At 36.1% G+C, this 144,179-nt stretch overlaps 2 protein-coding genes across 4 annotated transcripts in view; one reads left to right on the forward strand and one right to left on the reverse strand.

The window, feature by feature from the left end:
• Positions 1-28,655: 28,655 nt before the first annotated feature.
• LOC128998451 (coronin-2B-like) lies at positions 28,656-84,022 on the reverse strand. 3 transcript variants are annotated; one of them, XM_054424581.1, is made up of 13 exons: positions 83,771-84,022; positions 71,392-71,455; positions 69,118-69,315; positions 66,140-66,406; positions 64,985-65,149; positions 60,037-60,258; positions 53,791-53,877; positions 50,366-50,488; positions 49,640-49,757; positions 44,775-44,911; positions 40,745-40,840; positions 36,881-36,964; positions 28,656-31,085 (listed from the first exon to the last, which is right to left on the reverse strand). In XM_054424581.1, exons 2-13 carry the CDS (start codon positions 71,404-71,406, stop codon positions 30,951-30,953), a joined length of 1,647 nt encoding a protein of 548 aa, XP_054280556.1. In that variant the 5' UTR covers positions 71,407-71,455; positions 83,771-84,022; the 3' UTR covers positions 28,656-30,950. The 3 variants fall into 3 exon arrangements, with proteins under 3 accessions (XP_054280556.1, XP_054280555.1, XP_054280557.1); XM_054424580.1 differs by lacking the exon at positions 71,392-71,455; XM_054424582.1 differs by lacking the exons at positions 40,745-40,840; positions 71,392-71,455.
• A 56,092-nt stretch (positions 84,023-140,114) lies between these two features.
• LOC128997736 (putative lysozyme-like protein) overlaps positions 140,115-144,179 on the forward strand; it is a 4,200-nt gene continuing 135 nt past the window's right edge. Inside the window, exons 1-2 of the mRNA XM_054423385.1 lie at positions 140,115-140,191; positions 143,839-144,179. The exon at positions 143,839-144,179 is cut by the window's right edge and continues 135 nt beyond it. Of these exons, the coding sequence (XP_054279360.1) occupies positions 140,147-140,191; positions 143,839-144,179 (386 nt within the window). The 5' untranslated portion in view covers positions 140,115-140,146. The remainder of the gene's footprint in view (positions 140,192-143,838) is intronic.

The raw sequence follows: 144,179 nt of genomic DNA on the forward strand, positions 1-144,179 counted from the left end.
TTAGTTTTAGTTAAATGGGCGCTGTGGCTGAGGGGGCGCCACGCAGCGGCTATTTGTATTAACATAGTATTGAAATATGTGAATGCAACTATTACTGCTGGGGGGGAGGGGGCGCCACGTCCTTGTTTGCTCCGGGCGCCGCCAACCCTAGGGACGGCCCTGATTTGAGATGAGCCCAGCAAGGAAAAGAAAGAGGGATGCAGGTAGAGTTAATACTTTTCCTACAGTTGAAATATTTTGATAATTCATTTTTTAAATGATTGCACCTCATTGGATTGCAAGATTGACAAATGGTGGGTAAAATAAACCTCGTCAAACCAGGGACGTATTTAACTATCTGCCGCCTAGGCAGCGAAGTTAGTCGCCCAATCCCCCATCCTCATCAGCGCGCTGGTGCTCACTAACCACACTAAGGTTACCCCAAAAGATGCCAAGTGTTAGATGAAAAGCGTTATATCTATTACAGATCCTACTTTTAAGAATAACATACAATTTTGCATGAGTTAACAGTTAAGTTAGTAGTTAGTTCACACTTTTCTCCTTGACTTAAACCTAGAAAATGAATCAATAACTGATCAAGTTAAATCCAGGGAGTTCATGCAGTTCTCCTTCAATATTCAAGACTGCTAGTTAACAAAGTCCTTCTTCAGAAGATCGACTTCTTAAACAATATGTTGCCCTTTCAATGCATGAAAACAATGTTTCTGGTGAGTAGTTTGATATGTCTGCCATTGCAAATATACTAATTGCTACATCTAAATAGCATAATAAAGTTTGCATCATCAGCATTAAGTACTAACTGATTTTCTGTTCCTAAAATATTTTTTGAAATTGAAGGCATTCCTTGGACATAACACAGAAATAATAAAGACCCCAAATGGAGCTTTAAGGAACTCCATGTTTAATTTAATAGTTAAAGTTTCTGACCCATACCTGGTTAGTGTATTTTGGTTTTTTGACATTATTTATACATATTGTATTCTTTCTTAAAGATATGGCCTAAACCAATTTAAAGAAGTGTATGTTCTGGAATCATTTTATACTTAGTCATTGTATTTTACATCAAATTTTTGCAGTTCTCAAAATTAATTGCTCAACGTTTATTTTTTTAATTTATATTAAAACATCTATTTATTTTATGAAATACAGCAGACATATGCAAGTGCTGCCTGTGCGTCTGCTGGGTTGCTGTTTAAATAATTATTAGTAACCAAATCATATGGAATCATTACCTTTATAAAACAGATTAATAAATATAAAGGGTAGACTGTTGCATTAACATTATTAATTTAGGGGAAGTAACTCATTGTTGTTATTTTGTATAAATAGTAAATATGTAATTAGTTAATGTACTCGCTTAGCAATTGCGTGAGGGCCGGGACTGTGAATAAAACTAGAGTTACTGAATGAATTTACAATTTATTTAAAAGAGGAAAGATAAACTCAACCAAACAAAATACAATGATAATATACAAGTTGAATACAGTTAAACAAGGGGAAATGAACCAGCACAGTGAATAGTCAAATTGAAATTAATAAGGTAAATTAAACTTTATCCTAATAAATAAATTGGTAATTGGAGTTTAAATAAATTAAAAATGTAAAACAAAAATAATAAAATATGAATTATCGTTCAAATTCAAGAAAGTGAATTGAATAGAATTTAATCAAAGTTTGAAAATCTAACTTCTAAAGCCTTAAATTGTTTATCCCTGAGTAAGCGAGCAGGACTTACATTTTTAGTTTAAATAATTATAAAATTGACATACTTTATGGGTTGATGCACTGGACACTTCACAAAACAATTTTTAATCTGCCTTTAAAGGCAACAGGCCATGGTTAAAATATCACTTCACCTCGCGAATCACTCGCGACCGAAAACTTCGACTCTCGAACGCGGTGACCGGACCGAAGACTTCCTGGATACTCCCCTCTCTGGGTTTTTGGTGGAATAGACGTCCCCCTGTCCGCATATAGAGACAGCCAATCAGAGGGTGTGATCGTTGGTTAATCTTCTCTGATTGGTTAAGACAGTCCACGTGGACTTGATGTGCAGATGTCAAAAAGTTCACAGCTTGCAGATTGTCTTCTGTCTCTCTCCACGATTGATGCATCGGCAGCTGAACGTTACACCACCGTGGGACAGGAAATGTATAGACGGACGGGAAGTCATGGATAGGATTACTGAGATCCGTGGAAGTATATGAAGTAGTTACAAAACATATGAATTCATTAAAATTAGAATAAGTGAACTAGAATTGAATTAATACAGTTTTGAACAGGTGGGGACTGGACCTATACCTAAGGATTTATGCTGGCTCAGGATGGAGGGGACAAGGGTCGGGTTAAGCGCGCCGGTAATCAGCTTTGATGATAACGTCGGCCTCATCTATACCAAGCCTGAAGAGAAATTGTTTGATTCTTAGTTTGAAAACATTAATTGAGGGTGATTCAAAAAGATTATCATTGGTAAAATGTTTACAGATATTTCGATAGAGTATATTAGAAATATAGCAAGAGTTTGTTTTAGAGAAAGTATAGTTTATCTGAAGTGACGAAATACCTACTCAAGAGGAGTAACGGGTACTGTGGGAGTGAGTTATTCCTTGAAATATATTAGTGTGATTTTTAAAGATGTTTATTAATAGCTCTTAATGAATAATTGTCGAAGCTCAACCCTTGCTTTGCTGGATACGTTCCACGCACAGGCAGTTAGTCTATGTCAACGGGCAAATGCAAGGTTAACATGCCAACCTCTTAAAAAAAATCGGTTGTGTTGCTAGCCTAGTGGTTAGCGTCTCGGGCTTCGGTGCGAGAGGGACGGGTTCAATCCCCGGCATATCCACAAAACTTTAATGTGTTTGGACCACTTTCCCTTAAAAGTGTTTGACTTCTTTACAAAAATGCCACTGGCGTAGATACGAGAAAAAAAAATAATACCACGACGCAGCAAACCTGCAGACTAAGCAAATTTCCATCTACCTGGCTGGAATTCCACTAAATTATTCCCTTTAAATTGTCAGATTTAATATGCTATTTAAATATCATTATTTTTAATGAGTACAAGTTTGCTGCTACAGGGAAGAAAATTCGCAAAAAATAACAAGTTATGTAAGTTTTCTGCAAACTGTCGGTGTACACGAATATTACTCTTGTTCAATATTATGATATTTTTTAATGAATGGTTTTCAAAACTGCTAATCAATATACTTGTTATTTTATTTATGGTTATGGCTATTTTTTCCGTTAATACCATAATAATTAATTGTAGTTTCCTTGAAAAAGGTTAAGAGGAACTGTTCAAGTAGGCGACCCGATCGATATGCTGTAAGGTACCACAAGTGTTGGTAACACTATTTACTTCCACCATGGGTAACACTATTTACGCGAGTTGCGTACACTACTTTACCTACAACAATGTTTTAATATCCTAGAGTAACTTCTAAGAGAGGTTATGTTTTTGTTTATAACCTATCATATCCACTGACAGTGATGCAACGCAACGAATCACCATATTAAACTAATTGCATTGCGCAATGCGCACCAATCAACCAACGTTATTAAATTGGCATGAACAGCTGATTAGTTGAAGTTTTTTCCTCTAGTTTGCCTAGCAGGCTTCGATTTAACAGACCAGGCAGCCTCGATGTTCACTGAGTTGTGGTTGCTTCCAATTAATCCTGCAATTAAGATTATTTGTTATAGTTTAAAATTTGTTATTGAACATTAATGTACACAATCAATGATTCACGTTGATATTGTTTTAGTTTTTGTCAATGTACCTTATTATGTGTTAAAGATAGGACGATATATTGGTTCAAGGGGTTCTTTAGGATTGCAGAGATAGGTGATCTTTTTGCCAGGGGCCCATTTGGCATACCTAACTACCCAAAAGAGGGGAGGAGGGTCACTGATTAAGAAACCCAAGAATGGACAGCATAAATGTGATTCTGATTGTGTTTGTGTTTCTTTGTTCTTTTAAATTGCTTTTCATATTTTCTTCAAATAATTGTTTATTTCCTTGTAAATATGACCATTTTCAGATTTCAGGGCTTCTTGTAGGTCGTTTCTATACTTTCTACTATATATTGATAATTATCTTCCCATAAAACTGCAGAAGACTGTTCAACATCTTAACATACCGTCTTGTAATGATTTACGGTACAGGTGTAGATGTTTGAAAAAGAATTGTAAGAATAATTTAATTAATTCAACCATGAACTTTACCCCATATTGACAAGATGAGGTCAAAATTACACCATTCCTTTTAAAATTGGTGGAAACCTTTATTAACTGGTAGTGGTGATATTATTTAATTTCAAATAACCACCAAATAGCTTGACAAGGAAGTGGATTATTGGTCAAGTGGTGGCACCAGACATTTTTACACAAGTCCTACTGAGAGGAGAAAATAAATGTACTATATGGTATCTTTTATGCCACATACATTATCAATGTAATAAAAACTAAATGAGAAATTGCGAGGCCCGTTCTATGATATATAGAGAGGCTCAGACAACTTTGTTCTATAAGAACAAAAATCTGGAACACATGATTGGGATGTCATCTACTTCAGTGTGGTGTTAAAGTCAATGGTACAACTTTTAAGTTGGGTAAGATTTTGTCATGTAACTGTAAATACTTACTTACTTACTGGAGTGGCCATTATGGTACCTTAAGAGGTACTTGGCCTCGCCCACGCATTGCCTCCAGGCACGGTCACCTTTAACTACAGGCCGCGGCCTGGTAGAATTGGCAACGTCGCAAGTAGGGTTGTGTTGTGACAGACGTCCCATAAGATAACATGGGAGACAGGTGATATCAGCTCATCAAGTCACACTTTATTGACTTAAATTTATGAACATAAATTTATTAAAATATTGAAAATAAAACATACAGAATTGAAAACTGAAACAATATGAATTTAAAATTTATATATGTACCTACATTTTAAGCGGAGTCAATATTGTCATAGTCCATAGTCCAGTAACCAAAGCTTTCATAAATACACAAATACCATTAGCTGCTTCCAAACAAAACAGCTGATACAACCTGACTTTTGACGTTGCTACTTCGAAGGCCGTGGCCTAGAGTTAAAGGCGGCCGTGCTCTAGGTGTCTCTTTATTGAGTTTCATTTTCACTTCTTCCCAATCCCCTGATATCTTTTTGAACTTGATCCCTCCATCTTAGCTTGACCGTCATAGTAGTCTTCTGTCTTCAGGGTTTCTATCAAATATGTTCCTTTACTGCAGAATTTTGCTCTCTTCTTAAAGTAGTTATACAAAAACCATCTCAACCGTCTACTTTTGACTTCCGCTACGATGTCTGGGACTATGTAGCGCTCCCCAATCTCGGTGTTGTGTCTTCTCCTCCATACTCCATCCTCGAGCATCGGGACAAATATATTTCTAAGGACATTGTTTTAAAATGTTATTATTTTCTGTTCTGTCTCTTTGCTCATTATCCTGCATTACCCACGTTTCTGATCCATATAGTAAAACCGGTCTTATTATTGTTTTTTAAATACGTAATTTGGTGTTTTTTTGTATTTTTTGATATTTTTTGTCCCATGACGCTAGCACGAGCCTGGGATTGTTTTTCACATTACTTCAGGTTAGACCTAGGGGGTGCGGCACTATCACTTAGATAAAATCCATTGGTGACTTGGCGGTGATCGAACCCAGGACCTCGGGACTGAAGTCCCGCTCTCTAATTTGTTACATGCATAAAGGGCTATGTAAGCTGAATTTAACCTGCTTATCATCATAAGTACGTACATAGTGTAAATACTATGCACCTAAAGCATATTAGATTATTAGAATGTAGCCTACTCTTCTTCATTATAACTATTTTTTATGAAGAAGTTAACCATGGTAAAAACAAATAAAGGCATTTAATTTCATCTCGGTTCATCAGAGATGAAGAACACAAAATTTACCACAAGAGAATTGAACAATATACATCATTGTGACCTTTTCCAGTGAAGTTTAGACATATCACTCTAAGAAAATAATATCAACCCTAATGATAAAATATGATCATAGTGCTTGGCTGCTTCATGCGTTGACCTTTTCTTTTCTGGACAAGGATTCATTCACTATATTCATTCATATGCATTTCTGAAATTCTGTATACATAACGCCAGATCATATTTGCATGTGCATATTTAATCAAAGCCATGAAGTCAGTTTGGGTTTGATGAGCCCCTGACGCTAGGGCTACACTCAACTTACCCGCCTTACCTCGAAAAAATAATTGTTCGTTCGATGTTCACTATCACTATCATTAGTATCATTTCATTTTGGTTTGGATTTAAAAATTTAGCAAGTGGTGAGTATTCATTGGTTTCGTTATTATTAATATTATTGTTCAGTGTTTACAGAGAATGTTAGTATCAATTTTAACTCATCATTGATGGTAAGTTTTATTATGTCATTATAAATATTCTCAATAATTTGCTATTTGCTTATTGGAAAGACTTGTTGTTCAACCTAGTCAACCTAAAAAGGATAGGCCTAGGGTAGGGGTATCAGACCTATCTTATTTGATTCGTTATCGTTTGCCCTACTAGGCCTAAATACTGAGTAACTTATGAGACCTTAATCTTTTTAGAAAATGTTCGAATCTTGAGCTTATTTTCATAAAGAGTAAATCACTGTGATCTGCTTGATTGTGTTTGGTTAAGTTTGTTGGCCTAGGCTTAAACTTAATGTTTAAATTTAAAAAAAATTATAAAAACTAGGCTTAAGTATAAACTGACCCAATCACTTAGGTTAGGTGATGTAACTTATAGCCTAGGCGTAGACGTAAATTTGTCCATCCTTTTTCATAAGTTTATAAAAAGGTCAGGGTAGGCCTACAGTTTCATAACTGGGCTATGCTAATATCGATTGAAACTATCGAATTGAAAATATTGTAACTTATAATAATCAATATTTTTAAATATATCTACTATAAAATTAAACTAGGCCTATCATAACCCAACCTAACCAACCAAACTTGCTGATGGTGAAAAAATCGCATGAAAGCTTATTAATCGAATCAATAGTTTTAGGCCTAATCGATACTAGCATAGCCCAGTTAAGAAACTGTAACCAAAGGGCAAATTTTATCAGATTTATTTTGTTTCTCGTTGTCATTTAAACTAAATAGACAAAATCTTTATTGAAATATTCCTAGAGAACATTCATGCATCAGGTACATAAAATGTACAGTATGTACGTAAACTATTACAGTAATTTGCAATTACAATTAGATTTTTTTTTTCTTTTTTTCTTCTTTTTTCATGGTAGCTTATTGTTTAAGAATTCATCCTCAGAGTAGAACGGCCGGTTCATAAGCCATGTTGTCAGGTGCTTCTTGAGCAGATTGGGTTGTTCTCTCTTGAGGTGCTCTGGTAGGTTGTTAAAGTACAGAACACCTTTGTAGGATGGTTTCTTCTCGTACAGACTCAGATGGTGTTGTGGGAGGGAAAAATTGGCGGCATGTCGTGTGTTGTGCTGGTGTATGTCTCTGTGTCTTGGCTGGGCTGTTTGAGTGGTGTGGATAATGACTTCTCTTATGTAGAGTGAAATTGATGTGAGAATTTTATGGTTCTTGAAGGCTTCTCGGCAACTGTCTCTGTAGTTCAGGTCGGCAAGGCATCTAATTGCTCTTTTTTGCTTTAGGAGTACTCTTTCCAGGTTGCCTTTTGATGTTCCACCCCAAGTCGCAATGCCATATCTGAGGTGGGACTCGAATAGAGCAAAATATGCAACTTTGGCTACTTCTGGGCTGCAAGCTTGCTTGATCCTACGTATAACGTAGAGACTTGAACTTAGCTTTTTGCAGAGCTGGTCTATGTGGGGTTTCCATGATAGCTTGGAGTCAATTATGATGCCTAGGTATTTTGTGGTATCTTGTGTTTGTAGTCCCGGTATTGTAATGTCTGTGTTGTTGCGTTTGGTGGTGAAAGTCATTTGAACGGTTTTGCTTTCGTTTAGAACTAGGTCGTTGGAGGTACAGTATTGCTTTGTTCTCTGGAGTTGTGTGTTGGTTTTCTCTTCCAGATTTTCCATTGTTTTGTCCGCAAATCTGAGAACCGTGTCATCTGCGTACATGGTGGTGTCTCCATCTTCCCCAATCCAACTAGGTAGGTCATTCGTGAGAAGGAGGAAAAGGACTGGGCCAAGTACTGATCCTTGGGGTACTCCTCTTTGCACGTCTACAGCTTTGGATTGGGCCTTATACTTTGTGTTGTTCTTTATGTAGGCTATTTCCACAAGCTGTTTCCGGTTACTAATGTAGCTTTTAAACCATTCTGCTGCTCTTCCTCTCACACCTAGTGTTTCCAGCTTGAGTAGAAGAAGTTCGTGGTTTAGGCAGTCGAAAGCTTTACTAAAATCTAGGAAGAGGCTTGTTGAAGTGCTGCCTTCTTCTAGTTGGTCTAGTATTTGCTCCGTCAGTTGTATTAAGGCTGTGGCTGTCGATCTGCCTTTGATAAATCCATGCTGTTGACTATTGAGAAGGTTGTGTTCTTGAAGATGGTGTAGGAGTTGGGCTAGTACTATCTTTTACTAACTAATCTTAGTTTGGGCTAAACTAATCTTAACTTAAACTAAACAATTTTATCCTGACCTTTAACAAAAAAATTAGGCCTAATGCTTACATTGAATAAGTTAAATGACAGTATTTAAAATGTTTTAAACTTCCTAATCGATGAGTTAGGATTGGCCTAGGCTACTTAGCCTACATTGAATGTAATAAGTTTAATTTATATAAACAGTAAGTTTACAAATTGTAACTTATCTGATAATTTATAGTTGGTTCTCTGCGGAACTGTGCCATTTTCCATGTTTAGGAATTTTCGACTAACTTATTTAATATAGCCTGTTTTTTTTTCGTTCTCAAATGTGCTGGTCTGTATCCATAGAATTTTAAAATGCTGCCAACGTATTTTGTAGCATTTTGTTGTTTTTTTGTACACAACTTTTCATTTAAAGAACTAGAATCATGAAAAAAAATAGTAAATAGGCTATGTAGTTTTATTAGTTCTTTTTATGGCAATTGGAAAATTTTTATGGTAGGTACAAAATTGTCGAACAAATTTTTTTTTTATGGCAGTGTCAAAGTAAACCCCCCCCCCTTCCGGATCCGGCTAGTCCGGCGGTTGTAGCCCTGTCCGGGGCTACTTTGTACCGGTGATTTAAAATGCTTAAATAATTTTTTACCTATGCAATTGGGGGCTTCTTTGACCTACCATTCAAAAGCTGGGGCTTCTAGATGATTCTTTTCAGACAATGCTGGATGTTTTATTTTTTGAACTGTCAATGTAACAGGTAATTTTGTGGACAACCTTTTTTGGATTTGGGAACTTTACAAGGGTAGAAAAATTCATAACTCTGTGAAAATAAGAAATATTTCTTGAATACATATGGAATGTACTCACAAAAAGTAGGAGAATTGAGAACATTTGTTAAAAAAATTATTTCAGTACCTGGTATTTTTTGTCATGTTCGTGAAATGATGTTCAAGAAGCAAGGGTCGCAACTCCCTTTCAGACGTCTGGCCTGCTGTAGCTGAGTCGTCTACTGCAACTGCTGAATGTTTAGGCCTAGGCCTTGAAACTTGTATTAAAATACAACATGGCCTCTTCTGTCTAATGAAGGTTCATTTAAAAGGGTGATGATGTCTTTAAATGGGTTGACATCTTCGTCTACATAATCTGGCCACTTAAAAACTTTATCTGACTCCACTAATTTTCACACGAACCTAACTTCACAAGTTTTCTTGCTGTAATCAACATATATTATTTGGCCAACAAAGTGCAGCTGACGGACCTTTCTGGCATATTTACACCCACCCAAGCTCCAGGTTTTATCTCTGATGGTTCTTCCGTGTCATCGTCATTATCGTTCAGTATGTCTTCCACTCCAAAAATGTCATCTCCGCTTTCGTCTGAAACAAAGCTTTCATTATCAGACTCACTTCCTGGTTTGACCTTAATTTTTTTGCACGTCCCGGTACCTTTTCCTTCCTTCTTGCTTTCTGTAAATTCTTTCAGTTTTCTTCATTTTTTCCCCCTTGGAACAGTTGTTTTGCTTTTGATTTGCTCATAGTTTCTTTACAAGTTGATTTCAAGTCCTCTAATATTACACTTTTTCCTGCTTGGGTGTTTAACTTTGACTTTCTTAGTTTTGTGTTGTAATTCTTTTTAAAAATCTTTCATTATTCCTGACATGTTGGGAAAAACTGCACGTGCTCTCTCATTTTGGAGTCTCTTCAGAACATCCTGATCATTAAACAGCCTGATACCAAAGCTGCTTCAAAGCTCTTGCTGGCTATTGCTTAACCAAACTAACTAGGGCTATTGTCCTTGGTGATAACCTTACAAGGAGTCTATTCATTAGAATCGGAAACTGATCTTTTGGAAGGGTAGGAAAGCTATGTGTGATTACTCAGCACAAATTCTTCAATCTTCTCCGTCGACTAGAAGTTTCCTTAAAAGATGCCTTCTGTAGTGGCGTTTCATTGTCTCTATTACGGACCGGTCCATCGGTTGCAATAAACTTGTAACATTTGGCGGTAAAAAGATTGTTTTGAACCGGCTATTCTCTCATTCCATCAAGTCCTCAGTAGGATGTATTGGATCATTGTCTACGATCAAAAGCACCTTACTGTGCTCTTTTTCCAGATATATTTGATTTTTTTTTCCTCAGGCATGAAAATTTTGAACAATGATGCTATCATCCCAGACTAAGGTTGGATTTTGTAATGAACGGGAAGTTTTGTTACATTTTCTAAAGCTCTGAGATTTGCCAATTAGAAGAAGGGGAATTCGGAAGTTTTCCCATAGGGTTTTCTATAGACTGGGACGGTGGCGACGTCCTGTAATCCAGCTACTAGGAGGTCACGAATTGTGGATGTTTATAGGCATGCACTGTGGATACGATACTCCCTGGTGTAGATTAATGTCCGCACTAGTGAGTACTACGACTATCCGCAGTAGATCCTGATAATTAGTCCAATTTGTTAATACCAAGGAAAAAATGTGGTTCGGATTCCACTATAAACTGTAGGTCCCTTAGTTGCCATTAGCTGTATGGGCTATTAATTAACAGCTGTGTCTAAGGAATATGTCGGCCTTAGTCACTAACAAGACTACAAGATCGTGCCACTCATCCTACACTCATCTCCATTCATATTTGGATTAAAATACCTACTTTGTATGGTCGCCATTTCATTGAAAAGTATAAAAGTATTAAAGTTAGCACAGTTAAGGACCGTAACACGGTAAAGTAGGCTACAATGGACCGATTTGTTAGTTTATGTTGTCTACAGACTAAACTTATTATCGTCTAATTAAATCACTAGGTAAGACTCTAAAAAATAATATTTAAAAATGCCCGTATTTTTTAAATTGTAAATTTTGAAATTTTCTTGTTTGTTTAACATACTATTCAAAAGCTAAAAAACAATATGGGTGTAACATTAATAAACAACCCGATTAGGCCTACCTAACCTTCACTTTACCTTCAAACCTAACTTCAAAACACCTAATGAAGCCAAGAAACTGCATAAACCCTGACCTGCCTTCCCCACATTCCTAAATAAGATAATTGTTTGAACCAAAGTCTCACTTCCAGTTGTGCGATGTGCTCTGCTCCTTAAGAAAGTAGCTTACAGTTGGATTATTTTTAGCTAGAAGCGATTAAGGTGTGGTGGAATATCTTTGAAGATGAACCCATTTGGCTGTAGTGCGATTATGTGTTCATATGTGTCAAATTTTGAGGTTAAATCAAAACAAACAATAGACAATAGACAATAGACAATTTTCTTTATTTGTGATTTTTTTAAGAAATACAATGGCGTCAGAAAGATTCAGAATGTTTAACATTTAGATTGTTTTAACAGTTTACATTTTCTTTTGTGTTGAAAGTTCATAATTGGTCAAAAAATTCCTTAAGGGAGTACACCGGTCGGTCCACAAGCCAGTCCCAGAGTTGCTGTTTGAATTGGTTTCCTGTTGCGTTCTTGAGGTTGTTTGGAAGAGAGTTGATGATTTTTCGGCCAATATAAGAGGGTTTTCTGCTGTATTGTGTTGTGTGGTGGATCGGAAGGTTGTAGTCGGCTGCTTTTCTGGTGTGGTAGGAGTGAAAATTCTCATTTCTGGGAAGGTTAAGTTTTTTTGTGTACAGGACAACTCCATGGATGTAGAGTGCTGTTAGGAGCTTAAGGGATTTAAATGCTTCCCTGCAGCTGTCTAAGCGCTCAAGGCCGGAGAGTGCCCTGACAACTTTTTTCTGGAGTACCAACACTTTGTTGAGGTTTGCTTCTGATGTTCCTCCCCAAGATATTAAGCAATACCTTATATGCGATTCTATTACAGCATAGTATGCTGTCTTAGCTGTTTCCAGACCTCCTATCCATTTTATCCTCTTTATTACATGGACACCAGATGCAAGTTTTTCTGGACAGCGCCTAAAATTTGGGCAGTTTTTTAGGCAAGCTTTGGCTGGCTGCTTCTGTTGAAAATTGAGAAAATTTTGTGATAAAAATTGGACAGTTTTTTAGGCAAGCTTTGGCTGGTTGCTTCTGTTGAAAATTGAATATATTGTGTGATAAAAAAATGGGGCAGTTTTTTAGGCAAGCTTTGGCTGGTTGCTTCTGTTGAAGATTAAAAATATTGTGGAAACAGTTTTTTAGGCAAGCTTTGGCTGTTTGCTTCTGTTGAAAATTGAAAATATTGTGTAGTAAAAATTGGACAGTTTTTTAGGCAAGCTTTGGCTGGTTGCTTCTGTCAGTAGATGGTGGTCTGATTGATAGAAATACTGTTTTTTATTAAAGCTTTGGCAGGCTGCTTAGGTCAGTAGATGGTGGTCATTTTCATATAAAATAAAAAAGGTCAAATTTTGAGTATAAATGTGTTTGATTTATGGGTAATCAACTCCTTGTCAGCCAGATAGAAACAATACAGTGTTATTTGTACTGCAGTCAGCTGAAAGGTGTTGTCGTAGCGTATGCACTGCTGACACGGTGTCTGGGTCAGCTGCCTTGTCACATATGGTGTAACACCTGTGGTGAGGTTGTCTTGATGGTGTTGGATAACAGTGACGTGTTTAGTCACTCATGTGTTGGCATTATTTGTGACGTCACAGTCAACTGTTTGTTTTCTTAGTATTTTGACAAAACTGACATAAGAGTTTATAAACAAAACTGGCATGTTGTCAATTGGGTATAATTGTGTTTTATTACTTACAAAAGAACGCCCATTTAAGATAAAAAATGAATTAATTTAGTATATTTCATTGTCTAATTTATTAGAAAACATTCAGTATTTAGGATACTGCATTTATAAACCAAACAAGAATCTTGCTTCCTTTTCCTATCGTATAATTTATAACGTTATCCTGTTTGTACGTGGTAAACTTATCTGATTGCATTAATGAATTATCAGAAATAAAATTAGCGGTTAGTTATAATTTAAATGGGTCAACAGTTAGTCATAAAGGGTTATTTTGTCATCTTAAGAGTATTTCTTGAAACCCAAAAGGCGGATCTATATTTATTTGTCAAGCGATTTCAAAACGAAACGTAAATCAATCATCATGAAGGCCCCCTTCACACTGGGCCACCATGGTGGTGACACCGGTGGTGACACCGGTGGCGACACCATGGTGGCTACGTTACATTAGCATTGATTTAAATGGGACATCTTCACACTGAGCTTTGGTGGTGCGTCTGGCCGCGCGACCAGAAGTGCGGTGGCTCGGGGTTGCGATTTTCAAAGACACCAGTCTGGTGGCGCCACCACGTCGCACCATGGTTTCTTATTGGACTGATCACATTGGAGCGACTGGCAGCGCCACCAGTCACTACCAGCGGGCATTACTCAGTATACTAGTTTACTAATCATTTGAAGTTGTTAAGGTAATAAATATGGGGAAACGATTTTAATGATATAACAAAATGTATACTGCACTCTATTTCATTATCATCTTTTCGTCATTGCAATGTATACATTGAGTCAAGGTATTACGGCGTTACATATTAATAAATAAATGGTATATCAACTATGTTTTTATTTAATTTTCCACAACGTTAGTAGCAGTTTCTCTACTGGAGATATGCTGCCCCACAGTCTCGTAGATTGTCCTGATATTTTATCTTTCAGATGTCCCAGAAGCTCATCAAAACTTAAAACACTCATTCTTGAGTAAGTGTGAAACGTGTCAGGGTTATTTTTAAGGTCTTGGTAGTGAATGAAAAAAGTCAAAATGGTACTTATATCTCATAAAAACGGATGAACCAAAAAACCACGTTTTTTTTCTTATGTTTTCACACTTTAAAAAAAAATATATATACGCTAAGCACCTGCCTCTTCGACGTTCAACTGTGAGCTTTGTGGCTGCAGCTGCACTGGTGGCTGAGCTGGTGGTCCATGCGCATTTTGACCGGCCACCAGTGTCACCACCGGTGTCGCCACCATGGTGGCCCAGTGTGAATAGGCCCTAATGCACATCCCATCAGTTATTTTATGTGTATCCCAGTCACACCAACCACATTATTCTATTAATATAAATGATCAACATTTATTTTGCAAGAAGATTCAATATTTCAAAGCAACCATCACTTATAATTTGAAGACAATAATTAAATAATAAATTACACATTAGTTATTTGAAATTAGGAATTAACGCTCTATTTCACAATGAGTATTCTCTAAATGGCCAATACTTTTACAAGAGGCTACAGTAAGTTTAAAGTATATTTAACTATTGTCAATTCCAAGAACAAATGCCAAAATTGCCAGTTTGTTTTGATTTAACCTCAAAATTTGACACGTATGAACATATGATTGCACTACAGCCAAAAAGGTTCATCTTCAAAGATATTCCACCACAACATAACCGCTTCTAGCTAAAAAAATCCAACTGTGGTTCCGTATATTTCCATAATAGCTCAAAAGTAAGTCACTGGTACCTTGAGGGTGTCTACCAACCGGGAATTGTACTTATTTTTGTGCTGGCCATGAAATGTACGGGATTGGTCCTTAAATATGAGACTATGTCCCTAAAAGAATTAGGAAGTTTGCACGGTCAATATAGGTAGGCTACAGTAGTAAAAACTAAAGGAGAACAAACTATATAGCAAATCACTTTGTCAGTGGATCATTCGACTATGTTTTATTTGAGTAAACACTTTTAAACATCTGGACCATATAGATGGATCCCCCCCCCCCTAAGGGGGGACATTTTACTCCCATATCTAAGGTCAATGAGTCATGGCCAGACCAATGTTATCAAGACAGAAGGTATACATCAAATATATGGACCATTCTGAAATTAAATGGGATTTCCGCCCAAGATCTACTAAATACATACCCTTTGTAGAGGTCAAGAATTAATTTAATATAATATACTGCATTATATATATTAATTATTACATTATAACATTTTTATGTACTTTGGTATAATCCGAAAGCCACTTATTTTAGAGGGATTTTTTTCCAGAGACAAAAAAAAATACATAATTGGAAAGAACATACATTTATTGACTTGCTGTCAAAATTTGAAATGATTATGATTGTCAAAGTTTTTTTTGTAAGCCTTTGAGTTCTGCCTCCTAGAAGGCAGCGATGTCAGCAAGGATTGAGTTGAATGCGTCGCGGCCCCTAGCAGCCACATGTATAGGCCTATATGGTTCATGGAGGTTATATCCAACCCCATGGACAACTTTTGCTTTAAAATTAAGCTAATTAGATATTTTTGTAAAAGTTGTTAAGATGGTGTTAAGTCTAGGTATACCTTTTATTAATGATATTTAGAATTTGTTATACTACTACAGTAAAAAAGATCCCAGAATGAATTTCTGTAGACATTTAGCGCGATCGCCAGAGGGAAATTCACCTTGCAGTAGTTAGTACGAATCCTGGGGAGGGCATATGGTAGTGGGGGTATAGCTGATAAGCCGTAATGCAGCATTGGTAAGCGCTTTTTGTGTACGTGCAAGTCAACTTTGTCGGTTACTGTCGGTCGTGTACCACAAACTGAGTGGCACAAACTTGGTAGATTGTCGTAGAGATAACACCATGTTTCGTCACCAGTCACAATTTAATATTAAAAATTTGGACTTGCATTGGCCATATTAATGAGTTCACCAGCCATTAACGTTCGGGTTTCTTTGGGCTAAAGAGACAGCCCATTTTTCTTCATCACCTCTTCTCCATAAGCTTAAATTAACAACTTACGAGTCTCACTAGGTGGTCTTTTAGGTAAAATACAGGACTTAATGTTCACTTAATGTTCGACAATGTAGACTTGCAGGCACAGTACATGAAAAGCGCTTACCAATGCTGCACTATGGCTCGTCAGCTTTACCTCCACTACTTATATGCCATCCCAAGGAGTCGTTCTAACTACTGCAAGGTGAATTTCCCGCTAGCGATCGCGCTAAATGTCTACAGAAATTCATTCCGGAAACCTTTTGACTGTTATGTATAATTAAAAGACTTTATTCATAAATCACTTGTCAGTGTTGTAAAAAACATGGGTAGGGACTTTCCATGGAAGTTACATTTTGAGTACTTCATAGATTTTATCTCAAAATAATAAGGTTTTCATAGTTTTTTAATAATAAGGTGGCAAAAAATTCCACTTAGATTCAGAATGACCCGTTTATAGCATAGAAGGTAGCTCTGCTGCAATCATATTTTGAGCCATTGTTTATTACCCTACATTGGTAACTAAATGGTTAGCTACCACAGATAGACAGCAATTATATTATTGATACATTCTAGGTGCATTTTTTTTTTGTATATCTATCTTCAGTACAATTTTACAATTGTATTAATGCTAGTGTTTTATTTTCAGAGTTTACCGTTTAGAGGTTCTTGAAGTCTTGACAACTGTAAAGAAGGCTTGACAAGTTGAAGGCAAGTGTACCTAGCCAAAAATATTGAAAAATTTATTCAACATACGGATCTTGCTAAATTTAAGTATGTTTTTGGTGTTTGTTTGTGTTTTTTTCCTATTGAACTCAACAACGAAAAGCCACATTCAAACGGAAGATGGCCAAGGACACATAATTCTTCATTTAGAAGAAATCATTCCTACCGATGCTCCAAGTGAACCTGAGACGGATGGATCAGACCTGGATATGTCTAACATGACTCGCTTTGAACTTGAACACCCAATAGAATTTTTGGATTTCATCCTAAATTTGACAAAAGTCGATCACAAAACTTCTCATCATGGGTCTTCAAAAACCGAACATGCTGCCAAGGGAAATCGAACAAACTCTTTTGAAACAGGCCTAGCAATAAGAGAAGAAGAACAACCAGAAAGCTCTTGCAAGACAAATCCTTATGGTAGCGTTTGCACATATCTGTTGCTATTTGCTGGCTCATATTACTTTCAAACGATGTCTCAATCATTTAGTGAAATGTCTTACTTTAGTGAATAGTTTTCACCAACCCATCCAATGTAGTTACAGTGTTTAGTCCCCTGTCCAATGTACATATACAGGCTCCCGTGTGCTCCTTGATGAGGCAGGTGTGTGAGTAGTCTTAATCTCTTTGTTTGACCTTGGAGAAATACAATTTCGATGGTGGCACCCTTGAAAATGGTGCGTTTGAACGCTGTGGGTAAAAAACAAAAATGACCGCCATGGAATTTAACTTTGTGATTTTAAAATGACTGCCATTTTGATAAATACTATTAATAATAAAAGTTACAAAACTTTCTTATTTATCATCCGATTTTCGCAAATAAAGTGACATTTGATTTGTAATTAAAAGGACTTTAAATACTGTGCTGCAAAATTTTGTTTTAATAGCTGTTTTTCATGGAATTTGACTTTAAACATTTAAAATGGTGGCCATTTTTGTTTTTTACCCACAGCGTTCAAACGCGCCATTTTCAAAGAGTGCCACCATCAAAATTGTATTCTCAAAGGTCAAACGAAGAGATTAAGACTAGATTACTCCCACACCTGCCTCATTAAGGAGCCCACAGGAGCCTGTATATGTACATTCGACAGGGGACTAGTTGTTTAATTTTACAAATCTATATTTTTACATGAATAATTTCATAGGGCCATTTTCTTTTTTATTGTTCTTACAAGTAAACATTTCTTCAACATTTTTTTATCTGTCAGTGGGTTTTTAGCAAGTTGTTGTTATTCTTGATTAAAAACTGACAATGTTTAGTAGATGTATCTGTTTTACGGAACCCCACCTTATCAAGTGCCTTTTATTTTTCCATTTAGTTTGTTAAGTATTTTCTTAAGTAATTTATGATAAAAAGTCATGTTTTTCGTTTAGAAGTTTTAGTTTGTTTTGAATACGCTAGATCAATAAAAAGTGCTAATTTATCTATTCTTTTAAAATCTTGTGTTCTAATAATTATTTGAACCCTAAAACAGTTTAGTAGATGTATCTGTTTTACGGAACCCCATCTTATCAAGTGCCTTTTCTTTTTACATTTAGTTTGTTAAGTATTTTCTTAAGTAATTTATGATAAAAGTCATGTTTAAAAAGTGCTATTTTATCTAGTCTTTTAAAACCTTGTTTTCTAATAATTATTTGAACCCTAAAACATCTGGAGGTGCCAGATGCTGTTAGGGTAGTAATAGATGTGTAGCTAATTGTAATTTTTACATACCGGTTGAAATAAAAAAATAAAAAAAAATAAAATTGTTTTATTTCCATGTTTTCCTTTGTTACTGCTTATTCAAGAAAACTCGAGTATGATAACTTAAGTTTTATTAAAAATTGCATTCATTAAAGGCAGAAGATTATTGTACTTATAAGATGCTAGGCCATACTCAAGACTTGTATGGATTTTCATTCAATAATTAGAATTCAAGGTATATTCAAGGATATTCAAGGATATTATTTTAAGAGTAAAGTTGTTTAGTAACTTTTTGCAAGGAGTTCAAATTGTTGCCCTTAAACCTATTTTTAACCAAACCATGAGAAGTGCAGACCCTTTTTTATGTGAAGTTTCTTTTCTATTTATGCTAACCCAACATGTTCTGCGCCTTAAAAAAAGAAAGCTTGAGTTTCCCGATCAGAAAAGTTGTTATTGTAACTAGAAAAATTTGAATGAGACAGGTTGAAAGAGTGGTTGACAAATAATTGTATTGATAAAGTTTTCTTAAAGAATGAAGGATACATAACAAAAACAATTAAATTAATAATAACCTTTACGAAAAAATTGATATCACATTTTATGTCCCTGCAAATAACTCAGGAGAAAATTGTTTATGAGTCATTCAATGTATTTAAAAAATATTACTCTTTTCATTGTAGTGAACAGTAAACATTTTCAAAAATATTGTATATTGTAAACAAGATCTATCTTGGCAAGGTTAAGATTTAAACTGTGTTGAAAGAAATACAATTTCTTTAATAAAATTTAAAAATAATTTACAACGTTAAATGTTTACAAAGTTTGATTACAGTGAGGCAGTACATTTATCATGTTTAATTTTTTTTTTTCTTTTTGCCGAATTCCAGGAAACTTTTTTCTGTTGTCTCGTTGATATGTCTGTGGTTATTTTCTTTGTAAATTTTGTCCCTTGTAGTTGTTTCAGATATTAAAAAGAACCTCAGCTGGTTACAGCATACAGGCAAAACTTACTGAATAATCCATGACAGTACTAACTAAAGAAACGGATATGTAATATGACAATTCCAAGATGTGTAAGACTTTTTCACACAATGAGTCTAGACAATCCAACATTTACTATAGTTATTTTTATACTATAATATTTTAGTATGCCACTTTTATATATTACATTATATGTCTATAATTTCGAACCCACACAGTTTATGACAAACTTAAATGTATATTTAATTCTATTGGCAAATAGTATAAAAATGACAATGTAGGCCTAGTCATAAAATGTGGTTTGAGTAGGACATTCTAATAATTGTAACTAATCTCAACTAAATAGCACAACTTTTAATTATTTATTTACAGGCGGGAAGGCACGCCTGAATATTTCCAGACCTTTTTATAAGAAGTAGAGTACTGTGCTGTATAAATATTGTAGGAAAGGGACTTGGCCCTGAATTCACGGTTCCATGGGTACCCTTGCTTATACTATAGAATAGAAAGAACATAATCCCTTAGTAGATTTCTCATATGGAACAGCTGAAGCCAATTTTATTGTTAGTTCTGTACAGTGCACTGAAGGGGTCATGTTTTGTTTAGAATTTTTACAGTATCTTGCTATTTCAGTCCTATAAACCCCGTTTAACCAAATAATACAATCTGGATCTAATCATTAGTGATAACTGGTCCCCTAGCTATATAACAACACAGTAAAGCACAAATTAAGAAACTAACCCTAATATAATAGGGACAAAATTTTGTCGACACTAGCGCCCAGTGTCACCAATGTACATGAACTAGACATGAAAAAAGAGCTTCAAAATTTACAATGGGATGAGAAGTCTACTTGTGGTAGGTTAGTCCACAGATAATACATACTCCCTTAGTAGATTTCTGATCTCATCCTTATGGAACAGCTGAAGCCAATTTTAGTTCTGTCTGGTGCACTGTAGAGGTCGTGTTTTGTTTCTTTCAGTCATTTAAAACCCCGTTTAACTAAATAAAACACAATCTAATCATAAACAATATAACTCATCCTCTAGTTATACAAGCAAACAGTAAAGCACAAATCACAAAAGTAATTCTAAAATAATAGAAACAAAATGTCGTGGACACTAGCTAACAGTGTCACCTGACATGAACTAGATACGAAAAACAAGCTTCAAAATTTGGGAAGTCCACTTGTTTTGGTTAGTCATTACACTTACTTACGACCAGGTTGAGCATGAGCACTAATTTCAAAATTCCTTTCCCAGCTAAAATGAACCAGGTGATAACAGTAAGAGGAAAAGGTGATGGTTTCCAGTATAAATATGCTCGCTTCCTAGAAAATACAATCTTTAATCTTGTTAAAATCTCTAGTTTAATGGACGAAAATAAATCTTAAATCTTGGGAGGACCTACATAGGCTACCAAATTTCTTAAAAATTTTACCACATGTGTTAATTCCTGGCAATGAAAAAGCAGACAAAGTACAAAAATAGCCAAGACAGCAGCTTACGTTAACTATTTAGACAAGACATAGACACATGCCTTCTTTACACCCACGACACCCATATCAGATTTAAAGTTTGATATAAAACTCATCTTACAAAATACAAGCATAGATAAAATACTACTCAGTCTATGATACAAGCATCAGAGGATTCGATAACAGTATTAAAGGACAATATGTGGTACAACTATACAACCGAAAGTACCGAAAACCTCGTGGTTTTTGTTAATAGGTATCGAGGTAAGTTTTTTGGCATGGGCAATGGCAATATATATTTTCCAAATAATAAAGAAGAGAGAAATCTCCATCAAATGATCTAAGGCCCCGTCCTAGCTGGATGGCAAGAGCGACGCGACCGACAAGAGCGACAATACAAACCTAAGGTAAGTAATGGAAGTGTCCTAGCTGATCAGCAAGAGCGGCATCAGTCACACTACAGGCGCTTCAAGATACAAACATGTTTGTATTTGGTAGCACTAAACCGGAGATGCGACAAAGCGGCATCTACCACAGCTGCCTCAGTCCACAATGCGTTGCCTTGTTGCAGTTGTCGCGCCACTCAGTGTGGACACACATTTTGTCGCTGACTGCAGCGACCATTGGTCGTGTTGCTCTTCCCGTCCAGCTAGGACGGGACGCCTTAGACAGCGCGAAACGCTAGAGCACACCATTGCAGAATGTCCAGCCTGCAATTAGATGATACAATGCTTTTACACAAATTAAAGATAATTTCAGAAATCACCACGAAACCCACATAATGTGGCTACATGGTAGTTTAATCAAGCCAGCTTTTCACAAGCGAAAAAGAGAGAAAGAAAGAATAGGCACTGAAATTTATCAATGCCAATGTCATAAAAATAAATAATAAAACTATAATCTTGGCTATAATAATCTTGACTACTGTATAAACTATAATGGCTGTACCAACAACAGTACTTGTTGCTTGACATAACAAAGGTTGTACTTGATGTCAGTAACAATACTGTTTTTCAAAACAACTGAAGTCAATACAAAAGAACTATTACATTAACAATGATTGACTTATATTTACAGAAGACATTTTTTTGGAGTTCAGTCAAAAAGCTTTATAACTAGTTTTATTTACATTTCCTGGCAGTTTGTTGTATTTCTGAGGAGCAATAAAAGAAAAGCCTTTTTTCGTGTTCTAACTGGACACGAGGCAAGTGCAGCAGGCCATCTTGTCTAGTACTCCTCTCTCTAACATATCTCCTAGTTTTCAGCTTATCTTTCAGATAAGTGGGTCTGCTAGTGTTGGTGACCCTGTGAATAATAGCCACAGTCTCTAACAAACATTCTGTCTGCACAGGCAACATGCCACTTTGCTTTCTGGAGGAAGATATGTGGTCAAATTTTCCCAAATCGTACACAAATCTTAAATCATTGTTTTGCAAATGATTGATCAAATAGTATGTTCAATTGACAGGCTGAAACCAAAGGCAGGCAAAGCATAATTAATGACAGGCAGTCATATTATGTTGTTACCAAAGACTTCACTATTTGTAGTTTTACATCTTCTCTCAGTATTTTCTAAATCTATTGCACACCCTGAGCAAAGTCATGACCTTTTGAACCATTAATTTAACTTGTTTTCAACATTTTAACTCTACGTCAATTGTAAAACCAAGAACCATAAGAGGTGGTCTGGGAGCTCTGTATTAGCGCTAGTCCACGACTAAAACCGGATATTTCCGATATTTTAACCTGCCGCCTCGAAAACGGGTTTGTGAGCTCGGGATCAGTTAGGCGCGCGCCTAACTTGTGCAGGGATAATCTCGCGCCTAAATATTGTTGGTTTGGGAGTCAAGTAGACTTAGGCACCAGCCTAAGAGATAGATGGGTTTGGGAGACCAATTTCAGGACTAAGAGATGTATTTTCATCATAAAAATTAGTGAGTTTAGTCCCCAACTTTATTCCTGCCAGGGGACAGGTCTAAGACGACATCATGCCGGTATTACCTTATGTTCTGCAGTGGCCGTTGCCAACGTCAAAACCTGAATTCCCCGCAATTCCCTGTCCATCTAGCCGCGCTGCAACTTAGTCGCGACTATACTTGATGTACGACCATTTCAACTTAGGCCCGAGTTCCCAAGCCTGGTTATTGGTCCGGTGACTTAAGTTAGGCACGTCTAACACTAGGCGCGTACTAGCTGGGCTCGAGCTCCCAAACCGCCTCTGATTGTCTCAGTAGACTTCAACATCATGTTCTCCAGAATTACGTTGAGATCGTGTTTGTGACTTAAAGAATGCATGCTGCGAGAATTTGTGAAATGTAATAAGGAGCACTTCTCAATATTCAAAGTCAGCCAAGACCCCACTAGAAAAAAACAGGCCATGCTGCAGCACGGGCAGCACAACACTATGTCACAGTGGTGGATAGTTATACTAAACTCTTACCATTAAAATCTTACAAACAACCAGCTTGTTTATTAACCAAAAACATATGGGATTGGCATAGGCAATGATTTTATCAATTAAATATATCCACTAGTGTGACGTCATGGATCCTGCAGCATGGCCTGTTTTTCTAGTGGGGCCTTGAGCCAGTCCATGGTTCTTAGACCACTGAGAAATTTTCATCAAATCATGGTTTATCAACTGTTGTGCTTGCAAACTATCTGTGGGCTTGAAAGAAAAGAGAAGTTGCAAATCATCTGCATACGAAAACAGTGAGCAGTGAGATAATTCTTCATCCATGTTAGCAGTGTAAATATAAACAAAAGAGGTCCCAGTACACTTCCTTGAGGTACTCCACAGTTCTTTGGGAGAGGGTTCGAAGGGACACCATCCACCTTAGTTATCTGAGTCCTATTTACAAGGTAAGATTGAAACCAACATTGAGCTACTTCACCAAACCTATAAAATTTTAACTTGGCCATCAGCAACTCAAAGTCGACCAAATCAAATGCCTGGGAAAAGTCCAAAGCCACTAAAGCACTATCAAGCCTTTCATCCTTTGCTCTGTAAAGCTGGTCCATTATACAGGGTGTTTTTAAAAGAATGCCGTGATTTCAAACGGCCATTGCTCAGGGACTATTCAAGATAATTAAACGATTTAAACGTCAAATTGAAGGGAAAAGAATAAAGTTTTTTTCTCATTCTTTCATACAGTTCGGAATGATTTAATAACATTCAGATTTCATCAATCTTAATGAGCGTAAAACTGGCAAAGTCTGTACGCTTTGGGTGATCGGCATGTTTATCTGATGTCTTAACTGAATTTTCTTCGATACAAAGACTATCTTTTATAGATAACAACATAAAGTGACCAATTTAGGTTTTTTAAACTGAAGACTTCGTCGGGCAATCGATTGTTCGGGCTTATGATGCAGAAATGTCGGATTTCTTCGACTATGTCATCGTTCGTTTTTAGCCGGCCGGGTGAATGTCTTTTCAAAACACTTCGGTGCCACAAAACTCATTAAACCAGCTTCAAGTTTCTTTATCATCAAGTATATTTAAATTTATTTAATTTTGCAATGGATATAACCTATGCGAACTACAGATTACAATCTGTGCCTTCTGTTGCGCCGTAAACGTCGTACTGGCGACTGGCGTCAGGCATATGAGTCACAATAGCGGCCTATCACGCCGAAACTGTTTTACGCAGACCAAGGTCAAAGTTACCTCCCTTGCTGCACGGGAAACAAAACTTAATTATTTTAGCTTCAATTTGACGTATAAAAGGTGTAGTTACCTTGAATAGTATCCAAGCAATTGCCATTTAAAATCCCGGCATTCTTTTAAAAACACCCTGTATTTAACAAAGCTGAAGTGGTGCTAAAACCTCGCCTAGAACCGGATTTGTTTTCAGGTAAAACATGATCTGTAAAAAGCTCATTTTGGCTCACCACTACTTTCCTAAGTAGTTTGGATACAGCCGGAAGAACAGATATTGGTCTGAAATGAGACATAAATATTGGGGTTGCTTTATTTTTGGCAGAGGAAATACCAATGTATTTTTCTAACTCTTTGGAAAGCACCCAGTCACAATTGACAAGTTGACTAGCTTAGTAACCCCCAAACAATAAGGAATCACTGCCTTTAACATTTGAATTGAATGGAAATTCCATCAGTTCCATATGCACTTGTTTTGATATAATTCTTAGATTTCTTTATGTTGTTATCTTTTGCAGGTTTAAAAATAAATTCTGTATAAACTTTGTCACAAATGTTTTGTCTATAATCAATTTTACTTTGAGAAGCCTTGTTTCTAGAGCCCATGCTGACAAAAAATTATTTAAATCATCAGGCAAAAATGAGCAAATTAATTTTTTGATTACCTTTCACTATCCCTCTAATTTGCAAGACCTTCAAAACAAATTTTGAATCCTTAAAAATGTATATTCTCTTTGAAATAAAATCGCTTAGCTTTCCTTATTGCCCCATTTAACAAGTTGCAAAATTTAACTTACATCAAATGGTCGTGTGTGCTCTTTGATTGCAGAAATCTAGATTTAAATTTACGCTTTAACTTTGTCAGGTTTTTAATTTCATCATTTCTCCAGGGGGCCTTGCCCTTTTTCACTCTTTTCGTGAAAAGTGGGGCGCATGAGTCATATATTTCTGCAATCTTAGATGATAATGCCTCTGCGTCAACATCATTCAGCATACTCATACTATTCCAATCAACACTAGCAACCAGCTGACCAACTATCAGTAACCCTTGTTGATTCCTTAATAGCTTGAACAAGACTCATTTCATCAAGCATCTTGTTTATGAACCTTGTGTCACCTTCATGAGTGTCAAAAAGATTTACATTCAAATCTCCAAGCAAGACGACCTCATCGAACTCCATTTTTTTATTGATAAATAAGGCTTGGAACAACGGTCTTAAAAATGCAATATTCAACAATAACTAAATTATTGCTAATAATTAACTAATAACTAACTAATAAACTAACTAATAAATAACTAATAATTGTTGCAATATGCAACATTTGGTGGCTTGTAAACAATACAAACATTAAATAAAATGCTCACTAAGCGAACCGTATCACACATGTATTCCAAACTGATGTCAAAATTTTTCCAAACCAATTTGTTTGAAAGTGAGCCCATTCTTAACGTAAAGTGAAATTCCACCCCACTGGATGGTAGACCATTTGTAAAATCATTTCTATCTTTTCGCCATAGAGAATAACCATTGATATTACAACAGTCGTCGGCCAACATTGGGTTCAACCATGTTTCCGTTACACCTAAATAAAACATCAAAGTCTTCAATTACAGATTTCAATTCTTCAAAACCTAAAGACCTAATAAACCTAAAGAGTGTATGTTGGTGGTAGAAGGTGGTAATACTGAACTTATTAAATACTTAACTTAGTTAAGATAATGTTATGTTTACTTAGTTGTTGGTTAGGTAATGTGTTTTTTTACCTATGTTATATTGCATTTTTTTACCTTACGTTATTGACACTTACCGGTCAAATGTGCCAATATTAGTGATTTATAACGCTTTTCACAATTGTCAAACGCGTTTTTGGGGTGAAAAAGGTGTTTGCCAAAAAAGTGCCAGAGGGAAAAAGTGTTTGAAATGGCCTAAATTATAAGAAAAACACATTAAAAGTTAAAAAAAGTTTTTCAAGGGCAAAAAGTCGTTGATTTCTAGCGCTTTTCTTGATTTTCATACACGATTTTCAGGGAAAAATAGGCGTTTCCCCAAAAGTACTAGAGGAAAAAAGTGCTTAAAATAGCATAATTTTGGTAGAAAAGGTAAAATAAATTCTATATAACATAGTTTAAGTTCAGTATTACTGGAGTTCTTCTTACTTTGGGCCGGTTCAGTACAATGCACTTCCTTGCACACTAAAAGAACTGTTTTTTACAACTATCTTAAGACGCGTCTACAAAATTTGTAATTTAATCTTATTTTGTAAGTCCAGACTTGAGTCAATTTGTAAAACAGTTTTTTTTTGTTAAGTTACCAAAATTTGCTCCTGAATACTCATGACCTTAGGCCTAGTTATTTGATTCATTCGCCTCTACCAAAAATAAAAAATAAAAATACCTCCGCCGCAGCAAACCTGCAGACTAAGTGAATTTCCATTAACCTGGCTGGATTTCTACAAAAATATTTCCTTAAATAACATTAATTTTAATGAGTACCTAGGTTTGATGCCACGCTACAGGGAAGGTATTGAGGTGTGTTTTTTTATTTAAATGTTTATAGCCCAGTATGAAATAAACAAAATTGCCAAATTTGATTAAAATATACCCACAAACAAGCTAACTACAACAGTTAATTTATTCTACCTAAGAATTTTAAAGTTTAAGTTTTTTAATTATCGTAACCGTTAGGCCTACAACAACACTAAAGCAATACGTTTGAATGTACGCATACGATACCACTCTCCTATTATACAACAACAGTGCAGAGCATCTGAACATAGATTCTCTCACCACATGGATGCAAAAAACTGTTGCAAACAAAATGATTTGGCCCTCAACCATACAAAAACTGTTCGCATCAATTTCAGCTGTAAAACAGAGCAAATAGCTGACCTAACAGATGTGAAAACTGTACAGAATTTCAAATTATTAGGAATTACACTAGATGCTGGCCTTACCTGGAACAATAACATCGATGATCTTTGTAAGAAACTCAGCACTGGTGTATACGTAGTGATAAGAATTAGATGAATTGGTGATTTATTATCTATAACAGAATATTGAAGCTGCAGAAAAAAGCCATACGTATACTCGCCAAACTCCAACCCTCAGGCAGCTGCAGGGAAGCTTTCAGATCGCTTGGTATTCTGACTGTTGTAAATCTCTACACCAAAGCATGTAATCGGTGAGTGAGTCTTATCTGCCAAAAAGTACAAATATGACTTCATTCTGCCAGTACATCATACCACCCAGTACGCCAGAAAACCATCCTACAGTGGCCGCAAAGTCTACAATAGCCTACCACCATCACTGAAGGGAAAACCGCTGGAAACACAGCTTCACAAGTGGCTGATAGAAAGACCTGCTTACTCCTTGAATCCGATCTACATCAATAACTTGCACTGAATTTCACAGCATATTGTTTAACACTTAAATTAAAATAACAATTTTTGATAGTCTTCGCTTAAACACTGTTTCTTGCAATTTCACAGTCCATCCAGGTACTAAGCCATAAAAATCCATGTACTAGTTTTAAATTATATTATTGTATGACACCATTGCAGTTTCTTGAGGAAACTACAAATAAAGAATATTTTGATTTATTTTATTTATGCAATTGTTGTGCAAACTACTATTAAGACTGATATTAAAATATAAAACTTTTTAAAGAAAGGTTCAATTAAATAGAAGTTTAGTCAAATATGTCACAATTGATTTCGATAAGTTTTTTCTTCTCTTTGCGTTCTCATCAGTCGTTTAAGAGGAGTATGTAAAACAAATAAATAGCCAGAGAGTAGAGCAAAAGCTTTGCTCGCTTCACTCAAAAATAATATAGTCAACAAAACTGTAGGTTTAACAAACATATTGTTTGTTTATACTTTAATAAATATAGATTTGTGTGAACTATTTCGGAAAGAAAACTCAAATTTGAACTCACAGAAACATTTATTGAAACGTACAAAAACCAAAGTTATAAAGTGAGAATTAAAAGGTGCGGAAAGCTTACAAATTAGCATTTGGTGTTCTATCACTGAGGGTAAATCAGTCAAGATGGAATAATACTTAACATTAATGGTAAATGGCAGTAGATGTAACTAGTACTGCAGGTCATATAACACATCTACATTTATTTGTTCGATAGTCCTTTTAACTTAGTTTTTGATTGTCAGAAACAAACTCCAGTATCAAAGTAAAACTAAGGAATTTTGAAACCGTTTACACAATTTGACGTTAACAATAACGTGTTAACGTGTTAAATTAGTAATCTAAATTAATTGACCATGTTAACATAAAATTGGATGCTAATTTGTTCTTATTTTTCATCCAGACACACGAGTTAAAAATTAATTATGTTTTGTGTACTTTGACAAATTTTTCGGTTGGGAAAACCTCAAATACTTACAAACTATTAAAATTTAGAGCCTGCAGTACAGTTGAAGAGTTTACAACGCAAACAATTAAAATATCGAGAACAGAAAATACACCTAAACAATTACTAAACAGGTAACTTATCAATGACAGTAATTTTAACAGATAGCAAGTAACTTAAAACACCTACCTAACTGAAGGTAATAAGAATGTTTCATGGAAAGTATTATGTAAGAAGTGCTTTTGTTACAATTGCTCCGTTACAAATTTGTGCAGATATTATGTGACTTGTTAGAAAACCCTAAACTATAATGAAAATATTGTCAATACCAATTCCATACTTCAATCCAACAATTTATTATCATTCACTTTGTATTATAGGCTATCAGAATGTATTCCCTGACATGAATCTCGCAAGGTTTGATTAAAACTCTTAAAACTTCTGCATGCTAAAAATACAATGTCCAATCACTTAAAAACATCAAATTACATACCAATTACTTTAAAACCTGTAGTAAAACTAGATCGTTGTATCTTCTATCTTATCAACATTAAAACACACACTTTAAGGTCTGCATATTCAAAATATTGGACTCCATATTCCTACATTAAGCTAAAAATCATAAGTTGTACCTTTACTAAAAGAACTTAAAATACTATCAGTTCTGAGGATGTAAATCCCCGCATACTGTTTAACAGTTAAAATACACCAAATAACAAATAAACTATCTAACTCCCTTTAAAAATAACTTAAAGCTTTTTTTATGAAAATAGAGATACGTCGATGTAGTTCATTTGTTCACAGCTATACTACTCGATAATTCTAAACACAAAACAAGAATAACAAATTGTAACTCAAATTACTTAAGACTTGTGGTACTAATTACTTCTTTAGTACAAACACAAATAAATACAGGCATTATCACTAATACAGACACTTTAAAATAAATGCCAACAAGGAATGCACAAATTAACAAAGGTTGAGTAACCTAAATAATAGGTTGAATGTAAATTAAACTAACACGAATGTTCTCTTGGCTATAAAGTGAAAAGCAGTTTATATTCCTAAACATTGAAAGCAATTTGCTTTGTTGAAAGAACTTGGCTTTAATAAAGCAGCATTGTAAAGCATTGTGATTAAGGGAACAAGTTGAGGAAATTTAGCTTACTTGCTTGGACTAAATGAATATTTTCTATTAAAGTCTCATTAATTCCATTTTAGAATAAAATTGAAAATAATTTCACAAACAAATTTGAAAAATCATTAATTTTGAGTGTAAATACAGTAGGTAAAATGACTGTTCCACAAAACTTTAGAGATTAATGAGGATAAAAAAAAAATTAAAATATTAATTCAAAATTTTGGGACAGCTAGGTAGAACTGATCAAAATTAAGCTTTATGCAATTGAAATTTAAGTCAAAATAATTGTTGGTGATATTCGGGAGGATTTAATTTTTTATTGAAATAAAAATTGACTTCAAAGATGATAGAAGATACTGGTTTATTATATGCAAGCAACCAAAAGTGGAAACCTTTAATTTTTAAAGGTGTTTAAATTAAATACGCATAAGAAGATGTGTTAGTTGCATGTTTTTGAACTAAAATATTTTCATGCAATCCAAAAAAAATCACAATTTCGTTAAACATGACACTAAGGTCCACAATCATGTTTTGTAGGAAATACTCGTTAAATATTTGATCTAATTTAGAACTATTAAGTAATTTTCAAGAGTTCCCTCGCCCTTCCCGAGCACAATGAGACACGTTACGCTTAGAAACAATCTGAAAGCAAAAATCTTAAAGCAATCACATTATAAAGTGCTTTTCACTATCTTGTATGTCTCGAGAAGCTTATTTGTGCTTGCGATGGTGATGCTGCAATTTGGCCACTGCTTGCTCCAAATCCTTGATTTGACGATCTCGAGAAGCGAGCTGCTTTCTCAGGAACCTCAACTCTTCCCTCTGCCGCAAGTAGGCTCGTTGTAACTGCAACATGGACAAAACAATGAAGTCAACCTCTAAAACTTGTTGTTCCAGATAAAAAAAAAAATGAATAAAACGAAACTTCCTCGTCAGTAAAATGACGCTGCTACGGTTTGACGAGACCAGCTTGTCACAAGGCAAAATGGTAGGTGGTGGTATCTGACAACGAAGCAAATACCTAACTATTTTGAACTTTTTCATTCCCTATTGTAGTGAGTGCAACTGAGTATTGTTTTGTCTAAAAACATATTTTCAAACGTGATAACTATGAAAGGTTGATGATACTATAGAAGGTTATGGATCCTTTAAGTTTAGGTGATACAGTATTTAAAGTTATATTTTGGTGATGAAATTATGACTTTTGACTAGCACCAACACTTGCTAAACACCAAAGAGCAAAAAAAAAATGGATAGTTTGGTGCAATTTGGAAAAAAATAGCACAGCAGGATTTAGCAGTAAAAAAATTGCCTTGAAGGGTTGATCTGACTCCAGTCTTTACACCCAAGAAAAAATTTGGGCCCCTAAATGCCTATACACTTCTTCCACGTTCTATACATCGAATTATGATGTCTACAGCAACTATCATAACAAATTAAGGGTTTATTTAGAGTTTAGGGAACCTTACCATGTAATTCTCTGGGATAACCTATCTGTATAATATAAGTATATTATAAACAATAATTAGTGCGTTCTGGGAACACTGACTGGTGCACAGAATGCGTCGTTCTGGGAGACCGGCGAGTTAACCTAGCAGACAGATATTTCCTCATTTTCGGACCGGTGCAAGATTTATGCTCCGGAAAAATTGTACGGTGCATAATACACCGGCCTCTGATTGGTCAGTTTCTTGTACAATAGTATGCAGCTACAACATTGTTGGTCCATCAAAATAATGTTCATCAGTTTGATAGGTTATATTACGTAATAAGTGAATAATTTTCAAATAATTTATACTGTGAGGGTAAGTTTGTTTGATTTAAATATTAAAAAGTATATAGTAGGTGGGTGTGTAAATTATAATCCCGATGTGTACCGTAAACCAGTGACTAATTGTTCTGGGATACCAAGACTTTTGCCCCAGGGCGGTACCGTAATGGTGCACCGGTACATGTTCCCAGAACACACCCAATGATACAGGGGATTTAACTAATGCATAGTAATAATGTTAATATGAACAAGACAATGTTGTCAGCTGACAAAAGATGTTGGTTGTTGACTTAACACATAACAGTTCATGGTATAACAAAATTTGTCAACGGAAAAGATCATTCAGATCGAAATAAGAATAACTTGGTTATCAGAAAAAAATTAACGGTTAACAACTAAAACATTTTCTAGTAAGAAAAAGATAGAAAACATATTCTGTGGTTGTTTGTAAACATCTGGTACTCATCTGAAATATTTAGGACTTTTTCAAGAGACTAACAACCTTCACATTCTCCAATTCGGTGTCTGTCTGGTAAACAAAATTTTGAAATATTCAGGTACAAGGTATTTGTATATTAGACAAGACTAATTATACCTACTATTCTATCATTTTCTGCAATCTACGTACCCCTGGCCATATATACGACTACTTTGGTGGTATCAGGACTTAAAACTTACTTTAGGATTTACTTCAGCTTTTTTTTCAACTGCGCTTGCTACAGCTAAGGGAGTTGTGCTCTGCAATAGGGAATAAAGACAATGCAAATTCATATTTCTAACAATGATTTCAAAACCACGTATAACATGTCAAATCCCATGGAGTTTATGGACAATGTTATCATTTTTCAATTAGATTTACCTCTGTCACAGGAAAGTAAAGCATAGTGAAAATTTACATGTACAAAAAAAAAAAATTGGTCAGTTGACAAAAGATTCTGTTTTGTGGACTTTGCACATCACAGTTCATGGTAAAATTAAATGAATCATTCAGATCAACATAAGAATAACTCAATTATCATTATCAGACAATAATTACTTTTGGTAAAAAATTCAAACATTTTCAATAAGTAAAAAAAAATAAATAAACATTTTAAAATTCTGTGGGTGTCTGTGGACATGGTGCTCAACTGAAATATTCAGCTCTTTTTCAAGAGATCAGTGTGTCTTATTAGCATAATATGGAATTAATTAAGTACAAGGTATTTGTTTGTGATTGACAATCTCTGGTAAAATAATATTGGACAAGACCAGTGAATATCCCTACTAAACTCTCATTTTCTGTACAGTACAACCCTGCTAGTCCGACCTCCACTAGTCCAACTCATTGCTTAATCCGACCTTGCTATCGCCTATTGGTGACCATGTTATCGCGGTAGTATTGTGACTATTTGCCTTCGTCCTGTGGAGCAGATGACCAATGTCTTCGTAGTGGAAACATAATCATTTTTTGAGATCACTGAAACATTTATTGTCTTCCTCCACGATCGTGGTAAAATATTCATTGTCTCTTACTATCATGGGAACATTATCATCGTCTTTTGTGATTGTGAAGGAATACAGGGTGCACCAAAATAACCTACCTAAATAACCTAAAATAATGACGGTTTTTAATACTGAATAACTCAAGAACAAAATACAATTTTATGTATTAAATAATGTTATATTGTTCACACTACTATGCCATTTTAATTTATGAAAAATTATATCACTTAGGTGATGACCATCTCCTAAATGTAGGCTTCCCATATTTTTTGCATATTTGCAGTCACCTTCGCCTGAGAAATAGTAGCAATCTCTTCCCGGATACACTGCTTGAGTTCAGGGATGGAGGTTTCAAAACAAACGCTTTGCTTTTTAAATATCCCCACAGCCAACAGTCACACAAAATTAAGTCTGCGGTTCGAGCTGACCACAGCACATCACCAAACCAAGAGATTACTTTACCGGGAAAGAGTTCACACAAAACTGTCATTGAATAATTGGCTGTGTGACATGTTGCGCCGTCCTGTTGAAACCATGTGTTGGTCATGTCTATCCCTCTTAACATTCACAGTTGTGGAACCAAAAACCCCATCAGCGTTTCCACATAATGTTCCAGGTTTACAGTAACGGTGTAAACCGTGTCCTGTGTAAAATCCTGGTCATACTACCCGTTGTATGAACATCATCACCGTCTTTAGTGATCGTGGCACAATATTAAACACCTTCCGAACTCGCGTGGACATCATCATCATCTCCAACAATCACGGAAACTTTATCATTTTTAGGATTCTATTGAATTGTGGTAAACACCTGAATATATCCTGCCGTGAAGGAACATTATTGACGTCTCCCGCGATCATTACAGTTTTCAAATATCATATCTCCCACGATCATTACAGTTTTTCGAACATTTCCTGCGATCACAGAAATATCATCATCGTCTCTCAGGACCATGTCAAAATACAGTAGAACCCCTCATATCCGGCCACCACGGGACCAAGCCCTTGGCCGGATAACGATTTGGCCGGATAAACCAACCTACTATGAAAATGACAATTCATACCTATCATATATAGGTAATCAATATATGCAATCAAAAGTATCATTTAATTCTGTTCTGGGATCATTTTTAGAAAAATAAACATGTTTGTAAAAAGAAAAAAATATTTGTAGGTTAAAGTCATTAAGTAATGAATGTACAAATATTATGATTTCAGGTAACAAAACCTATTAAATGGAGGTAAAAATGACAATAAATTGTACTTGAAGATCATTAGGACTTAAATGGTACTTGCATTTCTACTCAACATTCTTATCCATTTTGTGAAATACAAAAATTAATGTACTGTACTGTACTAACCCCACTTTGGAAATAATCAACCATCAGAGGTTAGGCCTATTAGCTCAACTGATAGTGGCTCAACTGATAGTGACTCAGCAAATAAATGTATATACAAACAGATAAGTAAAGAGAACAATTTATTTTATGACTTGAGCAGTCACAAAGACTTGCATCTAAACGTCTGTAACCTGTGAGAAAAACATTTTGATATTGGCTTCCTGGAAGGGGCCGGATAAACAGAGGACCGGTAAAACCAAGGCCGGATATGAGGGGTTCTACTGTATTGAATGTCTCCCATGGTCATGGAGGCATTATCATGGTCTTCGTAATCGCAAGCAATCAATAAACGTCAGTTAAGCAATTAATTTTACAAACTTAATCTTAATATGCTCCTCAGATAATTCAACCTTTTAATTGTTTCGACCATGGTCCCGGTCCCGTAGGTGACGGATTAGCGGGGTTGTAATGTAATAAAAAAGTATATGTATGTATCCCTGGCCATATGTACTACTTTGGTGGTATTCAGGACTCAAAACTTACTTTAGGATTTACTTCAGATTTTTTTCCAACTGTGCTTGCTACAGCTAAGGGACTTGTGCTCTGCAATAGGGAATAAAGACATGGCAAATTCATGTTTTGATTTCAGAACTATTTAGTATATGTCAAATCCTAGGGATTATGGATTATGTCAACATTTATATATGAAACAGATGAATACTAATGAAGATGCAGGGGCTCGTGAATACACCAGAGTCCAGCTAATCCATTGGTTTATTTTATACATGATTTGCCTCCAGGATTGATTATCCGACATTAAATGAGGTTACTAACCTGTCGTCAATCAATCCTATATTTGTCGTAGATGACTTTAATTTCGGAGTTAAAACCCCAATTTCAAATCTTTCTCTTCAGTCCTCAATTGTCAAACATATCTTACTGCACCGGCCGTTGTCAATAACACATCACACATAAGCACTTACGGAAACATTTAGATTCATAATTATATACAAGCGGTCAAGGACAAAACCAGACCATTTATAGATTTAAAATGAGGTAAGTAACCTTATTTTATGTACTAATTGGGATCGGATCCTGTTCAGATTACCTACGTGTTTCTAGATTAGCAATAATTTGCATCAAGAAATGTGTCTAATGTGACTGCTATTGGTCAAATAATGGGGAGCTGGTCTAATAGAATTAGTAAAATTAGCAAAACAATGGAATTAGCATGGTTCAGATTTGCAAGACTCTGGTGTAAATGAAATGAAATAAAAAAATTGTTTATTTAGTCAGGAAAAGCCTCATTGCCCTTTCTTACACTTAACCTGACTAACAAAAAAGGAATAAAATTACAAATAAAAACTTAATCTAATCTGGTTTATGTGTATGTATACAGGGTTGGGTAACCTATTTTAGTGGTGATTTCAAGTAAAAAAATTTAAAGGATAGGTTTTAAAATAAAATTCAAAATAAAAACATCGACTAAGGTTGTTTTTTCCCTGAATGCTAAAACCTTGATATTATCGGTACATGGATGGTGAACATTGATGCTCATCTCTACCCTGAACATAAATCTCGAAGGTTTTCACTCCCTGTATTCTATGTCTCTCGTTACTAATACGCTAAAAACAGATGATTACTTTGAAATCCATATACAGTGGAACCTTGATAACAAGACCCTCGATAACAAGTCACCCTTGATAACCAGTGTCATTTTCAAACCCCCTTGAATTTATTTACCCTTTAATTACATGTTATTGCAAACCTCGATAAAAAGTCAACCTTGATAACAAGTCTTATTTGATATTCCCCATGAGAGTCTTGTTATCAAGGTTCTACTGTACTGCTGCTTATATCTGATAAAAAAAAAATGTTCTACTTATCAAAACAGTATGGAGCCCGTATTTTGTAAAAATAAATAATAAAGAATTATAACAAAATGTATGATTCATTGGTCCAAAAAATTCTCTAAACCCTTATTCATTTCAAGCTTTGAAGAGTCCCTATATGTAATGATGAAATATGCTTTTCAAATGCATGACTTACCGCATACTCAGTCTTCGGAATGTCTTCGTAGTCGCTTTGTTCGATAATCTTTAAGTTCATGAAGTCTTCGTTCATGATATCACTCTGGAAAAGGAAAAAAGTTATTAAAAGAATAGTCACTGTACATATATTTATGTATTTTTTGTATGTAAATTCAGATAGGTTACCTAAGTACATTAGAGACCAAGGGCTACAGGTACCCCAAAAGGTCACACAATATTTTGTTTGTTAAGATTGCATTGTGAATGTAAAGTATAATTTCACTCAACTAAGTATAAGACTCGAATTTACACAGGTAAGGAGCTAACTCTATCCTTTACCAAAGGCCTCTTTACCAACCTTAAGATGTAAAAAGATTTAGGCTTCGTTTTCAGGTTGGTAAAACTCAAAAAGAAAGTAGCATGCACTAATAAATTATTTACAAAATTATGGCATGGTAGTACTATTTATTTTATTTATTAAAATACACTGTGATCCAAAAATTATACAAGTATTCAATTTAAGTGGCTCCTGAAAAACTCCATTAAAACTTTAGTAATACAATATTCAGGGCTTTCATTAATATGCAGGGTTTTAGAAAGTTCAAAAATGTGAAACACGAAATGTTGAATATTTGTCAAGTAAGTTTTCCTAAAACATTTGATTAAAGTAAACAATTTAAAATAAGATTTTTCAAAATAAACAATGTTAGAGTGTTTTACGCTTTCACTGTAAATAAAACATTTAAGTTTTGTTCCATACTCATTAATGCCGATCATTTAATGCCAGATCTTAAAAGTTACCAAACCAATTGATTTACCTTTAAATAAAATCCAATAGCTTATTGATACAAAACATTACTAAACTGCTCACAGAAATAACTACCTTGGCAAATTATCACACCTACAAAAGTTAAAACACACACCTAAAATATAAAAAATATACAATAAATATAACATCAAAACACAATTACAAAAACAACACCAAAAATGTTCAACGAATACTCAGAAAATACAATATTAGGAGGTATCTGCTAATAGTTTGGAAGACGTTAAACCCTCAACCAGAATCATTTTCTGATCCAAAAAAGCAAAAGTACATGAAATTATGAAATATAATTTATACATGGATAACTTTTAACAGCTGGAGTAGTTCTGGATCTTACAAGATACAGCTAAAACCTTATATAAAAAATTATTTCAATATCTCATAAGGCTGTTTTGGAACTAGAGAATCCTCACAAAGCTCAGTAGTTCCCGAGTTTCCACGTATGCCGCCACTGTTGCTGCTAGTACGGTGATTAGTACGGCGTAATGCAGATCGGTCTATTCAGCCGTGGAAGGCGTTTAAAAAAAATAAGAGTACAATGCATCCGTACACAACGCACATACCATTTGCTTGCCAAATCCCGTTATCTTATATGGTGCTATTATTAGTTACCAAAATCACCACTAGGCCTGGGAATCATAATTTGTGGACTGTGTCAGTGTAGAAGCAATACAGTAGACCCCCTCTTAACCTACCCTAATGGGACCGGACATAGGTAGAATAACTCAAAAGGTCGGTTAAAACGGGCAATCCCTAAAAACATAACAAACTGAAGTGCTATTCATTTGGAATTATATAATCATTTCGAAATGTACTTGCATTATTTATAAAATAAACTACACTTATCTCCTTCTTTTCGTATTGATAGAAAAGTCACAAATAAACACAAAACACGGATAAGTTAAATACTTTCAGTGGAATAAATTATAGTTGTAGGCAAGAGTCAATAAAAATTCTTATTTTAATAATTTAAATACTGTAACATTAATTGATACTTTCCAAATCTATCGTAATACAGTATAGAACTTTTTGTCAAAATCAAAGATGCAAGCAAACATTTTGCTACGAGACAGGATGGTTATTTATAGCCTCTCACTGGATGCTCTAGTCACAAAAACTATCTTGACCTTGGAATCGTTAACCCCCTCCCCTGCCCGCTCTAAAGATTGCATTGTTTGTTTAATCTAGCGATAAGATAATTCTAGATTGGTATATTACAAAAATAGCCACTGTTTTCAGAAACATAAATTTTTGGGATGGATACAGAATAACTTATTCTTAGTCACATTCTGTGGAGATAAGCGTATGGTTCCCATCGCTGTGGGAGCGGAAGTGCCGAGATTCCTAGAAAGTAGCAGTTAAACCAAACTGCTCTCAAAGCAAGGTCGGTTAAAACAAACTGTAATAGTTTACTATCGAGGGCGGATAGTTCGATTATCGATTAATGTGAGGTCGGTTAAGAGGGGGTCTACTGTGTAAGCATTATTGATCAATACTTTTGATTCCAGTTGTTCCGTTCTGCACACTTACGATGCATCTTTAGCAAACATAACCTGGCCAGCTGTTAGTTAACCTAAACAGCTGCAGCTGTTGTTTTGTATTTTCAAAAGAGTATAAAAACTATAATTCATACATGGATAAAATATTGTATTGAATAGATTTATGTAAATAAAATAAGAAATATTATGTATTTGTTGTGTTTTTTTGTTTCTGTGACTATTCATGTATGTATGTACAGCTTGCAAAGATGATTTTACTTGATTTAGTTGAAGCAGTGCATGCAATTTAGTGAAACTTACGATTTAGACTTTATTTGTAATACATTTTGTTTGGAATATTTTAAACAGTGATACTGATACTGTATTTTAAATAAGGTGGATTGAAGTTTGTTTTAATTTTAGTGAAAAGGAATTGTGTAATCACGTGTGACTTTAAAGAGAATCTAAGGCTGCATATAAAAGTATGATTTGCAGCACTAATTTTACGAAAAATTTGTGTTATTTGTAATTTTTATCAATACAGTATTTATTCTCATTTCTGAAATTCTTTTGCATTTTGATTTTATTTACTTCATTTCCTTTTATGACTCCATCTGAAGTTTTTATTATTATTTATTTGTGATTAAATGTTCGTTTTTGCCTCCAAGATTGTTATGACTATGATATAAGTTACATAACTTTTGTTGTCATCAAGCACTATCTGTTATTAGATTACTAACTTAGTAGCATTATTTAAAACAAGGTGTCTGGACAATGGTTTTGTTTGGTCTGTTCTATGATCATGTTACCAATTTTTGTTTCAATGTTTATTCCTTTTATGGTGTTTAAATGTTCTTATGACAATATGTGTTTTACCTACGACCGTTTATTAAATTAGCCGTTTCAGTTCAGTTCTTAGAATTGAAAATTGTTTACTTTCATAACAGCATAGTTTTTCGAAACAACACAGGTAACGGATCAATGAGGTTCAAGGACTAAGAGAGAAGAAGTAAAATTGTAATGATTCAAACTTCAACTAATCAGCTGTTCAGGCCAATTTAGGTGCAATTAGTGTTTGGTGCAATGTTTCGTTGCATCACTGTCAGTGGCAATGAGAGGTATATAAACGAAAACATAACCTCTCTTAGAAGTTATGAGCAGTGAGTTTTAGTAATTAAAACACTGTCGTAGGTAAAGTAGTGTATGCACTCGCGTAAATAGTGTTAACGAAATCGTTGCGTAAACTATTTTACATTCTAACAAGATTTGAAAATGCAGCTTTAATGCTCTGATACTATATATATAAATAATAGGCCTACATAGTGGATGAAGACGACAAAACATGCGTAACCTATATTACAGTCACAATTTTAAGTTTAACAGGTTTAAAAAAATAAAAATAAAAATAAAAATATTAAAAATCAGGTTTTCAAGTTTTAAACTCCTAACTGTATACATAGTTCAAAAACAGTATGTAAAGTCTTATTTCGAAGTGTTAAGATCAAAACAAATTCATGCGGCGTGCGAAGGATCAAGGGAAAAGCAGTTGGGGAAACATTCATGCATTTCACTAAGTCACCTGGTTGCTAAAGTTGGTGAACATGGTCTGAATCTGCTGAAACTTAGTACTTTGATTGGTCGAGGTTTTCTGCAGTTTCTCACTTTCAGGTAGCAGCTGTGAAATGGAAATTACTATTTAAACAACAAACTGTAAACCACCAATCTTCATTACTAACAGGGTTGGTTATTCAGGAGTAGGTAAAGATATATATCAGTGTTTCCCAACAATTTTTTATGACGTACTATTTTACAAGAAATAAATGTTTTGCGTACTATTGTTTTTTTGACACTGTATATATCTCACATATTAAGACCACCTATAGCAATTTTATTTATTTAAATACCCCCACCGCAGCAAACCTGCAGACTAAGTGAATTTCAATTTTTTTTCCTATGACGACAGGCCTGGGATTTCTTTTCACATTACTTCACGCTAGACCTATGGGTTGCGGCATTATCACTTAGATAAAATCCATTGGTGACTTGCTGAGGTTCCGCGCTCTAACCACTACGCCAGCTCACTCCCTAAGCAAATTTCCATTAGCCTTATTGGATTTTCACTCAAATATCTCCTTAAAAATATCATATTTATTCCGTATTCAAAAAATATTAGTTTATCGAGTACTTAGGTTTGCTGCTACAGGAAAGGTGATACATTTTATAACTTTGATCAAAATATGTTCATAAACAAGGAGACTACAACAGTTTACTAATCATCCATAAGAATAACATAAGAATTTTAAATTTGCAGTTTTTTTGTAATTTCTGTTTATTGATTAAGCGCATGACAACATTTCAATATAGTAAATTATTTGTTTTTTTAACTCAACCAATCGGTTTAGAAAAAAATTGCAAAATCTTATGTTTTTAAGTCAAAAATGGAAAAAAACCCCGTTTTACCCCATAATACCCCCATAAACCCCTGTTTCCATAGTCCAGTCATGCTGGTTAGCGAACTCATTCGAATGGATGTAGGTTTACACGTTTATACCAAATTTCATAAAAATCGGATCATTTTTGCTTGAGTTTAAGTTAATAGCTTTTTTGGAACTATATGGAAAACGATAAAAGATCCACTCACAATGAATGAGCCACTCACAGAGTCTACAATCCTATTTTCTTTCTTGGTTTTTGTTACAGTTGATATGACAAAAGATGCTATAGTGTTCAATAAGTTTTCTTACAGTTTGGCTTGGTTTAAAAGTTTGTGTATTCGACAGAAAGTTACACCAGTACTCTCTGCCTCCTGCTAAATTCAACTGCGGTAATTTTTACTCGAAACTGGCAGTTAGTGGAAATTACGTTTAGTCCTATGATTAAGGGTGTAATATGTGTATTATTTATTTTTGCAAACCTAACTAACTTAGTTTCCAACCGTAATTATGCACATTTGCCAAGAATATTGCATTTTCACAATTTGTGAATACCTCAGTAAAACACTGAGTACTGGGCGTAAGAGTTGCATCAAATAATTTCACCGTTCTAACCTATTCTTGACTGTACACAGTGGCTGATGAGCTGATGTACGCACAAACAATCCTGACGTATAATACAGAGTGGGGCAGTATAACTTCCTTTTTGTTAATTTGCGCCATTTTGTTTGTTCATGCTATAGCAAAGAGCTAGCAGTCTTGTTCGAAAGACGCGGCTATAAAGTTTTGTCCTTGCGCAGTTTAGTCACCATTATGCGTTGGAACAGTGAAGAGCGTGCGTTTGCCGTTGAGGCCTACTTTTCCAGTGGATGTTCAGTGATCGCAGCCCAGCGCGCCTTACGGAATCGGTTTAATTTGGCCCTGTTAGCCCCTGTTCCAGACCGGAAATCAATTCTCTTGTGGTTCAATACGTTTAGACAAACTGCAAGTGCAACAAAACGAAAAACTGGAGTCCCATGGCCCATTAGATCACCAATCATTTAGATCATTTGAGGCAGTGAGAGCTTCAATGTTGCGATCGATCACCAAGGCGTCCAGCGCTCAAACATACGTCTCCCCTTAGACTTTTTTTGGACTTTCCATTCATTCTGTAACGAGAGTTTTCCATAATTACCTATATTTCCATCCATACAAGATGGGGATTGTGCAGGGACTGTGAAAATGCCTTAATTCAATCAGGGGCGATTTGCACTGGCTAGCTTAATCTCCCGATTTGTCCCCTTGCGATTTTTTCTTTGGGGGTTTTTTAAGTCCCGTGTTTATGTGGACCGCCCAAGGACCCTTCAAGAAAAAAAAAAACAAGATCCAGGAAGAAATTGACAACATAACGCCTGCTATGGTTTAAAGGGTAATGACAAACACCAGAAATCGGTATACTCAATGTTTTTAGAATGGAGGATGTCACCTGCATGATTTTCTCTTCAAAACTACTTAAAACAAAACTTTAGGAATGTTCTTACATTGTAAAACCCAAATGAAGTGTGTCTGACTCATACAATGCGTTTAATAAAGCTTTGAAAAAAGGAAGTTATGCTGCCCCACCCTGTACTTGTACTTAAACTTCACCATGTACTACCACAGTCGCCCCTGTGTACCACAGTCTCCGCTGTGTACCACAGTCTCCGCTGTGTACCACAGTCTCCCCTGTGTACCACAGTATCCCCTGTGTACCACAGTATCCCCTGTGTACCACAGTCTCCCCTGTGTACCACAGTATCCCCTGTGTACCACAGTCTCCCCTGTGTACCACAGTATCCCCTACTGTGTACTACTAGTGGTACACACGTACCACGGGTTGGGAAACACTGATATGGATAACTGTTTCAAAGATCAATGGACAGAACAGGATGTTATAGGAAGACAGATTCTGGGCTGGAACCTTGAGGGACAGCCAAGGAGAAGAAGACAAAGGCAATTGCAGAAGAAAATTGTAGAAAACAAAATAGGAGCATAAAAGATAGATAGAGAGGAAAGCCTGGAATGGGAGTGAAGGCGTAATTGGAAATCGTGTTTGATGGCACTGTTTTGACAAGGCCCTTATGGAGAGAAACAAGGAGAAAATGGGGAAAGAAATGATGCAAGACAGGATGAAGTCAATTGTAAGTCCAAAAAACCTTTACAGTTGGAGTGGCCACATCAGTAAGTAACTTATGTAACTAAGTTCCCAAACTATTGAACATTGCAGTGTTGTAGTTTTATACAGGGTTAGACAAATTTGTGAATACCAACTCTTAAATTTTCAACGATTTACACAAGGAATTTCTGCAGCATAGCATTGCACTTATTGTCTGCCCCAAAGCAGAACTACAGGCGACAGTGTGACACTGTCACAGAAAGACGGCAAGGGATGCAAAAAAGGGGCGCATGCTATAAAAATAATTATTTTTTTTAAATGAAAAATTACTTATTTTACAGGCAAAATTAGGGCCACATTATTCGTTCTTCCACTTAACCTGTATAAATTTATGCAGAAAATGCTACATAACAAGTTAATAACATTGTTTTTTCACAGAAAATATTTCTGTAGAAAGTCTAAAACTTTATTTTCTGCAGAAAAATTCTCCGTTCTGCAAACAGTAACGCTACAAAACGTCATGCATTACATAAACGAAAGCTGTGACGTCAATACTCGGTGCATCAATCATGAGTAAGAATATATAGATAGAATAACCGTATTACTAAGTGATTGAATGTAATAACAGTAGGCGTTTAAAAAAAACTATCACACACACGGTTCATTTACACGTAACTTGGACTATGTAAGACCACAGACAATTTTTTGATTTTTCCAAGACCATTGCAGAAAGTTTAAAAACGTTGTGCTTTGGGGTTTGTCTGTATTAAAACTTTACAATGTGGTATTTGGGTGTCAAAATTTTAAATGTGCCCCATCGAGTGACACCTCTTTTAAACGCGTTTATTAATAAGTAGAGGTATCTATTTCCACCTTGAACAGGTGGAATGCACAGTAAAACACAACACACAGAATTCGAAAATGCACAGTAAAATAGGCTGATGAAAATTACAGAATGGAATGACAAGTTCTATAAATAGACAAAAGTTTAATTTATCAGTAAATGCTTGATGAATGAAGATTGTAATTAACTGATAACTCACTTCAATTGGTCGGTAGTCCGGTGTCGTCTGGTTAGAGAGGAAGGCGTACTTCATACGGTAATTGTTGTCTGCTGTTGCCGACCTAGACAACTCAGTACCTTTAAACACTTGAGGCTTGTGAGTGCAAACTGCAACTCCTGAAATCACAAACATTCAAATATTATACACTAATACTTTTGACAAATAATTACATTCATTAAAAATAGTTGGGTAACATTTATAGTTAATTTTAAGAGTTTTGTTTCTAATACAGTGAAACATGGTAAATTCAAATGTCCATAATTTGAAAACTTCTTTGGTTCAGAATACTGTCTCGGTCCCAAAAACTAGCATACATAATCGCTGTTGAGATAACATGGGTAATATGAATATGTACTATTACGGGTAGGCTAGTTGGAATTTTTCGAACATTAATGAATGACAACTCTGAGGGTTAAACAAGATCGGGTGCACACTCAAGAGGGGGGGGGGGGCTGAAGAAGCTACACATGAAGAAAAATAGTGGAGGATAAGTTATGGAGGATAATAAACTTTATATACCTATGGTTGTTGTATGTACATGAAAATATACGATGATATAAAAAATAATAGATTAAGAAAAAGACAGTCTAAAAAGATGTAGTCATTCTGTCAAAAAACAGAAATGGCCTAGAGGAGCTAACCAGACTAGACTGTTCATACAAAAAACAGAGAAAATGGGCCTAAAGATTAATGATTAATGGTGAGAAGACAAAATATATGCACTTCACGAAACAGCCAAATGAAATGAGGGAAATAGGATTGCTCAGGCCAATAAATGTATGTAGACTTGTAAGAAATTGTTGACTTCAAAGATTCTATCGCATAGAACGAAAATAAAAATATATTATTGTATAATTCGACCTGTATATGGTATTCAACCTGTTATATGGAGCTGAAACTTGGATTTTAAACACAAAAGAAGAAAACAAAATGATTGTTTTTGAAAACAAAATTTTAATAATGATATTTGGCCCTACAAAAGAAAATTAGAATGTAGAAAAAATCATAATAGGGAGATAAGGAATATGTATGTAATTTATGATGTAGTAGCACACGTGAAAGCAAGGAGAGGTGGGCAGGACACGCACTACGGGGAGAACGAGATTCACTATTAAAAGAAGCAAGCATAGGAAAGCCAGAAGGGAAACGACCATTTGGAAGGCCCAAGAAGCTGGGATTGTGTCTCCAAGGACGTTAGAGAAGTGAGCAGTGGAAGAGGCAGAAGATGGAGAGCAGTTGTTGGTGCGGCCAAATCCCACCTTGGGCATAAATGGCCATGGAAGTAAGTATAAAAGACAATTTACTTTTTTTTATTTTGCAAAGGCAAGGTAACAGACATAAAGTATATCCATAGCTATTTACCTTTATGTCCGCCAAAACTGCACACATCGCCTACTAAACACTGGTTCACAAGAGACCCATTTCACTATCACCGCTAAATAAATTTAAGTAGCTGCATTCCTAATTACTTATGGAGGGCTAACGGAAATATTTTCAGACCAGATATGAAAGTTGTAAACAGAGACAAATTCTAACTGCTGTCACAGCAACGATGTAATTAATGGCTTCAAAAGCATCGCAGAGAGTGACTCTTCGTGTTTAATATAGTAAGTAAAAGTGACAATGAATTAATGGCTAGTTAATGTGTCAGTTCATTCTGAAAGCTTCAAATTATCGACTGTCAAATCATTTCCCTCTTTCACTGCTGCTAGCAGACTCATGTGTTTTAGATTGTATTCTTTGTTTATTTTTCGGTTACGCCAATACGATAACGTTTATCGTGATGGTATGGCCTCTGGATCGTCTGAATTAACGTATAAATATGATAACAGTTATGTTGGCAATATGTGCTATTGTTTGTTTTGAAGAGAATGTATTGAAAAATAAGGGATATAAGACGTTTTCTTCAGACAATGCTAATGGTTAAAATCCCCTAGCACTTTTCAGTGTGGTATTGGGTAAAGACACATAGCACAAAGAAGGGTTAACTGCTGGTTTTTCATTCAATTCCCAAAGTCCCAACTCAAAGCTTGCTTTTCAAAGAGCTGGAAATAATTTTAATATGAGTTTTCTCTGTGTTTAAAATTTGAGAGAAGACCCATGGACACCCCACCCCCCTCCGAGTGTTTAGTATGCAACACATTAACCCAATGGCATAACAAAATTGCACAACCTGATCACACGGTAATTCCTACTTTTTGGCTCCTTTAGTGACTCGCAAAAACAGTTATACAGTGGCTTTCTTATTTTTTTATTTCTGCCTATAATTATTGTCTTTCTCCCTCAATTTTTGAGGAGGATGAAATTATAGAGAAATGGGTTGAAAACATTTTCTGATACTCTCGAAAGAATATAGCCAACAAAAAAAAAATACAGACCTTCCACCTAATAGAACCGATGAGATTTTTTAATATGAGGTTAGCGGCCTCTTTTAACCTTGCCTTTGCCTGTCCAAATAGACTACTTGCCTGTGCATGGAATGTATCCAGCAAAGCAAGGGGTGAGCCGGTACATTACGAAGGTGAACTGTACTAATAAAATGTTTGCGGCAGTGACCAGGATCCAAACCCATGACATCGCTGTCTTGGGCCCGAAGTCTGTGATGCTACCGACTGAGCCACCGACTCATAAAAAATTATTAACAACCCTAATGTTGAAGAGGTGAGAGAAACCATTGCAAGCTTACAAAACAATAAGGCTCCTGGAGAAGATCGAATCACAGCAGAGTTATTTAAGAGTGGACGGGATTTGTTGTTGACAAAAATTCACAAATGGATGTGTCAAATATAGGAGAGGAGGAGCTGGAATACATATATCGCATTTTGAAGAAAGGAAGTTTGTAAAAATTTTGTAAGAATAACATTGCTGAGTTAAGGGTAAAAGATATTCTCAATAATTTTGTTGAAAAGACAAAGCCAATATGTAGAGGAAATCATAGGAGAATATTAACGCAGCTTTAGAGTTGGCAGAAGTACCATTGATTGACCAAATTTTCATAATGTGGCAAGCCTTAGAAAAATGTTCCGAGTTTGACATTAACTTGCACACTTTATTTATCTATTATAATCAGGCTTTTGATAACATAGACAGAGAGGGATTTGAACTGAAGCTATTAAAGATGGGTGTTCCAAAGAAAACCACAACCCTTACTCAAATCAGCGTGGAAAATTAAAAAAAAGGAATGGTTTCATTCGGGGGAGCGAAAAGCAATGAGTTTGAAATAACCACAGGAATTATGCAAGGAGATGCCTTGTCCACTGTTTTGTTTAACCTGACTTTGCATGCAGCTATTTATGAAGTAGGTATTGAAGGAAGTTTTATGCATAGGATGAAACAATCGGGGGCAAATGCGGATGACATTGTCATCTCAGCTAGAAATGTAAATGTACAGAGGGAGACATTTTTGAATCTGAATGAAGATACCTCAAAGATGGGACTTTGAATAAACGAAAGCTAAACAAAATGTTTAAAGATATCATGGTCAGAAGAGGCAAAGAGAAGTTCCATTGGAAATAGGAAATTTAAAATTTCAAAATGTAACTTTACATATCTTGGGTCATCCATAAACAATAAAACAAAATAAGCAGTGAAATCCAAAACTGGATAATGAGAGGTAACAGGGTCTTTTTTGCTCACCAGAAACTTCTCAAATCTAGGTTGTTAAGCAGATAAAATAAATTAAAATTGAATAAGATCTTGGTCAGACCTGTTGTAACCTACCAATGCGGCTGGAACATGGAAACTGCTTAGCTCCGATGCTAATGACCTAAGAGTTTTTGAAGGAATAATATTAAGACGAATCATTGGTCCGGTGAGAAACGGGAACAATATAGAATAAGAAGTAATAAGGAGCTGGATGATCTAATCCATGAATAAGATATAGTTAGCGTGATAAATCAATGAGGTTAAGATGGCTCGGTCACAAAGTGAGAATGGGGAACGAAAGAATGACTTTAAAATTACTAGTTGGAAAAAAGCATGGAACAAGAAAGAGAGGTCGTCCAAGGAGAAGATGTTTGCAGGATGTTAATGAAGATTTACGAATTTTCATGAATTTGGAATTGGAAACAGAGAGCAAGAGAAAGAGAAGATTGGAGACCAATTGTGATGGAGGCCAAAGCTTGTCGTGGGCTGTAGTGCCAGGTATGGTAACAATTGCAGTTGCACAGAACACAATTATTGATCCCACAAGAGCAGTGATCCTCCAAAATATTGTCGAGCTAGTATCAATGTTTCAGGACAAAACAGTTCTGTCTAGGAATGCCAGAGCTCATGAGTAGAGGAACGGAAATATTCTGTACAAGTATGTCAGTGGATAGAAAAACAAATGATCTTATCCATCCAAAACATCTGTCTATTAGAACAGCTGATTCAAGTTGCTTTAAAAAATTAGATTTATATTAGATTTATAATGCTTATGTAGAATCAGTATTGAGGTATGTTATAATCTTATGGGTCAAGCTACCAGAGTCAAGTCAATACTCCGGTTACAAAAACGCATTATCCATATTATGACAAACTCTCATTTTCTTAGTTCATGCAAAAACCTTTTTCAAAATTTAAAGATTCGCACTATAACATGATTGTACATTTTGGGATCACTATTTCCTAAACAACTTGACATGCTATTCGTGGAATTTTGAGTTAAAAGTCATTTTTATATCGATTTTTCAAAAAGTCTGCACGACCCTCAAAAAATGGCCAGCGCTAAAGAGAATTTACATTAGCCCTTGGAGGGTTAATATACACATCATTTAACTACACATTTAACTGAAACATTGGTTTTTTTTGGCAACCATAGTCATAAATGAAAAAATAAAGATTTGAGTAAAGAAAATATGAACCTGTTTTCATGGACATGAGTACAGGTGCGCGGTTCATGCCATTACGCCAATCAGCAGCAGTAAGTGCCGCCACTGCAGCTGTCGTGTCCGGGTACAGGTCCTCTTGAAATTGGTCACTCTGAAAACAACATTTGTGTTAAGTGTACGTAATATCTGTTGCCAATTGACTCGTTTTAATTATCCAATGTCTAGCAAAGAGAAAAAATTCTCTGAAACATTGATCCTGTTTATAGCCCAAATCTAGATCTATTCAAGAATTGGTAGCCTTAGAAACATCTCCTTTCAGTATGGCAATCTACATGCAACATTTCAATAACGGTCAAAGTTGCTGTACATCGTGCAAAACAACGTTAACATCGTACAAGCGTTTGCCTCCAAATTTACTCCACACCTGAAGCACATTTTCCATGACCAATCACTTTGCTTCATTTACGTCCGTCAACTGGCAATGGACTTAATAGCAGTTCACTCCTTAGACCAAGAAATCTAATCACTGAACTAAATTCATTCTTGGCAACAACGACAAGACAATGTTACATTAGGATGGCAAATGACTAGAATCATAGAAGAAGAAGTAATTAACACAGCTTTAGTCTCAGATTTAAGATTTAAAACATCTTGCTTGGTCACAACGAGAGCTTGATGAGAGCTTAATTTATGGACAAGCTCTGTATAATGACAAGAATTACATATATCACTAGAGGCAATATCCTAGGATAAGGATACCTTTCTCGGCACGATCATGGAAACAGGCTCACACATTCCTCTTGTGGCATGAAGCTTGTAGAATCTGAAGATCTCACATTGGCTCACGTCACACCCTCTCTTCGGCATGAATCCTAATCCTCTCTGTAAAATCATAAACAAATATATTTTACTGGACATTTGCAGTATACAGTAATTCAATGTAATTATACTCAGTCTAAGGAGTTTTATACAAAGGAGTTCATCAAATAAAAGGGTGTATTTAAGTATCACATTAACATTTATGAGTGAAAGTGTTGTGCTACCACAGAGAAGTGTGAGGTACAGAGGAAACATTCAATGGTGGACTTAAATGGTGTCTACCACCAGTCACTGGTGTCTAAGGTAAAGTCCAACTTTGCCAACAAGTACTTGACACCAAGGAGCTGGACGAGTTAGGCAAAATACAAAGCTTTGTTGTACATAATGCCTGAACTCAATAATTACCAAAAATTCCTAAGCTGGTCATGGTCGTTATATATCTAAGTTCCATTATCTAAATTATCCCCAAACAAGTGTGCAAAGCCATTAAAATCTACCTTTAAAATAGTATGAATTTTGCAATACAGTACACTGGGTTATCTGAGCTCTTTTAGGGCTAAATAAAAATATTTTAATTTTTAATTTTTGGTCAGGTAACAATAATGGTGAAATTAAGAACGCTTTTCTTGAAAGTAAAGAAAAAATGGTAATTAGTTTATGTGATTTGTTAAAATTAAAACTTGAAATAATCATTACGAGTATTTTTTATGATCTGCAATAACCTAGAAAATGAAAATCAAACAGTCTTAGGTTTTGCCACCAACTATTGGCAATACAAGCTAGACGAGTTGTCTGCGAAATGTAATAGCAGTGGCATTTCTGCTTGGGCTACCAGCTGGCATCACCATCTTGGTCAGTCTTTGTCATTGTGATGTTTTGATATTGACATGACTGGTCAAGTATAGCTCAAACAAATAGTAATGTTATACTTTATAAAAGAGAAATATCCAAATATTGTGTTTGATTTTATAGTCTACTGTAGTGTGTTGGCTTTGCATATTTTTAATAATACTGCATTTAAAGTTTTTCAAGCCAACTTAAGAAATTGTTGAGCATGTTTGAGTTGTTGTTTTCATTAATGACACTACCTTTATTCAAAAACATGTTTGAATGATAATACCTATTGATCATTTTAATTTGCTACAAACTAACCAATATATAAGTATTTCATTTCCTAATGTAGTACCATACCCTCTAATCTCATATAACTGATATAAGAGACCTCTGTGTTATTCGAGAATCACGGTAACCGAAGTAGTCTTGGTCCCAACGACCTTGGTTAATCGAGAGTACGATTTTCACTTTTTGGCTCAAGTCTCTTTCAGCTTAGATATAAAAGATAATTTTGATAAGGTTCTGTGTGAATTAGGTAAATGGTTGTCAATTATAATTGCCATATAAAGAGGTACAGTTTAAAATTTTGTGTGCAAATGTTTGGGAGATTAACAATTTTTGGTTATGATTTCTTGTTTATGAGTTATGGTTTATGACTGTGATTTAAACTTTGAAGATATACATTTTATATGCTGGGATATTACAGACTGTATATTCCCACCCTTAAGATTCTTTGGTGGCGTCCTACCTTTTGTAATGAAAAGTGTGGTTTGCTGAAGCCAATAATAATAGAATATCTGACTACATATGAGCTACAATTGAATGCTTTACAGATTATAAAGCATAGTATTTTAGGATATTTTTTTATGAAAGCTGATCTGATAACTAATATTTTTGGAATTCATTAATTTCCTGTTTTAACACTTGAAACTTCAGTTCAAATAAATTAAATAACGTTGTTAGTGACTTTGGAACAGTCACTTTCGTTTGGATAGACGTACCTCTACTAGAGGGGTTTCCAACCTTTTTAACTCAAGTGCCCACATTGTAAATTTTTGGAGGAAAGGCCGGACCGTTAATTTCAGTGCAGGAAGGTAGCTTCCTTCCAAATAACCAATAAAGAGGTAGTTTTCTAATTAAGAGCTCATTTGAGGTTTTTGAAATTTGCTTGCTGGTATTTTAGTTAATTATAAATAACTTTTTGACTAATTAAAATGCATTATGTTTTTGTGCGAATAATGCTGAGACCAAACAAAAGAATTGACCTACCCAACATATTTAAAATTCTTCGTCATATTATTTTATAATTTGTCAAAACGTAAGTAGGCTTATGATTATTCAAGTTCTTAAAAAGGGTAATACAAATTACAAATTACTACCCACCATGAAAAAACAAATTACTTGTACAGTAGCCTATATTTACTGTAGTATTAATTTTTCTTTAATGTGAAATTTTAAGTAGGGTGGATGAAAACACAGGACATAAAACCAAATCTTTTTTATTTACATACTACCGGTACTAAGTTAAGTTATTTGAGCCATTAATTGTAATGGTGATAAGAAAACTTGATGAGTTTACAAGTAGTGTAAGGCTAAAATGAGAATTTTGCATGTTCCACTTCAAGCCAAAGGTCAGCCCAATCAGGGTTAAAATTTGTTATCCTGATCACTAGGATTGATTTCAAAGGTTTATCGAACTCAGGATATTTGCCTCTTATAAAAAAGAAAAAGAAAAAAAATTAGAGAAGTAGAGAAGTGTATTATACACATATTAAACAGGGTGTCCAGCCAACCTGGGCACCAAGAATTGACCTGAATTTGGTATGGACCAGGGGTTACAATGATCACCTAATTCATAGACACGTTCCATTAGACACGTTCCATTGGTTCTCTTTTAATAACAAAAGTAAGTTGCGATCACTGGAGATCATCACAATAAGTAATATTGTGAAGATCCTACAAGAGAAATTCACAGTGAAGTTCCGATCGCAAGAGACAGATCACAGTATTACCAAGCTCGCAAAATTTGGTTGCCGTGACCATGAGTGACGATCGTGGTTTAGCCGAGACCGCATGATATGCTCACAAGTGTTGCTACGATCGCAAGTGACGGTACGGTATTGCTGAGACCACAAAATATGCTCACGAGTACTGCCATAATGACGGGAGATGATCACAATCTCAATAGACGCTCACAAGTGTTGTCGCAACGATGAGTGACAATCATGGACGAATATTTTCATGAATGCTGCTACAACTTTGACGATCATTGGTGCATACCACATAAAAATAATTATTTCTCACTGGCCTTTGTAGGCCCGATAAAATCTGTTCCTGGCCGGATGTGGGACGCGAACTATAGGTTGGAGACCCTTGCTTTACTATATAAGCACAACTTTAAAAACATGGACAAAATCTTTAATTAAAAAAAAATTTGCAGGAAAGTTGTAATCTTAATGGAGGTGCATGTGTCTATTTACTAGGTTAAGAGTATACTGAGTAACAACAGAATATCAACCACTCAGACCAACCTGTGGGGAGCCTGAGATGTACTGACTCAGGAAGTGGATGTAAGGCGCCTGATCCACGATCTCATAGTACCTGATGTTACCATCGCCCTGAAACAACATACATAAATTAATATATAGGAGAGTTGGACAAAACGGGACGGTTGGAAAAAACGGGATAAATACAAAAGTACATTTTGGACGTTCTACCGATACTAGTGCTACGATCTAGCGGGAAAGCCTAGGTTTTAGCTCATAGCCGCCATCTTGGCATTCTCAGTTGTACACGGAAGGCCAGCATTCAGTTTGCTTGAGTTATGATGTTTCAAAGTTTTGTACTGAGTTTTCGGCCAAAATCGTTGCTTTTTGATTGACAATCTTCTTGATAAGAGCTTGTGCGTTTCCTGGTGAAGCCTGGGGGTAGGGTTGAAGCCCCAACAAAACCGGTTCAGAGCAACTCTAACCACCTACCCCTAGGCTTCACCAGGAATCGCACAAGCTATATAGTGTCTGCGTGTGAAGGAATACAATGTTGGTAGTATTATGTTCTGTTTGCTGTTTATTTCTGAATATTTGTATGTGATCACCTTGTAGTTTTGCTGCTTAGTTCTGGCAGCAGCCGTATTTGATGAAGATCAAGAAAAATCAACTTTGTTTGGTTTTTAAACGATAACAAATTATTTTTAAGAATATTTTTTTAAGATTTGATGATAAAAATATAACGTAGACATTCCAATTCCTATCCTATACTTTAATATCCATGGTTGGATAAAACGGGAACTGTAAGCTTTTGTGACATTTTTTTTTACATGTTTAAGTTGAGTTAAGTGTAAAAACAGTTGTTTTGTTTTGTTCATTAATAAATGTTTAAGGTTATATGTCATGTGTGCAATTTCTTTAACAAACGTTCATGAAAAAACATAAATTAAGAATGGTATCCCGTTTTGTCCAACTCTCCCCTATATGTAAACATTTGTCAAAACTGTATTTGGCTTCTGAGGCATTACAAAAGTCCTGACCTTGTTATCGTCCTTGTTACGATAAGTTAATAGGTACTACCCTGTGGGGAATCTGTAATTAAAGCTAATAGGAATCACAAACTTTTTAGAAAACCGTAAGAGGCACACCTAATTGTAAACCTTTGGATATTAGAAGTATTACTCCATCTTAAAATTAAATTAAGTGATACAATTTTGATACATAGCCACAACCCTCAAAATAAAAATAAGTTAGACCTTCAAAGATGTAGACTCTCAAACCCCATGAAATACCATACCTACTTAGGATTAAAATGTTCGACAAGCTGCCGGACGTATGCCAAAACTTGCCTGTATTTGTCTTCTTGTAAAAAGCTACAAAAATAGCTTTTGAAAATAATTTGTACAATGGTAGAGAATACTTCAATACTAGCCCACATGAAACTGATTTTATGTCATTTAAGCTATATGTTGTGTATGGTATTGTAAATGTTTGTTCAAAGTAGGCCTACATATCATATGTGTTTTACTTTTTCTGATCGTTAGGCCCTAAGATTTGTACACATTGGTTTATTCAAAGCCTATTGTTTGTATGACTTATCGATGTTATTTTTTGTGACAATGTCCATTGCTAATCTATAATTAGCTGAATGACTGAATGAATGCCTTATTGAACTCTTGAGCTGTATCAAGAAGTTCATTTTAGTACAGGGGTTCATTCTACAGATGGGTGTTATTTAACGTAATAGGATAAAAAAAATACTATTACTGAAAAATATCCTAGTACTTTGATAATAAGTTACTGAGAATACCCAATTATTTTTGTAACGTCATAGGAGCAAGTGGTATAACGCTAGTGAGTCGGTGGCTCAGTCGGTAGTGTCGCGGACTTTGGGCCCAAGGCAGTGATGTCGTGGGTTCGGATCCTGGTCACTGCCGATAAAATTTCATCAGTACAGTTCACCTTTGTACTGTACCGGCTCACTCCTTGCTTTGCTGTAAACGATCCACGCGCGGGCGCTTAGTCTATGTCATCCAATTAATTTATAGTAAAAAGAAGTAAAATAACAAAAGATAACCCCTTGATGGCAAGAGAACGGCCTATTAAAACGTACTAGAAGGGGAAGTAATAGGTGTCAAAAATAATAGTATTTTTTCACCTATTACTGAAAAGCTAAAGAACGTTCCTGACTATTACCGCAAAGTAACGGTATTTCCCATCTCTAGTTCATCCTAAGCTTGGTTACCACAGATGTTGCAAATACTGCATGACAGAAGTAACAGCTGGTCAAAATCACAAGCGGCTGAAATAAGCAGCCTTGTTTGACTTGATAATTAAGTCTTATTTTGAACGGTGAATAAATTTTAAAAAGCTTAAAATTTCATCCTTGTTGTTGTCACCTTAGTTATAATTGACTGTAAACCATAATCATTATTCACTAAAGGTTAAGTGGTAGAGAGGACTTACAAGTCCTAACTTCGCCTCTTAAATAAAGACATTTTTCATTTCACTATTCAACAACTGTACATCCACGTACTTCTTTCATAACTGTTATAACCCTACTAATATTATAAGTAAGAAAGTTTGGATGGATTTTTGTGACAAGTAAGCTTGAAAACTAAACCTACAGGGTTGAAATTTAGTATGATGATAGCTCACATTCCCGGTCAATGCATAGACTTATTCTTATCTCAAAAATCCTTTCAGGCTCCGCCCCAGTGGCCCTGGAGTTTCCCATGTTAACCTTATGACTATTCATATTTAAAAGGAATTCAAGAATTTTGTCAGCTGTTTTAACTGCACAAGTTGGTTCTATGACATTAAATAGTTTAAAAAGTAATAAGGTTTACCAATACAGTTCAGCACTATTATTTTTGCATTTATGACAACAGCTAATTTGAACCAACTAGCAATAAAAAGCTGTGGTACACAATGAGAACTTTACTTTTTTATGTTTTAGGTGCAATTGTAGATCACTATGGCTATGGTAGATGAGCTATACTATATCATACCGTATCGATTACAAGAACCTAATTTTCTTAAACCGTGTCCTCTCCCATAACTGCAATAAGCATTTTATACTTATATGCCAACCCTGTAGGAAGGACCGGTACTCTGCTAGTAAAATATACAAGGGAAAAGCTATGCAGGGCGCGGCAGAATGGACTAAACAGTTTGACTCCGATAGTAATCCAACAGTGTAAAAGGTACGTAGGTCTTGTTATCATCGGCCAATCAAACCCTATCACTCGCTATCATGGTTTGGACTAGACAACTTCGAGTAACAACTTATTGGTAGTAATTTTTCTCTCTGGAACGCAAACAAATACAATTGTGTATTGTAAAAGTTGGAAGTAGAAGCACTCTTTAACTGAGAAACACGGACAACATATGACAGTGAGAACACCAGAAAATGTGTTAGCACTTGGAACTAATTTGTGAAATAAGAAACTGTTTACAATAAGCGATTGGCATTTTAGTTTTTTAATTTGCAAACACAGCTATTCAACTTCTATGGTTATTTAACCTCTTGACTCCCGAGTAAGCTAGGTCATGCTACTTTCCCCAGCCCGGGTATGTTTTGCTAATTTACAGACCTTTTTTTAAAAAATTGTAAAAAATTAAAACACAAGATAAAATATATAAATATATATGTTTTTTTTTCAGAACAAACTGAAGAGATATAAAATAACAAACTTAATTTATAAAATATTGAATAAAAAAAATTTTAGGTAAAAAAAAACAAAATTTTTAAATTTTTTACAAAATTTTTCAAACTAAACTATCATAAAAATTATTTTATTCAAATAAAACTCTTACTCATTATATACATTTTGTAGAGAATTTATTTCCCTACATAGAAACATATAATACATGTACTATAAATAGTTATTGTGTCATCATGTGAAATATAATCACCACTTACCCGGGAATCAGGTTTTGAGGTTATACAGGCCTAACCCTTCATCACCATCACTGCACTGAACATTAATATTGTCATCGAAATCATCGTAATAATCCACTCCCGATATATCACACAACCTTCATTATCTAAGTACTAACTAATTTCATTGTCTTGAAGAGAACACGACGTTCCGACACGATTATTCATTGTTTTCAAACAAACTAGCAACATACGTAATTGCACAGCACACAAAAAAACGTCAGCTGAGTTCTAACTTCTAAACATCGCAGAAGTGATGCATGTCAAGCTAGCGCAAAACAAAATTTACCATGAGAATCAGCGTTTTTCCCCAAATGGAATGGTGCCAAACATGGCATATTATTCTTCTTCCTGCAGTCGTAGTTAGCGCGGCAAATTCAAACTGCACGCGGACGCGTATACGCACCCGTGGGTTCCCAGTTGGGCTACTGCACGGACGCGTCGGATTCAAGAGGTTAATTAATATCTGACCAGATGTTTTATTTAATTTCTTTGACTTGATGCTGGACTTGGATGCTGTCTTGTAATTTTGTCCTTATTAAAAACAGTATAGTTTCTTTTGATCTTTATATTTTCATACAAATAAGGGAAATATAACAACAGCATAACCTCAATGTTGATCTGCCCAAACCATGATAGCGAATAAAACGGTATGAGTACTCGATGCCAACAAAACCAATAGTGTCCGCCTATGACACTGTCAGAGTACTACACATAAAAAAATAATAATACCCCTGCCGCAGCAAACCTGCAGACTAAGCGAATTCCCATTTGCTTGATTGGATTTACACTAAAATTTCTCCTTAAAAATATCACAATTAGTCCCTACTAGCTGTGTACCCGTTCTACGCACGGGGATCTTATAATATTCAGTTGAAACCTTCTTATATAACGAACAGCAGTTGGTTTGCATATTTTAAGATATGCTGGCCAAACTATTATACATAGCTTCATTTTATGTTGTTTTTTGTTGTTCCGGATCGGTATGACAATCAATAAAAGGTTAAATTACCTCTGTGTCTGCCGGTCGATCCTATAACGGTAGGCTTACTTTTATTTTTACTATCTGATCTCGTTTGCATGGCTCAATCACGTCCTGGTTGAAGTTTGTTCGCTACGCTCACTCACCTGTATGTTGGAGCTCGTTCGCTGCGCTCACTTTCCTTCAGGTTAGCTCGTTCGCTACGCTCACTTGCCTTCAGGTTAGCTCGTTCGCTACGCTCACTCGCCTCCAGGTTGCAAATTAGCTGTTGTCATAAATGTAAAAGAAATAATAGTGCTAGTGCTGCACCCTGTTGGTAATCCTTGTAACTTTAATGCTATTGAACATCACAGAACAGAACCAACTTGTTTAATTGAAACAGCTGTTAAGATTCAATAATTTCATTTCTCATAAGGTTAACATGGGCTTCCAGAAATTCCACGTCAAAAATCGACAAAAACTTGATTTTCAAGGGTTTACTGTTAAATATCTAACTGTCTCATATTCGATGAAATACGTCTAAAACCATCTCATATATGTATAGTATTTGGAAAATAAGTTTCAGGCGGGACAGTGCTATAGTTATTGAGGAGTAGTTGTAATAAAGTGCGTATTTTAGCGTTACCAAGAGAATGACAGATAGACAGACAGACAGACAGACAGACAGACAGACAGAAATTGAGATAAGGTTTGATTCGGTTTCTCTGACCTATGAAATGTAAAAATAACCAAAAAGTTCATTATTCTAAGCAATGTACAGACAAAACTCTAATTTTATTTATATAGATTTAACATTTAAATAGCATTAGTTTATCAAGTACTTAGTTTTGCTGCAACAGGGAGTCTTTAAAAGTGTTTTTGCGAAATAGTTTAGTATGAAATACATGCATTTTCCAAATTTAATAAAAAAAATGTTTATAAACAAGCAAACTACAACAGTTTACTCATTCTTCATAAGCATAACATAGGCATTTTAAATTAAAATTTTTTTTTATTAGGCGCATAAAAATGCTTTAATATACAAAATAGTTTGGAAAGAAATTAAAAATATTATGTTTATAGGGTCAAAAATGTTCGAATACATGTAGGTTTACAAGTTTCATCAAAACCGGATCATTTTTGCTCGAGTTATCTTGCTAACGGACACACATGTATAAATATAAATAAATTATATACAGTATATGAATTTTAACAGACTGTGTTTTTGGCCTCTAGGGATCTCAAAACGAAAAAGTATCAGTCCCGGGTCCAGTTCTTATAGGAAATTTGCTAATAAAACCGATTCAATTAACTGACATATTCTAGAGGGTCTCAACCTCTAATAAACAATGGATACTACAGATTATGACCCATACAGACAACCTACCTTGCCGGCCAGAAACAGAATGTTGGTGTCTGGGTCGTAGTAAGGAAAGATAACACCGGACGATGAGTCGATGGTTTCCTCATGAAGAAGATGGAGGTTTTCATCATTCCAGACGGAGACTTGCCTGTCAGAGTGTCGAGAGAAGCCTGTAGTCACCACTCGTCCTGTGCCTCCTAGATAGGCTACTTTGCTAGACCTGGTACCAGCATGGCACGTACCTTCCTATAGAAACATAACAAAAGATTGAGATTTTATGAAAGACCTTCATTTGCTGTTAAAAATTGTTTAAACCATATCCTTATTATAATCATATGGAAACTTCAACATGTTTAAAGCCAATTTTAAGACTTTGTAACATGGAAATTTATTTTCTCAAGTAATTTTACTAACTTTCACAAGGGTACCAAAATAAGCAAATGTAAGTGATATCGCGATTTTAATATTTGAGCAAATTGATGACACTGTTTGAAGGTACTTGGTACTTCTTAGACAATATATTGAAAAAGAAAAACTTTACTACTGGGTTGCCTTGGAAATACAATTTTACTTTACAAATTTAAGATTGCCCGCTTATGCTTGCAGTTTTCAATTTACATTATTATTTCAATCACATGAAATTTAGTAGCAGTAAACCCGTCGTAGTTGATGTGAGCCACCTACAGATTGCGCTTAGCTATTAAATTCTGTCGAGTACACATACCTTTTTACCAAGTCAAACTTCGGGAATTACTTATGGTGAGCTATAGCAACTGTTATGACCCATCAACCTGGTCAGCAACAAAAAAAAAAAGGTATAAAATAGAATTTTAGACGCTAGTGCATTCTGTGACTGGCTCACACAACTACATTCTTCTATAGTAAAAAAATTGGCGACAGCTGGTCTATATAGATATGATGTCTACTTCAGTATCCAATATTCAATGGTAGCAGCTTATAAGGTAAGATATTAATGTGAGTGGCATCATTGACATCAGTTGTAGTTTGTTGCTTGACACTGGGTTAACAGTGTTATGCCTTCTTATACTGTATTTTCTTATCAGGAAGGCGAAGGCTAAACTCCCCAGATGCTTCATACACATGTGTAGGATTATTGCGCAACTCTAGGCCACAGCACTGTCACAAAGGTTAAAAATCATTGGTGATTGGCAGTATTTGATCCCAGGACCTTATACCTCGGCCAATTGGTCTTCATTAGTTTTATGGCTTAAAAATGAAATTGTACTTAGATAGAGCCTTCGTTGTGCATACAAATTAAGAGTTTCTCTTTGAAGAGTTCATTCTTAAGTTAAATTATATTTTAACAATTCATGTTGCCGTCTAAAAACAAAAAAAAAGGCAAATCGCTCAATTAAGTACCTCAACACTCATGGAGCAAAGCACAGTTCATGAAACTTGACAGGAGAAAACATTGAACTAAAAGCACAGTACGATTTGACAACTACCGATTAACCGAGATATATTAGGGTTGAGGAATCCCGGATATGTAGAATCCCGGTTTATCCGCAGAATAATATTGAACAGAAAAGGCTATTACAATCCAAAACCGTATTAAACACTAGTAATTAACATATTTACATTGCATTAAAACATACCTGAATATTGTATTTGACATTCACAATGTCACAACGAATAACACACATATTTTAACACAATGATACATGGAGACTTAAATACAAAGAAGATAAACATAGTCTTTAGGATCAATAACAAAATATTTACAGGACACAAACTACTGTCAATTACTTTTTTTTATAATCTTTAACAATTTTCTGTTCCTTCACAGAGAATCATGTATTTTTTATTCTACTTTCATTTTTCATAGCACAATTTTGTCAGCAATTGGAGCACTTTATTGCGAATGTATAGAAAGGAGTCTACGACCTTGAATATAGTTACACCTTTGACCTTTGATTTAAAGTTTGTTTATATCCTACTGCGCTTTCCGAGAAAAAACTCCCACAGTTTCAAAACCCTTAATCTACAGTTTGATATAAAACATCGAATTGTGTTGAGAAATAGGACCGTCTTCATCTGCATTTAGTTTTACCTGTTTTCCCGGGAACTTGTCCCGGTTAACCCTTTCAGTGCTAGGCCAATAATTTATATTTCGTAAGACTTTTTTGTTTGCCTTTTAATTCCAATACCTGTTGTTTAATTTTAACTGTAATGTTGTCACTATTTTATTAATTAGGCTAAGTTTGAATAATAAGACAACAAGAAAATATATAACAAAGATAAATCCCGGTATTTGTAGTAAACATTAAATAAAACTTAGTTTTTGTTTTGATTTTCCTTGTTTTCCTATAAATTTTTATGTTCTGATAGCTTTGTTTGAAACCAAAATCTCATAAAATCAAAAGACATATAGTTTACAATATAATATTGAATTTAACTTTGATTTAGTTGAACGAGGTTATCGTAATATAGCCATTTTAGGGAAACTAATGTTTTGCAGCAAAGTCTCAGGAACACATTTATGATCACTGTTGTGTTTCAACTAAAAAATATCATCTAAATAGTCTGTGACTAACTGGTGCTGCTACCTAGTAACGCATTGAACAACCATCTGTAGCGCTATCTGTTCGCAATCGGTGGCGTCAGCTTAAATACCGGTTTTTGACTCCTCAGTCTTCAAGCACAGATAGCCGAGAAGGCTAGGGCGTGTGTCACTTGGCTAGTGGCATTCGTCTGCTCGGGTTCGAATCCCGTCCTGTGTGGCAAATAATTGGTGACCTGCGTGTTTGTAGCGATATACTACAACCACTGGGGCATAGTGAGGTGTTCATAATCCTTGGTTTAGACATACACCTCGAAATCATTGGATTGGACGAATCTTTTAGCTAAGTGGTTGTTAGTGTATCCCATGAACATGCAGGTCACCAATGGCCCTTTTGCTACTTTTTGTTAAAATAACCTTCCTCTCTATATCCCTTAGAGATTTTTTAAAACAAGATATATCGTTTCATAGCACTGAAAGGGTTAAGCCACAACACAGTTAATCCGACTACTCAAGTCGGTACTAATGGGGAGTTAGTGGAGAAAGAATTAGTTTATTGTAGAAAGTAGAGGTAGGCAGGAAGGGGTATCATTGAGTGGACATTAGATTTGTCCACTATCACTCAATTATATCTGTTGTGTACAGTATAACATTGCCACTGATACACATCCTTGCACTTAAATTCTACCTTGAGGTCACGTTACACATACGTACAAAATGAAGGAGATTAAATATCCTGGTATTAATGAATTGTGTAAGTTCAATTACAGTACCGGTAAACTGAATAGGTTTCTGTTGAAATAAGCACTGAATAGTAGGACTACGACATTGTAAAATATACCTCTATTTAGCCTACTGTCTAAGATATTTGAACTACAGTAAAGGCCCTCTAGTCAAGCATCCGATGGTCCTGCATTTTCAATAATCTGGTATACATCTAAAGGTCTGAAAAATATGTGTTTTTTAGGCCATTATAGCGTATTCAGCAAAGCTGAGAGCGATCCGCAGATGTTAGGCGCAAACAAAAGATGGCAGTTACACTCAAAGGAGTTTGGAGGTATTTTACCTTCAAACACTCTATATTTAGGGGGTTTTCTGCTAGTCTAGAAATGACGGCTGTTTTATAATACATCCGATTACCTGGAATTTTCAATAGTCTAGCACTGCCAAAGTCGCGTCAGATTAGCGAGCGTTTTCAGTATCTCTCTCCCCATCCTTAAACTTCCTCGGTCATAACAGTATTTACAAATGTATTAGCACATACAGGGTGGCCGACGGGAACCCAACGTTTAAACAAATAGTACATACGTGAAAGTTATTGTCGCGAGGTGAGGGGGTGTCATTCATTGATGTATATTATGCAGTTTTACTAGCCATTGAACATTGGACGGTAGACACTGAATGTTTGCCTATAATGAGTATGCGAGAATTGGAGAGCCTGTCACGTTAGTGCAGTGACTTTTTTAAGTTTCCTTTAATCTTAGAAGCCATGATATAGTTTCCAGCCAAAAAAACTATTCTCAGATTGATTAACAATCTGAAAAAATGGGATCCATCCTAAGAAAGGAGCTGCTTGGCCAAAAAATAAGTGTTATAAAGCTGAAGATGTTGGAACACTGTGATAAGCTTTGATTTGATATATTTCCGTGATATTCTGTAGGCGGTCACCAGATTTGAGCGTAGGCCTACATGTATCTTTTATTTGGGGCGCTCTCAAATTTCACGTCTACACTCACAAATCCCAAACCCAACTATCCAAGAAATGTGACAATTTGTAGTGGCCGTCAAATACCTGTGTAAAGGAAGAATTTAAGAAAATAAATGAAACTTTCATGAATGAAAATGGACTCTACCTGACTGACATTGATTTTATAAGTAGGGTATCTGACAGCTTATTTCTTGAATGTCAAGATTTTACAAACATTATAATGTAATTTAAGTTGCAATTGACACAAAAACAACTGAGTTAAAAAAAAAAAACTTATAAAAAAACTGATTTTAAAAAACTTGCGGTTTTTTCTTTTTATTCTAATTTTTTTTAGTAGTTATCTGTTTCTTGTGTCAGAGTTGACTCTTACCAAATAAAGCAAGCCTGACATCCCCACAAGAAACCTATAATCTAAAATTACGTTTTTAATGATGTGAAAACTAATAAAGCGAGGTTATGATAGATGGAATATTCTAGGCCTACACACTTACGATTTATTAAGTTTAGCAACGCACATATAAAGTAATTATCATGGCAGTTCTAGATTTAGATGTACTGCCGCGATAATTGTAAGAACATTTTTTGCTGGTCTTTAAATGGCATGAAAAATTAAGTATTGTAAATTTAAGGGATATAAGAAGCATGGGTTGTTTAAGCCAAGCGCAAGAATGGACAACACACCATTAACTTGGTGACAAAGTTACTCTATACTTCGTAGACATCCAGTTTTAAACAAAACTTACGCTTATGATAAAGCCAGTCCTCGGGTCGATGATTCTTAGCTTCTTGTCCTTGCAGGTTGTGGCAAGCCTTGATCCGTCCCTGTTGAACGACATGGAGTAGATAACATCGGGGTGGCAATCTATCACGTTCATAGCTTCTCCCTTGCCTACGTCCCACAGGATCAACTAAAACAAACAGTATTTCAAAATGTGTAAAGAATTCGAAAGCAGTATTGTTACTGTTACCTTATTACCTCCTCCTTGGCTTGATACCAGCATAAGCTGGTTAGGCTGCGTCAACTATTTACAATTATAAAAGTTACAAGGCAAAGTTAACCTCTACCCTACCATCCAAAGACTATTTTTAGGTTACCTTGATTAGCTGTAAAGATCGGATTAGTTGGTGTGTGAGAGAGATGCGAGAAAGGCACCCAACAACACTGAGATTCACGCCGATTTTTAAAAATATCTTTAGGTTTTAACCCTGAATTGTTTCACCATTACAGGCTAGGTGTAAAGGGGGGTTGTGGCATTATCACTTGGATAAAATCCACTGGTGATTGGCGGGATTTGATCCCGAGACCTTGGAGACTTAAGTCCCGTGCTCCAACTAGACCAGCCGTTCCCCAGAGATTCACACCAATAGATGCTAGAGTTAATTAATCAATCCAACAACAATTAATTGCTGATACGGCTCAACATAAAACAAAAACCACTGCTGAAGAGATACATAGCAAAAGGCATCTAGAGGTATGCCAGAGAAAGCTGTTGTTAAACAATTCCCACGGTTTCGTTAATCACATGGCTAATACAGCTAGTCAACCAACCTAAAAAGGGTTAGTAATTTTCCAGAAACTCATTTAGAATATGTGCTACTTTATAGTCATGCACAAACTACGCTGCGGTTCCAAATTGGCCTCTGATCTAAGGTATTATTTGACCGGTGCGGTGGTTACCTTAGGGAGCCCTACAGCGAGAGGAATTTTTATACTATGAATACAAATAAAACAATACAATATTGTGGTGTATCTAAAACTTTATGTTAACTTGATGCCTAATTTCACACAAATCAGTAAACGTTTACATATTTTTATTTGGAACAAGCATGGGGATTAAATACGATTGGTAAATGATGGATGACGATTTGGTAAATGATGGTCATGATTTAATACTTACAAGATGGTCGAAGCCCGCGCTGACTAGCACATTCTCCGCAGTCGGGTGAAATTCTACATAGCCAACCCTACGTTTGTGACCGTGAAGGTCTATCAGCCACTCTGTGAGGTTAGCCGTAAGTCCTCCGTCAGGGATGTACCACAGCTTGACCGTACAATCGTCACTACATGACGCAATTATGTTGTCATTGAACGGATTCCACTTGATGTCGAGCACCGGGCCCTTGTGGCCTGTCACCTTGGATGCATTCAGGTCCAACCGTCCTGTCTGGAAAATAAATAGAATGTAACAACAAATACAAGGGGAAGATCAAGTTGAACTGTCCAGTATTGAAACTAACTATTATACAAATAGCAGAATACAAATGTAAGAAAAAAATGGGAAATGATACAGGAGCATTGGGTGGACTTTACCATCTTCTGTTCAAGTCCAACTGTCCTAAATGACACAATACAGATGGAAAGAAAAATGGGAAGTGAAAATAGGAACATTGGATAGACTTTAGCGCAGACTAATACCTTTGACTATTAATACAACAACTAGACATTCCATCCCCATGTTAAAGTTGTAGCCCGGTTTTTAATAAAATTTGTCTTAGTTGATGTGAGCCACCTACAGATTTGCAGATTTACAGATTGCGCTGATCTAATTTACTGATTTCTGCCGATTACATGATGGTTTTTACCAAGTCAAACTGATGGAATGACTTATTATGAGCTTTAGCAACTGTTGTGACCCAGCAACTATGTCAGTAACGTAAAATAAGGTACAAAATAGAGTTTTAGACACTAGCGCAATCTGTGACTGGCTCACACAACTACATTCTTTTTTAGTAAAAAATTGGCGACATCTGATCCATGTAGATGGGTTGTCTTCTTCTGTATCTAATATAAAGATTTTTTTTTACTTGTGCAATAATTGAAACTATTTCCAAAATCTTTACTTACATCCTTTTTGTTAATTGAAAAGCCAGCTGAGTTAATTTTGTAAGAATACTCAGTTCCAAACTTATTACAATTAAAATCAAAGTAATGTCAACTAAATTAACAACAATGACCAAAAAAAAAAGAAGAGATCTCATGGGTTTAAGTTCAGACAGATTGTTAACACGTTCGCTACTGCAATAGTATGAAATTTTTCATTCACATAGACCAGCGATGCACATATGCGACAGCCAGTCCCCATAGACCCATAGACTGCCGTCGCATATTTGCGGGGTTCTAACGTTATTAAAATGCTTATATCTTTGTAACGGTCTATTTCAAGGCACTGAATTCCCTGCAGTGGTCTACAGAGATGTCTGACGCACAACTGCGTCGCTTGGTCTGTGGATATGATGATTGGTGACGTCATATAATAGTTGGAAAAACTGGTCTTTACTTTTCTGTATCACTGTATGTATGTATGCAGTATGTATGCTGCATTATCCTATGTAGCTTTTATATTTGTTCAGTTATAAACTGTTCTTGAATAATCTGTTTTTTTTTTTACTTACTTTCACCTCAAAAGACAAACAAAAATGAACTGTCACATATATGCGGCGTTTGGGCTATTTCAAGAAAACTATGATAATTTTTACTATTCTCTTCGCTGTAGACCGGGCGTCGCAAATATGCAACATTTACAAAAGGTTATAAAAATACTAAAAAACAAGAATGAATTATTTACAAACACGATTGCAGCGTATTACAATGTAAATGATCACTGTTTTACAGGTTTTCACCTGTGGTCTGCGTGTACTATTATCAAGTGACAGCCGGTCTATGTGTAAGTAAGATTCAAATGTATACCTCGGACTGTAGAAATGACCGCGGCGTTCCATATATGCAACGCTCAGTAGTCAACGTGTTAATGGCTTAAAATTTGTCCTAAGATGTTCCTTTGTAAATAAAGGTTTTTTATACCGGTACATTTACCTTTAAAAAAGTGAGATACCCCTAATAATGTTTTGTTCAAAATATAGACAAAACCTTGTAATCCAAACAGATAGATCAAACTTTGTACTACTATAAAAACCCAAGACACTGTTAATCCATTCACTGATTCAATTTAAAGCTGATAAAATTCAGCACTTTAAACATTAATTAAGTGTTTTCTTCGTCCATCCTTACATTTAAAATAGAGGTAAAGATTTAGCAGTATTTTGATAGTTGAAAAATTCCCTGCCTTGGGTTCAAAGTCTGAGGCCCTACCATATGAGCCACCAACTAAAAAGATGCAATTGTAGTCTGTGGAATACAAAATTTTAATACATTTAAAATAAGTACCTAGATTAACATTTAGGATTTCAAATAGCTGACAGGCAATCCAAACCAGATTAGCCAACTATATGAAAATTGTATAACTGTATTCCTACTGCATTGAAATGGTTACAGTGCCACACCTGCAAACAGTATGCAAAATAGCTCATTTACGCTCTAGAGCAGAAATGGATCATGCCCGCTCGCTAATCAGCTGATTTAACTGTTGACGTTTCTACACCAACCACAGCCACGGATCACGTACGTTAACAACCGGTAAGCTAATAACATAACCTTAAAAAACCAAACATAACCTGAATGACATGTTATATACATTAGAACCTTGATAACAAGACTCTCGTTGGGATTATATAATAAGACTTGTTATCAAGGTTGACTTCTTATCGAGGTTTGCACTAGTTTCAAAGGGATTTGAAAATGATCCTTGTTATCAAGGGTGACTTGTTATTAAGGGTGACTTGTTATCAAGGGTCTTGTTATTGATGATCTAGTGTACTACTAAAAAGTTAATCTGTATGTTATGATAAGTTAATTATGGTAATAGGAAAAACCCTTGTGTGTATTACGAGCACAAACAGTCATTGCCACTCTCAAAATGTATGGCCTCAGTTCTCGAGAGGCAACGTACTTTGAGCTCTTAATACACAAATATCCATTCCTAATGGAGGGCTATTACTGATCAAAGGTTAGTGACCAATTTGATTTGTCCTGAATTACCTGAGTTATTGGAAGGACGAGGAAAGCTCCCCCTCCGGCGACTTCAGTAACGACAGCCACAAACTTGGGATTGACAGCACAGAAGTGCGAGTCATGTGCGTTTTTGGTAATCTTGATGTTGTCGTAGCAGCGTTCTCTCTTGGCTGCGGAACCATACACATGACGGAACTTTGAGCTCCTCACTCCTCGAAACCCCAACTGAAAAATATCTAACTTTAGTGTTGAACAATTCATTGCTGAACCGTAGACACTGTAAAAGAGTTGATGAATTGAATTGAATAACAGATTATTAAGGTACAGATGATACACTCCATGGTTCACTTAAGTGGTGTCTAGCCCAAGTCCCTGGTGTCTAGGACTAAGTCCAACACCACCCTCTCGCTCTCATGTATCACAGCGCTCGCTCTCATGTATTACAGTGCTACCGGTGGAGGAAGACCCTGTGTTATGTACGATAGGAATTTCGGCACAGTGCTTGCTTCTTGGGTTCTCCCTTGCTCGTCATAAGTTTATTTCCAGCACAACATACCAGAGCTGAAAATGCAAGGTCGTCCCATTTAAGTGTGTTTCCTCAATACCTTACTTATCTGAGATTGGATTGAACACATTTTCATTATTCAGTTAAAGCTAAAGGACAATAATGAACAACCTCTGAACAAAAAAAAAATCAAGCAATGTTAAACTATGAGTAGGTAACGTGTATAGATATACTACAGGGTCATGGAAAAAGGTTTTCTGTGATTTCAAAGCTTAATAAAAAAAGGACCTATAAATAGTAAAATGTTCAGAGATGCATTAAAACATGCAGAAACTCATAAGTTTTTGTTACATAACCTTAATGTTACATATTCTTAAGGTAACCCATACAAAAAGTCTAACGGCATTAAATCCAGACTCCTAGGTGGCCACAAAACAGCCCCATTTCTCTGTCAATATTCAGAGCATCGCGTACGATATTGCTTAAATATCCATAAGTTAAACAAAAACGCCGTTGCACTAACACGACTGATATGAATTCCGCATACCATAAAACACACTGCGCCTTCTGTTTTAAGGTAGCCATGACTGCCACTACACTACTGCCAGTCGCAGTAAGCAAGGAGCCGGAAGTACAAATGTGCATGCGCACACGAGTCACGTGAGCCCAAAGTTCATTATCCGGAGTGAGATAAAAAAACCTAAGACTGTCTTTGTTCTTGGGAGTTGTTTACGTTTGTTCAAATTGTGGTTCTACAGTAGCAGACTACCATTAAGACAGTATTCTATGATTAAAAGAAGATCACAACAAACAAAGCGTAAAAGCCACATTAAAGATACCTCATAATATCACTATTTTATCTTTGTTAGCATCTTAAGACTTAAATGAGCTAGTACCAAGACTATGGGTTAAACTCGTTATTTACAAAAATATTTTTAATTGCCAAACATAATATTTTAGAAATCTTACAATATCCACCAAATTTAATCTCTAAGTTCAATTATACTTTGGATTCCTTGCGCTTATCTCAACAACTGAGATAAGAAGCTTATTTCCTCATAATCTTGTCTTTAGTGAAAAACAAATGCAATCATTAATTATTTTCCTTTCATAAACCAAACTGAGTACCAAGCATAAAAAACACTGGTGAAAAACTGTCCATGTGGACAAATGTTTTAAAATGGTTAATATGCTTTCCAAGAAAATTAGAATTTTAATAATGACCATACAATATATTATAAGTTAAATAGTCTATTTTAAAAACTGGAAAGAAAAAAAATGCTTGGAGGCATATTGGATTTTTTAATTGGGTTTAAAAATATAATTCTCAAATATAAATTTACGGAAGAGAGATTTATAAACAGTAAATCAAAATTAAGACCTTTAACATTATGTAGTCATCAAAAGGTAACGAGTTCATGACCTTTCTAAAAAGTCAAGCAAATGTCAGCGCCCCTATCTTTATAGTTGAGAGGCTAAACAAAAGTTTGAGGGTATCGTAACCAGGAATTATAATTACTAATGGAGTAATAACATCTACAGTATCATAATTCCCAGAAAAATCTCAAGGTAACCATAGTTACCTAAAACATTAAAGATTTTAAATGGATGCATGTCCTGTACTTTAATAAAAATATGTTTAGAATGAAAGGAAATAAAATCTTTGGTTACCAGTATAAAAAAGAAAAAAATACACTGGTAAGCTATTTCACTTTTATACAAATCTAAATGTGTATCACATATAAACTAATATATAAATGAAAATAAAATATGCACAAAAAACCGCAACCACTCACCTGATTATTTTTCATGGCAGCGTTTTGTGAAAAATAATAACTCAGCAAAAACTAACATTTACAACTGCAAACAAACAAAACATAAAATAAAACACAGCTACAAATAAGCATGCAACAAATAATAAATATAACTAATAATTTGAAAAACAAACTCGAATTTGGGAGTTTAAAATAAATAGAAGAAAGTAAATGGTAAATTAAAAAGTGTAATTTTTAACTAGTATACTGTACGTAACATACAAACACAAAAGATTGACTAAAGAATATTCTAAAATATTCTAGGAGAAAATTACCATAATTAAGAGGTGTAAAAAAACAAAATATTAAATTACATCAACGTTAAAATAAAAAATATATGAACTGAAAATAATCCAAAGCTAGATTTAGGGGTTTAAAAAATTTACCTCAACATTGAAAAATAAAAAATAACAATAAATAAATAAGGATAGCAATCAAATTGTCTAATAATCAACAAACAAATCACTGTAACACATAGATACCTACTATAATCACATACACAAAGCTAAGCATGCACTCGAATGATGGCCATTGATTTTAATTTGATTTAAATTATAATTTTACATATTTGGCTCGTTAACAAAATACCTAAACTGTTTTTGGGCTGGACTAACTGTTCCCTTTTAGATATCATACTTTTTAAGCATTTCAAATACAAAAACATTTCTGTTGAGAAGATATTTGTACTGAAATACTGTATATTATTTTATAAAATCCCCATCAATGTTTTAGACGTGTGATGTTTTTAAAATTAGTCTTACAGCATCTACATTTAAAGACAATAATACTAGAGAATATTATCGTTTTATATTTACCATAAGTCGGCAGCTAAATGTTACCAGTTCATTCAAGGGAAGTGTTTTGTGATAAGTGAGTGAGTCATGAAGCACAATGTCAGTTGGTTAGTCAAAACAAGGAAGTCTGGCAGTAAATAAAGACTCGTTCAACACTGGCTGTCATCTCAATCATCCAATGAGACTCACAATTTGCACGTGGTGTGCTATCGGTTCCGAGTGATATTTCCGCCTCCCCCTTCCTTGTAGGGGAATATTTTCTTGCGCCACCAACAAACCTAAAACCCCTTGTGCCCCTGGGCTTGGAGCCCTGCATTCAACATTCATAGCTCGCTTATCTTTGTAAAAATCTCACCCTGGTGTATTTGCTTTGTAAAAATCTCTAATCTTTAAGTTTAATAGTAAACTAGGGTAAGTTTTGACTTAGAAATTATATATATGTTGTTTATTTCCCACAGCTACCAAGAAGAACCTTCTTGCATCGAAAACCACAGCCACTTAAAATGACCTTCAGCATCTAAATCCACAGCAACCTAGAATAACCTTCCTGGATCTAAAACCACAGCTACTAGAATAACCAAATGACATCTAAAACCGCAGCCACTAGAATGACCTAACTGCATCTAACACCACAGCTACCAAAATAACCTTCATGTAAATAAAACAACAGCAACTAGAATAACCTAACTGCATCTAAATCCCACAGCCATTAGAATAACCTTCTTTATATAAAACCACAGACACTGGAATAACCTTTCTGTATATAAAACCACAGACACTAGAATAACCTTTCTGTGTCTAAAACCACGGTATCAACAATTACTTTTCCAAAACTGACTAAAACTGCTTAAAACAATTTCTCCACTGTGAGCAACACAAGTATCAAACAAATGGGACGAGAGAGTTAATAGAGTGTTTAGTAACGAGTCATTTATCTAGTCATAAAATTTAACTATCACAATGGTATCACGAACATGTGCAAGGAATATGAACTGTAAAGCATATTTCTAATCAATCATTATTCAAATTGTACATTCACAAATAGAGTAATAGAAATACAAAATTCATGTACATATGTTTGCCAATACACACTTTCATATGTCTTACAGAATATATTCATGGAGGAACAAATGTGTAACTTAAATACAATTTTACATTTACAAAAGATAGCTAAATTCATTTTAACCTGGATAAAAATTAATCTTGTTTAAATAATTCACGACGATTGGATTTAGTGACTGTTGACAGCATCAAAATGTATAAAACAATATTGCTCGTTAAGAACCATGAGGCATAATTACAAAAACAGCAAGACACACATAATCAAAACACAATAAACAAATAAAACTATAATGAAAAAGCATAAAAAGAAAAATTTACAAAAAGACTTTATTATATTGGATTAAATTTATTGATTTCCTCCCTTGCGAAGAAATTAGAAAAACTTTTAAACAAGTTTAAAAAACAACTAACAATATTTGTGATTGAACAGGAATTTGATAATTTAGAAGAATTAATAAAAACATAACTTTAAAAACGGTTTATTTGTTTATTTATAAAATATAACTTATCATTGACTATACACAGAATATACTGCTCATATAATTTACAAATTTTGAAGCCACAAAACGTGGTGCAATCTTTTGAGATGTTCTACCAACTAATGACAATATTCTGTGTCAAGTGATAAATCAATCAGCTGTTTGCTACGATTCTGCATGGATTTAAATTAATATTTAACCCAATACACTAATAAAATCTGGTGAGATGGTTCTGAACATAATTTATTTTCTTGGCTTCAAATTAAAACATTACATGGGAAGTCTATCCTGTGTAGTCAATGAGCTAACTAAATGTATAATATTGTGTGTAAAAATGGTAGTATATATGTTTGTATATTAGACTTTTCTATCATTATACTCAAGTAATTTAAAATAATGACATATTCACGTACATTTCATAGATGTTGAATAATTGATTTGATTTGAATTCTTTAAAAAAGAAACAAAACACCAAAATCCTTACAGTTTTACTCACGTCAGTCTGCTTGGTCCATATCACTACACAAGAGTAATCCTAGCACATGGGATGGCTACAATGGGAAGTGAACAGTACGGTAATATGTTCCACTCTCTACTTGCCTTAATTAAATGCAAGGAAGTGTTTCCCAGACTTTCTTTGATAACAGGAAGAGATTTCGGATTAACTTACTTCTCCACTTTACACCGTCGTAAAACTCTCTCTGAACAATACAGCTAATCGCCCGCTTCCTGCGAACTTGTAAATCGGGTCGAATAATATGATTTAGGAAAAATAACGAGGTTTTTAACGAGATCGCATGTACAAGTGAAGTCTAGCTTGCTATTTTTGATTGTTGACAACAAATGTTTTATGCAACAGGTGATATAAGTGTGTGGTTACTGCAGTAGGTACTGTAAAACAAAAATATTTAAATTTTATTAATGTCATCTTTATAACCTAAGAAGTAAGGATTGTATAGTGTATATTGATTCATATAAGTGCTGATTTTATTTTTTTAATCACAAATTGGGATTGTTCAGAAATAGTGACAAGTAAAAACTTGAATAAAATCTTGATATCCAGAATACGATTGAGTCCTTGAATTTGTAAAATTAGAAGCTAATAGCTGCAGCAAACCTTCAGACTAAGCTAATTTCCATTGTCTGATTGGATTTTCACTTTTCAGTTATAATTTCTTATTCTCTATTTAAATTAGATTAGATATAACGAGTACTCATTGCTGCTATATGAAAGTAATAATCTTTTATTTAGTAAAATGTTGATAGCTTAGTATGAAATAAATTTACTAACAGAATTTGATCAAGATATATATATCCATAAACAACTAGGTACAACAACTTATTCTCCAAAAGATTAGCATGAACATTTTAAATTTACAGTTTTTAAATTTTTCCATAATCATTAACACTTCACTGTACTAAATTATTTTCATACGCTCTACCAAATGGTTTGGAAAGAAATTGAAAAATGTTATGTTTAGAGATGGGAAACCTTATTTTAGTCCACAAGAACCCCAGTTCCCCATATTCTTATCATGCTGGTTCACAAACTCGTTCAAATAAATGTAGGCTTACAAGTTTGAACCGAATTTCATCCAAATCAGATCAGTTTTACTCGAGCAAACTGGCACATTTATGAATCTGAACAATAAACGGATGGTGTTTTTGGCCTCTGGGGTCTTCATATTTAAAAAGTTAAACAGTCCCGATGCTATGTCTTACCATAAGACCTACTTTAATAGCTTATACACTGTATGGAAAATTCACTCAATCAACTGAGTCTCTACTACCGAGCTCTGTTACCGACAGAGATATGTTTTTTTTACCTGGCTGAAGTGAAAAAAACTCAACTTGTCTCTGTCTGTGGTAGAGCTCGCTAGTAGAGACTCGCCTAAATTAAACGGCTCAAGTAGAAGTTGTCTGGACGAGTAGATTTCTTAGTGAATTTTCCATATAGGGAATAAGCTATTACCATAAGGCTCATGGTAAGACATCACCCCAGGACTGTTTTCTTTCTGAGGTCCCCAGAGGCCCAAAAACACTATCCGCTCAAATTCCTATATGTGTCAGTTCACAGGATAACTCGATTAATGATCCGATTTTGATGAAATTTGGTAGAAACATGTAAATCTATGTTTATTTGAACACGTTTGCGAACCACTATGATCAGACTATGGAAAAGGGAATCAAAATAGGGTTTTCCCCATTTTGACCCTCTAAACATTACTCAATTTCTTTCTCAACCATTTTGTAGAGCCCCAAGTTTTTTTTTTTTTTAAACCTGACTGAGGAGAAAAAAACCTCTTGACCATTGATCACAATAAAAATACTGTATTTAAAATCACAACACCCTAGAATAATAGTTCTAACTATGCCTACCGAATTACACTACACTTGTAAGCGATTTGTTAAGTACACATAAATCATGATGTCCAATATATTGGCCTTTTGCGCTAAAAGGTTGAAGAAATCACAACCATGATTTAGTCAAAAACCATGCTACCAATTATTAGAAAATTAGCAAGTTTTTATCACAGCAGTTTTAAAATTTAGAAGCATCGGATCAAGGATTTCCTTAAAACCTACATCAAGAAAATTGAGAGAGATTTTTAATTTGGGTCAATGCATAAATTTGATTAAATACACCGTTTCAATTTGACTAAATTTTAAACTTTTAATAAGTTACTTAAAAAAATCAAAGGATTTTCTGTTTTTTACAAACTATTTTTATGATGTTATGACAAATACTATATAGTAATGAATAGTTACTTTAAAGTTAAACAAATCTCATGGAGCTTTGTTTCAAAACCTGAATGTCTAAACATGTTCAATTTATTAAACTCTCAAACAAAGTGACAAAACATAAGAGATAAATATAACCACATGACTACAAACCTTATCTTTGCAGTCCAAAGTTTTGTGTTACATAGATTCAAGGACTCTAATCTATGGTTACATGTAACAAGGCAACAATGTAATATTACTCAAGTGTTCTTATCAATAGAACACGTATCTGAACAAAGAAACAATTATTTCCACTAGGACTTAGTAGACTGATTGACAAACTGCAACTTATACCAGACTACTGTAGTATTTTCAGACATTTAACTTGTGACTTTACTTAAATATTTGCTATGTGCTTTTCCCATTTGTTAAAAATAGTTTATTCAAATTAAAATATCCAATTCTACGTGTTCTAAACGTTATTAGCTTAAAGTATATTTGTAGCAAGAGAGAGTAATGAGAGTTTTTATGGGGTTTACATTTTATTTTCAATAGAGATAGGGAACGGTTTTTGAGTTTATGTTTAAAATTGTAAACTTGAAAGTTGAGGTTTTTAGGTTTTATGTTCAATTTTCAATTCAGGCAACGAAACAGTTTTTTTTGTTTATGTTTAAAATGATGAGTACACTGTTTATTTGAGGATATTGGTTGATAAAACATTGTAAAATTAAGATCATATCAGTTACTATTTGGTGGTTTTTCCGATCGGTATGATATAATTGTTTTCACTCTTATTTTTTCCTAATTGCTGATTCAAATAAAAGTGTATCATATTCTGTGAAGCTATCATCTATATTTAAACTATTGAAAATAAAATAATCCTTGCATTAAAAAATGTTTAAATATGAAAACTTTTATTTTTATTACCGATCAAACATATTTCTCATATAAAGGATGTTATAAGATTGTATCCTTCCTCCTTGAAATAAATTTTAGTAATTTTTTAGGAAGGTAAATTTCTTAATGTAGGTAGCCTACCAAAAATGTGTGGTTTAGTTATTTTTTTTCATTTCTTGAGTCTTCAAAATTGTTGGTAAACTCGAGTTAATATAGTTGGTAAAAGTGTTTAAATGTAAAGCCACATTGAATACCTAATTAATTTATTTTGAAGGTATTTGTTTATAGTAACAGTGTCTTAAACAATTTCTAGTTGGTATTTTTAGTCAGTATCAGATAAAACCTTGTTTAACATGTCAAAAACAGTAAAAAAGTTAGTCTTGGGTTAAAGTTTAAGTTAACAATACATCAAATAAAATAGTTTTATGGTTAACACTTTTAAACTACAGCTTAATGAGCATTGTGAAGTTTTACCGTTCACATATTAAATTCTTTAGGATGCACAAATGTGAAAAACCCACCATTGATACAATGCTCAGGACTTAGGCCTACAAGATAATACAATGTTTTTAACCAGCACAACTTCAGTAGAAAGTTTTAAACTTTATCACAGTCTTATTAGGATTACAATTTGCTCTTTCAACTATCTACTCACACATACAAAATTCAGCATCTTGCAAAAATCCAAATGCGAACAGCCAAAACGCAATAATTGCTGGTGAACCAAGAAAATATTGAAAAGTTAATTAGGTTAAAAAAACTAATAAAGAAGAAGAAGCTAATCCAAACAGCTGATGAATCTTTAAAACAATGAAGCAGAAAGATAAACAAGAGCAAAATCAGCTGATGAAAGAAGGAAGGCCAAATCGAAGTCGCAAGTGCCAGTGCCGTCACGGTTAGCTAGCGGACCGTGTCAGACTACAGATCCTCCCACACACTTGACAACATGTCAACTCCCATACTTGATGTATATTGACATTTGCTTTGCATAGAATATTTTCCTTCAACCTCCCATGTACAACTGGTTGTTGTGAATTAATGGGTGTTTGTTTTGAAATCTCTAATTTAATTGAGTGGCTTTATTTTCGTGGCTTTATTTTCGTTCAATAAAAACAGTTTAAGTCCAATGGTGAAGTCATACATTTTCCAGTGTGCGAACACGCTCCATGTCGTAGAAAAAGTACAAATCGCCTATCAATATATAGGTTCTTTGGTAGAAGCAGAATACCTTAGACACCGTTCCCACAAGTCCCTGCTCCACTAATATAAACACATAATCATAATATAACATAATCTGTGTTAACATCACAGATTGTTAAAACGCCAACTTCTTGTCAATGCAATAAAACATATCCAAGCAGATACTGTATTTGTAGCAGTACTGTGTTTTTATGTTTGTTTTAATAAATAGGAAAATAAGATTTACAATCTATTTTTACACGTAAAAGTCATAGTCCTACCTTAATGTTTTTGAATTTCTTGGTGTAAGAATGGTCAAAGTCCACGAGATATAGTAAAAAATTATAAAATTAGCAACCTAAAACACCATCCAACGTACAATAGATTATTAGTCCAAGGGACAACCGTGGATTCCTTCATACTATCTTTGACTATTAATACAACTACACATTCCAAAATCGTCAGTTGATGTGAGCCACCGACAGATTGTGCTGATCTAAATTACTGATATCTGTCGAATAAACATCTTTTTTACCAATTGAAACTAATAGAATGACTTATTGTGAGCTAACTGTTACTACCCATCCCGTTTTGTGGTCCGACATGAATTAGTAAGTACAATAAAACCAGTCTAATTCAATAAAAATTTATTAAATCGTGATATCTTCCCCACGTAACACCAGGGTGAAATAACTCAGGGACCTAGGATGTGTAGTTTTTTAGTCGTGAAATTAATTTTCTTTAGTAATTCTTATTTTCGGATTTATTGGTTTTTATTAAAAGGTGAAGTAAACTTTTCAGTAAGGAGTAATTTTATTTGGTGAGCGTAGGTAACTAGCACTAGCAGTAGTTTTAGTTCACGGATAACCTACGGTCATTTTAGGTGGCATTTGATTAGCTCCTCAAACCAACTAAAATTGAAATGGAACACGATCGTGGATTAACTGGCTTTTATTTCAGCAATTATGATGACCAATGATTGACTGAGTGAATGCTAAAGTCGTATGGTCTGAGCCCAGCCAATTAACAAATTAAATTGAACCCTGGACACACCCGACATGTAGCTGATCTGAGGCTTATAAGGTGTAGATCTTACCCCCATCGTAATTAACACCTTACAAATAGGCGCCCGAACGAAAGGACTAAATTAATAGTAAATTTTTATAGAATATTATACTTTAAAAATGAAAATTTGGCGTTTGTTTTTGAAAGTTATGTTCCAGCTATTCTGGCCTACATTTTACATAAATACCCCGGATAAAAGCAAGGGTGACAAGGGTGATAAGACCCTGAAAGTTGTTTCAAGTACAGCAAGTAATACTTTGACTAGAACCAATACTACTAGTACTGGGGCAATACCCAAAGTTGCCAAGCCAATCGAAACAGTTACTGTGAGTATATCACAGGATTTGCCATTAACTACACAGGCTGTAGGTGTAATATCTAAAACCCCGCATGAAGATGGCCCCAGAACTAGCTGGATAGGGTCGGTAAGCAAAGATGAACTTAAACTTGAAATGAATAAGTACGATTTAGATACATCGGGAACAGTAGACGGACTTATACGACATTTCGCAAAGTTTTGGAAGGATGGAATTCCCCACGAGAAAAGTAAACAAACATCTATTGAACAGGTCAGTGAATCGACTGGAGCCGGAAGTCTATTGTACCGCGATCGCACATTACATAGCGCGGATCATATTTTTCAAAGCGATATCGCTCAGAGCGTTTCACAACCAACAGTTAGTTGAGTGGGAATGAATAAAATTTCTGAAGTGTTAGGAATGCCTGAGACCACAATAGATGAAATTTGTAGGTCCTAAACCAAAATAAATAAATATTTGTAAATATTTAATCAAAATTGTTAATTAAATCACAATTGACGTCGGACGTTAGGGAATGTAGTGATAAGAGTAATTATCTAGGTTGGCCACACATACATGGGCAAGGCCTTGTACATAGTCAGCTTTTGTGGTATAGGAATAATAAAAGGAGTTGGTTTTCTTATGATGATTTCCGTCATAGTTTGGATTTACATAGGCTTTTACTACCAGGCTATTTAAGGAATTCTGATGAGGAGATACAGTTCCGAACCCAAGGCGAGGAAGGGCCGTTTCGTAGCTTTGTCGTCGCGTTGAGCACGTAATGAGGCGACGTAGTGGGTTATCTCTGGCGATCAGCTGGACATTATATATACTAACATGAAACCTGATTATATGCTAACAATGAAACGCGATGAGATCGTTTCATGAGGGTATGCTTAAGCAGGCTGAACATGTGGAAAGTTATTTTCGGGAAAAGGCGTTATATAGGCCCCCTCCACCCCCTCAAATAGCACTTGTCCTGGAAACAGCGTACCAACCTAGGCGAAAAGAGGATTGGCAAATGGGTTACTGAGGCGAACTAATGTCTTTTATAGCGGAGAAATATTTGCTACAAATAAATCTGCTGGAATTGACAAAGTGGTAGTTAGTTGTCAAAATAATATGCCGTGGAACTTTTCCCGGGTGAAAAGTGAAAGTAGTCCACAATGGAATACTTAACCGGCTTATCAACCATCCGACGATAGCGTTCCCCTCGATGTTAGTAAACAAACACAGCAGAATAATAATACACTGACGTCCCAAGCAAATAAACAAAAGCGTACACCTACTTGTTGGAATTGTAATGAAATTGGTCATGCATATTATGATTGTAAATTACCAAAAGTGTTAAAATGCTTTTATATTGTAAGAAGGTAGGATGATGTTAGTAGCCAATGATGTTAGTTTTGGGGTTAAAGCCGGGTTTACACGATGCCAGTTGGCGAGACAATTGTCATGAGACAACTGACTGGCTTGAAATTACTGGCTTCGTGTAAACACTTCAGGGCCAATTGGCCCGCCAACTGTCCCGAAATTCAGTTGTCTCCAGGAGTAGACTGAGGACAATGAGCTGGGCCCAGTGAGTCCCCCAACCCTCGAAAACCCAGTTGCCGTGACAATTGGCGCCGTGTAAACGGTGTAGAGACCAATAGCACTGTCTTGTCTTTTGGCAGTAGTACCCTGGTTCACTGTAAAATGCCTGGGCAAGTGTTGGCCACGTGTGAACAGGTTCTCGATCAACTTGCCTGGCCTACGACAATTCCAAAACCACGTGATGCCAATTGGCAAAGACAATTGTCTCGCCAACTGGCATCGTGTAAACCCGGCTTAAAACCTTATTTTTAAATCTTCAGTCGTCAAATAGACATATATAATATCTTTGACGACTGCAGATTTGAAAATGATTTTTTAACCGCGAAACTATAGTCATCACGACAAATATAGGATTGATTGACGACAGGTTAGTAACCTTATTTTATGTCAATTAATCAATCCTGGAGGCAAATTATGTATAAATTGTTTACATTTAAAGATTATGAGTTTGCTCTTTCTTGCCACAGATACCTACCAATCAATATTTACTTTTAAAACTCTAACCTCAGAACTTTGAAAGCCCACGGAGCAGAGTCCTTGGACAAAATTGAAGCAGGAATAGTAAATACTGTATATTATTTATTGTTTTTGTTGTAGCTTTATTTTTGTCCAATTTGAGCCCAGTCGGTTCAGTAGTTTTTGTGTTTTAATTTAGCTCGTGCAAACACACAGACAGACACCCCCTCTTCTTTATAATAGTAGGCTATACGGTTCTTCAGTCATTGAGATGTAAAACACAATAGCCTACATTTTTGCATTGGTACAACGCAGAAACTTACACCGTATAATAGGCTAATAATAGGCTTCTAATTAGCCATCATTGATATACCAATGATAGAATTGTAATCATCATCAATAATTGCTCATTTATTGTTATTGTCGACGGTCACGTGTTCTGCATAAGCTGCGCTAAAACTTAGTCCCGATTCTACTTGCTCTACGGCCATTACAACTTAGGCGCAAGCTCCAAAGCCTGGTTTTCGATCCTGCGTATTAAAGTTAGGTGCGTACTAGTTAGACTCGAACTCCCAAAACCGCCTCTTAAAGTCTTATTTAAAGTAAGTGGGCCTAAGTTACTTTGGGGGATAAAACATTTATTTTGTTGTTAACGGTTGTGTCTATGCCAAAAACAAAAGGCTTAGTCTAGAGTCTACTTTCGATAGCAGCAAAACACTTCTTCCTTTTATGAAAACATTGGTCTCTTGCTAAAGCAATTCAAATTCACCCAAGTTCATCGAGTCCTACCATAGGAGATATAACTTAGCCTATTACAGGTAACCTAAATCTTGATTTTAAGTCAGTTTAGCTTGAGAACTTTAAAACTGCTAGGCCTACCCTTTGTCTCCACTCTCTTCCTTCCCAATCTAAGCCTCTTTCATCCTTGTAGGTACGCTTGTTTTAAGCCCTTTAACAAACTGCAGCATACTTCCTTCACTTTTTCTTAGGGTTATCATCTTGAGCACCATTATTTTGATACAGCCTGTAAAAAGCCTAGTCTAGTAGACCTATGCTTTTTCCAAACATTTCCCATCCCAGTACTTACAGTCTAGACGCAACTTCCGCATTTTCAACACGGGTCCGCTTGTCGAGTTCAATGTTATGTTTATCGGCCGTATAATGTGTGCACGCCTATGTGTTAATTTGTCCTGTGTTGGTGTAAATGTAAAAAGACTGTTACTGACGACCTTCATATGAAGTAATATCATCCTTGTAGTCTACACACCTGATGACCTCCTAGCAGGTCGAAACTAGTAGTGAAGACAACAATAGGATTGCAAGAATAAGGTATTTAAACCACTATCACTAAAGATTTTGAGTGCAAGTTTACTTACTAAGGATACCAATTAAGATAATGAAATAATACAATATGTCAAAAAGTTAACCCCCCCCCCCACCCCAAAGAAAAATACAAGACAGCCTAGCCTAAGGGTTTATAGATAGATCTAGCCCCGGGCCTATTCAATGAAAGTAAGGTTAGCTTGCTACTAAGAGCTTCATAAAAGCAGGGGCTAAAAGTAAAAGAGTATGTTCTGCTGTTTCCCTAAAGAAAAAATACTAGCCTAGCCACGTAAGGAGAATTCATGTTGTTGGCATAAACAATCGCTTCTAGAACAGGCTACTTAACATAATCCTAACCTAAGGCCAAGAAGAGGTTAGCTAGGACCGGCTATAACCTAACTTGCAAGGATACGATGGAATGTAAAATCAAAGTTACTAACGTTGTCAAGCATATAAAAAAGCAATATTTCTGATAATATAAGTCACTTACTCGTTCAACTGGTTTGTTGCAAGCTCTAACGTCAACCATAGCGTTAGATTTTTCACTGGAGAACATTGTTTCTTCTAGGGCTAAGATGTATCCGCTCATTCCTTTCAGAAAAATCACTCCTAGATATTTATTATGCTTGGGTCTAATTCAAAATGTTTAGTTAATTAGACAAACTCACAAACAAGCCTTCACAGTTTTAGTTAATAATATGCTACTACAGACAACAACTATTGACAGTGACAACACAGTGAAGTGTATCGGTGACAAAACGACAAAACACTACAAACAAGAAACAACAGTCAGTCAAACAGAACAGACGCCAGACAGACAGTCAACAAACAAAACAACCAGACCAGGCTGCGATCCAAATTATCCCACATGCCTGCTATAAATTCCCCGTGTTTACCCGGTCATCTGGGAGCAATCTCCCCAAAATACCCAAAACCAGGTAAAATACTCTGGAAACACCGTCAGAATGCTTCTTCCATCCCGGCTCTGAGTTAAGGTCGATTCACACACATCAGTTACGGCACGTCACAGTAAAGTCACTTCAGGCCACTTCAGGCACGTCACAGTTAACAAAAATATTCTTTAATGGATTTTCTATTGCGCTATCTACACTTATCCGTTGCAGTCCCGTCAGTCGCTCTACCGGCATCCGTCAGTCAATTTCAGATTTCTTTCCAACGATACTTTTTGATTGGTCGGACGCCTGACGGAACTGTTTGAGGTTAGAAAATAGTGTTATTGTTATTTAAATGGTTGCGTTTGTATTTTGAGTACTGTTTGTAACAATCAACAAGATGGACGATGATAATTTGATAGAATATAGGTTTATAAATTTAAAATTTGGACTATAAATTACTGTGAATTTTAGAGACGGAAGACTGACTGAAACCAACTGACGGACAATTGACTGAGAAAGTGCGGATGCAACTGTGACTGGACTGTAACTGGACTGCAACTGGACTGTAACGGAACTGTGACTGGACTGATGTGAGTGATGTGTGTGAATCGACCTTTATACGTCATCCTTTATCGTTTTTAAATTACCTAAGCATGATTATATTTTTACTACAGTAAAATTAACATGTAACTGTATAATGTATTATTTTTTGTCACCGTCATGCAAATAAACGTATTATTTTAATATGTGCGTGTTTTATGTTTTGTGTTTTTTTCGTAATAACTAGACAAAGTCTACATATTCACTCTGCCAGAAGGTCAAAAGAGGGCCAATGAATAATGAATTAATGAATATTAGTAAATACCCCAACCCACACCGCAGTAAACCTAAAACAGCAAACCGAAAACGGGATTTTCGGACCACCTGCGGGAATTATAATGGGACCGAAAACGGGATTATAACAACCCCCCTCGGGAAAACGCGGGACGTGTGGGATATTACGGGATTTTTCATAACATTCAGGTGGGATAAATTGGGATTTTCTTTATCCAGTAGCGGTATTTTTATTATCTTCGTACCCCACCCTGACTGGTTTTCCCTTTTATGAGGGATTCTTATCCCAAAATCGGGAGTTTTAGACCTTGTACAGGATTAAAGCGGGATGTAGGATAAAACTGGTTTCAGGGTCTATTTTTTAAATCTAGGTACCGAAAAAAACATCATATCACCATACTGTATCATTTTAAAGCACATTATATGCAATAATTCCACCCCGACCCGGAATAAAAAAAAAATATGTGGCATAAAGTGGGATGTCATGTCAAAGCAGAGTCTCAGAGTTACAATCAAAAGCATTGGAAATTTTTTGTGTGATAAAATATTTTTGTGTCCAGGGATACAATGGAGTCAGATACAGGTTCTACCAAACCCCCTTTATGTTAAGTACCGGTACAATCAAGTACAATCCAATGAATCAATTTCTAGCTTATAACATGTTCATCTGTAAGTTTTGTTTTTCATATCTATGAAAATGAAATGAAATAGGTGTAATTATTGCTTTTAACATTTATTTATTTATACACGGTAACACCATTTATACAATAGTAGTTAGCATAATCAATTACAAGATGGTATAATTTACAACGACACTGCATTACTAATGCAATTAATAATAAAACAAAACTGAACTTGAAAAAAACTTAGAGTAAGTTTGTTATTCAAAGAAAAACAACAGACAATAATAACAGGCGATGCTGTCAAAAAAACAATCAATAAAAGGCAATGAAAGACTATAATACAGGCTATAAATACAAGCTATAAATACGGCAAGCAATAACAGGCAATGAAAGGCTATAAATGACAGGTCATAACTAACAGGCTATAATACAAGCTATAAATGGAACATGGAAAGAAACATTCATTGCAATCGTCAAAGTAACTTAAAATCTACTTTATATACAATTCAGTTTTAAAAACCTTTACGTACGACCGTTTTTTTTTTTAAAGTAGCCGTTTCAGTTCGGTTCTTTTACTCATATCAACACGGGTAACGGACCAATGAGGTTCAAGGATTGAGAGAGAAGAAGCAAAATTGTAATGATTCGAACTTCAACTTATCAGCTGTTCAGGCGAATAATTGTTGAGTGGTGCATGGTGCAATCAGGTACTAATCCATGGTATCTCAAAGAGTTTTTTTAGTTTTTTGAAATTTTGATTTTTAATGGTGATTTTCCCATACAACAAAAAAATAGCGAAAAAGTTGGATTTTCTTAAAACATTCCCAAACTATATTGATATTTTTTATAATATAGCCCTTTAAATTCCGAACAAAATGGTATGACTCACATTGCTGTAAAAATCACAATTCAAATAACCGTTTTGAATGCATGCGTTGCGGCTCTAAAGAGTAGCATTTTTAAATTACTCTCTAGCTAGGGAGTAAAAAGCGTTTTTAGCCCCTAGTGAGTAAAAATCAGCTGTTATCATGTCAGATGTAAATTTCGACTGTTAACAATTGCATGTATCAAAAGTGCGTATCGATTGTTTGTTCGATTGTACTTAATTGTTGTTCTATTGTAAATAGAATAAATTGTACATGTTAACACCTTTTGGTACTCAAAACTATTTTGAGTGGCTGTATTTATATCTTAGTGTGGAAAGATTATCTTTAGATCTAGTACAATAGTTGTGAACATGAGATATCTTTCAAATGAGAAATGTTTTCTTTTACATACAACAAACTTGCCAAAACATACAAAGATGGAAATGTGTGCTTACAATGTGTTATTCTATTCACACTACAAATTAACCTCACCGCCTTCTTTTGCAAAGTAAAATCAACCTGTTAGCATAAAAACTGTTGGCCCACAGTGAGGTACCATATGATAAATAGCTATGAATGTGCACATAATATATACAAATAAGAACATCATCTGAAACAGGGGACCTAAGTGCTCTTATCATAAATATGCCTTTTGAAATTTTATGTGCTACAAAATGTAATATTAGTAAACTGTTTTAGTAATACACAAATACATTTTGACATGCCTAACGCGAATGCCGTCTGCGTTCTGTTATAAAACGTCTAATCAAGATTAATTTGTACTACCGATGAATATAAACTAAATTATTATTTCACCTTAAATAATAAATTAATATTTTATTAAATAATATGTGATTGACATTTTTAAATCATATTACTGTACCATTTTTTTTTATAACAAGCTGTAAATAATGCTTTTAAAACAAACACAACGTGTCATGTTAATAAATGACAAGTGAGATATTCCAGGATTTCTTGAAATAGTAATCACGTTAGATCAAATTATAGTTTTATATTAGTTTGCCTATCAACTAATTTTTTAGCAAACCGAATTTAGTAACAAAAGCCAGCCCAAGCCCATTAGAAACAGGCGTTGCCTAAACTAATACACACAATTGTGATATTCCAGACTACCTAGTAACAGTAAACAGGTCAGTACGAAAACTTATATCAGGTATTAGATTTTTCCAATTAATATTTTTTCGCAACTATGGAAGTACAGTAACTAATATGCTAATATCGACAGACATCTATTACTAATATGTCAATCCCTAAGAGCCAACAATTGACATTAATAAAAGGATGTGTTGCAGAAAGTAAACTAAAATAACGCATCCCGAATTAATAATAATAGTAATAATTAATAATAATTAAATTGCTCTCTATTGTGCCCAGATAAAATATAGACACAAGTAACTAAATCATTTTAGAATATTATCATAGCAAGTTTTGAAGAGCTGCATACACATAATACGATTCATGTGTAATTTTCGCCATCTAATGGCGTAACAACACGACACATAAAAAATGTTGTGACTTTTAGTCCAGAGTTGAGGGTCGGGGTTGCTATTACTAAAGGAAATATGAATAGGATAAGATCCACTTCGGCCATCTCTTTTAACAGGGATCGTCCGATCGTCTTGTGATCGTGAGTATTATAAGCCAATCATCGGCCTCAGGTAAGAGGCACGACTCTCGGCTTTATAAAGATTAAATGTAAAATATCTAACACCAGACAGTGCAGACACATTGCACTCAACTTCCAAGTCATATTACAGCAGTCGTCGAACCCAGGCGAGAACCAACAGTTACTAACCGTCATTTAACGTTCATGTCATCAGATTACTCAAGTGTTGGAAGTTAAATATAAAGTTGAAATGCAGATAAAAACAATTTTTCTTGAAAAATTGCTTTTAAATTCATTATTACAGTGTAGTATAAACGTGTTTATCAATCGAGCCCGTGTGTGCCCTGTATGTGGAAAGTGTTAGTTCGGCGGGCGCCCGCTGGAGCGCTACACGGGACTGTGTGAAGCACGATACTACTCCCGACGACGACGTCGACGTGCAAAACAAACGTACTCCTCCAGGCGGTCACCCATCCAAACACTGACCACGCCCGACGTTGCTTGACATTTTACAGTCCAGTCCACGTGCACTCAAAACGTGACACTAGCGCTAAACGAAAAGACGTGGCGAAATCTAGCATTAGCACCCGTTTGGCCAGTGTAGCTCAGCGTCCACGTACACTCATATTAATGCCTTACTTTAATAAATACCTCTGCTGCAGCAAGCCTGCAGACTAAGCGATTTTTAACTTGTCATTTTTACTCAAATATTTCCATAAATAAGACATATTTTTAATCCCAATTTTAATAGCAGTAGATTTAACAAGTGGTTAGGTTTGCTGCTACGGGGAAGGTAAAAAGTATTTTTTTAACATACGTCAATACTATAGGATAAAATAAATAATTTTGCCAAATTTTATCAAAATATATCCATAAACAAGTAAACTAGCCTACAACAGTTTTCATTATATCCATAAGAATAACATGGGAGTTTTAAATTACACTATTTTTTATTTTTTCCGTGACCGTTAGACATATAAAAGCGCTTCAATATACCAAATGATTGCTTTTTAACCTCTAAAAAACTGTTGAAAAAGAAATTGCAACATTTTCGGGTCAAAAATGGAAAAAACCCTATTTTTACCCCATAAACCTCCGTTCCCATGGTCCGATTATGCTGGTACGTGAACTCGTTCGAATGAACGCAGGTTTACACGTTTGTACCAATAATTTCATCAAAATCGGATCATTTTTGCTCCAGTTATCGCGCTAACGAATATATAATTATATATACGGAAACCATCCGTTCAAATTCATATATGTTGTTTTTGGCATCTAGGGACCTCAAAATGAAAAGTTATTTCGGTCCCGGGTCCAGGTCTTACCATGAGTAGTACGGTAATGCTTAATCCCTCTAAGGGAAATTCGCTCAATTATTATGGACACACAATATATTTTCTAGTCCTATTGCAGTTAGACACCCATTTCAACAACAGTACTAACTGCTGCCGATTTGGGTAAGTGGCGTGGACCACGTTACGTGGTCGGTGCCGGTGTACCTCAGCGTCCACGTACACTGTCACTAATATGTGACACTAGCGCTAAACGACGTGGCTATAACGTGACAGGGAAGGGAACGTCTCGTGAGAGTTATAAGCCAATCATCGGCCTCAGGTAAGAGGCACGGCTCTCTGCTTTGAAAAGATTGAATGTAAAATACCTAACACCAGACAGTGAAACATTGCTTAGAATTCTACTTCCAACTCATATTACAGCAGTCGTCGAATCCCGGCGAGAACCAACTATCACTAACCGTCATTTAACGTTCATGTCAACAGATTACTCAAGTGTTGGAAGTTAAATATAAAGTTTAAATGCAGATGAACAACAATTTTACTTGAAAATTGATTTTAAATTCGTTATTACAGTGTAGTATAAACGTTTTGATCAATCGAACCCGTGTATACCGTGTATGTGGAAAGTGTTAGTTCGGCGGGCGCCCGCTGGAGCGCTACACGGGACTGTGTGAAGCACGATACTACTCCCGACGACGACGTCGACGTGCAAAACAAACGTACTCCTCCAGGCGGTCACCCATCCAAACACTGACCACGCCCGACGTTGCTTGACATTTTACAGTCCAGTCCACGTGCACTCAAAACGTGACACTAGCGCTAAACGAAAAGACGTGGCGAAATCTAGCATTAGCACCCGTTTGGCCAGTGTAGCTCAGCGTCCACGTACACTCATATTAATGCCTTACTTTAATAAATACCTCTGCTGCAGCAAGCCTGCAGACTAAGCGATTTTTAACTTGTCATTTTTACTCAAATATTTCCATAAATAAGACATATTTTTAATCCCAATTTTAATAGCAGTAGATTTAACAAGTGGTTAGGTTTGCTGCTACGGGGAAGGTAAAAAGTATTTTTTTAACATACGTCAATACTATAGGATAAAATAAATAATTTTGCCAAATTTTATCAAAATATATCCATAAACAAGTAAACTAGCCTACAACAGTTTTCATTATATCCATAAGAATAACATGGGAGTTTTAAATTACACTATTTTTTATTTTTTCCGTGACCGTTAGACATATAAAAGCGCTTCAATATACCAAATGATTGCTTTTTAACCTCTAAAAAACTGTTGAAAAAGAAATTGCAACATTTTCGGGTCAAAAATGGAAAAAACCCTATTTTTACCCCATAAACCTCCGTTCCCATGGTCCGATTATGCTGGTACGTGAACTCGTTCGAATGAACGCAGGTTTACACGTTTGTACCAATAATTTCATCAAAATCGGATCATTTTTGCTCCAGTTATCGCGCTAACGAATATATAATTATATATACGGAAACCATCCGTTCAAATTCATATATGTTGTTTTTGGCATCTAGGGACCTCAAAATGAAAAGTTATTTCGGTCCCGGGTCCAGGTCTTACCATGAGTAGTACGGTAATGCTTAATCCCTCTAAGGGAAATTCGCTCAATTATTATGGACACACAATATATTTTCTAGTCCTATTGCAGTTAGACACCCATTTCAACAACAGTACTAACTGCTGCCGATTTGGGTAAGTGGCGTGGACCACGTTACGTGGTCGGTGCCGGTGTACCTCAGCGTCCACGTACACTGTCACTAATATGTGACACTAGCGCTAAACGACGTGGCTATAACGTGACAGGGAAGGGAACGTCTCGTGAGAGTTATAAGCCAATCATCGGCCTCAGGTAAGAGGCACGGCTCTCTGCTTTGAAAAGATTGAATGTAAAATACCTAACACCAGACAGTGAAACATTGCTTAGAATTCTACTTCCAACTCATATTACAGCAGTCGTCGAATCCCGGCGAGAACCAACTATCACTAACCGTCATTTAACGTTCATGTCAACAGATTACTCAAGTGTTGGAAGTTAAATATAAAGTTTAAATGCAGATGAACAACAATTTTACTTGAAAATTGATTTTAAATTCGTTATTACAGTGTAGTATAAACGTTTTGATCAATCGAACCCGTGTATACCGTGTATGTGGAAAGTGTTAGTTCGGCGGGCGCCCGCTAGAGCGCTACACGGGACTGTCGCCAGGCGGTCACCCATCCAAACACTGACCACGCCCGACGTTGCTTGACATTATCCAGGCCAGTCTCCAGTCCACGTAGACTCAAAACGTGACACTAGCGCTAAACGACGTGAAAGACGTGGCGAAATCTGGCATTAGCACCCGCTTGGCCGGTGTAGCTCAGCGTCCAAGTACACTCAAAGTAATACACTACTTTAATAAATACCTTTGCTGCAGCAAACCTGCAGACTAAGCGAATTTTATCTTGTAATTTTTACTCAAATATTTCCATAAGACATATTTTTATTCCCAATTTAAATAGCATTAGACTTAACAAGTGGTTAGGTTTGCTGCTACAGGGAAGGTAAAAAGTGTTTTTTGAACATACGTCAATACTATAGGATAAAATAAATAAGTTTGCCAAATTTTATCAAAATATATCCATAAACAAGTAAACTAGCCAACAACAGTTGTCATTTAATCCATAAGAATAACATGGGAATTTTAAATTACACTATCTTTTTTATTTTTTTTCCGTGACCGTTAGACATACAAAAGCGCGTCAATATACCAAATGATTTCTTTCTTAAGATCTACAAAGTACAAAAACTGTTTAAAAAGAAGAAGTTGTCCACGTAGGCTCAAAACGTGACACAAGCGCTAAACGACGTAGCTGTAATGTGATAGGGAAGGGAACGTCTCGTGAGAGTTGAGAGTTATAAGCCAATCATCGGCCTCAGATAAGAGACTCGACTCAGTCGACTCTCGGCTTTTTAAAGATTGAATAAGAAATTGTATTCGTCGAGAGAGCAATGACACATATAGCTTTCAACTTCCAAGTCGTATTACAGCAGTCATCGAATCCATGCGAGAAGCAACTAATACTAACCGTCTTTTAACGTTCATATTATCAGATTACTCAAGTGTTGGAATTTAAATATAACGTTTAAATGCAGCTTAACTACAATTTTACTTAAAAATTGATTTTTAATTCGTTATTTCATCGTAGTATAAACGTTTTGAACAATCGAGCCCGTGTGTACCCGGAATGTGGATTTTGTTAGTTCGGCGGGCGCCCGCTAGAGCGCTACACGGTACTGTGCGAAGCACGATACTACTCCCGAAGACGACGACGACGACGACGTGCAAAACAAACGTACTCCTCCAGGCGGTCACCCATCCAAACACTGACCACGTCCGACGTTGCTTGACATTTTCCAGTCCACGTAGACTCAAAACGTGACACTAGCACTAGTAGTGTAGATATAAAGTCAATGATACTACTCTCGACCTCGACGACGACGACGACGTATTTGTAAACAAAACAAACGTACCTACTCTCGAGGCGGTCACCCATCCAAACACTGACCATGCCCGACGTTGCTTGACATTTTCCAGTCCACTCTCCAGTCCAGTCCACGTAGATTCAAAACGTGACACTAGCGCTGAACGACGTGAAAGACGTGGCGAAATCTGGCATTAGCACCCGTCTGGCTGGTGTAGCTCAGCGTCCACGTGCACTCAAAACGTGACACTAGCGCTAAACGAAAAGACGTGGCGAAATCTGGCATTAGCACCCGTTTGGCCAGTGTAGCTCAGCGTCCACGTACACTCATAGTAATACCTTACTTTAAAAAACCCCTGCCGCAGAAAACCTGTCTGCATAAAGTTCAAATGCAAATAAACAACAATTTTACTTGAAAATTGATTTTAAATTCGTTATTACAGTGTAATAAACGTTTTGATCAATCGAGCCCGTTTGTACCCTGTATGTGGAAAGTGTTTGTTCGGCGGGCGCCCGCTGAGACGACGTGCAAAACAAACGTACTCTCCAGGCGGTCACCCATCCAAACACTGACCACGCCCGACGTTGTACAAGTAAACAAGAAAAAACAGTTTACATTTTATCCATAAGAATAACATGGGAATTTTAAATTACACTATTTTTGTTTTTTCCGTGACCGTTAGACATACAAAAGCGTTTCAATATACCAAATGATTGCTTTTTTAACCTCTAAAAAACTATAATAATAATATCTAAGTTCTTACCGTCAACGCAATCAGGAGTAATATTCCACTACGGCCGTTTCGGAGATGACTCCATCGTCAGGTGCGTAGTGGTACACTAAACTATAGTCTTGTCACATTTAACACGAGTTTTCTTCATTTGCATTGCGTCATGGGGTGAATAAATAATACACATATATATACAGGACGGACACACGAAAACACGAAAACACGAAAACATTTAGAGCACGTGCACGGCTTGAAAACTGGCGACCGACTCAGTCGGTCGCCAGTTTTCAAGCCGTGCACGTGCTCTAAATGTTTTCGTGTGTCCGTCCTGTATATATATGTGTATTATTTATTCACCCCATGACGCAATGCAAATGAAGAAAACTCGTGTTAAATGTGACAAGACTATAGTTTAGTGTACCACTACGCACCTGACGATGGAGTCATCTCCGAAACGGCCGTAGTGGAATATTACTCCTGATTGCGTTGACGGTAAGAACTTAGATATTATTATTATATTTTCACGCAATCTGCCACACTCAAGAATACTCTAAAAACTGTTGAAAAAGAAATTGCAACATTTTTTTCGGGTCAAAAATGGAAAACCCCTATTTTACCCCATAAACCTCCGTTCCCATGGTCCGATTATGCTGGTACGTGAACTCGTTCGAATGAACGCAGGTTTACACGTTTGTACCAATAATTTCATCAAAATCGGATCATTTTTGCTCCAGTTATCGCGCTAACGAATATATAATTATATATACGGAAACCATCCGTTCAAATTCATATATGTTGTTTTTGGCATCTAGGGACCTCAAAATGAAAAGTTAAATCGGTCCCGGGTCCAGGTCTTACCATGAGTAGTACGGTAATGCTTAATCCCTCTATGGGAAATTCGCTCAATTATTATGGACACACAATATATTTTCTAGTCCTATTGCAGTTAGACACCCATTTCAACAACAGTACTAACTGCTGCCGATTTGGGTAAGTGGCGTGGACCACGTTACGTGGTCGGTGCCGGTGTACCTCAGCGTCCACGTACACTGTCACTAATATGTGACACTAGCGCTAAACGACGTGGCTATAACGTGATAGGGAAGGGAACGTCTCGTGAGAGTTATAAGCCAATCATCGGCCTCAGGCTCAGGTAAGAGGCACGACTCTCGGCTTTGTAAAAATTAAATTGTAAAATATCTAACACCAGACAGTGCAGACACATTGCACTCCAACTTCCAAGTCATATTACAGCAGTCATCGAACCGATGCGAGAACCAACTATCACTAACCATCATTTAACGTTCATATTATCCGGTTCCTCAAGTGTTGGAAGTTAAATATAAAGTTTAAATGCAGATAAACAACAATTTTACTTGAAAATTGATTTTAAATTCGTCATTACAGTGTAGTATAAACGCTTTGATCAATCGAGCCCGTGTGTGCCCGGAATGTGGAAAGTGTTAGTTCGGCGGGCGCCCGCTAGAGCGCTACACGGGACTGTGCGAAGCACGACGACGGCGTGCCACCGTGAGGTGACCTGGACCTGACCTGACGTTGACTCGTCGACGTGTAGCGGACAAACAGTCAACATCAACAAATCTATTCTATAGATCGAGGTTATGTTTATAGTTTATACTGTCATAGTGAGTGATTGATTAAAGCATTAATTAAAAGGTGCCTTGTTGGGTACAGTTTCTAATTAAATATTAGGAATAACATTATGGAAGCTTGTAACAAGCCTAAAACAGTAAGTTATACCTTATTACAGGTATATCGCATAATAGATTATTAGAGTCTCCTAGAACAAATAAATCACCTTTTTTTGTTCCCTTTATCGGTTTGTTTCAATGTTATTATTCAGTATAAACCAAACATTTAATGGTGACTTGTCATCGCATTGAAAATATATTGACTAACTTAACTTAATTTAATTACAATTTTATCCTTTAATTAGGCTAAGTGAAGTGCAGTTTGGTATTGAAACTAACAATGATGTTTCTCTTTAACACAATCTTTAATGGATCATTATAACAGTTTATCTTACAGGCTAATACATTTTCATTTTTATGGTATAGCCTCTGGATCACTGATTTTCACAATAAAAGGTTTAAATTACCTGTATCCGTCAAGTGATCCTGGTTTGTAGTTAATTGACTACAGCAGTTTCATGTTGTAAAAACACATCTTCAGGTCAAACGTATATACATTATCTTAATCCATGGAATGGTCGTCAAGGTTTAAAGTTCACAAAAATAACACATCCACGCGTTTTTCGTATTTTTGTGTTGGCCAATTTATGTTTTAATGCTTTCATTAAATCAATGTATATACGTTTGACCTGAAGATGTGTTTTTACAACATGAAACGGCTGTAGTCAATTAACTACAAACCAGGATCACTTGACGGATACAGGTAATTTAAACCTTTTATTGTAATACATTTTAAAATTATTTATAGGCTAGTACTTTAGTTATAGTCCTAACTTAAGTTAGTCTATGTTTAGCAACGCTAATGAAGTAACAATAACTTAGACATCATATAGGCCTAATTTTAAATTTCTACAATTAACTTACCATATGAAAGACTATGCAATCCATGTTTTTCAACTAGCCTAAATATGTACCTATATTGAATAGAACCAAAATCTCTTCCATCAACATCATATAAGTGAATACATTTTTTAGATCATTATCAGAAAGGTCTTAGTTCTTCATGTTTCTGTAAACTTATGCTAATTTTTACTCATGTAAAAAGAAAACTTATCAAGTCGAAATAACAGTAATTTAATCCTACATAGAATTAACGTAACTTAATCCATAAGTCTTAACCTCTAGGGTATTTTGGTAAGACTTGGGCCCGCGACTAATTTTTCCCCCAAAAAGCACGATTTGTTGAAGTCAATTTTTAAATTCATTATCACGATAAGCTTGAGTGAAAGCATCTGATTTTATTTAAGCTAAGCTAGTGAAAGTTTGGTTCAAACATGTCAAATTACATCTACAAACGAGTCCACAAACCAGTAAGACCTGGACGAAACTAAGACAACATCCAATGTACTTAGGGTAAAACAGGCGTTGCCAAAACTAATACACACAATTTTTGATATTCCAGGCTACCTAGTAACAGTATACAGGTCAGTACGAAAACTTATATCAGGTATTAGATTTTTCCAATTAATATTTTTTCGCAACTATGGAAGTACAGTAACTAATATCGACAGACATCTATTACTAATATGTCAATCCCTAAGAGCCAACAATTGACATAAAAGGATGTGTTGCAGAAAGTCAACTAAAATAACGCATCCCAAATTAATAATAATTAAATTGCTCTCTATTGTGCCCAGATAAAATATAGACACAAGTAACTAAATCATTTTAGAATATTATCATAGCAAGTTTTGAAGAGCTGCATACACATACACATAATACGATTCATGTGTAATTTTCGCCATATAATGGCGTAACAACACGACACATAAAAAATATCGTGATTTGTAGGCCAGAGTCCAGGGTCGGGGTTGCTATTGCTCAAAGGAAATAGGAATAGGAATATGATAAGTACGATCCACTTCAACCTTTGAACCCCCTTTTCCCCTTTAACAGGGATCGTCTCGTGAGTGTTATAAGCCAATCATCGGCCTCAGGTAAGAGGCACGACTCTCGGCTTTTCAAACAATATAAAAGAATTTAGGCCTATTTAAAAGGTGATGAACGGACTCGAGCTTCAACTTCCAAGACATATTAGAGCAGTCTTCAAATCAATGCGAGAATCAACTATTACTAACAGTCATTTAACGTTCATTTTATCCGATTATTTAAGTGTTGGTAGTTAAATATAAAGTTTAAATGCAGATGAACAACAATTTTACTTGAAAATTGATTTTTAATTCGTTATTTAATCGCAGTATAAACGTTTTGATCAATCGAGCCCGTGTAGGCCCGGAATGTGGAAAGTGTTAGTTCGGCGGGCGCCCGCTAGAGCGCTACACGGTATTGTACGAAGCACGACGACGACAGGACGACGACGACGACGACGACGACACAGACACTGCCGTGCCACCGTCACCGTGAGGTGAGGTGAGGTGACCTGACGTTGAGTCGTCGTCTTCGTCCCTCGTCGACGTGACGTGAGCGGACTAGCAGCGTGCGCACTGCGCAGAGCAGCTAGTCTGGCAACATTTTGAGGGACGATAGGTAACTGCCGGGCTCCGTCAGTACTGTTGCTGTTATTGTTACAATGTTGTTACTGTTCGTTCCGCGACCGCGAATGGTAGTAGTAGAGTGACAGCGAACTTCAACTCAACAGTCAATATATCAACAAATCTGTTCTATAGATTGAGGACGGTTATGTTTATGTTAGTCTTCTTGGTGAGTTATTTTAGATCGTTATCAGAATGTCTTACGTCTTCATATTTCTGTAAACTTAGGCTGATATTTACTCAAATGTAAAAAGACAACCTAACACCTTATCAAGTCGAATTAACAGTAACTTACATATCTGTCATTATTTTCTCTTGTTTTGGTTACTTGTAATAAGTTTTGTGTCATTGTCTCCAATTGTTGACATTAAAAAGAAACATTTTTATTTGCAGGCTACTGATAATTTATAAGCATTTCATTTCTTGTGTTTAATTAAGCTCAAACTTAATTAAACAGTAGGCCTACTGCACGCATAAAATAAGTTAGCCTAACTCCTTACAATCATGGTGGAAAAAATGTTGGGGAAGACGCAACATTAATGTTTGTCGATTAAAAACTAGAGCCTATCCTTTGTTAAGGCAGGCCTAGCCTAGGAGGATTAAACATTAAGGAGAGGACACGCTGTAGTTTCGTTGAAGCCAGCGTACTGGGGAGGGGGGAGGCAGCGCTACTCTCCCGCCCCCCTCTCATACTGCGTTGTATGCGTTACTGGAAGATTTGGTAACAGAAATATCAATTAACTATTTAAAAATTAGACTTCATCATGCTACGTAAATTAAAAAGTTAAATTCTATCCATAGGAACCTATTAAGAGGAAAGTCATATTTATGAACCAATAGTACGTTCAAAGGTGAGTAATTTACACAAGGATGACTTATTTTTTGGAATTCGTTGTCCTTGTTTTTATTTTTTGCCATACTTGTATTGTGTATTATTTATAATACTCTAACCAGAGCGCGGGACTCCGGTTCATGGGGTCCCGGGTTCAAATCCCGCCATATCACCAATGGATTTTACTGTTCATAAATTAAAACTCAAATCATGAGTAGTACTGTATGTGTATTTGAACATTTTCTTAAAAAGAAATAAAATAAGTTTTAATCCTTTAAAAGAATGATAAACGCACTTTGGCGGTCAGAAGACGCGATGATTGTTGAACATTTACACTTTTTACTCGAAGTTTCTTTAGGTAAACAGATCAAATATAGTTCAATATGATATTTAAAAAATCAAGAATTTGATTGCCAAAAAATTGTTTTACTTTTTATGATTGTAATTTAATTGTAACGGCTGTTGGTGTAATAAAAGTTAGAGCGGCTTTGCATTTTTTCTTAACTTTGGCTATTTAAAATCACCTGCCTAGCACATAAATGACTTAAAACTAGTAAAAAATTATATTAACAAATCAAAAAAACTATGAAAAATGCAAATTTAAAATGTATTTCATCACCCGAATTAAAATTTTCATTTTAACCTATTATTAGTAAGATTGTTTTATAAACTGGAAAAACTAAAAAAAACTTTATTGTAATTATTTTTCTAAATACCACTTTTAAATATAGGTAAATATATATTTTTTATTTCGAGAAACTCTTAAGGAACACGAATAAATTGTTAATTTGTGTAGATACATCATATTTTTTTCAAAAACGTAATTAAAGTAATCATATGTTCAAAGTCCAGGTCAATTCTTTCAACTTTGATCTTCAATAATAAATAATAAATAATATTTTTTATAGGAATGATTGACACTGTTCGATAGGAAATTTAATTTACTTTAAGAATGCCATCGGTGAATAACACAGGTGTTTTAGTTTAGCGGCAATTTTAATTCGAAACAGCGCGCGTCGCGTTTTTCCCTATCTCTCCCATGTTATAGCCGAGGCTTTTTGCCACTCTACGGCTCCGCGTGCCCCTCTAGTGTTCTGCTAAAGCTGGCTTCACCGCAACACGTGTATTCCTATTCGCGTGCCCTCTCCTTAATGTTTAATCCTCCTAGGGCCTAGCAGCATCAGCATCAGACACGTTAGAACATTGTTTATAAACTAAATTTTAATTTTAGGCCTACTACAGTAGTTGTTAGTTCACACATGATAATAGGCTAGTGGTTAGGCCCGAATGTTAACTACTAATATTTACTTTTGTGTAATGTAAGAATCGTGTTATTTAAAATAAAATAAAACAGAAAACCTTCTTATGAGCAAACTTTCCAACCACTGTTGCGTTGCTGTGGGCAAGGTAGCCTATCGATTGTACACAACTACGATACTACCTACCAAAAATATAATAATTTAGGCCTACTCTACGCATTTAAAAACCTTAAAACCATTATATCTGTAGCCTTTAAATTTGGAATAGTTATGAATTATCTATATACCTAGGTTCTGGTTTGCTATGTCTTCATTCATTTCTCCAGTTCAATTTATATTAGGTTATGTTGAACAAACGTCAAACAAGGATATTTACCATTGCCGTCTGCCGAACGTAACAAGTCAGCCAAGAGCCAATCAAAATCAATCTATTATTCTTCTCTCCTGGTTTAACCCATAGATCGGCAATTAAACTAGCACACCCGGAGGGTTAACTCAAACCTAGTTTAAACTGAAAAATTATTTTGGGGAAAGTGAATCTGAGGTTAAACTAGGGTTCAAACCACGATCAGAGTTAAACTTGATTTGGGGAAAGCGGCCCTTAAAGTTAAACGGAACTAGGTCTAGTCTTGGCCCTTGGGTCAAGTATTTAGACATAGGAAAATTAACTAACAGCCAGCAGGTGTGTTCAGTAGGTAGGTACACGAATTGATAGACACACAGGTCTGTGTTTGTAATGAGTACTTGTAAGGTACTTAAGTAAGTACCTAACATAGGCCTACGAGTAAATTTAGTGGACCTATCTTAACATAACTTACTTTCTTTACACAATTTGTTGCACATCAAGGAGATACAAATTCGTCTACTAAACTTTACATAGAGCTGATTCAAAGAGGGCAATTGGGCCAAAAACATGTTTTGTCTGTATACATAAGAATAGAAAACTCTTGACTGCTGCGTAAACTTTTGGGTTGACAAACACAACTAAGTACCGTACTGGTATTAAAATATCAATTATAATAGGATACATATACCATGGTGGAAGGAAAACACAGGTGTGCTATTCTCGTCAAATGCTGACGTCACCCAGATTGCATACACCATTTCACAATTTTAAAAAAAAATATAAAAACAATAACAATCAAATCAAAACAATCATAATACTTATATAGCAATACAATCAGGTGATTTTTTTGCAATCTGGGTGTCATCGGCTAATGACAGGAATAACACATATGTTTTTCCTTCCACCATGAGGATATATGGCTCTGTTTCAGTCTGATTAATTCGCTCATATGTATACCAGGTTAAATTGCTGAGCTTGGGTGAAAAGGATAACTAACAGTATGTCTACTACAAACAACGGAGGATGGTCGTTAACCTGGGACCGAGCAAGTCAGAGTGTAGAAAGACAAATGTGGTAGAGAAAATGTGCCATTATTCTTCAGCCAGAATTATAGAGATTGAATCTTATGATCAAGATGCACAAGTATAATGCTTGCCCGATGATATCGAGAGAATAATTAACATCAATGTAATAAAAAGAAAATTACTAAACCAAACAAATGCATCCGTCGGTAAGTTTTAATTTAGTTAAATCCAAACCTAAATGGCTTTACAAATTGGTAGGCCTATTCGTCCTAATGGAATAGTGAGTTGAAATACATGAACATTTTTTTTTATATCTGATGTAAAGATGCAATCTTGCTTTTTACAATTGTGATAAGGAAATGGAAAATCAGTTGTACATAATTGAATGTGTATAATTCAAAATGAATTTTATTTGTAAGTTTTGCTTTATTTAATTTGTTAATAATAGCTACCCAGATCAGTGATCTATTAAAATCATTGCTGCATTGTGTGTAATGTAAAACACAAACTAAACATATAATAGCTCGATAGGCCTACCTGGGACAAAGTCCATTTTAAAATATCTATAATGGTAAGGTATGTCTAGGATTTATTTTCCTATCTAGGAATTGATCAGCTCTTCTCCTTATTTATTAATGATTGCTAGTAAAACCAACATGTCTGCTCCTTAAATTTATGTATTGTATTGTAAAAATGGTGTTTACCTTTGAAAATAAAATAAATGAAATGAAGGAAGCACACTTTTGAACTTTGCCTCTGAAATTAAACTTTACCCCTCTGTACTTTGGGCCTTAAAATAAACTATTTGGTATTGTTTTCAGCTGCTTCAAAGGACCTTTTTGGGTGTTCCGAGGCACCAGACACAAATGCAAGCAACATAACTATAGCAAAGTGGCTCCAGCAGGCTAAGCCCGGTGAACTGGGGCAATTGAAAAAAGGTAAAGAAAATATGTTGTTACCATTAACTACGCTATATTATAATTTTGAACACTTGAGTTTTGCTACAATTTATATGTTAGTAATTCTTTGTCAGTTTAAGAGGAAAACTCAAATGATAGTCTATGATTTTTGTGTGAAATGTTTTTTGAGTCCAACATTTTGTCATGATCTACTGACATATGAATACAGTGGCGTGGTACCAGCGGAGCGAGGAGCAGTCGCTCCGGGGTGGAAGGCTCTGGAGAGCGCCGAGCGCCGGGAGATACATTTCAGGAGAAACATGTCTTCATGATTATAACTTATGATCTCGGCCCTATTGTGATCATCTCCTACTAGCACGGTGTATTTTTGAAACTTAAATATTTTATCATTGTTGTCATTATTAGGTAGATATTTGACATGTTATCTTATATCATGATAAAAATGAATATATTTTATAAAGATCTTAGTATTTTTAATTCAAAATAGAATCAATAATGAACTAATTTAATTAAACATTAGGTTTACATGATTTTGCAGTCAAACCTCGTTAGTACGGACTTCGGTAAACCAAATTCCTCCATTAACTTAGACAAAATTGTTTAAATCCACTTGAAACTTTCATAAAGGTCAATGCCAAAAATACAACGTAGTAATTAAGTTAAAAACTTCCATAAGATTGATTTGTTTGTGACATGGGCTAGGACTGATTAACTTTTATACAACGAATATTCTTAGCACAAAACCTCTACAAAGCGAATGCGACCTCTATAAAACAAATTTCTAATGATCTCAACCTCCATAGTACGTAGATCGCAAAACAAACAGGAGCTTGTCTCAAAATGAAACCCCCACCCTTCCCTCTTCCTTCCTCAGTCATTGTTTGGCATGTGCCTGTGCAGTGTCCTGTAACACTTCTGGCTGTGTTTATCCCTTTTTTTAGAGTTGTGCGCTTCTGTGTACAGTAATGGCAGGGAAACAGTAAAAAACCACAGTAACAGTAGAGTTTAGGCGTAAAGTTTTGGAGCGTGTGGAGGATAATAAGATGAAAAATAGAATTGCCATCGCTACGGAGTTTAACATCCCTGTAACAACGTTAGTAACCATCATAAATAATAGACACAAGTAGGCATACAATTAAGCAAGTGGACTTTCTAAGTTCTGTAATCACCCAAAGACCATAATGTGCAAGTTTCTAATATTGTACCATAAGTTTGATTTTCATTGATACTCTAAGGTTTTATTATACCTTAGGTTTTTATTTACCTATCCTAATACTGGATATTAGAAGGTAATAATTAACCGAATAGCTGTTGATTTACATAAGCCAATTAATAAAATCCACTACAACAATGAATCTTGGCCGATACGTAACGTAGCCGACCACTGAGGGTAGATTTCCGGCAGTAAATTTCTGTGGTATGGCAAATCACTTTATAAGCAAACAATTACATGTTGATTATTTAATAATATATTAGGGGTCAATTTCCAGTCCCCAGCTGTTTCTCGACTGAGTAAAGGCCCCGCTCCTCGTGATATCGAAATCACATAGGCGATTTTTAATGGGGGTAAATTTCCGGGGGTGGAATTCCACTACCCCCTGTACAGTAGGTACCGTATTTTGGCTTCAGATTTGTTTTAACGAATTGGGAGAGTAGCTATTACCGTAGGTCTCATGGTAAGACTCTTGGCGAACCCGGGACCGATTTACTTTTTCATTTTGATGTCCCCAGAGGGCAAAAACACAATTTGTTCAAATTTATATATATATATGTGTGTGTGTGTGTCCATGAACACGATAACTTGAGTGGTTTGTTCGATTTTGATGACATTTGGTTTGAAGGTGTAAGGCGGGATAAACTTGAATGAGTTCTTGAACCAGTATGATCGGACAATAGGAACGGGGTTTTATGGGGGGTTTTACGCCGTAAAAATTGGTTTTTCAAATTTTCCACCCTCAAAACACAAAATTTCCCAATTTATCTATAGTCCATTTTTAAAGAGCTTAAAAAGACAAATAATTTAATAGGCCTATATTGAAGTGTTTTTGTGCGGTAAATTGTAAATTTAAAATTCTCATGTTATTCTTATTAAGAATATTGTAAAATGTTGTAGTTTGCTAGTTTATGGATACATTTTGATCAAGCTTGGCAAATTTATTTATTTTATACTAAGCTATTAATATTTTACTAAAAGATACTTTATTAGCCTCCCTGTAGCAGCATACCTAGGTACACGTTTAACCTTATGTTATCTAAATATATTTAATTTTATATCAATTCAGGCAAATAGAAATTTGCTTAGTCTGCAGGTTTGCTGCGGCGGGGGTATTTATTTTACCATACAGTACACAATTTTCAAACAGTTTATTGTATGTTTTGATACCTAAGTGATTTATACATAAACAAATATTTTTTCATTACTCCTCTGAAAGTAGGCTAACTATTTTCGATAACAGCTGTCATCAATGAAAGTAGCTGTTTCCCAAGCTCTAAATTTGCTTTCCCTCGCTCTTGATTAGTTCTCCATTTACTCTCTACCCGCGCTAGTGTTTTGTTACGGTTTAACTGATTTGACACAGCTGTTTTTATTGTTGCACAATCTAAAACCATACAGAAACAGGCATTAGTTTGTTTTGCTGTGTTTTTAAAATAGTGCATGTTTGAAATTTCTCAAAGTATGTCTTACATTACTGATTTGATGAAAACAGCTTAAATTATCACATTTCACTGGATAAATCACGGAAAGGATAAGAAGAGGAATACATAAAGCTTAGACACTGGCACAAATTACAAAATGTTCAGTTAATCAACGTGAGTGGCGATGTATTTATTAATACATTTATCTAAATAATCTACAATTATAAAACCATTATGTAAGTTATGAAGAGTATTTTCAATGAGAAAGACTGGTCTAAAACTATTTCAATACTACTGAGATATGTTATTCTAAATGTGTGTATTTATGCGGTTGTGATGAAAAGTATCGTTGTTCATAACTCGTACGAAAAGCTTTATTCCGACACTTGCTCCATTATTCCCGTCCTCGGCTTTGCCTCGCACGTGAAATTTGGTTTTTCTTATGCTCGGCTTTGCCTCACACATAAAACTTGAGCGCACGTCAGAAAATGCCGCTTTCTGTCCTAGTTATTAAATATACTATTTTAAACTGATACAAACATGTTTGGTTTACCTATTCCTACACTGAAAAAACAACTTAGTTACGCTATGGTAACAATGATTCGAATTATAGAGGTTGGCCATAAAAATCTTTTATAGAAGTCATATCAGAGCAAGGAAACCCCTCTATAAGAGCAGTATTAAACCTCGATAAAACAACCCTCTTAATTAAGAATACATCGATAATGCAAATTGTTCACCTACCCCTTTGCATTTGATTTATTGAGGTTTGACTGTATTAATTTTCATTACATACATTGGATGTGTGGTAGGCAGTGTTGAATAATATAAGCTTCAGAAATGACATTAATTATTTTCAGCCAGATACAAAACGTAATTTCTAGTAGTTTTTCATTAATTGATGTTCTATATGTTTTTGTTGTCCTTTTTCAGAGAACTGAACTGCCCGGAATGGATGAAGTTGATGGGGTTCCATTGTTGAAAGAAGTTACTCTGTTGTAAAATTGATTAACTTTTTGAATATGTAAATAAAAATCTGTTAAAACAAATAACCCCTTGTTTTTTATTTCTTAATTTCTTAGATTTTTTTTAATTCATGTACCGTATTGTTATAATAGATAAAATTGTATAGATGATAACTATAATTTAAAACCAGATAAGAAGAAATAACAGTTTGTATACACCAAACTAAACTGGCTTTATCTTTTTGCTATTAATATTTTTTACCTCATTGTTACCTTTAGTTGTATCTTTTAAAAGAAAAAAACACCTGTATTTTCCAACCCATTTATTAAAATATAATTTTTTAGATGGATGCTCTTCAAAACCTATTTCATAATTTAAACACATGCCATGCCAAGTACAACTATAGGTATTAGATTATTTTATGTGATCGTAAAAAATTATCTGGACCATTGGGCAATTAAATAAGCACTTCAATATAAAAAAATTATGCAATTTTTAATACTCTTAAGCCCTTTTAATACTCTGGATATTGACAAAGTCACATATTCAGCAGAAATACCAAGTCACTAATTCTAAGTAGGCCTAAGGGTAATAGGCTAATACAGTTCAACAATATCACATATCATAGGAATATACAAGTCATAGGAACAACGATTACACTATTATTCATTCTGATAGCCCCTGGCCGGACTACGAAAAATGACTTATATAGGACGGAGGTAAACCTATATAAAACAATTATACAAAACAGATTTCATACATTAAAATTCTATCTGTTTTATTAAGAAAAACTCTCTAAGCGAATAGAAAGGAATTTTTAGATAACCATTCATATAATATTTGCTTAAAATATTAACATTATATTTATTTATAAGATTAATTAATTACTTTATTTTTATTATATACTTTCAGGGATAGTACTACATGACTAGACAGTGATTTGCTTAGCCTATTGTATACTCAATTGCTGCTTTATCCCTATTGGAGTTTTGTAACTGTGCATCCATGTGTAACAAGGTCCTGATTTATTAGTATGAGCATAGATGAAGTAATATAATAATAATTCTATAAAATCTGGATGATTATTTAAGGCAAAGAGTCGTATGACTTAGTAAGGAGGTGTACGATTATTGGCAATTATATATCCAAATTAAGACTTAAGTGTGTTTTTACAAGACCTTCTCTGGAGGAAGAACACTTGACCTTACAGACAGAGACTGTTCCTCATTATTTTCTCACCGAGTGTCAGACAAGTTTAGTACCATTGTCTGCCGCTTGCTGCGCTCATCTGACCTCTGTGTCTGGCTGGCTGTCTGCTGACCCCTGACTCTCAGTTGTTCAAAAATGTTGCGGCCTTTCCAATCATCATCCATCCACAATCAAATTTCAAGCTAAAGCTTGCGTTTGTATAGGACAGTAAAGCACTTCCCTAGTTTTACTTAGGCCGCCTAATGAAATAACTTGTCAGTTTTTTTTCTGACCTTCAATATATTTCAATTAATTACATTCTTGTACCTATTAAAATCAATAAAAAAACTACATGTAGAACCCTCAAAAATAAATTTATATTTAACAAATAATATTTGATATAACAAATGTTTTAACCATAGAAAATTAATTGTTTTGTCAATACCAAATTAGCAAGGCCTAACTAAATTGATTTTCTAGAAATTACTTATCGATGTATGATTTGCAAAAAACGCAATTAATTGATTTGATTATTTTATTTCACTGATACTTTTTCAGTGTAAACTATCCTGTGTACGGGAATAATCGATTAACTATAACAACTGACTGAAAGCTATTCAAATTCCTTGGAACATAAATAATAACAATAACATAACCTCAAATATTAATATAAAAATTAAGTTAGTTACTACAGTAGCACAAAATATTGCCGTCTGCATCAGCATCCTTGCATGCAGTTGAGTGGCAGTTCTATGGTTGAGTGGCAGACAATAGAACTAGGCAGACAACAACAATATTATTTTAATTATAAAATAAAAATAGTAATACACTACATTAATAAATACCTCTGCGGCAGCAAACCTGCAGACTAAGCGAATTTTAACTTGTCATTTTTACTCAAATATTTCCATAAAACACATATTTTTATTCCCATTTTAAATAGCATTAGATTTAACAAGTGGTTAGGTTTGCTGCTACGGGGAAGGTAAAAAGTGTTTTTGAACATACGTCAATACTATAGGATAAAATAAATAAGTTTGCCAAAATTTTATCAAAATATATCCATAAACAAGTAATCTAGAAAACAAAAGTTTTCATTTTATCCATAAGAATAACATGAAAATTTTAAATTACACTATTTTTCATTTTTTTCCGTGGCCGTTAGACATACAAAAGCTCTTCAATATACCAAATGATTGCTTTTTTAAGCTCTACAAAACGGTTGAAAAAGAAATTGCAACATTTTTACGGGTCAAAAATGGGAAAACCATATTTTTACCCCATAAACCTCCGATCCCATGGTCCGATTATGCTGGTTCGTGAACTCGTTCGAATGAACGCAGGTTTACACGTTTGTACCAATCTCATCAAAATCGGATCATTTTTGCTCCAGCAATCGCGCTAACAAATATACGGAAACCATCCGTTCAAATTCACATATGGCTTTTTTGGCATCTAGGGACCTCAAAATGAAAAGTTAAATCGGTCCGGGTCCAGGCCTTGAAATTCGCTCAAATATTATGGACACACTATATATTAACTATATATTATATATCTAACCTCAAAAATTCTGTTGTTCATGGTATCAATAGGGCCACAGAATGGTTTGCTGCCAACAGCTTTCTTTTAAATAAGGACAAAACCTTGGACCTAATTTTTAGTCTTAGGGAAATTCCAGATACTATAGTGTCTAATAGTCATGTAAAATTTCTTGGTGTTACATTGGATCAAAAATTGTCTTGGGAGCCTCATATAAACCAACTTTGTACTAGGCTGAGTCGATTAAAGTGCCTCTTTAGGAAATTAAGTTGTGTAATCCCAATAGATTGTCTGTTAAATGTTTACTATGGCCTCTTCCAATCAGCAGTAAGCTATGGAATAATTTTTTGGGGAAATAGCCCACATGTAAAAAAGGTTCTTGTAATTCAGAAAAAGATCCTAAGAATAATAGCCAAAGTAGATGTTGTTGAACACCATAAACCAATTTTTATTGATTTTAAAATTCTCACTGTTGTTAACTTGTATATTTTTAATTTATTGTTAACTAGTTTTAAGAATTTAAATGCTTTTAACTGCCGTAAAGATGTCCACCAGCACAATACTCGATTCAGAAATAAACTTGACATTCCCTATGTTAGACTGGAGAAATCTAAGAAAAGTTATGAAATAGTGGGCATGCAATGTATTAATAAGATACCTACATTTATGTTCTCTCTCCCATATAATTCTTTTAAACAAAAAGTGTTCCAATGGCTAGCTGTTAATCCTTTTTACGAACTCAAAGAGTTTTTAGACCTTCCTTCTTCAAAGTTGTGTTTTTAGTTTGTCTTTGTGTTAACTATTATGCCTTCACCTAATGCCTACAACCTGTCTAATTTTGTAATGTTTTGCTAACTTTCAAATGGTTGTTTTTACTCCTCAATAGTGATAAACTCTGTGATATTAGTTTAAGACCAATTAAATAACTTAAAATGCAATTTTCTTTTTTCGTAGACTTCAAAGTACACTTTGTAACTTACTTCTTAATTTGACAACTGCTCTGCATGAAAAATGTTTGACTCTTCCAATACATTTGTAATATGTCTACTGGAAATAAACATGTCTTATGTCTTATTATCTAGTCCTATTGCAGTTAGACACTCTTTTCAACAACAGTACTAACTGCTGCCGATTTGGGTAAGCGGCGTGGACCACGTCACGTGGTCGGTGCCGGTGTACCTCAGCGTCCACGTAAACTGTCACTAAATATATGAGTATGTCACACTAGCGCTAAACGACGTGGCTATATCGTGACAGGGAAGGGCACGTTTCGTAACAGTTATAAGCCAATCATCGGCCTCAGGTACGAGGCACGATTCTCAGCTTTGTAAAGTTTGAATGTAAAATACCTGACACCAGCCAGTGCAACATCACTTAGAATTCTACTTCCAAGTCATATTACAGCAATCGTCGAATCCAGGCGAGAAGCAACTATCACTAACCGTCATTTAACGTTCATGTCATCAGATTACTCAAGTGTTGGAAGTTAAATATAAAGTTTAAATGTGGATAAAAACTATTTTACTTGAAAAATTGATTTAAAATTCGTTATTATAGTGTAGTATAAACATTTTGATCAATCTAGCCGGTTTGTGCCCTGTCTGTGGAAAGTATTAGTTCGGCGGGTGCCCGCTGGAGCGCTACACGGGACTGTGTGAAGCACGATACTACTCCCGACGACGACGTGCAAAACAAACGTACTCCTCCAGGCGGTCACCCATCCAAACACTGACCACGACCACGCCCGACGTTGCTTGACATTTTCCAGTCCTAGTAGACTCAAAACGTGACACTAGCGCTAAACGACGTGAAAGACGTGTCGAAATCTGGCATTAGCACCCGTCTGACTGGTGTAGCTCAGCGTCCACGTGCACTCAAAACGTGACACTAGCGCTAAACGAAAAGACGTGGCTAAATCTGGCATTAGCACCCGTTTGGCCAGTGTAGCTCAGCGTCCACGTACACTCATTTTAATACCTTACTTTAATAAATATCTCTGCCTTAGCAAGCCAGCAGACTAAGCGAATTTTAACTTGTCATTTTTACTCAAATATTTCCATAAATAAGACATATTTTTCCCCCATTTAAATAGCATTAGATTTAACAAGTGGTTAGGTTTACTGCTACGGGGAAGGTAAAAAATGTTTTTTGAACATATGTCAATACTATAGGATAAAATAAATAATTTTGTCAAATTTTATCAAAATATATCCATAAACAAGTAAACTAGCCTACAACAGTTTTCATTTTATCCATAAGAATAACATGGACTGTGTGAAGCACGATACTACTCCCGACGACGACGACGACGTGCAAAACAAACGTACTCCTCCAGGCGGTCACCCATCTAAACACTGACCACGCCCGACGTTGCTTGACATTTTACAGTCCAGTCCACGTAGACTCAAAACGTGACACTAGCGCTAAACGAAAAGACGTGGCAAAATCTGGCATTAGCACCCGTTTGGCCAGTGTAGCTCAGCGTCCACGTACACTCATTTTAATACCTTACTTTAATAAATATCTCTGCCTTAGCAAGCCAGCAGACTAAGCGAATTTTAACTTGTCATTTTTACTCAAATTTTTCCATATATAAGACATATTTTTATTCCCCATTTAAATAGCATTAGATTTAACAAGTGGTTAGGTTTACTGCTACGGGGAAGATAAAAAATGTTTTTTGAACATATGTCAATACTATAGGATAAAATAAATAATTTTGTCAAATTTTATCAAAATATATCCATAAACATGTAAACTAGCCTACAACAGTTTTCATTTTATCCATAAGAATAACATGGACTGTTTGAAGCACGATACTACTCCCGACGACGTGCAAAACAAACGTACTCCTCCAGGCGGTCACCCATCCAAACACTGACCACGCCCGACGTTGCTTGAAATTTTACAGTCCAGTCCACGTAGACTCAAAACGTGACACTAGCGCTAAACGAAAAGACGTGGCGAAATCTGGCATTAGCACCCGTTTGGCCAGTGTAGCTCAGCGTCCACGTACACTCATATTAATACCTTACTTTAATAAATACCTCTGCCGCAGCAAGCCTGCAGACTAAACGAATTTTAACTTGTCATTTTTACTCAAATATTTCTATAAATAAGACATATTTTTATTCCCAATTTTAATAGCATTAGATTTAACAAGTGGTTAGATTTGCTGCTACGGGGAAGGTAAAAAGTGTTTTTTGATCATATGTCAATACTATAGGATAAAATAAATAATTTTGTCAAATTTTATCAAAATATATCCATAAACAAGTAAACTAGCCTACAACAGTTTTCATTTTATCCATAAGAATAACATGGACTGTGTGAAGCACGATACTACTCCCGACGACGACGACGACGTGCAAAACAAACGTACTCCTCCAGGCGGTCACCCATCCAAACACTGACCACGCCCGACGTTGCTTGGCATTTTCCAGTCCAGTCCACGTAGAATCAAAACGTGACACTAGCACTAAACGACGTGAAAGACGTGTCGAAATCTGGCATTAGCGCCCGTCTGGCTGGTGTAGCTCAGCGTCCACGTGCACTCAAAACGTGACACTAGCGCTAAACGAAAAGACGTGGCAAAATCTGGCATTAGCACCCGTTTGGCCAGTGTAGCTGGGTCGCCGGAATTTTATCCCCCTGGAATTTTACCCCCGGGCAAAGCTGACGTCACTATGACGTAGTAACCTGAGTGGCCAAAAGTTTGTTCGCGGCCGGAATTTTACCCCCGCGGATTTGGAAGTCTAATGAAAATAGTCAGAGCGTGATTAATTAGATTAGCGACAAAAACCGGAATTTTACCCCCTGTCCATATAACTAGCGTTTAGGCAACTGAAGATGTACGGGCCGGAATTTTACCCCCCGGAATTTTACCCCCGGAATTTTACCCCCCGGAATTTTACCCCCTGGCTGATTTTAGAAATTGAATGATTGATTTTCTTAACTTCTGTTTTTAATTAATTGTAAACATTTCATTATTTAGTAGCTTATCTTTATTTATTTATTTTGTAATCTCAACTGAGTAAACAGAATTCGCTGTTTTATTTTGATCATATTAACCAACAGTTGGCTTCAATGACACTCGAATCTCAAAATTAATATTAAAACCCTGTGCGATTAGTTAATGTTACATATAAATTAAGATAGGCTTCTTAATAATAAAATGTTTACCATTAAATTAAAACTGAATGACGATAATTAATCATTCACACTAATTTATATCTGGCCAGGGGGTAAAATTCCGGGGGGTAAAAATCCGGGGGGTAAAATTCCGGGGGTAAAATTCCGGGGGTAAAATTCCGGGGGGTAAAATTCCGGGGGTAAAATTCCGGGGGGTAAAATTCCGGGCCGTACATTCTAGGTTTTTTAATTTGATGTGTTCTGATTAAACTCACAACCGTGAAAATATATGTTTAATTCCGCGTTTAATCCATCGAGCTGATGTCGCGAAACTCAAATGTTCGCGGCCGGAATTTTACCCCCTGGTTTGTGACGTCACGTTTGCCCAGGGGGTAAAATTCCAGGGGGATAAAAATCCGCTACCCCGTGTAGCTCAGCGTCCACGTACACTCATTTTAATACCTTACTTTAATAAATAACTCTGCCTTAGTAAGCCAGCAGTTTTAGCGAATTTTCACTTGTCATTTTTACTCAAATATTTCCATAAATAAGACATATTTTTATTCCCAATTTAAATAGCATTAGATTTAACAAGTGGTTAGATTTGCTGCTACGGGGAAGGTAAAAAGTGTTTTTTGAACATATGTCAATACTATAGGATAAAATAAATAATTTTGTCAAATTTTATCAAAATATATCCATAAACAAGTAAACTAGCCTACAACAGTTTTCATTTTATCCATAAGAATAACATGGACTGTGTGAAGCACGATACTACTCCCGACGACGACGACGACGTGCAAAACAAACGTACTCCTCCAGGCGGTCACCCATCTAAACACTGACCACGCCCGACGTTGCTTGACATTTTACAGTCCAGTCCACGTAGACTCAAAACGTGACACTAGCGCTAAACGAAAAGACGTGGCAAAATCTGGCATTAGCACCCGTTTGGCCAGTGTAGCTCAGCGTCCACGTACACTCATTTTAATACCTTACTTTAATAAATATCTCTGCCTTAGCAAGCCAGCAGACTAAGCGAATTTTAACTTGTCATTTTTACTCAAATTTTTCCATATATAAGACATATTTTTATTCCCCATTTAAATAGCATTAGATTTAACAAGTGGTTAGGTTTACTGCTACGGGGAAGATAAAAAATGTTTTTTGAACATATGTCAATACTATAGGATAAAATAAATAATTTTGTCAAATTTTATCAAAATATATCCATAAACATGTAAACTAGCCTACAACAGTTTTCATTTTATCCATAAGAATAACATGGACTGTTTGAAGCACGATACTACTCCCGACGACGTGCAAAACAAACGTACTCCTCCAGGCGGTCACCCATCCAAACACTGACCACGCCCGACGTTGCTTGAAATTTTACAGTCCAGTCCACGTAGACTCAAAACGTGACACTAGCGCTAAACGAAAAGACGTGGCGAAATCTGGCATTAGCACCCGTTTGGCCAGTGTAGCTCAGCGTCCACGTACACTCATATTAATACCTTACTTTAATAAATACCTCTGCCGCAGCAAGCCTGCAGACTAAACGAATTTTAACTTGTCATTTTTACTCAAATATTTCTATAAATAAGACATATTTTTATTCCCAATTTTAATAGCATTAGATTTAACAAGTGGTTAGATTTGCTGCTACGGGGAAGGTAAAAAGTGTTTTTTGATCATATGTCAATACTATAGGATAAAATAAATAATTTTGTCAAATTTTATCAAAATATATCCATAAACAAGTAAACTAGCCTACAACAGTTTTCATTTTATCCATAAGAATAACATGGACTGTGTGAAGCACGATACTACTCCCGACGACGACGACGACGTGCAAAACAAACGTACTCCTCCAGGCGGTCACCCATCCAAACACTGACCACGCCCGACGTTGCTTGGCATTTTCCAGTCCAGTCCACGTAGAATCAAAACGTGACACTAGCACTAAACGACGTGAAAGACGTGTCGAAATCTGGCATTAGCGCCCGTCTGGCTGGTGTAGCTCAGCGTCCACGTGCACTCAAAACGTGACACTAGCGCTAAACGAAAAGACGTGGCAAAATCTGGCATTAGCACCCGTTTGGCCAGTGTAGCTGGGTCGCCGGAATTTTATCCCCCTGGAATTTTACCCCCTGGGCAAAGCTGACGTCACTATGACGTAGTAACCTGAGTGGCCAAAAGTTTGTTCGCGGCCGGAATTTTACCCCCGCGGATTTGGAAGTCTAATGAAAATAGTCAGAGCGTGATTAATTAGATTAGCGACAAAAACCGGAATTTTACCCCCTGTCCATATAACTAGCGTTTAGGCAACTGAAGATGTACGGGCCGGAATTTTACCCCCCGGAATTTTACCCCCGGAATTTTACCCCCCGGAATTTTACCCCCTGGCTGATTTTAGAAATTGAATGATTGATTTTCTTAACTTCTGTTTTTAATTAATTGTAAACATTTCATTATTTAGTAGCTTATCTTTATTTATTTATTTTGTAATCTCAACTGAGTAAACAGAATTCGCTGTTTTATTTTGATCATATTAACCAACAGTTGGCTTCAATGACACTCGAATCTCAAAATTAATATTAAAACCCTGTGCGATTAGTTAATGTTACATATAAATTAAGATAGGCTTCTTAATAATAAAATGTTTACCATTAAATTAAAACTGAATGACGATAATTAATCATTCACACTAATTTATATCTGGCCAGGGGGTAAAATTCCGGGGGGTAAAAATCCGGGGGGTAAAATTCCGGGGGTAAAATTCCGGGGGTAAAATTCCGGGGGGTAAAATTCCGGGGGTAAAATTCCGGGGGGTAAAATTCCGGGCCGTACATTCTAGGTTTTTTAATTTGATGTGTTCTGATTAAACTCACAACCGTGAAAATATATGTTTAATTCCGCGTTTAATCCATCGAGCTGATGTCGCGAAACTCAAATGTTCGCGGCCGGAATTTTACCCCCTGGTTTGTGACGTCACGTTTGCCCAGGGGGTAAAATTCCAGGGGGATAAAAATCCGCTACCCCGTGTAGCTCAGCGTCCACGTACACTCATTTTAATACCTTACTTTAATAAATAACTCTGCCTTAGTAAGCCAGCAGTTTTAGCGAATTTTCACTTGTCATTTTTACTCAAATATTTCCATAAATAAGACATATTTTTATTCCCAATTTAAATAGCATTAGATTTAACAAGTGGTTAGATTTGCTGCTACGGGGAAGGTAAAAAGTGTTTTTTGAACATATGTCAATACTATAGGATAAAATAAATAATTTTGTCAAATTTTATCAAAATATATCCATAAACAAGTAAACTAGCCTACAACAGTTTTCATTTTATCCATAAGAATAACATGGACTGTGTGAAGCACGATACTACTCCCGACGACGACGACGACGTGCAAAACAAACGTACTCCTCCAGGCGGTCACCCATCTAAACACTGACCACGCCCGACGTTGCTTGACATTTTACAGTCCAGTCCACGTAGACTCAAAACGTGACACTAGCGCTAAACGAAAAGACGTGGCAAAATCTGGCATTAGCACCCGTTTGGCCAGTGTAGCTCAGCGTCCACGTACACTCATTTTAATACCTTACTTTAATAAATATCTCTGCCTTAGCAAGCCAGCAGACTAAGCGAATTTTAACTTGTCATTTTTACTCAAATTTTTCCATATATAAGACATATTTTTATTCCCCATTTAAATAGCATTAGATTTAACAAGTGGTTAGGTTTACTGCTACGGGGAAGATAAAAAATGTTTTTTGAACATATGTCAATACTATAGGATAAAATAAATAATTTTGTCAAATTTTATCAAAATATATCCATAAACATGTAAACTAGCCTACAACAGTTTTCATTTTATCCATAAGAATAACATGGACTGTTTGAAGCACGATACTACTCCCGACGACGTGCAAAACAAACGTACTCCTCCAGGCGGTCACCCATCCAAACACTGACCACGCCCGACGTTGCTTGAAATTTTACAGTCCAGTCCACGTAGACTCAAAACGTGACACTAGCGCTAAACGAAAAGACGTGGCGAAATCTGGCATTAGCACCCGTTTGGCCAGTGTAGCTCAGCGTCCACGTACACTCATATTAATACCTTACTTTAATAAATACCTCTGCCGCAGCAAGCCTGCAGACTAAACGAATTTTAACTTGTCATTTTTACTCAAATATTTCCATAAATAAGACATATTTTTATTCCCAATTTTAATAGCATTAGATTTAACAAGTGGTTAGGTTTGCTGCTACGGAGAATTTATAAAGTATTTTTTGAACATACGCCAATACTATAGGATAAAATAAATAATTTTGTCAAATTTTATCAAAATATATCCATAAACAAGTAAACTAGCCTACAACAGTTGTCATTTTATCCATAAGAATAACATGGGAATTTTAAATTACACTATTTTAATTTTTTCCGTGACCGTTAGACATACATAAGCGCTTCAATATACAAAATGATTGCTTTTTTAAGCTCCACAAAATGGTTGAAAAAGAAATTGCAACATTTTTGCGGGTCAAAAATGGGAAAACCCTATTTTTACCCCATAAACCTCCGTTCCCATGGTCCGATTATGCTGGTCCGTGAACTCGTTCGAATGAACACAGGTTTACACGTTTGTACCAATGTCATCAAAATCGGATCATTTTTGCTCCAGTTATCGCGCTAACGAATATTTTATTATATATACGGAAACCATCCGTTCAAATTCACATATGGTGTTTTTGGCATCTAGTGACCTCAAAATGAATAGTTTAATGTGTCCCGGGTCCAGGTCTTACCATGAGTACTACGGTAATGCTTATTCCCTTCTATGGGAAATTCGCTCAATTATTATGGGCACACTATATATTTTCCAGTCCTATTGCAGTTAGAGACTCTTTTCAACAACAGTGATAAAAGCTGCCGATCGAGGTAAGCGGCGTGGACCACGTCACGTGGTCGGCGCCAGTGTACCTCAGCGTCCATGTACACTGTCACTATATATGTGACACTAGCGCTAAACGACGTGGCTATAACGTGACAGGGAAGGGAACGTCTCGTGAGAGTTATAAGCCAATCATCGGCCTCAGGTAAGAGGCACGATTCTCGGCTTTGTAAAGATTATGCGTAAAATATCTAACACCAAACAGTGCAGACTCATTGCACTCAACTTCCAAGTCATATTACAGCAGTCATCGAACCGATGCGAGAACCAACTATCACTAACCGTCATTTAACGTTCATATTATCCGGTTCCTCAAGTGTTGGAAGTTAAATATAAAGTTTAAATGCAGATAAACAACAATTTTACTTGAAAATTGATTTTAAATTCGTTATTACAGTGTAGTATAAACGTTTTGATCAATCGAGCCCGTGTGTGCCCGGAATGTGGAAAGTGTTAGTTCGGCGGGCGCCCGCTAGAGCGCTACACGGGACTGTGCGAAGCACGACGACGGCACTGCCGTGCCACCGTGAGGTGACCTGGACCTGACTTGACGTTGACTCGTCGACGTGTAGCGGACAAACAGTCAACATCAACAAATTTATTCTATAGATCGAGGTTATGTTTATAGTTTATACTGTCATAGTGAGTGATTGATTAAAGCATTAATTAAAAGGTGCCTTGTTGGGTACAGTTTCTAATTAAATATTAGGAATAACATTATGGAAGCTTGTAACAAGCCTAAAACAGTTTAAAGTTATACCTTATTACAGGTATATCGCATAATAGATTATTAGAGTCTCCTAGAACAAATAAATCACCTTTTTTTGTTCCCTTTATCGGTTTGTTTCAATGTTATTATTCAGTGTAAACCAAACATTTAATGGTGACTTGTCATCGCATTGAAAATATATTGACTAACTTAACTTAATATAATTACAATTTTATCCTTTAATTAGGCTAAGTGAAGTGCAGTTTGGTATTGAAACTAACAATGATGTTTCTCTTTAACACAATCTTTAATGGATCATTATAACAGTTTATCTTATAGGCTAATACATTTTCATTTTTATGGTATAGCCTCTGGATCACTGATTTTTACAATAAAAGGTTTAAATTACCTGTATCCGTCAAGTGATCCTGGTTTGTAGTTAATTGACTACAGCCGTTTCATGTTGTAAAAACACATCTTCAGGTCAAACGTATATACATTAATTTAATCCATGGAATGGTCGTCAAGGTTTAAAGTTCACAAAAATAACTCATACACGCTTTTTTTCGTATTTTTGTGTTGGCCAATTTATGTTTTAATGTTTTCGTGTACGTGTATGTGTTATTTTTGTGAACTTTAAACCTTGACGACCATTCCATCGATTAAATCAATGTATATACGTTTGACCTGAAGATGTGTTTTTACAACATGAAACGGCTGTAGTCAATTAACTACAAACCAGGATCACTTGACGGATACAGGTAATTTAAACCTTTTATTGTAATACATTTTAAAATTATTTATAGGCTAGTACTTTAGTTAGTCTATGTTTAGCAACGCTAATGAAGTAACAATAACTTAGACATCATATAGGCCTAATTTTAAATTTCTACAATTAACTTACCATATGAAAGACTATGCAATCCATGTTTTTCAACTAGCCTAAATATGTACCTATATTGAATAGAACCAAAATCTCTTCCATCAACATCATATAAGTGCATACATTTTTTAGATCGTTATCAGAAAGGTCTTAGTTCTTCATATTTCTGTAAACTTATGTTAATTTTTACTCAAATGTAAAAAGAAAACTTATCGAGTCGAAATAACAGTAATTTAATTCTACATAGAATTAACGTAACTTATTCCATAAGTCTTAACCTCCAGCTCCAGGGTATTTTGGTAAGACTTGGACCCGCGACTAATTTTACCCCCAAAATGCACGATTTGTTGAAGTTTTTTTTTAAATTCACTATCACGATAAGCTTGAGTAAAAGCATCTGATTTTATTTAAGCTAAGCTAGTGAAAGTTTGGTTCAAACATGTCGAATTACATCTACAAACGAGTCCACAAACCAGTAAGACCTGGACGAAACTAAGACAACATCCAATGTACTTAGGGTAAACAGGCGTAGCCTAAACTAATACACACAATTTTTTATATTCCAGACTACCTAGTAACAGTAAACAGGTCAGTACGAAAACTTATATCAGGTATTAGATTTTTCCAATTAATATTTTTTCGCAACTATGGAAGTACAGTAACTAATATGCTAATATCGACAGACATCTATTACTAATATGTCAATCCCTAAGAGCCAACAATTGACATTAATAAAAGGATGTGTTGCAGAAAGTAAACTAAAATAACGCATCCCGAATTAATAATAATAGTAATAATTAATAATAATTAAATTGCTCTCTATTGTGCCCAGATAAAATATAGACACAAGTAACTAAATCATTTTAGAATATTATCATAGCAAGTTTTGAAGAGCTGCATACACATAATACGATTCGTGTGTAATTTTCGCCATATAATGGCGTAACAACACGACACATAAAAAATGTCGTGATTTTTAGTCCAGAGTTGAGGGTCGGGATTGTTATTGCTAAAGGAATTAGGAATAGGATAAGATCCACTTCAACCTTTGAAATATCTTTTAACAGGAATCGTCTCATGAGTATTATAAGCCAATCAGGTAAGAAGCACGACTCTCGGTTTTTCAAATAGTGTACCACAAAGTATTTAGTTCAGTTAGTTAAGTGAGGACTGCAACGCAACGCATTACCGTAAATTTGGGTTGCAGTCGTCACTTAATTCCTTAAATGAGCTTCAACTTCCAAGGCATATTACAACAGTCTTCAAATCCATGCGAGAATCAACTATTACTAACCGTCATTTAACGTTCATATTATCCGATTACTCAAGTGTTGCAAGTTAAATATAAAGTTTAAATGCAGATGAACAACAATTTTACTTGAAAATTGAATATTAATTCGTTATTTAATCGTAGTATAAACTTTTTGATCAATCGAGCCGGTGTGGGCCCGGAATGTGGAAAGTGTTAGTTCGGCGGGCGCCCGCTAGAGCGCTACACGGAACTGTGTGAAGCACGACGACGGCACTGCCGTGCCCGCGTGAGGTGACCTGACTTGACGTTGACTCGTCGACGTGTAGCTTGTAACAAGCCTAAAACAGTTTAAAGTTATTCCTCATAACAGGTATATCGTATAATAGATTATTAGAGTCTCCAAGAACAAATAAATCACCTTTTTTAGTTCCCTTTATCGGTTTGTTACAATGTTATTATTCAGTGTAAACCAAACATTTAATGGTGACTTGCCATCGCATTGAAAATATACTGACTAACTTAACTTAATTTAATTAAATTATATCCTTTAATTAGGCTAGGTGAAGCGCAGTTTGGTATTGAAACTAACAATGATGTTTCTCTTTAACACAATCTTTAATGGATCATTATAACAATTTATCTTATAGGCTAATACATTTTAAAATTATTTATAGGCTAGTACTTTAGTTATAGTCCTAACTGTTAGTCTATATTTAGCAACGCTAATGAAGTAACAATAACATAGACATCATATAGGCCTAATTATAAATTTCTACAATTAACTTACCATATGAAAGACTATGCAATCCATGTTTTGCAACTAGCCTAAATAAGTACCTATATTGAATAGAACCAAAATCTCTTCTATCAACATCTTATAAGTATTAAGTGCATACATTTTTTTAGATAATTATCAGAAAGATCTTAGTTCTTCACATTTCTGTAAACTTATGCTAATTTTTACTCAAATGTAAAAAGAAAACTTATCAAGTCGAAATAACAGTAATTTAATCCTACATGTAACTTAATCCATAAGTCGTAACCTCCAGGGTATTTTGGTAAGACTTGGACCCGCGTCTAATTTTTCCCCAAAAAAGCACGATTTGTTTAAGTCTATTTTTAAATTCATTAGAACGATAAGCTTGAGTAAAAGCATCTGATTTTATTCAAGCTAAGCTAGTGAAAGTTTGGTTCAAACATGTCGAATTACATATACAAACGAGTCCACAAACCAATAAGACCTGGACGAAACTAAGACACACAATTTTTGATATTCCAGACTACCTAGTAACAGTAAACAGGTCAGTACGAAAACTTATATCAGGTATTATATTTTTCCAATTAATATTTTTTTGCAATTATGGAAGTACAGTATTGACAGACATCTATTACTAATATGTCAATCCCTAAGAGCCAACAATTGACATAAATAAAAGGATGTGTTGCAGAAAGTCAACTGAAATAACGCATCCCAAATTAATAAAAAATAACAATAATAAATAATAATAATTAATAATTATTATAATTAATAAGTGAGGGCTACAATAATAAATTGCTCTCTATTGTGTCCAGATAAAATATAGACACAAGTAACTAAATTATTTTAGAATATTATCATAGCAAGGTTTGAAGAGCTGCATACACATAATACGATTTATGTGTAATTTTCGACATATAATGGCGTAACAACACGACACATAAAAAATGTTGTGACTTTTAGTCCAGAGTTGAGGGTCGGAGATGCTTCAACCTTTGAACCCCCTTTTCCCCTTTAACAGGGATCGTCTCGTGAGTCGTGATTGTTATAAGCCAATCATCGGCCTCAGGTAAGAAGCACGACTCTCGGCTTTGGCTTTTTAAACAATATAAAAGGATTTATTTAGAAGGTGATGAACGCAACGCATTACAGCACTCGAGCTTCAACTTCCAAGTCGTATTACAGCAGTCTTCAAGTCAATGCGAGAATCAACTATTACTAACAGTCATTTAACGTTCATTTTATCCGATTATTTAAGTGTTGGAAGTTAAATATAAAGTTTAAATGCAGATGAACAACTATATTACTTGAAAATTGATTTTTAATTCGTTATTTAATCGTAGTATAAACGTTTTGATTAATCGAGCCTGTGTGGGCCCGGAATGTGGAAAGTGTTAGTTCGGCGGGCGCCCGCTGGAGCGCTACACGGTACCGTACGAAGCACGACGACGACACTGCCGTGCCACCGTGAGGTGACCTGAGACCTGACGATGTCGAGTCGACGAGTCTTGTCGCCGACGTGATCCGTGATCGAGCTAGACTGGCAACATTTTGAGGGACGTGAGGTAACTGCCGGGCTCCGTCAGTACTTTTGCTGTTATTGTCACTATATTGTTACTGTTCGTTCCGCGACCGCGAATGGTAGTAGAGTGACAGTGAACTTCAACTCAACAGTCATCAACAAATCTATTCTATAAATTGAGGACGGTTATGTTTATGTTAGTCTTCTTAGTGAGTGATTTTAGATCGTTTTCAAGTCTTAGGTCTTCATATTTCTGTAAACTTAGGCTGATATTTACTCAAATGTAAAAAGACAACCTAACACCTTATCAAGTCGAAATAACAGTAACTTAATTCGTAAGTCTTAACCTTAACCCCCAGGGTATTTTGGTAAGACTTGAACCCACGACTACTTTTTTTCCAAAACGCACTTGCCTATTTGTTGAAGTCTATTTTTAAATCCATTAGCACGATAAGCTTGAGTAAAAACCATCTGATTTTTAGATTCTGAGACGTGTAGAAATCTGGCATTAGCACCCAGACGGATGTGCCAGACGGCTGGTGTAGCTCAGCGTCCACGTGCACTCAAAACGTGACACTAGCGCTAAACGAAAAGACGTGGCGAAATCTGGCATTAGCACCCGTTAGGCCAGTGTAGCTCAGCGTCCACGTGCAATCATTTTAATACCTTACTTTAATAAATATCTCTGCCTTAGCAAGCCAGCAGACTAAGCGAATTTTAACTTGTCATTTTTACTCAAATATTTCCATAAATAAGACATATTTTTATTCCCAATTTAAATAGCATTAGATTTAACAAGTGGTTAGGTTTGCTGCTACGGGGAAGGTAAAAAGTATTTTTTGAACATACTCTAATACTATAGGATAAAATAAATAAGTTTGCCCAATTTTATCTAAATATATCCATAAACAAGTAAACTAGCCTACAACAGTTTTCATGTTATCCATAAGAATAACATGGACTGTGTGAAGCACGATACTACTCCCGACGACGACGTGCAAAACAAACGTACTCCTCCAGGCGGTCACCCATCCAAACACTGACCACGCCCGACGTTGCTTGACATTTTCCAGTCCAGTCCAGTCCACGTACACTCAAAGCGTGACACTAGCGCTAAACGACGGGAAAGACGTGGCAAAATCTGGCATTAGCACCCGTCTGATTCAGGACACTACTACTTTAGTTCTCGCCCGCTGTGACAAACTAGTTGAATAAAAATAGTTACACAACTTTAAAAAATAACTCTGCCGCAGCAAACCTGCAGAATAAGCGAATTTTAACATGTCATTTTTACTCAAATATTTCCATAAGTAAGACACATTTTTATTCCCAATTTAAATAGCATTAGATTTAACAAGAGGTTAGGTTTGCTGCAACGGGGAAGGTAAAAAGTGTTTTTTAAACATATGTCAATACTATATGATAAAATAAAGAATTTTGTCAAATTTTATGAAAATATATCCATAAACAAGTAAACCAGCCTACAACAGTTTTCATCTTATCCATAAGAATAACATAGACTGTGTGAAGCACGATACTACTCCCGACAACGACGACGACGTGCAAAACAAACGTACTCCTCCAGGCGGTCACCCATCCAAACACTGACCACGCCCGACGTTGCTTGACATTTTACAGTCCAACGTGACACTAGCGCTAAACGACGTGAAAGACGTGTCGAAATCTGGCATTAGCACCCAGACGGATGTGCCAGACGGCTGGTGTAGCTCAGCGTCCACGTGCAATCATTTTAATACCTTACTTTAATAAATATCTCTGCCTTAGCAAGCCAGCAGACTAAGCGAATTTTAACTTGTCATTTTTACTCAAATATTTCCATAAATAAGACATATTTTTATTCCCAATTTAAATAGCATTAGATTTAACAAGTGGTTAGGTTTGCTGCTACGGGGAAGGTAAAAAGTGTTTTTTGAACATATGTCAATACTATAGGATAAAATAAATAATTTTGTCAAATTTTATCAAAATATATCCATAAACAAGTAAACTAGCCTACAACAGTTTTCATTTTATCCATAAGAATAACATGGACTGTGTGAAGCACGATACTACTCCCGACGACGACGACGACGACGTGCAAAACAAACGTACTCCTCCAGGCGGTCACCCATCCAAACACTGACCACGCCCGACGTTGCTTGGCATTTTCCAGTCCAGTCCACGTAGACTCAAAACGTGACACTAGCGCTAAACGACGTGAAAGACGTGTCGAAATCTGGCATTAGCACCCGTCTGGCTGGTGTAGCTCAGCGTCCACGTGCACTCAAAACGTGACACTAGCGCTAAACGAAAAGACGTGGCGAAATCTGGCATTAGCACCCGTTTGGCCAGTGTAGCTCAGCGTCCACGTACAATCATTTTAATACCTTACTTTAATAAATATCACTGCCTTAGCAAGCCAGCAGACTAAACGCTTTTTAACTTGTCATTTTTACTCAAATATTTCCATAAATAAGACATATTTTTATTCCCAATTTAAATAGCATTAGATTTAACAAGTGGTTAGGTTTGCTGCTACGGGGAAGGTAAAAAGTATTTTTTGAACATACTCTAATACTATAGGATAAAATAAATAAGTTTGCCCAATTTTATCTAAATATATCCATAAACAAGTAAACCAGCCTACAACAGTTTTCATCTTATCCATAAGAATAACATAGACTGTGTGAAGCACGATACTACTCCCGACAACGACGACGACGTGCAAAACAAACGTACTCCTCCAGGCGGTCACCCATCCAAACACTGACCACGCCCGACGTTGCTTGACATTTTACAGTCCAACGTGACACTAGCGCTAAACGACGTGAAAGACGTGTCGAAATCTGGCATTAGCACCCAGACGGATGTGCCAGACGGCTGGTGTAGCTCAGCGTCCACGTGCAATCATTTTAATACCTTACTTTTGTGACGTTCTCTCTCTCAAGTGAGGTCCGGGATAGCTCAGTGCTTGCTGGGTATCTGTTCCAGGGGTCGAAACAACGGGAAGCAAAGGAATGGCTCAGATTCGTGGCACACCAATTTTCAAACAGCCTATGTCATCACAGCCACAAAGGAAAGGTTGTGGATAAGGAACTGGGAGGATGTCTGAATTAGTGCTAAACTTCCAACTAACAGGATCTATGATTATGCTAAGATTACTCTAGCAGGAGCGGGTTAAGTGCTAAGATTTCTCTAGCAGGAGCGGGTTAAGTGCTAAGATTTCTCTAGCAGGAACAGGTCGTGTGCTAAGATTGCTCTAGCAGGAAAGGGTCGTGTGCTAAGATTGCTCTAGCAGGAACGGGTCGTGTGCTAAGATTGCTCTAGCAGGATCGGGTCGTGTGCTAAGATTGCTCTAGCAGGAAGGGGTGGTGTGCTAAGATTGCTCTAGCAGGAAAGGGTCGTGTGCTTAGATTGCTCTAGCAGGAACGGGTCGTGTGCTAAGATTGCTCTAGCAGGAACGGGTCGTGTGCTAAGATTGCTCTAGCAGGAACAGGTCGTGTGCTAAGATTGCTCTAGCAGGATCGGGTCGTGTGCTAAGATTGCTCTAGCAGGATCGGGTCGTGTGCTAAGATTGCTCTAGCAGGAACGGGTCGTGTGCTAAGATTGCTCTAGCAGGAACGGGTCGTGTGCTAAGATTGCTCTAGCAGGATCGGGTCGTGTGCTAAGATTGCTCTAGCAGGAACGGGTCGTGTGCTAAGATTGCTCTAGCAGGAACGGGTCGTGTGCTAAGATTGCTCTAGCAGGAACGGGTCGTGTGCTAAGATTGCTCTAGCAGGAACGGGTCGTGTGCTAAGATTGCTCTAGCAGGATCGGGTCGTGTGCTAAGATTACTCTAGCAGGAGCGGGTCGTGTGCTAAGATTGCTCTAGCAGGATCAGGTCGAGTGCTAAGATTGCTCTAGCAGGAACAGGTCGTGTGCTAAGATTGCTCTAGCAGGATCGGGTCGTGTGCTAAGATTGCTCTAGCAGGAACGGGTCGTGTGCTAAGATTGCTCTAGCAGGATCAGGTCGAGTGCTAAGATTGCTCTAGCAGGAAAGGGTCGTGTGCTAAGATTGCTCTAGCAGGAACGGGTCGTGTGCTAAGATTGCTCTAGCAGGATCGGGTCGTGTGCTAAGATTGCTCTAGCAGGATCGGGTCGTGTGCTAAGATTACTCTAGCAGGAGCGGGTCGTGTGCTAAGATTGCTCTAGCAGGATCAGGTCGAGTGCTTACCTTACAATCGAAGTGTACTGGTCAGCTGCCCGGGAGCGAATGAGAAGGATGTCCTGAGCAGCCCTCCTTTTATGCGAAAACCTGGTCAGCCTGGTGGGGGTAGTCCGCGCATGCGCAGTAGTCCTGAAATGGTTAGTCATGTCTTGGGCTTTTAGGGGTGAGGATCGGACAATCTATTTGCATTGGAAATTGATTTTTGGGAGTATTTTGAGGTTATGTTTGGATGAACAGGTTTGGACAGGAATGGAAACTGCTGAAAGGTATCGGTGGTATCAGGGGGCGACGTAGGGCGATAGAAGGTGACGTAGGATTGGAGAAGGAGACGTGTGGGTAGGGGGAGGTCGAGGGATGTAGCGGAAGGAGACGTGACGTGTTGGAAGGCGACGTGGAGTGTTGGAAGGAGACGTGGGGTAAGGGGAAGGTCGGACGCTGTAGCGGAAGGAGACGCTGGGTCGGGGAAGGCGACGTGAGGCTGCGGAAGGAGACGTGGCGTGTTGGAAGGAGACGTGTGGTAAGGGAAAGGTCGGAGGATGTAGCGGAAGGAAACGCTGGGTCGGGGAAGGCGACGTGAGGCTGCGGAAGGAGACGTAAGGTTAGGGGAAGGTCGGGTAAGGGTCTGGAAGACGACGTGGGATAGTGGAAGGCGACGCAAGGTAAGGGGAAGGTCGGGTAAGGGTCTGGAAGACGACGGGGAATAGTGGAAGGCGACGCAAGGTAAGGGGAAGGTCGGGTAAGGGTCTGGAAGACGACGTGGGCTAGCGGAAGGCGACGCAAGGAAAGGGAAGGTCGGGGAAGGCTCTAGAGGGCGACGTGGGATAGCGGAAGGCGACGCAAGGTAAGGGGAAGGTCGGGTAAGGGTCTGGAAGACGACGGTGAATAGCGGAAGGCGACGTAAGGAAGCGGAAGGTGACGTACGGTAAGAGGAAGGTCGAGGATGGATCTGGAAGGCGGCGTAGGGTAGCGGAAGGCGACGTAAGGTAAGGGGAGTCAAGGGGACTGAGGGACAATTTAATATAACCAATTGGGGAAAACAGACAGGTGTAATTCGGGCACGTTACACTTTAATAAATATCTCTGCCTTAGCAAGCCAGCAGACTAAGCGAATTTTAACTTGTCATTTTTACTCAAATATTTCCATAAATAAGACATATTTTTATTCCCAATTTAAATAGCATTAGATTTAACAAGTGGTTAGGTTTGCTGCTACGGGGAAGGTAAAAAGTGTTTTTTGAACATATGTCAATACTATAGGATAAAATAAATAATTTTGTCAAATTTTATCAAAATATATCCATAAACAAGTAAACTAGCCTACAACAGTTTTCATTTTATCCATAAGAATAACATGGACTGTGTGAAGCACGATACTACTCCCGACGACGACGACGACGACGTGCAAAACAAACGTACTCCTCCAGGCGGTCACCCATCCAAACACTGACCACGCCCGACGTTGCTTGGCATTTTCCAGTCCAGTCCACGTAGACTCAAAACGTGACACTAGCGCTAAACGACGTGAAAGACGTGTCGAAATCTGGCATTAGCACCCGTCTGGCTGGTGTAGCTCAGCGTCCACGTGCACTCAAAACGTGACACTAGCGCTAAACGAAAAGACGTGGCGAAATCTGGCATTAGCACCCGTTTGGCCAGTGTAGCTCAGCGTCCACGTACAATCATTTTAATACCTTACTTTAATAAATATCACTGCCTTAGCAAGCCAGCAGACTAAACGCTTTTTAACTTGTCATTTTTACTCAAATATTTCCATAAATAAGACATATTTTTATTCCCAATTTAAATAGCATTAGATTTAACAAGTGGTTAGGTTTGCTGCTACGGGGAAGGTAAAAAGTATTTTTTGAACATACTCTAATACTATAGGATAAAATAAATAAGTTTGCCCAATTTTATCTAAATATATCCATAAACAAGTAAACCAGCCTACAACAGTTTTCATCTTATCCATAAGAATAACATAGACTGTGTGAAGCACGATACTACTCCCGACAACGACGACGACGTGCAAAACAAACGTACTCCTCCAGGCGGTCACCCATCCAAACACTGACCACGCCCGACGTTGCTTGACATTTTACAGTCCAACGTGACACTAGCGCTAAACGACGTGAAAGACGTGTCGAAATCTGGCATTAGCACCCAGACGGATGTGCCAGACGGCTGGTGTAGCTCAGCGTCCACGTGCAATCATTTTAATACCTTACTTTTGTGACGTTCTCTCTCTCAAGTGAGGTCCGGGATAGCTCAGTGCTTGCTGGGTATCTGTTCCAGGGGTCGAAACAACGGGAAGCAAAGGAATGGCTCAGATTCGTGGCACACCAATTTTCAAACAGCCTATGTCATCACAGCCACAAAGGAAAGGTTGTGGATAAGGAACTGGGAGGATGTCTGAATTAGTGCTAAACTTCCAACTAACAGGATCTATGATTATGCTAAGATTACTCTAGCAGGAGCGGGTTAAGTGCTAAGATTTCTCTAGCAGGAGCGGGTTAAGTGCTAAGATTTCTCTAGCAGGAACAGGTCGTGTGCTAAGATTGCTCTAGCAGGAAAGGGTCGTGTGCTAAGATTGCTCTAGCAGGAACGGGTCGTGTGCTAAGATTGCTCTAGCAGGATCGGGTCGTGTGCTAAGATTGCTCTAGCAGGAAGGGGTGGTGTGCTAAGATTGCTCTAGCAGGAAAGGGTCGTGTGCTTAGATTGCTCTAGCAGGAACGGGTCGTGTGCTAAGATTGCTCTAGCAGGAACGGGTCGTGTGCTAAGATTGCTCTAGCAGGAACAGGTCGTGTGCTAAGATTACTCTAGCAGGATCGGGTCGTGTGCTAAGATTGCTCTAGCAGGATCGGGTCGTGTGCTAAGATTGCTCTAGCAGGAACGGGTCGTGTGCTAAGATTGCTCTAGCAGGAACGGGTCGTGTGCTAAGATTGCTCTAGCAGGATCGGGTCGTGTGCTAAGATTGCTCTAGCAGGAACGGGTCGTGTGCTAAGATTGCTCTAGCAGGAACGGGTCGTGTGCTAAGATTGCTCTAGCAGGAACGGGTCGTGTGCTAAGATTGCTCTAGCAGGAACGGGTCGTGTGCTAAGATTGCTCTAGCAGGATCGGGTCGTGTGCTAAGATTACTCTAGCAGGAGCGGGTCGTGTGCTAAGATTGCTCTAGCAGGATCAGGTCGAGTGCTAAGATTGCTCTAGCAGGAACAGGTCGTGTGCTAAGATTGCTCTAGCAGGATCGGGTCGTGTGCTAAGATTGCTCTAGCAGGAACGGGTCGTGTGCTAAGATTGCTCTAGCAGGAACGGGTCGTGTGCTAAGATTGCTCTAGCAGGATCGGGTCGTGTGCTAAGATTGCTCTAGCAGGAACGGGTCGTGTGCTAAGATTGCTCTAGCAGGAACGGGTCGTGTGCTAAGATTGCTCTAGCAGGATCGGGTCGTGTGCTAAGATTACTCTAGCAGGAGCGGGTCGTGTGCTAAGATTGCTCTAGCAGGATCAGGTCGAGTGCTTACCTTACAATCGAAGTGTACTGGTCAGCTGCCCGGGAGCGAATGAGAAGGATGTCCTGAGCAGCCCTCCTTTTATGCGAAAACCTGGTCAGCCTGGTGGGGGTAGTCCGCGCATGCGCAGTAGTCCTGAAATGGTTAGTCATGTCTTGGGCTTTTAGGGGTGAGGATCGGACAATCTATTTGCATTGGAAATTGATTTTTGGGAGTATTTTGAGGTTATGTTTGGATGAACAGGTTTGGACAGGAATGGAAACTGCTGAAAGGTATCGGTGGTATCAGGGGGCGACGTAGGGCGATAGAAGGTGACGTAGGATTGGAGAAGGAGACGTGTGGGTAGGGGGAGGTCGAGGGATGTAGCGGAAGGAGACGTGACGTGTTGGAAGGCGACGTGGAGTGTTGGAAGGAGACGTGGGGTAAGGGGAAGGTCGGACGCTGTAGCGGAAGGAGACGCTGGGTCGGGGAAGGCGACGTGAGGCTGCGGAAGGAGACGTGGCGTGTTGGAAGGAGACGTGTGGTAAGGGAAAGGTCGGAGGATGTAGCGGAAGGAAACGCTGGGTCGGGGAAGGCGACGTGAGGCTGCGGAAGGAGACGTAAGGTTAGGGGAAGGTCGGGTAAGGGTCTGGAAGACGACGTGGGATAGTGGAAGGCGACGCAAGGTAAGGGGAAGGTCGGGTAAGGGTCTGGAAGACGACGGGGAATAGTGGAAGGCGACGCAAGGTAAGGGGAAGGTCGGGTAAGGGTCTGGAAGACGACGTGGGCTAGCGGAAGGCGACGCAAGGAAAGGGAAGGTCGGGGAAGGCTCTAGAGGGCGACGTGGGATAGCGGAAGGCGACGCAAGGTAAGGGGAAGGTCGGGTAAGGGTCTGGAAGACGACGGTGAATAGCGGAAGGCGACGTAAGGAAGCGGAAGGTGACGTACGGTAAGAGGAAGGTCGAGGATGGATCTGGAAGGCGGCGTAGGGTAGCGGAAGGCGACGTAAGGTAAGGGGAGTCAAGGGGACTGAGGGACAATTTAATATAACCAATTGGGGAAAACAGACAGGTGTAATTCGGGCACGTTACACTTTAATAAATATCTCTGCCTTAGCAAGCCAGCAGACTAAGCGAATTTTAACTTGTCATTTTTACTCAAATATTTCCATAAATAAGACATATTTTTATTCCCAATTTAAATAGCATTAGATTTAACAAGTGGTTAGGTTTGCTGCTACGGGGAAGGTAAAAAGTGTTTTTTGAACATATGTCAATACTATAGGATAAAATAAATAATTTTGTCAAATTTTATCAAAATATATCCATAAACAAGTAAACTAGCCTACAACAGTTTTCATTTTATCCATAAGAATAACATGGACTGTGTGAAGCACGATACTACTCCCGACGACGACGACGACGACGTGCAAAACAAACGTACTCCTCCAGGCGGTCATCCATCCAAACACTGACCACGCCCGACGTTGCTTGGCATTTTCCAGTCCAGTCCACGTAGACTCAAAACGTGACACTAGCGCTAAACGACGTGAAAGACGTGTCGAAATCTGGCATTAGCACCCGTCTGGCTGGTGTAGCTCAGCGTCCACGTGCACTCAAAACGTGACACTAGCGCTAAACGAAAAGACGTGGCGAAATCTGGCATTAGCACCCGTTTGGCTAGTGTAGCACAGCGTCCACGTACAATCATTTTAATACCTTACTTTAATAAATATCACTGCCTTAGCTAGCCAGCAGACTAAACGCTTTTTAACTTGTCATTTTTACTCAAATATTTCCATAAATAAGACATATTTTTATTCCCAATTTAAATAGCATTAGATTTAACAAGTGGTTAGGTTTGCTGCTACGGGGAAGGTAAAAAGTATTTTTTGAACATACTCTAATACTATAGGATAAAAAATATAAGTTTGCCCAATTTTATCAAAATATATCCATAAACAAGTAAACCAGCCTACAACAGTTTTCATTTTATCCATAACAATAACATGGACTGTGTGAAGCACGATACTACTCCCGACGACGACGACGACGTGCAAAACAAACGTACTCCACCAGGCGGTCACCCATCCAAACACTGACCACGCCCGACGTTGCTTGACATTTTCCAGTCCACGTAGACTCAAAACGTGACACTAGCGCTAAATGAAAAGACGTGGCGAAATCTGGCATTAGCACCCGTTTGGCCAGTGTAGTTCAGTGTCCACGTACACTCATATTAATACCTTACTTTAATAAATACCTCTGCCGCAGCAAGCCTGCAGACTAAGCGAATTTTAACTTGCCATTTTTACTCAAATATTTCCATAATTAAGACATATTTTTATTCCCAATTTAAATAGCATTAGATTTAACAAGTGGTTAGGTTTGCTGCTACGGGGAAGGTAAAAAGTATTTTTGAACATACGTCAATACTATAGGATAAAATAAATAAGTTTGCCAAATGTTATCAATTTATATTCATAAACAAGTAAACTAGCCTACAAACGTTTTCATTTTATTCATAAGAATAACATGGGAATTTTAAATTACACTTTTTTTAATTTTTTCCGTGACCGTTAGACATACACAAGCGCTTCAATATACCAAATGATTGCTTTTTTAAGCTCTACAAAACGGTTGAAAAATAAATTGCAACATTTTTTCGCGTCAAAAATGGGAAAACCATATTTTTACCCCATACACCTCCGTTCCCATGGTCCGATTATGCTGGTCCGTGAACTCGTTCGAATGAACGCAGGTTCACACGTTTGTACCAATAATGTCATCAAAATCGGATCATTTTGCTCCAGTTATCGCGCTAACGAATATTTTATTATATAGGCTATACGGAAACCATCCGTTCAAATTCACATATGGTGTTTTTGGCATCTAGTGACCTCAAAATGAAAAGTTAAATCGGTCCCGGGTCCAGGTCTTACCATGAGTACTACGGTAATGCTTATTCCCTCTATGGGAAATTCGCTCAAATATTATGGACATACTATATATTTTCTAGTCCTATTGCAGTTAGACACTCTTTTCAACAACAGTACTAACTGCTGCCGATCGAGGTAAGCGGCGTGGACCAGGTCAAGTGGTCGGTGCCAGTGTTCCTCAGCGTCCACGTACACTGTCATTAAAAACGTGACAATAGCGCTAAACGACGTGGCTATTACGTGACAGGGAAGGGAACGTCTCGTGAGAGTTATAAGCCAATCATCGGCCTCAGGTAAGAGGCACGACTCTCGGCTTTGTAAAGATTGAAAATCAATCGAGAATCTATACTAAAGTGCAGACACATTACACTCAACTTCCAGGTCATATTACAGCAGTCATCGAACCGATGCGAGAACCAACTATCACTAACCGTCATTTTACGTTCATATAATCAGATTACTCAAGTGCTGCAAGTTAAATAAATAGTTTAAATGCGGATTAAAACTATTTTACTTGGAAAATTGATTTAAAATTCGTTATTACAGTGTAGTATAAACGTTTTGATCAATCGAGCCCGTGTGTACCCGGAATGTGGATTTTGTTAGTTCGGCGGGCGCCCGCTAGAGCGCTACACGGTACTGTGTGAAGCACGATACTACTCCCGACGACGACGACCACGACAACGTGCAAAACAAACGTACTCCTCCAGGCGGTCACCCATCCAAACACTGACCACGCCCGACGTTACTTGACATTTTCTAGTCTCCAGTCCAGTCCACGTAGACTCAAAACGTGACACTAGCGCTATACGACGTGAAAGACGTGTCGAAATCTGGCATTAGCACCCGTCTGGCTGGTGTAGCTCAGCGTCCACGTCGTGTTTGTGGTTCTGTGGTTAAAGCACGATACTACTCTCGAGTCGACGACGACGACGCCTACGTACTCCACTCCGCCAGGCGGTCACCCATCCAAAACACTGACCGTGCCCGACGTTTCTTGACATGTTATGCGGTACGTAAAATTTGTTATTAGTCATTTCAATGTAGGATTAACGTTTTGATCAGTTTTTCTAAACCCTACTGCAGAATTATTTAAATGGATCCCATAAATTTATGGTTAGACATAGGCATACATGGTAATTGATCTGTTGTGTTCTTTTCAAGAAGAGAGCTATCAGCCAGCCACTCCTTACCGTAGGCCCACACCACAGAGGCATTTAGGTTAGTTTAGCCCATAGTTCATATTAATAACAAACAAAGTAGGCCTACCATATGAAAAAAATGGTTTTCCTAAACTGTTGAAAAAGAGAACCCGAATAGCCTACTAAGTTTTAATTGACATCTTTGTAAATTTGTCTCTTCGAAAATGTATTCAACAGGTAGGCCTAACCGAAGTTATCCCCTTTTGCTTTTATAGATGTCGCCTTGGTTATTATAGGCCTAATCATAAAGTAAAACTAAGCTTAACTTAGGAAGCTAACCTAACCTTACTAATCTAACATAGTGTGGTGGAGTCTTCTTTAAAATGACCCTGCGGCTTAGAATAGCCTATTTATATTCAATCCATTATTGCATTATTCTTCTATTTTATTGCATGAAAACTTGGATTTCTAAGTTTTATATCTTCTAAGCTATAATGTAATGGTCTATTTTCTGTTCTAAGTAAATCTAGACTTCTAAGTACTGGACCGATTAATCTTATGTTGATCAATGGTCGTTGGAAAGCCTAACTTAATTCGCCTAACTTAGATTTTCAAGCAACTTAATTCTGAAAGTTAGATTTTTATTAAATATTTGAGGTGAAAAATATAAAACAACCAAAAGTACATTAAACACTGATTTTTTTCAATTGTTTAACTTATTTCCACTTTTCTATTAGCCTAGTGGCCAACTTTAGGCTGCCTTTATTGAGTATTTTTCAAGAAATGCATGATTGTAATTTGTAGGAAAGTTTATTCTGTTTCAGAATAACACCTTCCTCTTTGATCGATTACCTCACCATTTAAAAGAATTGCAAAAAAAAACTAAATAACCTCAAAATTTATAGTGGTGAGAAAATACTGAATTAGTCTATATTTCTAAAGGACCGATTTTATTAATTAATGGGTTTTTGGAAAGCTTAACTCATGTAGATTTGCAAATAATTATGAAAGTTTGTTTTCTTATAATTTACGATGAAAAATAAAAATAAAACATGTTTTCCATAAGAAATAGGCTACATAGCCTAATGTGTTTATCACATTTTTTATTTGGAGGCAACTTATGACTGCCTGTTTTGGGCATTTTCAATAAACGCATACTATACTAATTTATAGGAAATTGAATTCTTTTTCAGAATATCACCGTCCACTTTACTTGGTTTCCGCATCATTTAAAAGCTATTTTGCAAAATAGCTAAGCAATCTCCAAATTTGTGGTGGGGAGAAAATACTGAGTTAAAGAATTTTTATTGAACTTTGTGGTAACTAAATCTATAGTTCTACTGGATCAATTTTGTCCATTAATGGGTTGATAAAAAACCTAATTCGTGTAGATTAGCAAATAACTTTATGAATGTTTGATTTTATTTAACATTTGTAGTGAAAAAGTAAAAAAAGAATATATAATAAGATGGGTTTACAGTATTCAAGTTTCTGTTTCCAAGCTTCTATTTGTAGCCGACTTTAGGCTGCCTTTATTGAGTATTTACAAGAAATACATAGTACGGTATTAATTTTAGGAAATATTATTCTCTTTTTGAATATCACTTCCCACTTTGGTCGATTTCAAATTCAAATTGAAATTTTTTATTCAGTTATTAAACATTACAGCGATAGATAGGCTATGTCTAATATACATAATTCAATTAGGCTAAATAGAAATACAATCATCAGAGATTGGTTAGCAATAAAATCAAACCATGCTTAGTTTTAAGTCAACCAGCAAACAAAATAAATGCCCCCACCGTAGCAAACCTGCAGACTAAGCAAATTTCCATTAGCCTGATTGGATTTACATTAAAATGCCTCCTTAAAAATGTCACATTTATTCCCTATTTAAATAGCCTGGAATTAGTTTAGTGAGTACTTAGGTTTGCTGCAACAGGTAGGGTAAAAAAGGCTTAAAAAAATAGTTTAGTAAGAAATAAATGTATTTCCAAAATTCAATCAAAATATGTTCATAAACAAGCAAACTACAAGAGTTGACTTGTTCTCCATAAGAATAAAATGGGAATTTTAAATTTACTATTTTTTGGAATTTTCTCCGTAACCATCAGGCACGCAATAATGCTTCAATATACTAAATTATTTGTTTTTTAAGGTCTAAAAAATGGTTTGGGAAGAAATTGTTAAATTTTGTGTTTTCAGGGTCAAAAGTGGGGAAAACCTATTTTTACCCCATAAAACCCCATATAAAACCCAGTTCCCATAGTCCGATCATGCTGGTTCGCGAACTCGTTTGAATAAATGTAGGTTTACTTGTTTTTATACCAAATTTGATCAAAATCGGATCATTTTTGCTCGAGTTATCGTGCTAACGGTCATATATACTGTATGTGAATTTGAACAGATGGTGCCTTTTGCCTCTGGGTGGGAACCTCAAAACGAAAAATTAAATCGGTCCCGGGTCCAGGTATTATCATGATTACTAAAATAGCTTATTCCCTATATGGGAAATTTGCTTATAAGGAACGAACAAGGAAAAAAGAGGACAAGTTTTTACCATTGAGGGACTATACTGTCTTCTAGGGTGCGTTCACAAAGAAAGCTGGTTACAAGCGCTTGTTGGCAAGCACTTGCAAGTTCCAACCGGCGTGAGAAAAGTCTACATTGTATCAAGCATGTGCGTTCACTGACAAAGCTTGCCCCGGCTAGCAAGCTCTTGCTACAAGTTCTGACAAGCGTGCAGGAACGTTTTGTACTTGTTTTCCGGCACTTGTTGACCGAACCAGTCAGTGACAACCATCTGTGTAGTATGGATGTCGATGAACTGATGTCTTAAGTCCTTAGAAGAGGGATTATTTGGGACAAACGCCTCAAACTACATGCTAAGAGTTTCTTGAGGGTGTTACTGAACGTGGTTAACTCCAATCTCATAATAATCCGAATAATATGTTTAGTTAGAAAGTTAAAAGTCTGCATATCCCCTGATTGCTTAAGAATGGTTTATTTCTCTCTTTTTCAAAGTAGAATTGCCTATGGGTTGATGTTTTGGGGAAATTCTAGCTCCATAAGTAGTGTGTTAGTAGCCCAGAAGAAGATGTTGAGAATCATCACTAACTCTGACACAAATACACACTGCAAACCTATTTTTTCACAGGAAAAAATTCAAACTGTAATCAACTTGTACATTTTTGCATGTCTCTTACATACCAAAAAGCACCTAAACACTCTCATTCTCCACAGGCACGTACACAACCATGGTACACGAGGTCAAAACAAAATCTGCAGACCCTACACAAGACTGACCAAAATTCTCACGTCCTTCGAAGCTACAGGTATTGACCTTTTCAATTGCTTGCCTTTTTCAGCTCAGCATGTTAGCTTAGGTAGTTTTAAGAATGTGATATATGCATGGTTGATAGTAAGGCCCTTCTACAGCCTTAAAGAATATTTTGAAGCAGACTTTAGCTCCATCAATTTCGCATGATGTTTTTTAGTTTTTTTTCTTTTTCTAAAATAGCCACTCTTATTTAATTTTGTAGAATGACACTTATTTTTATGTTTGCTTTAGTCAGCATGTTTTACTATTGTACTTATGACTGTCTTGTGCATTTCAAGCGTCCATGACAAGATCGATTGCATGTAATTTTGCCTAAAGATCAATAAATGTCTTATGTCTTATGTCATATAAGAAAAAAACATCACTTTGTCCAATGTCAATTGAGGAAATAGATGGGTGGTATTCCGCAAACCTACCTCTTCCGGGGTTAATTGCATGAACACCAACTTTCCTTATCCTACAAATTTTTAATTCAACATTTTCAAGCAAAAATAACTCTTCATCATTTGATGAGGTCATTGTCTTTAACAGAAAACTAGCTTGAAATGCAAGCTTTTGTTGTGTACAAACAACAAGATTCTAAAGCGCTTGGAGCAAGCGCTGAAAATAAGTTACTTGTAACCAGCTTTCTTTGTGAACGCCTAATGTCAATTGTCAACACCTAATGTTGAATAGTAGACATCCCACCTTCATGTTCCTATGTTAACACTTCAACCAGTTTTACAATAAAAATGTAAATAGTTGAATAGAATCATTGACATAATTAAGTTCGGTGATGATAATTAATAACTGGAATTTTTTAACAGGCCTACTTTTTTACCAATTACAATTAAAGGGAAACTTTTAATCTTATTGTAAACTAAAATTATTGCATTTTTACATCACACCAACTATCATAGTATACAAAATTTGGGAAGAAAATACAACTTTGAGAGAACAACTCTGCAACATTTCTGGCAACAAGCAATATAATTTTATTTTTAATATGCGAGTGGCTAATCCAACTGTAGCATAAGTTCTATTTGATAAAACAGTTGACTACAGCTGGTTCATTGAGGTGACAAATTGTATCTAAAACTCAATGGTATAAGCACTAAAATACAGGGCGTTTATAAAAGAATCATCAGGTTTTTAAACATTTTATTGAAGTTAATGTTAAACAAATACGGATATTAAATATATCAACAGAAAGGAGAACTCTAAAGTTTTTCATAGATACCCCTACAAGTGCTCAATGTGCCGTCAATTAGCCGTGGAGCAAGTTTCCAATCTATGCTGTAAATTATTGTCTCATACACCGGCTAGCACCGCAAGGTTGATTGATTCTACGGCATTGTGAATTCGTCCACAGAGCCCTTGAAGCGTTTGAGGCATTGGCTGTACATAAACTTTGTCTTTTACATAGCTCCATTGAAAAAACCACACACCGTAAGATCAGGAGATCTAGGGGGGCATTTGAGAAGGGTCAAGACTGATTATAAAACTTGGAAACATGCTTTTTAAGCGCATGTTTCAAATATGAATGTGGGACAAGAGTTGAGTGAGATACATGTCATTAGAACCTGATGATTCTTTCATAAACCCTGTGTTATAGGAATATTTTGGAATATAAATGGTCATTTTCTAACAACTCAAAATCCAATTTCTACCCTTTGTAATTTGTGTTATAAGACTAACCTTACTTTTAATTTAAAATGTCTATATAGGCCTATCCATTTAATTTGTCTATTTTCCTCCTCAGCTATAAGCTGGTATAAAATATATGAAGGCGACCAAATATGCGTGCCATATTGCACTAGTTTGGTTGAAACCTTGAAAACAAGTTGCTAGAATAATATTTGGGCATTAAACTCTAAGTAGACCTACAGATTTTCAAAATTATTCTGAAAAAATGCTAAAGATTCATATTTTTAGACTTTCCTGAAAATCTCACCATCTTGTAAAAATTATTCTTTATGGCTGCTTGCGGTGGGAATAAATAAATTATAGAGGTTTCACCTAAGTTTACCTTCTTTTTTAATACAATTTTATATTGGAACACAAATAAAGCTTTAAAACTACTTAGTCATTGTATACTTAGTCATTGTATATGAAAATAGCTAACTAATTATAGCTACATTAGGTAGCAAATTTGTATCACTGAGTCAATAAGAAGATAGTGTACAGAGAAATTGAACAAACTGATAAAAATTTTGAATGATAAGAGCCTACTGACTCCTGGTGCATAAGTCTACGGAACAACAATGCAGAGACACTTCGTCTTATTTGCGCTTCTCGTGCTTTTGGTGGTAAGAGATTCATCTTAGGGTTTAGAAATTTCACAAAGCACCAATTCAAAACAACCAGAGCTGTTCTTATCATATGAGAGTCCTTTTTTAATCATGAATAATGATAACCAGTTTTGGTATAGAATACCACTTTAGATAGGGGGTCTGTAAGTTATTCCCGGATATTTGTGCAAAATTAAACTTGTATTATTTCTAACACGTTTAAAAGCTTAATCTCTTCACTCTGAGGTAGGTTTTGAATGTAAAGATCCTTTTTTTCCGTCGCTCCACCCTCCGCAACAAGAAGTGTTTCAAGGCACTGTGAAATAATTCTTGTCAAGGGGCTGTTTTTGTTGAAGGTAGTGTTATCAAGGTTATTTTGCCTGTCAGTTGCCTTATCAAGTTTGATTGAATCGTTAATTCTCTTCATAATAGGAGGATTTTAAAACAACTCTTAATACGTACAGTTTTGTTTTTAACTATAACTGTAGGTTAAGTAATGTTATAATGTGTTACAAAGTTTGCAATAGGTGAATAAATACAATTTCTGTTTTAAAAAAAATATTCGATTTTAGCATTACGATCCCGTGCTAAAATTACAACACTCTGTTATAGTTGAATGACTACAAAATCTAAGATGTTATGGATATTGCTATAAAAATAAGTTGAATATACTACAGAAAAAAATAAAGTTATAGAAGCTAGTGTAGGAAAAGGTATCACGGTTCTAGCAACTTGAGTAAGGGCATACTACGAGTTAATCAATGATTGTTGCTTATTTTTTACTAATAAAAAACAACTATACTCTGGGTAAGTTGTCAAGCTTTCTGACCAAAAGGGTAAAAACAAGACGACTGGGCCATCTCTCAAATTTGTCTCAACAACTTGAAGCAAGGTATATTTATACAGCAGAAACTACTCAAAATGACACGACAACCTCGATTACAAGTGCACTTTTCAAATCCCCTTGTAAAACCTATAACACTCCATGTTAAACTAACCTCTAACACAACAATTTCAACCCAAACAACCTCAATAAGACACCTTTTTCGCAATCCCGAGGCAACTCAGAACCTTTATGACGATTCGTTTTGAGAAGTCAACTTTGGTAACACGGCTATCTGTATGAAACAGTTCCCATAGGAATTCGCTAAAACAGATGTTTCGGAAGAAGTAACTTCAATATCAGCCTAGAGCTCTGCTGAAACCCCTACTCCACTTGCAGTCAGTAGCGTTACTACTAGCGCGTCAGTAGCGTTACTACTAGCGCGTCAGTAGCGTTACTACTAGCGCGTCAGTAGCGTTACTAGTGTGGTCTAAATTTTATTAATCCATTACTGACTATGCATTGTTTTATCTCAAGTACAGTATTTTGTTCTCATATTGATAGCTTTACTTGATAGTGTTTTACATTACAACTACATGAGCAAGTCCAAGCAAACAAAAATCAATGGCTTTTTTTGTCTAGTAGTGTATTTTATGTACCATAACTCAAAAATAAAACTGTAGTATGTTATTAAAATTACATTCAATTTAATAACCTATTTCATTTTGAAACGCATTGATCACATTGGCCAACTGCACTTTAAATTATAGTTTGAAAGAAAATATGTATATGCATAAGTTCGGAAATGCGCTTACTATAAAGATGCTAGGTGCTAGATGAATCAACTGTGGCTGAAATTACCTTGATAACACAACCCACAAGAAGAGCATCTCAATAATACGACTGTGTTCCCAATCCCCTTGAAACACTTCTTATCGAGGTTCTACTGTATTGTTTTACGTTATCAAGGTTGACTTCTCAAAACAACGTATTGTAGAGGTTCTGAGTCGTTGAATGTGTTTTTCTTAGGTTAATTTTCATTGCACCGATCTCAAATGTGTTCAACATTCAATCATGTTTGGAAATACATACACAAACCAGATATACAGAGCGTTCCAAAAGTTCTGGTAGAGTAGGTTTTTAGAATGTGATGGAGCTAAATCTTACACCTTTTTAAATAGTAAAATAAAACTTTTACTGTAAAATGGCAATTTTATTCACTATTTTGAAATTTGGGTAATTTTTAATAGCTGTAGCGTTTTAAATATAAAACTCCACTGGGCTACAATTTCTTTTATGGATATTAATAGCAAATACCACAAATAGGACTGCTAAAATAAACCTCTTACCTTAAATAAACCTCTTACCTTAAATAAACCTCTTACCTTAAATAAACCTCTTATAAGGGGTTATGAGGTCAGCCCCAAAATATTAACAGCAAACCCTTATCTTTACTTCTTTAACAAAAATAACAGTAAATATAAAGGGTTTTATCTTTACTCAATACATAATGTTAGCAATTAGAACATTATCAATGTTTAAAAGTCTTAAAAGACAATAGAGATTTGTTATTAATTTTACGATGACTCGCAATTCTACAGTTAGAGGCTCAATAATAATGTGATATTACAACCATTTAAACCTCCGTTTAGAATATTGTAAAATATAGATTTGTTTATCATACAAAGGAGCCAAACCGATGTATTAAAAATATATATACATTGGAAAGTAACTTCCTCAATCAAAGGAAATAAATATACTCTTTTAGTATGATGAAAGTACAGTACCCAAGAATAGCTACCAGTACAATTTTTTATTACGAGTATGTTACATAAATGATAGCAAAAGTTTCTTGAACCAAGAAACACTGATAAAAGTACAGAACTAGACGACTGTGATTGTATAATGTACTTTATAGTCTGGGAGAATTGAACTCTTATTCGTTGTCTGATTGGAAAATTGACTATTCTTAAACAAACAATACATCCTCATTATTTATTGTGTATTAATGTCCCTTATAAAGAGAGCATTGACTTTTTTGCCTCTGTTTGGCAAGAAATTTTTGCTCACAGATTGATTATTAATATCTTTAGAACATCTCTAGTGATTTTACCATTCACTGAAAATTTTAAAATTTAATTGAAAGACAGTTAGTATTGTCCCTTTAAACAGAAGTTCAGTATATATTGGGCTGATATAATTTATATTAGTGGTTACTCTAACTGTAAGGGAAGCGAGCTGGTCTAGATATGGAACTCGAAGATTCTGTGCCTTAGTTCTCGGGTTCAAATCCTGCAAACCACCCTTATCTATGACTGAAGTGAAACAGTTCTGGGCTAGAACCTATTGTGTCCTAGGATGTAAAGGAGGACATGAATATGTGTAAATAACTGTGAGTTTTAAATTTACATATTTTTAGAATATTTCCCATAACCATTAAGTGTACAACCCTACAATCTACTACTTATTTGTTTTTAAGCTCTACAAAATGGTTTAGAAAGAAATCGCAAAAGTTTATGTTTCAAGGGGTGAAAATGGGAAAAACTGATTTTACCCTATAAAACACCCTTAAAATCCCGTTCTCATGGGCTGATCATGCTGGTTCACAAACCCGTTTGAATGAGTAGACTTACATGTTTGTACCAAATTTCATCAAAATCGGGTGATTTTTTCTCAAATTATCGTGCTGATGGACACGGAAAAACCTTTGGGGACACCAAAATGAAAAAGTTGATTGGTCCCGGATCTAGGTCATACCATTACTAGTTAATGACCTATTGAAAAATTTGCTAGCTAAAAACTAAACAAATTGTAAGTATGATCAACATCACAATGTTTTCAGGGAATCGCAGCAGGAAGACATGGAGGAAGTAAAAGTAGTGAAAGCAGCGGAAGTAGTCAAAGCAGTGACATGAGTGGAGGCAGCGGGGGTGGAGGCAGCGGGGGTGGTGGCAGCGGGGGTGGTGGCAGCGGAGGTGGTGGCAGCGAAGGCGGGGATTGCGAAGGAGGCGAAGACAGCAGCAGTGAAGACAACAGCAGCGGAGATAGCAGTCAAGGGGGTTGCGGAGACTTTGATTGCAACGACTTAGTGTCCATCTTACTCACTCTCATAGGAAGTCTACTTAACCTTGTACTCAACATACTCTCAGATGTGTTGAGGATTGTGTTTAGCCTTTTAACTGA

Source organism: Macrosteles quadrilineatus, unplaced genomic scaffold (assembly GCF_028750875.1).
Source record: "Macrosteles quadrilineatus isolate MER2022 unplaced genomic scaffold, UCM_ALF_1.0 Scaffold_7__1_contigs__length_78375512, whole genome shotgun sequence".
Classification (NCBI taxonomy): Eukaryota; Metazoa; Arthropoda; class Insecta; order Hemiptera; family Cicadellidae; genus Macrosteles; species Macrosteles quadrilineatus.

Excerpts from the sequence above, each read along its gene's own strand:
- LOC128998451 (XM_054424580.1), bottom strand. The coding sequence starts at position 83,869 with ATGAGCGGATACATCTTAGCCCTAGAAGAAACAATGTTCTCCAGTGAA. Across the intron at positions 66,407-69,117 it reads TCGTCCTTCCAATAACTCAG|ACAGGACGGTTGGACCTGAA; the intron begins GTAATTCAGGAC and ends TTTATTTTCCAG. Across the intron at positions 65,150-66,139 it reads GCGCGGGCTTCGACCATCTT|TTGATCCTGTGGGACGTAGG; the intron begins GTAAGTATTAAA and ends TGTTTGTTTTAG.